Source organism: Sphaerodactylus townsendi, linkage group LG14 (genome assembly GCF_021028975.2).
Source record: "Sphaerodactylus townsendi isolate TG3544 linkage group LG14, MPM_Stown_v2.3, whole genome shotgun sequence".
NCBI classification, from domain to species: Eukaryota; Metazoa; Chordata; class Lepidosauria; order Squamata; family Sphaerodactylidae; genus Sphaerodactylus; species Sphaerodactylus townsendi.
Genome location: NC_059438.1, coordinates 48084528 through 48225507, shown reverse-complemented (window position 1 = coordinate 48225507; position 140980 = coordinate 48084528). Strand labels below are relative to the sequence as shown.

At 66.8% G+C, this 140980-nt stretch overlaps 2 protein-coding genes across 2 annotated transcripts; both read right to left on the bottom strand.

Moving 5' to 3' along the window:
• Positions 1-3754: 3754 nt before the first annotated feature.
• On the bottom strand, positions 3755-19809 carry LOC125443359 (little elongation complex subunit 1-like). The gene is made up of 7 exons (XM_048515382.1): positions 19753-19809; positions 17667-17835; positions 13406-13566; positions 8451-8641; positions 8066-8172; positions 5650-5748; positions 3755-5339 (listed from the first exon to the last, which is right to left on the bottom strand). The coding sequence occupies exons 1-7, from the start codon at positions 19807-19809 to the stop codon at positions 5167-5169; spliced, it is 957 nt and encodes a 318-aa protein (XP_048371339.1). The 3' UTR covers positions 3755-5166.
• A 26588-nt stretch (positions 19810-46397) lies between these two features.
• Positions 46398-129599, bottom strand: LOC125443358 (little elongation complex subunit 1-like). Its single transcript, XM_048515381.1, has 10 exons — positions 129318-129599; positions 67742-67800; positions 64432-64466; positions 60364-60382; positions 58689-58800; positions 56560-56636; positions 54573-54610; positions 51022-51104; positions 46704-46743; positions 46398-46615 (listed from the first exon to the last, which is right to left on the bottom strand). The coding sequence occupies exons 1-10, from the start codon at positions 129597-129599 to the stop codon at positions 46398-46400; spliced, it is 963 nt and encodes a 320-aa protein (XP_048371338.1).
• Between the last annotated feature and the right edge of the window lie 11381 nt (positions 129600-140980).

Sequence of the window (140980 nt, the reverse complement as noted above, 5' to 3'; positions counted from 1 at the left end):
GATGTCTTTCTTCAAGCCCTGCTTTCACTTTTCATTCTCTCTGCAGCAAGCTAAACCATTTCTAGCATGATTTTAATTTTGCTTCACCGCCAGAGTGGGAAGGTTTGCCAGTGAGTACAGCTTTGCCCCGGACAAACCACAGCCAGCCTTCTCACTCTCTCCTACTGCCATCTATGCCTTTCTTTTCGCCCCCCTCCATGTTGCTGACTTGTTCAAGTGAAAGAAAAGAGGCTCACTCATCCTCTACACTGATATCTCGATATAATAATAAGCCTCTCTGTCCTCCAGCGGCAGCAGCAACAGCAGCAGGGAGTGGGGATGAGGAAAGAGAGGATATTGATTTAAAGGCATGGTCACCTTCTTTCGCAGCATGTGGTCCAGGGAATTGCTTACTCTTTCTTTCGTGGTAAGGGGGATGACCAAGTTGCAGCATGGTAGATTTAGTACCAGGAGCTCTGGTAACAAAAACCACTGAGGTTGCCACTGCTCTGGTCAAATGTGCAGTGACATTGCCCAGAAACTGCTGTCCATGAACCTCATGTGTTAAATTTATACATAATGTGACCCAACAAGCAATCGACGACTTAGATGCTTTCCCCCCCTTTGTTTCTCCTCCTTTATAGGACAAATAGGGCGTCTGTATGCCTGAGAGAGTTCTTGCCAAATAAAACTTTAATGCTCCGTGAATGTCTAATGTGCATCATTCCTTTTCTTTAACATGAACCGACTTAGGGCAAAAGGATGGAAGCACCACAGGTTGATTTAAATGGAACCCTGAATTTACCTTGGGTACAAATGAATAACCAAGTCCTGGGAAAACGTCCTCCCAACAACATGACACACCATTGCTTCCTTATAGCTAGAACCCCCAATTTGGAGAACCTAAGGTGATAAGAAAGGCCACCTCCCAAGTTAAGAAGTTAATGCAGTGTTTACCAACCTTTTCGATGTCACGGTACCCTTGACCTCATTCTTCATATCTCACGGTACCCCTGCCATCCCCCCACCTTCCCCTCCCAGTGCCCCTGCTTGCACCACCCCCACCTTCCCCTCCCAGGGTGAAGGGAAGAACTGGGGGGGGGGGCAGGAAGTAGCTGCTGACCTTGTGGCAGGCCCTGCCCTGAGCCAACTCCATGTCCTTGCTGGTGCCGGCAGGAGACACCACAAAAGTGAGGGGGGCTTAGCATTGCCACGGTACCCCTGGGACATGCTCATGGTACCCCAGGGTACCACGGAACCTTGGTTGAAAATCAATGAGTTAATGTCTACCTCCCCCTGGGGTTCAAAGGGCTTTGTGACAATGGTTTCAAACCCTACCCAGATGGAAATCTGTGGGCTATTGAAGGTGCCGTTTGCAAAGTGCCTTTTAGGAATTTCTTAATGATATCATTGTTTGCTGAACGTTTGACACGTCTGCCCCCCAAAAGTGCTGCCAAAGCAGCTGCCTGCCTTTTTAGAGAATTTACATGAAGTTCCATTGTCAATCCCTCGTACAGGAACACAGGAATATCCTTGTGTGAAGATACTCTGGTAGAGATTTTCCAAACCTTGAAAAGTAAACTTCTAGAACAGGAATATCATATCTTGTTGGGGCAAGCAAATAAATCATGCTCACCCCTCTCTGTCGGAATACCGGAACAGGGGCACATAGCCAAATATCTTGAATTATTAACTGAACCCCAACAGAGATGGATTGTCACAAGGGCCAGATCCAATACCTTCCCATCGGCCATCACAAAGGGTTATTACTTATCCATCCCTCTCCAGGATCGGGTTTGTCCACACTGTAAAAACCAAGTGGAGACTCTTGCTCACATTATTCTTGACTGTCCAAGATATGTGGGCATCAGGAATTTCTCTCCCAGGCTGGCCCTAGACAAATCCGAAAGTGACTCTGACTGTTCTGTTGTGGAGCTTCTGTTAAACAACACAGATGTCATGCTCTTGGAAAAAGTAGCAACATTTCTTCTACAAGTGACAGAACTTTCTAAGTAATGTATACTGCTATATAGTCTTCCTGTCTGCGCTTTGAATGTACTCTCGATTTGTATTTCAAAAATGTCTGGCAATGCTCTAGAACCTATTTTTAAATGCCAAATAAAGGTTGTTGTTGTTGTTAAAGATACTCTGGTTGCTCTTCAGATCGTATAAATATTTCGCCTTTTACAGGGTGTTTGTTGTGAGGGGGGAAGGGCAAGGAGATTGTCATCCCCTTTGAGTCTCCTACAGGAGAGAAAGGGGGGATATAAATCCAAACTCTTCTTCTTCCTCCTGACAACCTTCCTTATATGTGGCTATCAAGCCAAGACGTTTTATTTAGAAAGCTACTGTTTGGACCTGCAATATGGATCTCATTTTCAAGCAGTGGTCCTCACTTCACGGCTCACAGAGAGCCAAATTCATAATAGCCATCAACCAAAGACCCACAATGGCCTTCATCTCTGGCATGAGACCTGTGCCCCAGTGAGGCTCAGAGATTATTTATTTATTTATTAAATTTGTAGGCCGCCTCATCCCCGAAGGGCTCGAGGCGGCTCCCAACATGGCTGTTCCCAACAGCAAATAATACAACATAAAATTAAGCCATTAAAACTCAGCAGCAATGAATAAATAAATTAAAACAACCAGATTATGTAAACACATATATACACAGGCGTCCGATCTAAGGCCAAAGAAAGAAAGGAAGGAAGGAAGGAAGGAAGGAAGGGAGGGAGGGAGGGAGGGAGGGAGGGAGGGAGGGAGGGAGGGAGGGAGGAAGGAAGGAAGGAAGGAAGGAAGGAAGGAAGGAAGGAAGGAAGGAAGGAAGGGGAGGAGATAGGCAGGGCCCAAGGTGGAATTAGGGCCCAACCAGATGGTCCAGGCTGGCAGTTTTGATTTAATGGGGGGCGGTGGAACCGCAGCCGGCCCCTCCAAAAGCCCGGTGGAATAGCTCTGCCTTACAGGCCCTGCGGAACTCGCCAAGGTCCCGGACAGCTGGAGGTAGAGCATTCCAACCGGCAGGGGCCAGAGCCGTAAAGATTACCCGTTCCTCTAGCGGTAGCGGTGGCAGTTTCAAGGGGGGAACCACCTACCAACCACATGTTCCACTGGTCTTGGGCCTTGCCTACTTGCCTGAAACACGGGAAGATGCCACATTAGAGAACAGTGCTCCTGAGTCACTGATTATCAGTTTTAGAGTCAGACTTGAGGAATGTGGCTTCTATCACTGCTGGGTTGGTTGATTTTCCTTTTTTTAAAAAAAGATAATTCATAGTGTATATGATTGTAGTTGGTATCAGCGTGCCACCGCCGGTGCTTTATGAAGCATAGACTTTTCTAAAGAATGATGCTATACACTTATATATGCAGCAGTGGCGTAGGAGGTTAAGAGCTCGTGTATCTAATCTGAAGGAACCGGGTTTGATTCCCCGCTCTGCCGCCTGAGCTGAGGAGGCTTATCTGGGGAATTCAGATTAGCCTGTGCACTCCCACACACGCCAGCTGGGTGACCTTGGGCTAGTCACAGCTTCTCGGAGCTCTCTCAGCCCCACCTACCTCACAGGGTGTTTGTTGTGAGGGGGGAGGGCAAGGAGATTGTCAGCCCCTTTGAGTCTCCTACAGGAGAGAAAGGGGGAATATAAATCCAAACTCCTCCTCTTCCTCTTCTTCTTTTTCTTCTTCTTTATTAAGTGTCCAAATGCTGTTGGTACGCAGTTTAAAAAGGGAGGCATTTTTACGGTTGATGTGAAGGGAGACAGAAACTCTGAAGCAGTTATTACATTTTGAAAAGGAGTTTATAAGGATTAGATTACAAAATATGCCAATTTAATGCACAAATCCATTTTGTGTTGAAAAATATTTACAAGACATATAAAAAAGTCTAAATACAAGTAAAGTACACAATGCAAGGTGTCTATTTTTAGATCAGTTTCTATATACAAATAAAATTCCCCAAGTGGAACAACATGAAATGTGAAAAAACATTATAGCAATACACCATTTTTAATTCACATTCTCACAGAGAAGGAATCTCTGAATCTCTCATTTACTGTACATGCAAAGTGACAAAGTCATGCTTATATTAACAAGGGGACGAACAGACTAAATCCAAGGGGGGCATGATTTGATCAAGGTTTTTTGAAGACAATGGTCTTAAGACTTTAAGACAATATGATTTTAGGTTCTCGACGGACAACAGTTTAAGGATGATGGAAGCCATTTGAGAGGGGCTCGTTTTCTGCTCTACTGTGACTTCTCACCAAGCAGGTTTTTTGATACAAAAAACCCTACAAAAATTGTTTGCCTCTGACAACCCTGGGATGGGATGCATCTCAAGCAGCAGCAGCAGCAGCAGCAGCTCCTGTGCCAGTCTCTCCGAGGAAACCGGGGCCTATTTCTACACGGATGATGAACACTCAGGCTAGATGGATGTGTGTTTTTTCTTTTTAAAAATATGAAGTTAAGTTTCAACAGCGCTGTTGATGTGTCATTTGGAGAGCATTTGGCCTGCTTACGGGGAGACCAAGTCATCTCAGGAGGCTGAAATTCACAGGACTGGATCCAGCACTCTCCCTCTGGAAGGTGCTGGTGTTTGCGGCCTTCTCTACTTCCCTTCTCCTCTCAGTTGCCACTTCCGTCTATCGGCTGGGAGGCTGCCATGAGGAGAAGAAACGGGGTTAAGTTGGCCTTCCTGCCTTTTCCTCTCTTAATGGAAGAGAAGAATGGGAGGGACTTCTGGCAGCTCACCAACCCAAACAGCTATTACTTCATACAGTGAAGGTGACCTTGGTCAGAAATGGCTACGGGGGGTGGGGGGTGGGGCTGGAACCAGGAAAACCTTTGTGCTGGATCCAACCCGTATATATCCTGGAAGACCAAAGCAGTTCTTGTTTGCATAGCAGAGCAATGTTTATTTCCCCCAGAGTTTTCTGGTTAATACAACAATAATGCCTCTCTTTTCCCTTGCTAGAAGACACAGCAATGCTCGATTGTGGTTCTGACTTCAGAGCGATGCGCTGGAGGCTTAATGGTTCTCAGAACATCGCTATTTTCAGCTGTCCTTCAAGAAGAGGGGCGGGGCTTCATTCCTGTAGCACTTTATGCGGATGCAAGAAACAGTCTGTTTGACAAGTTGTCGTCTGTGGTCGTTGTGGGGGAGACGAACGGAACGTGATACTGATGACCGGCCTATGGCTTTAGCAGGCGACTGACTTCGGCGATGTCAGTGCTGACCGCTGGGGGAAGGCGCTTTCTAGTCACTGTTTCCCAGGCTCCAATGGCTTCTAATATTTCAGATGGGCTGCTGGGGCCCAACTCACAGAGTGCAGATACCGCTGCCAACTGGACCCCCCAGGGCACATCTGCAAGCAACACCAAGCAGAAAATCAGGAACACTGTGGCCCCAAAGCCAGCCAACACATTAACAAGTAAACATGGCCAGGAACAGTCTCCAGCATTCTGGACCTGAAGAAACTGGGCTCCCCAAAGCAAACTTTGCTTTTGCTTCCCCCCACAGAAGCTAATCTGCGTGGGATCTCATTGCTGGAACTTCACTGCCCCGGCAGAATGTCTATGAACATTCCACAATGTCCTTCCGACCCAGAGCAACAGCTGGCAGACACGTCACCATTCCCTGCACATGAAACACAAAGCACGAAGGGAAACCGTTACCTTGCTCTTTGGCATGTCGCAAGAAATCTCCAATAACGGAACTGATATTCTTTACAGTGGAAGAAAATCCTTCTTTCAGTCCGATTTGACCGAGACGACCTACAAGACAAAAAGAGCAAAGAAAGAGGTGGAGGGTAAAGGCAAGTTCTCCCCAAGATGTGAAATCCATCTCTGCACTGTACTGCTTCAAAGTGTATGCGAGTTAGCACAACCGAACGCTCCTCCATAGAAACACCGAAATGAACGGGAAACCACGTAAAGACGGTAAGTGGTACCTTTTAACAGTTTTAGAAGGCAATTTTATGTATACATTGTTTACTTTGTTGTTTTAAGTTTGAACAGAAATCTTTTTTCTAAGATTTTTGCAGTTATATATATGGAATGGTCCAGTGGTGGGATTCAAATAATTTATCAACCGGTTCTGGTGGTAGGATTCAAATAATTTAACAACTGGTTGTTTACGAGCACCATTTTAACAATCGGTTCTACCGAAGTGGTGCGAACCTGCTGAATCCCACCACTGGAACGGTCTGCATACATTCTGTTTTTATAATGTAAGGATCTACTGCTACATGCAATAAAGAATGACTGACGGGAGACCATTCCTCCATCTCCCTTCCATCTAAGATGATTTAAGAGTTTCGTGAGGCTGTTCTTAGGGAGTTTCATAAAGTTATGCACGTTACTGGGCACTGAGAACCGGTGGAAACCTCACACTCAAAACTCCCGCCCTCTTCACAAAGAACTCACGGAACAGCAGCAGGGAGGGGCTCTCTCTCTCTCTCTCATCCAGTCCCTGCTGCGTCCCTTCTCTGTGCCTGACCCTTCAGGAGGGGGTGCAAAGGGCCACATGGGGAAGAAGAAGAAGAAGAGTTTGGATTTATATCCCCCCTTTCTCTCCTGCAGGAGACTCAAAGGGGCTTACAATCTCCTTGCCCTTTCCCCCTCACAACAAACAACCTGGGAGGTGGGTGGTGCTGAGAGAGCTCCGAGAAGCTGTGACTAGCCCAAGGTCACCCAGCTGGCGGGTGTGGGAGTGCACAGGCTAATCTGAATTCCCCAGATAAGACTCCACAGCTAAAGCGGCAGAGCTGGGAATCAAACCCGGTTCCTCCAGATTAGATACACAAGCTCTTAACCTCCTACACCACTGGTGTCAAAGTTCCCTTCATAAGAAATCAGAGCCGTCCCGCTGCAAACAGAGCTAACTTGCTATTAGTACTAATAAACTACAGATTCAGCCAGATTGGGGGAGAGCAGTAAACGTTAATTATGTTAAATCACAGCACTTCCCCACCAGACTGGTAAGTGGGGCAACTGAACGAAGGTACTCGAGCCTTCTCCCTCGGCTGTCCTGGCAGAAGAAACCTGAGGTGGGAACTAAAGTTCTCTCGGCAATCTGCGGCCAACACATCGGCACAATTTGTGGACTGGAAGAACAGCCAGGCCCGGCTGCCTTCCTGGGAGCCATGATAATAATCAAGGCAGGTGTACAACAGGTACTGTCACAAATATTACACCCATGCGTACTCCAACTCACTAGGTGAGTAACATTTCAACATTATCTTACAATCATAAATATACAAGAAAGATTTTTGTAAGTCAGTACACCGTCAGGTATGGCTATAAAACCTCTAGATTAGGTTTCTATTAACATCAAATTTAAAATCAATCACATGGCAGATTATTTGAGTTTAGTCCAGGAGCTCAAGCAGAGATGGATAATCACTAGGGCTCGTTGTAACTCCTTCCCTTGCTCTATGTTACAAGGAAGGTTCCGAAAAATCGACCTGCAAGAGCGGAAATGTCCTCATTGTATCACAGCGATTCAAACCATGGAACATATATTGCTCGACTGCCCCAAATACGAGGGACTTTTTGCTCTTTGTCCTGTAATCTTTAATGAATACTCTGCTGTGGGGAAGATTACGTTTCTACTTAACAATTCCGCCTCCGAGATTTTAACTTTTGAAGCTAGGTTCCTTATAGAAACTTTGAAATGATTACCTGCGATGGTTCTCATGTATGGGATACTTGTTTGGACAATGTTGGCTGTTATATGGATTCTATGCCTAATAAAGGTTTATCTATATAATTAAAGGCGATGGGGTGAAGAGAAGGATTTCTCCCCCAGTTCCTGCAGGTTCCAACTGGTGCCTGGTTTTGGAACAGAGAAGCAGAGCAATCCCAACGCGCTCAGCTCTTTCACTCTTGGAAACCCCAACCAGGATGTAGAACCCCAGGAAGACTGGCTCAGCTGAGCCGCTCTCTCAGTCCCTGCAAACAGAGGCAGGGTGTGGGCAGCAAACGCTCGGCAACGGCCAAGGGGCGTGTCACCTTCCTGGTAGGAAAACCAAAGGCAGATTCTCAGCAGCCCGGGGTTTACAGAGGAGGTTACTCGGTGTGACATACTCACCAATCAGCCTGAGCACCGTTGCTACAATCACATCGGAAGGGGAGGAAGCGCTTCCGCTGCGTTTTCTGTTCTTTATCCACTTATCCATGATAGGCCAGAGTTCCTTACTGTGGAAGGAAATGGGCAATGAATCCAAGCCCCTGGCCAAGTGCGCACACACCGGCTCTGACATCCCTCTCCCTTTTGAAACCAGCTTGACATGTCAGGCTCCCAACAACCACACTCAAAAACCACAACAACACCCCCCCCCCCGGTTCCTCCAGATCAGAGTGCACCTGCTCTTAACCACTATGCCACTGCTGCTCTGCCAGACCTGCAGTGGTTGGGAACACCAGATGTGGTCGTCTACGAGACAAAACATACTCGTGAGGAAAACTAACCATACCTTATGACATGATCATGGGTCCAGCCCCACTTTTGATAGGAGCACAGCAGATCAATAGCAAAGACGTATTCCCACATACTCTCTTTCAGGTCTTCTCCGCGTTGTTCACTCATCTGAAATTCCATTTGTGGACACCGCTGGATTGCCAAGAGCAAACTGGAGATCATTACACCAATATCCACTGGCCTACTCTAGGGGAATAAAAAAATGCAGCTTAAACCCTGGTGTATTTTCATGTTGGAAGGATAAAGCGATTGGGCTTTTGGAGAACGATGACTCTGGTAACGTACAACCAATAAAGCCTGTTTTTGATGATGCGTCACCCTAGAGCTAAATCATTCACTGCTAATCTTGCTAACAGGTTCAAAAGGTTGTTGCAACTTGGGGACATGTAAATCAGGCAAGATTTATATGGTCGGCTGAACCCTGAAAGCCTTCGGCTGGTCACTGATATTACTGCTTTGATCAAGTTGCTATTTTCTCACTTGATGAGAAGCAAGATAAACAATGTGGCTTCTCTCCATTGGTGATGAAGCCAGCATGGAAGTAACCCTGTCATTTGCCTCTTCCAATGTGTCCCTCCACCGAGGTATTCATGATCAGAGCTGCATGGGGAAAAGCAGCAAGAAAAAGTGTGTGCAGGAGTTGGGTTTGTTGCAGCTTCCCTCGTCAGGAAGGCTCCAAGCCTGTTGAAACCACAACTGGCGCCTTGTGTTTTTGTATGAATGGGCGCTGGAAGGAAGCTCAGAGCCACGCAGGCTTGCCATGGCAGGGGGACTCATTCCACAGCTCGCAGACATCTGCATTAGATCAACAGACACCTTTGCTTGTGAAAAAGGCAAACTCTATGCTGGGGATAATTAGGAAAGGAGTTGATAATAAAACTGCAAAGATTGTCAAGCCCTTATATAAAGCCGTGGTGCGACCGCACTTGGACTACTGTGTTCAGTTCTGGTCGCCACATCTCAAAAAGGATATTGAAGAGATAGAAAAAGTGCAGAGAAGGGCAACGAGGATGATTGAGGGACTGGAGCACCTTCCTTATGAGGACAGGCTGCAGCGTTTGGGACTCTTTAGTTTGGAGAGGAGACGGCTGAGGGGGGATATGATTGAAGTCTATACAATTATGCATGGGGTAGAAAATGTTGACAGAGAGAAATTTTTCTCTCTTTCTCACAATACCAGAACCAGGGGGCATCCATTGAAAATGCTGGGGGGAAGAATTAGGACTAATAAAAGGAAACACTTCTTCATGCAACGTGTGATTGGTGTTTGGAATCTGCTGCCACAGGAGGTGGTGATGGCCAATCACCTGGATAGCTTTAAAAGGGGCTTGGACAGATTTATGGAGGAGAAGTCGATCTATGGCTCCCAATCTTGATCCTCCTTGATCTGAGATTGCAAATGCCTTAACAGTCCAGGTGCTCGGGAGCAACAGCCACAGAAGGCCATTGCTTTCACATCCTGCATGTGAGCTCCCAAAGGCACCTGGTGGGCCACTGTGAGTAGCAGAGAGCTGGACTAGATGGACTCTGGTCTGATCCAGCTGGCTTGTTCTTTTGTTCTTGTGCTCCTGACGTGAAGGCTCACGGCATATCCACTGGGCGTGGGGTCAGCGCCTTTTTCAAGGTGGGAACCAACTGCCGATGATAAGCTTCGCTGGACAAGGGGGTCATGACCTGGCCCAATCCTGTCATGTCTCCCAACTGGGAGGTGGGATTCCCTTCTTGGAATGGTTGTCTCTGGATTGCTTATTAGTTTCACTGAGTCATTCATCACCGGCTGGTGCCTATACTTCAAAGAGTTGGGTAGTATGGATCGTTTGCTTTCGCTTTCCCATGAGAACGGAGGGGTGCTGTTCCCCCGCTTGGACCTGGCGGTGGGAATCTGTTGTCAAGCTACCGGGGGGGGGGGGGGGGGGGGGGATGGCGAGAGGGTATAAAGGAAGCTGTTTGGGCCCTAATTCTGTCAATTGAAATCCAAATGCTTTATCCTGAACATCGTTTGAACATGAAGTCTCATTATTGAACAGCCCAGGGGCAAGACAAAGGGTCTCAAATGTGGGGCAGGTGCCACATTGGGCAACAGTGCTCAGCAACACATCAAAGAGTCCCGTGGGGCTAGTAAGCCACTGAGTATAACTAAGGGATCAGAAGCAGGCTGTGGGACCCCATGTGGTGCACCTTCTGGAGCACAAATGACACTTGATCCTTCATACCTGCCATGGTTAATGCTAAGCAGGGTTTGGGAACGTGGGCAAAATCTCAGCCACACAGCAGCCAAGGTGAGGCTGGGCACTATTGTAAGCCTTAGCCATGCTTTTTGCTTACTTTGGAAATATGCATCCTGCCCCATAGCTTAAAAGGAGCAGCAGTGGCATTGGAGGTTAAGAGCTTGTGTATCTAATCTGGAGGAACCGGGTTTGATTCCCAGCTCTGCCGCCTGAGCTGTGGAGGCTTATCTGGGGAATTCAGATTAGCCTGTACACTCCCACACACACCAGCTGGGTGACCTGAGGGGGGATATGTATGGCCTGAGGGGGGGATATGATTGAAGTCTACAAAATTATGCATGGGGTAGAAAATGTTGACAGAGAGAAATTTCACCTAACCTCAATAACGTAGTGATGATACTGCGGACCCAGCAGCACCGTGATAGAAGCGTTGGAACACCAACGGACCCTACAGCCTTCTGAAAATTAAGCACCGCGACCCCCCACTCCTCAACCCGTATAGATCACGGGTCATGAACTATCTGGCTCAGTCACGGAAGCTGTCCCAGACAAAGGGACAATGATCTGCCCCTGAGGTGAAGGGATTAGGCCCAGGCGGCTTACTCTCTCTGCCTCCGCGACGTAGTAGCAGCCAGGTGGGATCATGCATCACATTTGATCTCCGCCCTCGGCCTCCCGGACTCCTCCCGTCCGCCCCTCTACTGCGCCCCCATTAGAATCATAATAAAGGTGCCAGGAACCAGCCACTTGCCGTTGAGACTTCGCTAGGAACCACGAGAAGCTCCTCAGCATTCCAGCTGCTGGCGATCTCCACCAGATATTATCTCGCCTTCGTCTCGCTCTACCGTTCATGGCATGCGATAGATGCGACTACACAATACCGGTCATTGTAGAACCAGGGGACATTCATTGAAAATGCTGGGGGGAAGAATTAGGACTAATAAAAGGAAACACTTCTTCACGCAACGTGTGATTGGTGTTTGGAATATGCTGCCACAGGAGGTGGTGATGGCCACTAACCTGGATAGCTTTAAAAGGGGCTTGGACAGATTTATGGAGGAGAAGTCGATTTATGGCTACCAATCTTGATCCTCTTTGATCTGAGATTGCAAATGCCTTAACAGTCCAGGTGATCGGGAGCAACAGCCGCAGAAGGCCATTGCATTCACATCCTACATGTGAGCTCCCAAAGGCACCTGGTGGGCCACTGCGAGTAGCAGAGAGCTGGACTAGATGGACTTTGGTCTGATCCAGCTGGCTTGTTCTTATGTTCTTATGTTCTTATGACCTTGGGCTAGTCACAGCTTCTCGGAGCTCTCTCGGCTCCACCTACCTCGCAGGGTGTTTGTTGTGAGGGGGGAAGGGCAAGGAGATTGTCAGCCCCTTTGAGTCTCCTATAGGAGAGAAAGGGGGGATATAAATCCAAACTCTTCTAAATGCAGGCTTACGGCCCAAGATATGTAGGCCTGGTCCCCACCAGGAATGGAGACCTCCTGGGAAATCAGAGATCTCCTGCAGGAGAGGAGGATCGGTGAAAACCACACACTCTCTCGTGCATGTAGAAAGCAGGGTGGGATCCGAACTGTGCCTCATAGCACAAGTAAGAGGGAGGAAAAATTATGAAAAGATTTTTTAAAAAGGCACATAAAAAGCAGGATTATAATAACAGAAAAACAAACAGCCACTGAACTTTCCAATAAAATACTGCAAGGTGGGAGGAAAATAAGCAATAAGATGTATAGGATCTCATGGTGTTCTTTTAACCAAAAGAAAATGGATCGCATTACAGCCATCAAAGCTTCGGAAATAAGTTAAATACAAAGTGCTGCACCCAGGCATTTATTCTGGTTCATTTTCCCTTCGACATCTACTCTTTTTGTCCTGAAAAATGGTAAGCCTTGCTTTTTAATCTGAGGTTGGGAAATAAGGATTTCACAATTTATGCTCAGCGAAAGGTAATGTGATCTAGAGAAATATCCACAGTACTCCCCGCACCCCCACCCGAAGGATGGGAGGCCAAGCAACGCTGAGCTGGCTCAAACTCAGATTGTGAACTACATGCAAAATAAGTAAAGATCTCTGTATGCTGACACCCAGAGAGATTTTCCAAACCTTAAAAAGTAGACTTCTAGAACAGGAATATCATATCTTGTTGGGGCAAGCAAATAAATCATGCTCACCCCCTCTCTGTCGAAATAATACCGAATAGGGGCACATAGCCAAATATCTTGAATTATTAACTGAACCCCAACAGAGATGGATTATCACAAGGGCCAGATCCAATACCTTCCCATGGGCCATTACAAAGGGTCGTTCCTTATCCATCCCTCTCCAGGATTGGGTTTGTCCACACTGTAAAAATCAAGTGGAGACTCTTGCTCACATTATTCTTGACAGTCCGAGATATGTGGGCATCAGGAATTTCTCTCCCAGGCTGGCCCTAGACAAATCTGAAAGCGACTCTGACTGTTCTGTTGTGGAGCTTCTGTTAAACAACACAGATGTCATGCTCTTGGAAAAAGTAGCAAAATTTCTTTTACAAGTGACAGAACTTTCTAAGTAATGTATACTGCAATATACAGTCTTCCTGTCTGCGCTTTGAATGTACTCTCGATTTGCATTTCAAAAATGTCTGGCAACGCTCTAGAACCTATTTTTAAATGCCAAATAAAGGTGGTGGTTGTTAATAAGTAAAAAAGGATCCTGTCCAACCCTCTCTTACCTCTTCCCAGTTCAGAAAAGTTTCCAGGTATTCCAGCACTTGTCCCGTTGAACACTTTCTGGCTACTAGCTGGATAGATCTGTTGATCACTTCTTTGGAAGTGAATATGTCGCTCCACATGTTTCCCATGAACAAAATTAACTTGCCAGGTTGAGGAAAGCCTGGAGGGAGGGAAAGAGATTGAAATAAGGAGGTGTGATTCTAAGATACAAGACGTTCTTCAAAATGAAAAATAAAAACCCTGACATTGTATGTGTCGAAGGCTTTCACAGCCAGAATCACTGGGGTGTTGTGTGGTTCCTGGGTTGTATGGCCGTGTCCTAGTAGCATTTTCTCCTGACGTTTCGCCTGCAGCTGTGGCTGGCATCTTCAGAGGATCTGATGGTAGTAAAGCAAGTGGAGTATCTAGACCTGTGGAATGTCCAGGGTGGGAGAAAGAACCATTTGCCTGTTAACAAGTGTAGAGGGTGCCATTGGCAAGCTTGATTTGCATGTGCTGGGCGGGATCCACCTATTTGGCATGTGAGTAACCCTGATATTTCTCTCCATGGATACGTGAGATCCCTGCCTTGGGGATTTGTGTATGGAAATGTGGCACTGTGAAGAGAAGAGCCTGTCGTGCTTTCAAGGGCTTCCGTTGAGTTTCCTGCAACAAAATCCAGTAGACTGAAACACAGCGCACAGCAGCCTTATTCTAATTCCAGGACTTCTGGGGTCTTAAACATCAGGATGAGCTCCGACTGAACATCATTTTACTAAATTAAAGCAGACACAACACAAGAGCGTATCTCACATTTAAGCAATCCAATTTGGGCCAGGCAGAGGCGTTCCTCCCATTGGGCAAAGTGGGCAGCTGCCCAAGGCGCCCCCTTGTGGTGGGAGACAAAATTGCAGGTTTGTTTGTGGGGGATTTTGTATTTTCAGTGTTTTTTCCCGTTTTTGGCCTGCAGGGGGAGCAGATTTTAGGCTAACAGCACCAAAATTTCGGGGATTTTTTGGGAGACTCTCCTGATGATATGACCCGGGTTTGGTGAGGTTTGGTTTAGGGAGCCCAAAGTTATGGACTCCCAAAGGGAGTTCCCCCATCCCCCATTGTTTCCAATGGGAGCTAATAGGAGATGAGGGCTACACCTTCGAGGGTCCATAACTTTGGACTCCCTGAACCAAACTTCACCAAACCCGGGTGGTATCATCAGTAGGGTCTCACAAAGATACTCTGAAATTTTGGTGCTGCTATCTTAATAATTGCACCCCTGACAACAGGCATCCCCTAAATTTCCCCAGATTCTCTTTTTAAATCAACTCCCTTCCTGCCAATGCTTGTTTTCATTCTTTCTTTTATTCTCTCAAATGCCTAATAAAGGTTGTTTTATTGTTATTGTTATTATTATTAAATCCATCCCCTTCAGCATGGATTTAAAGGGAGAATCTGAGGTCCCCAGTTTTAACATTGAAAGGGATGCTGTTTCAGGGTGGGGGAGAATCCACCCCAAAATAGCATCACTTTCAATGTTTTTTAAACTGGGGACCCCAGATTCTTTAAGGTGGATTTAAAAGGAGAATCTGGGCTCCCTACTTTAAAACACCATTGAAAATGATGCTGTTTGGGGGTGGATTCCAGCATCACTTGTTTAAACTAGAGAGCCCAGATTCTCCTTTTTAAATCCACCTTAAAGGGAGAATCTGGGGTCCCCAGTTTAAAAAACATTGAAAGTGATTCTGTTTCCCCCAATTGGGGGGACTGGATACAACACCATAAAATGTTTTCATAGCAGTAATAAAACATTTTGAAAGCATTTTGAAAATGTTTTCCAAAAATTATTTCTGCTGTGTGGCATGGCCCATTGCTGTGTTCAGATTTGTGAGTTGGGGGATGTTCTATAATGTGATGGTGACTTTGAAACGACCTGGTGGAAAAAATCATTGTTTGGTCACGGCAGGGGAGGGTGGCCGCCCATGGGGGGGGGGGATCAAACTCAGGTTTTGCACAGGGCTCCAGTTTGCCTAGGTACGCCTCTGGGGCCAGGCTTGTAGGAGAAAGGAAGGTCAGCCTTACCCACCATACAGCAGATGGGGTGAAGAAACATTAAAGATCCAAATCACCGCAAATGGATTAAAGTGTGAGGAGGTTTTCCCATCTCTCCCTTCCCCTCCCAGCCCGTGATATTCTGCTCCGGGATGAAGAGCTCAAGAAACAAGCCGAGGGCTGCAGTGAGAGGAATCAGCAAGCATCTTGCTGATTCCTTTAACTGAGCAGCAGTGGCATAGGAGGTTAAGAGCTCGTATATCTAATCTGGAGGAACCGGGTTTGATTCCCCGCTCTGCCGCCTGAGCGGTGGAGGCTTATCTGGGGAATTCAGATTAGCCTGTGCACTCCCACACACGCCAGCTGGGTGACCTTGGGCTAGTCACAGCTTCTCGGAGCTCTCTCAGCCCCACCCACCTCACAGGGTGTTTGTTGTGAGGGGGGAAGGGCAAGGAGATTGTAAGCCCCTTTGAGTCTCCTGGAGGAGAGAAAGGGGGGATATAAATCCAAACTCTTCTTCTTCTCTTCTTCTCCCCCCCCGGGTCCTCCTCCCAATCCCTCTTGTTCTCTGGCTTCTTATTCCCCCCCCCTCCCACACCTTCCCCAAATCCTGCCCCCCAGTTCCGCATTGGGCCATGGGCTAACACTCTGGCCTGACTTGGCCTCCTACTGGACCCCTGGTCCACGGACCCCCCTCCACTCTTGGGCCCTGGGACGGGCACTGCATCCTCCTCCCTCTCCCTGGGCATTGGTGGCGTGGCCAACCTGACACTGGCAGGCCCAAGTTATGGACCTTGGCTGATAGGCTGGACTTCCCCAGGCCCTTGCTGGCCGGCCTGCTGTCCACTTGGCGCTGGCAACTCTTATCTCTTCCCCACAGAAGCTGGGCCAGTTGTGGCTGCATCCCATAGTCTTGAGGCAGGAGGCTTGGAGGGGCAGGTGCTGCCATCTACAGACAACCTGTAAAGAGCTTTTCTCAGAGTGGGAATCACTCCTTATGCTCACAAAGGTGGAAGCCTTCAGACTAGTTAAGAATAGGCTCTTGGATCTTGATTTTCATAATTTGACTCTTGCTGCCAAGACAACCTGTTCTCCGACTACATTATTAATCCCATGCGAGCGAGGAATTATGGCAGCATATCTTCGTCTGATGATTAATCCCACCCAGAGGAGAGCCTTGGCTACTGCAAGATGTAATGTGCTGCCATCAGCTCTGCTGGAGGGAAGATTTAAGAATGTGGAACGTTCTAAAAGAGTTTGTTCATGTGATAGGACTACGGTCGAAACACTTGACTATTCTTTGTTTCTATGCCCTAAATACAATAGGATACTCATGAAATACATGAATTCCATTTTCTTGCAATGCTCTCAGTGGCATGAGTGTTATAAGATACCCAGTCTCCTGAACAGCTCTGATATGCTCTTTTGTGAAACTGTTGCAAATTTTATACTGGAAATTAGTAGTTTTAACTGCATTTCTTAACCTTGTTTTGTTTTAAAATTTTGTCCTGTTTTATATGCCAATAAAGGCTTTTGTTAATTTTCTCAGAGTGGGAAGTAAAAAGGAATAATCCTAAATATTGCTAATGCACTATTCCACATAATCTTTAACCTTACCCTGTTTTCTACTAAAACCCAACAGACCCCCCTGCAGAGGAGTTGACTACAATTATGGCCCAAGGACACCTCCTGATTTCTCATCTTATCTGGAATCTTACCTAGAATGTAATAACTGCAGATAGGGAAGCCCAGGCAACGGATTTCTCCTCTGCTCCAAGGAAGGTGGAGAAACTATGCAGACCCAGAGAAAGGCCCAGCTTGCACTGTGGAGGGAAAGGATGGGTGCTCCACCTTAAGAAGAGCAATAATTTCCATGGCTGAACACACACTCACTGGAGCTGTAAATTCTTCAGGCAGTGGGCTATTCTCCTAACCCAGTGGTGGCGAACCTTTGGCACTCCAATTGACCATGCTGGCAGGGGCTGATGGGAATTGAAGTTCATAACATCTGGAGTGCCAAAGATTCGCCACCACGGTCCTAACCAGACCTCTGCCTGAAGCCACAGAACGGGCTGGATGTCCTGGATTCATTCCACCGGAGGAGGTGCCTGTCTCCACTGGTGAAACAGAACAGCAAGATCCAATCCACCGTGAAGGACTTCGTCGGATCACAGAGTGGAAGACGAAACACAGAATGTGCGCTTTCAACCTCGGAACGACTAAGTCACACCCTACCTTCCTTGAGCAGGCTGTAGCAAAACAGGCGCGCTTTTTCCAGGTCTCCCAGCTGCCGACATATCCCAACATACACCCGGCACAGAGACTGAATGTGGGAGGGGTCCAAGGACATCTTCTGGTGCTTCAGCTTATTACGAATAGTCTGCAAGGCTGGCTCAGCTAAGCCCTGTAATTAGCAAAATGACATTTTTTTAACACTTGCTACTCAAGGCATGAATCCTATTATAAGAAAATAAAACATGATTGTCCCTGAAAAGTAATCACAATGATTTTTAAGAGAAAGGAATTTTTTAAAAAGAGATACTGTATATACTCATGTATCAGTCGACCCGCATATAAGTCGAGGCACCTAATTTTACCACAAAAAACCTGGGAAAACTTATTGACTCGCGTATAAGTCGAGGGTGGGAAATGCAGTAGCTACTGGTAAATTTCAAAAATAAAAATAGATACCAATAAAATTACATTAATTGAGGCATCAGCAGGTTAAATGTTTTTGAATATTTATTTCAAAGAAAAACAGAAAAATAGCTCTGTAAGTGGAAAAGAGGGTCAACAAGAACAATATGGTATCAACAATAAATTTAAAAGTACAGAAACCTTAGCTTTTTTGTAAGGAAGGGTTTTAAACAATGGATGTTACAATAAAAACTGGAATGAACATGCCTGTTCACTGTGACTCAAAACTACCCTGCTTTTTAAAAGAATAGTTCATTATTTTTAGTGTACATATTTTTAAAATTGCACATGGCAGGTGTCATTTTGTGCTGAAAAATGTGCTGAAAAACTCGACTTATACACGAGTATATACGGTAACTATTAAATTAGAGAAGGACCGACTGGTGCAAGCAAGCACACTTACAGACATTATAATTCAAACCTCTAGCTCCCCTTTTCTTAAGTGAAAAACAGCATACAAATTAAGCTAATATACTATAAGGCTTAAAACGGACAATCAACGATTTAACAAAACAGCAGCAGCAAATGAAAATGCCGCAGTTGATAGTCTTAAGAGCCAGGAATCTTAAGTGCACAAAAACGATGCTATGAGCCATGAAAAGTGACACACACAGAAGACCTTAAGAGATGCACCAAAAGGCCTGCCAGAGAAAGGGAAGTCACAATTTGTCAAGACCTGTTCAGTTCTTGCAACATCTCAGGGAAGGGTTGTGACATCTGCAGTGGCAGCACCAAAGGGGCCGTGGGGGGACACCATGGGGGCACGCCTTTGCGGGGGCGTGGCCAGGGCATTCTGGGGCATGGCAGGGGTGCACTCGTGCCCTGGACGCAGTTCCCCCTCGCTCCGCCCCTGGACAGAAGTAATCCTAGACTGCGATGCCAATTGCTCTAACTGCTGCTATTGTGTTACTTTCAGGCTCTTTCCCTCCAGGACAGGGACCCTGGAAAAGTTTTTTTGCCACCTTCTGAGCACAAAGCAAGGGTCACTGAGAGTGGGGAAGTAATTATGGATTTCCTGCAGGGGGTTGGAGCAGATGGATCTGGAGGTCCCTCTTGTACGTTATCGATGAGATCACACTTTGATGCCACGGTAGAACATGAAACTGAGGAAGAGGCGGGAGCTAAGGCAGCTAGAGCAGTGGTTCTCAACCTTCCTAATGCCGTGACCCTTTAATATAGTTCCTCATGTTGGGGTGACCCCCAACCATAAAATTGGTATACATAAAATATAAAAAGACCTGGGGCACTGCGTGGTTTCTGGGCTGTTTTCCGATGGTCTTAGGCAACCCCTGTGAAAGGGTCGTTCAACCCCCAAAGGGGTCACGACCCCCAGGTTGAGAACCACTGAGCTAAAGCGAGTCTGGAGGAAGACTCGTGACGAAAAACAAGAACTTCTTACAGGAATTTATGAGAGCTTATGAGGTGGTGGGCAAAGCTGTGAACAGAGATTATTTTGAAGCCAACATTGCATCTGCAAACTCGTGTCTAGTGCAATTGTTCAGGATAATGTGGCAGCCGGGAGCCCTGACAGACGGGTCCCAAATGGACAGGGAACTGGCATTTAGTTGGGAAGATTTTATGAGCCACTTTGAAGATAAGATCATGTCTCTCAACCAAGACCTACTTGCCAGCTTTGACACAGTAGGTAAAGCAGAGGCCTGTAGGCTGTCTTCTGGTCCATCATGGGACCAATTCAGCCATCTGTCCCAGGATGATCTGGACAGAATCCTGTGACTTGCTAGATTCACTACGTGCCCAGAGGTGGGATCCAGCAGGTTCTCACCAGTTCCCGAGAGTGGGTTCCCCCCCCCACCCCCCCCCCCCCCCACCCCCCCCCCCCCCCACCCCCCCCCCCCCCCACCCCCCCCCCCCCCCACCCCCCCCCCCCCCCACCCCCCCCCCCCCCCACCCCCCCCCCCCCCCACCCCCCCCCCCCCCCACCCCCCCCCCCCCCCACCCCCCCCCCCCCCCACCCCCCCCCCCCCCCACCCCCCCCCCCCCCCACCCCCCCCCCCCCCCACCCCCCCCCCCCCCCACCCCCCCCCCCCCCCACCCCCCCCCCCCCCCACCCCCCCCCCCCCCCACCCCCCCCCCCCCCCACCCCCCCCCCCCCCCACCCCCCCCCCCCCCCACCCCCCCCCCCCCCCACCCCCCCCCCCCCCCACCCCCCCCCCCCCCCACCCCCCCCCCCCCCCACCCCCCCCCCCCCCCACCCCCCCCCCCCCCCACCCCCCCCCCCCCCCACCCCCCCCCCCCCCCACCCCCCCCCCCCCCCACCCCCCCCCCCCCCCACCCCCCCCCCCCCCCACCCCCCCCCCCCCCCACCCCCCCCCCCCCCCACCCCCCCCCCCCCCCACCCCCCCCCCCCCCCACCCCCCCCCCCCCCCACCCCCCCCCCCCCCCACCCCCCCCCCCCCCCACCCCCCCCCCCCCCCACCCCCCCCCCCCCCCACCCCCCCCCCCCCCCACCCCCCCCCCCCCCCACCCCCCCCCCCCCCCACCCCCCCCCCCCCCCACCCCCCCCCCCCCCCACCCCCCCCCCCCCCCACCCCCCCCCCCCCCCACCCCCCCCCCCCCCCACCCCCCCCCCCCCCCACCCCCCCCCCCCCCCACCCCCCCCCCCCCCCACCCCCCCCCCCCCCCACCCCCCCCCCCCCCCACCCCCCCCCCCCCCCACCCCCCCCCCCCCCCACCCCCCCCCCCCCCCACCCCCCCCCCCCCCCACCCCCCCCCCCCCCCACCCCCCCCCCCCCCCACCCCCCCCCCCCCCCACCCCCCCCCCCCCCCACCCCCCCCCCCCCCCACCCCCCCCCCCCCCCACCCCCCCCCCCCCCCACCCCCCCCCCCCCCCACCCCCCCCCCCCCCCACCCCCCCCCCCCCCCACCCCCCCCCCCCCCCACCCCCCCCCCCCCCCACCCCCCCCCCCCCCCACCCCCCCCCCCCCCCACCCCCCCCCCCCCCCACCCCCCCCCCCCCCCACCCCCCCCCCCCCCCACCCCCCCCCCCCCCCACCCCCCCCCCCCCCCACCCCCCCCCCCCCCCACCCCCCCCCCCCCCCACCCCCCCCCCCCCCCACCCCCCCCCCCCCCCACCCCCCCCCCCCCCCACCCCCCCCCCCCCCCACCCCCCCCCCCCCCCACCCCCCCCCCCCCCCACCCCCCCCCCCCCCCACCCCCCCCCCCCCCCACCCCCCCCCCCCCCCACCCCCCCCCCCCCCCACCCCCCCCCCCCCCCACCCCCCCCCCCCCCCACCCCCCCCCCCCCCCACCCCCCCCCCCCCCCACCCCCCCCCCCCCCCACCCCCCCCCCCCCCCACCCCCCCCCCCCCCCACCCCCCCCCCCCCCCACCCCCCCCCCCCCCCACCCCCCCCCCCCCCCACCCCCCCCCCCCCCCACCCCCCCCCCCCCCCACCCCCCCCCCCCCCCACCCCCCCCCCCCCCCACCCCCCCCCCCCCCCACCCCCCCCCCCCCCCACCCCCCCCCCCCCCCACCCCCCCCCCCCCCCACCCCCCCCCCCCCCCACCCCCCCCCCCCCCCACCCCCCCCCCCCCCCACCCCCCCCCCCCCCCACCCCCCCCCCCCCCCACCCCCCCCCCCCCCCACCCCCCCCCCCCCCCACCCCCCCCCCCCCCCACCCCCCCCCCCCCCCACCCCCCCCCCCCCCCACCCCCCCCCCCCCCCACCCCCCCCCCCCCCCACCCCCCCCCCCCCCCACCCCCCCCCCCCCCCACCCCCCCCCCCCCCCACCCCCCCCCCCCCCCACCCCCCCCCCCCCCCACCCCCCCCCCCCCCCACCCCCCCCCCCCCCCACCCCCCCCCCCCCCCACCCCCCCCCCCCCCCACCCCCCCCCCCCCCCACCCCCCCCCCCCCCCACCCCCCCCCCCCCCCACCCCCCCCCCCCCCCACCCCCCCCCCCCCCCACCCCCCCCCCCCCCCACCCCCCCCCCCCCCCACCCCCCCCCCCCCCCACCCCCCCCCCCCCCCACCCCCCCCCCCCCCCACCCCCCCCCCCCCCCACCCCCCCCCCCCCCCACCCCCCCCCCCCCCCACCCCCCCCCCCCCCCACCCCCCCCCCCCCCCACCCCCCCCCCCCCCCACCCCCCCCCCCCCCCACCCCCCCCCCCCCCCACCCCCCCCCCCCCCCACCCCCCCCCCCCCCCACCCCCCCCCCCCCCCACCCCCCCCCCCCCCCACCCCCCCCCCCCCCCACCCCCCCCCCCCCCCACCCCCCCCCCCCCCCACCCCCCCCCCCCCCCACCCCCCCCCCCCCCCACCCCCCCCCCCCCCCACCCCCCCCCCCCCCCACCCCCCCCCCCCCCCACCCCCCCCCCCCCCCACCCCCCCCCCCCCCCACCCCCCCCCCCCCCCACCCCCCCCCCCCCCCACCCCCCCCCCCCCCCACCCCCCCCCCCCCCCACCCCCCCCCCCCCCCACCCCCCCCCCCCCCCACCCCCCCCCCCCCCCACCCCCCCCCCCCCCCACCCCCCCCCCCCCCCACCCCCCCCCCCCCCCACCCCCCCCCCCCCCCACCCCCCCCCCCCCCCACCCCCCCCCCCCCCCACCCCCCCCCCCCCCCACCCCCCCCCCCCCCCACCCCCCCCCCCCCCCACCCCCCCCCCCCCCCACCCCCCCCCCCCCCCACCCCCCCCCCCCCCCACCCCCCCCCCCCCCCACCCCCCCCCCCCCCCACCCCCCCCCCCCCCCACCCCCCCCCCCCCCCACCCCCCCCCCCCCCCACCCCCCCCCCCCCCCACCCCCCCCCCCCCCCACCCCCCCCCCCCCCCACCCCCCCCCCCCCCCACCCCCCCCCCCCCCCACCCCCCCCCCCCCCCACCCCCCCCCCCCCCCACCCCCCCCCCCCCCCACCCCCCCCCCCCCCCACCCCCCCCCCCCCCCACCCCCCCCCCCCCCCACCCCCCCCCCCCCCCACCCCCCCCCCCCCCCACCCCCCCCCCCCCCCACCCCCCCCCCCCCCCACCCCCCCCCCCCCCCACCCCCCCCCCCCCCCACCCCCCCCCCCCCCCACCCCCCCCCCCCCCCACCCCCCCCCCCCCCCACCCCCCCCCCCCCCCACCCCCCCCCCCCCCCACCCCCCCCCCCCCCCACCCCCCCCCCCCCCCACCCCCCCCCCCCCCCACCCCCCCCCCCCCCCACCCCCCCCCCCCCCCACCCCCCCCCCCCCCCACCCCCCCCCCCCCCCACCCCCCCCCCCCCCCACCCCCCCCCCCCCCCACCCCCCCCCCCCCCCACCCCCCCCCCCCCCCACCCCCCCCCCCCCCCACCCCCCCCCCCCCCCACCCCCCCCCCCCCCCACCCCCCCCCCCCCCCACCCCCCCCCCCCCCCACCCCCCCCCCCCCCCACCCCCCCCCCCCCCCACCCCCCCCCCCCCCCACCCCCCCCCCCCCCCACCCCCCCCCCCCCCCACCCCCCCCCCCCCCCACCCCCCCCCCCCCCCACCCCCCCCCCCCCCCACCCCCCCCCCCCCCCACCCCCCCCCCCCCCCACCCCCCCCCCCCCCCACCCCCCCCCCCCCCCACCCCCCCCCCCCCCCACCCCCCCCCCCCCCCACCCCCCCCCCCCCCCACCCCCCCCCCCCCCCACCCCCCCCCCCCCCCACCCCCCCCCCCCCCCACCCCCCCCCCCCCCCACCCCCCCCCCCCCCCACCCCCCCCCCCCCCCACCCCCCCCCCCCCCCACCCCCCCCCCCCCCCACCCCCCCCCCCCCCCACCCCCCCCCCCCCCCACCCCCCCCCCCCCCCACCCCCCCCCCCCCCCACCCCCCCCCCCCCCCACCCCCCCCCCCCCCCACCCCCCCCCCCCCCCACCCCCCCCCCCCCCCACCCCCCCCCCCCCCCACCCCCCCCCCCCCCCACCCCCCCCCCCCCCCACCCCCCCCCCCCCCCACCCCCCCCCCCCCCCACCCCCCCCCCCCCCCACCCCCCCCCCCCCCCACCCCCCCCCCCCCCCACCCCCCCCCCCCCCCACCCCCCCCCCCCCCCACCCCCCCCCCCCCCCACCCCCCCCCCCCCCCACCCCCCCCCCCCCCCACCCCCCCCCCCCCCCACCCCCCCCCCCCCCCACCCCCCCCCCCCCCCACCCCCCCCCCCCCCCACCCCCCCCCCCCCCCACCCCCCCCCCCCCCCACCCCCCCCCCCCCCCACCCCCCCCCCCCCCCACCCCCCCCCCCCCCCACCCCCCCCCCCCCCCACCCCCCCCCCCCCCCACCCCCCCCCCCCCCCACCCCCCCCCCCCCCCACCCCCCCCCCCCCCCACCCCCCCCCCCCCCCACCCCCCCCCCCCCCCACCCCCCCCCCCCCCCACCCCCCCCCCCCCCCACCCCCCCCCCCCCCCACCCCCCCCCCCCCCCACCCCCCCCCCCCCCCACCCCCCCCCCCCCCCACCCCCCCCCCCCCCCACCCCCCCCCCCCCCCACCCCCCCCCCCCCCCACCCCCCCCCCCCCCCACCCCCCCCCCCCCCCACCCCCCCCCCCCCCCACCCCCCCCCCCCCCCACCCCCCCCCCCCCCCACCCCCCCCCCCCCCCACCCCCCCCCCCCCCCACCCCCCCCCCCCCCCACCCCCCCCCCCCCCCACCCCCCCCCCCCCCCACCCCCCCCCCCCCCCACCCCCCCCCCCCCCCACCCCCCCCCCCCCCCACCCCCCCCCCCCCCCACCCCCCCCCCCCCCCACCCCCCCCCCCCCCCACCCCCCCCCCCCCCCACCCCCCCCCCCCCCCACCCCCCCCCCCCCCCACCCCCCCCCCCCCCCACCCCCCCCCCCCCCCACCCCCCCCCCCCCCCACCCCCCCCCCCCCCCACCCCCCCCCCCCCCCACCCCCCCCCCCCCCCACCCCCCCCCCCCCCCACCCCCCCCCCCCCCCACCCCCCCCCCCCCCCACCCCCCCCCCCCCCCACCCCCCCCCCCCCCCACCCCCCCCCCCCCCCACCCCCCCCCCCCCCCACCCCCCCCCCCCCCCACCCCCCCCCCCCCCCACCCCCCCCCCCCCCCACCCCCCCCCCCCCCCACCCCCCCCCCCCCCCACCCCCCCCCCCCCCCACCCCCCCCCCCCCCCACCCCCCCCCCCCCCCACCCCCCCCCCCCCCCACCCCCCCCCCCCCCCACCCCCCCCCCCCCCCACCCCCCCCCCCCCCCACCCCCCCCCCCCCCCACCCCCCCCCCCCCCCACCCCCCCCCCCCCCCACCCCCCCCCCCCCCCACCCCCCCCCCCCCCCACCCCCCCCCCCCCCCACCCCCCCCCCCCCCCACCCCCCCCCCCCCCCACCCCCCCCCCCCCCCACCCCCCCCCCCCCCCACCCCCCCCCCCCCCCACCCCCCCCCCCCCCCACCCCCCCCCCCCCCCACCCCCCCCCCCCCCCACCCCCCCCCCCCCCCACCCCCCCCCCCCCCCACCCCCCCCCCCCCCCACCCCCCCCCCCCCCCACCCCCCCCCCCCCCCACCCCCCCCCCCCCCCACCCCCCCCCCCCCCCACCCCCCCCCCCCCCCACCCCCCCCCCCCCCCACCCCCCCCCCCCCCCACCCCCCCCCCCCCCCACCCCCCCCCCCCCCCACCCCCCCCCCCCCCCACCCCCCCCCCCCCCCACCCCCCCCCCCCCCCACCCCCCCCCCCCCCCACCCCCCCCCCCCCCCACCCCCCCCCCCCCCCACCCCCCCCCCCCCCCACCCCCCCCCCCCCCCACCCCCCCCCCCCCCCACCCCCCCCCCCCCCCACCCCCCCCCCCCCCCACCCCCCCCCCCCCCCACCCCCCCCCCCCCCCACCCCCCCCCCCCCCCACCCCCCCCCCCCCCCACCCCCCCCCCCCCCCACCCCCCCCCCCCCCCACCCCCCCCCCCCCCCACCCCCCCCCCCCCCCACCCCCCCCCCCCCCCACCCCCCCCCCCCCCCACCCCCCCCCCCCCCCACCCCCCCCCCCCCCCACCCCCCCCCCCCCCCACCCCCCCCCCCCCCCACCCCCCCCCCCCCCCACCCCCCCCCCCCCCCACCCCCCCCCCCCCCCACCCCCCCCCCCCCCCACCCCCCCCCCCCCCCACCCCCCCCCCCCCCCACCCCCCCCCCCCCCCACCCCCCCCCCCCCCCACCCCCCCCCCCCCCCACCCCCCCCCCCCCCCACCCCCCCCCCCCCCCACCCCCCCCCCCCCCCACCCCCCCCCCCCCCCACCCCCCCCCCCCCCCACCCCCCCCCCCCCCCACCCCCCCCCCCCCCCACCCCCCCCCCCCCCCACCCCCCCCCCCCCCCACCCCCCCCCCCCCCCACCCCCCCCCCCCCCCACCCCCCCCCCCCCCCACCCCCCCCCCCCCCCACCCCCCCCCCCCCCCACCCCCCCCCCCCCCCACCCCCCCCCCCCCCCACCCCCCCCCCCCCCCACCCCCCCCCCCCCCCACCCCCCCCCCCCCCCACCCCCCCCCCCCCCCACCCCCCCCCCCCCCCACCCCCCCCCCCCCCCACCCCCCCCCCCCCCCACCCCCCCCCCCCCCCACCCCCCCCCCCCCCCACCCCCCCCCCCCCCCACCCCCCCCCCCCCCCACCCCCCCCCCCCCCCACCCCCCCCCCCCCCCACCCCCCCCCCCCCCCACCCCCCCCCCCCCCCACCCCCCCCCCCCCCCACCCCCCCCCCCCCCCACCCCCCCCCCCCCCCACCCCCCCCCCCCCCCACCCCCCCCCCCCCCCACCCCCCCCCCCCCCCACCCCCCCCCCCCCCCACCCCCCCCCCCCCCCACCCCCCCCCCCCCCCACCCCCCCCCCCCCCCACCCCCCCCCCCCCCCACCCCCCCCCCCCCCCACCCCCCCCCCCCCCCACCCCCCCCCCCCCCCACCCCCCCCCCCCCCCACCCCCCCCCCCCCCCACCCCCCCCCCCCCCCACCCCCCCCCCCCCCCACCCCCCCCCCCCCCCACCCCCCCCCCCCCCCACCCCCCCCCCCCCCCACCCCCCCCCCCCCCCACCCCCCCCCCCCCCCACCCCCCCCCCCCCCCACCCCCCCCCCCCCCCACCCCCCCCCCCCCCCACCCCCCCCCCCCCCCACCCCCCCCCCCCCCCACCCCCCCCCCCCCCCACCCCCCCCCCCCCCCACCCCCCCCCCCCCCCACCCCCCCCCCCCCCCACCCCCCCCCCCCCCCACCCCCCCCCCCCCCCACCCCCCCCCCCCCCCACCCCCCCCCCCCCCCACCCCCCCCCCCCCCCACCCCCCCCCCCCCCCACCCCCCCCCCCCCCCACCCCCCCCCCCCCCCACCCCCCCCCCCCCCCACCCCCCCCCCCCCCCACCCCCCCCCCCCCCCACCCCCCCCCCCCCCCACCCCCCCCCCCCCCCACCCCCCCCCCCCCCCACCCCCCCCCCCCCCCACCCCCCCCCCCCCCCACCCCCCCCCCCCCCCACCCCCCCCCCCCCCCACCCCCCCCCCCCCCCACCCCCCCCCCCCCCCACCCCCCCCCCCCCCCACCCCCCCCCCCCCCCACCCCCCCCCCCCCCCACCCCCCCCCCCCCCCACCCCCCCCCCCCCCCACCCCCCCCCCCCCCCACCCCCCCCCCCCCCCACCCCCCCCCCCCCCCACCCCCCCCCCCCCCCACCCCCCCCCCCCCCCACCCCCCCCCCCCCCCACCCCCCCCCCCCCCCACCCCCCCCCCCCCCCACCCCCCCCCCCCCCCACCCCCCCCCCCCCCCACCCCCCCCCCCCCCCACCCCCCCCCCCCCCCACCCCCCCCCCCCCCCACCCCCCCCCCCCCCCACCCCCCCCCCCCCCCACCCCCCCCCCCCCCCACCCCCCCCCCCCCCCACCCCCCCCCCCCCCCACCCCCCCCCCCCCCCACCCCCCCCCCCCCCCACCCCCCCCCCCCCCCACCCCCCCCCCCCCCCACCCCCCCCCCCCCCCACCCCCCCCCCCCCCCACCCCCCCCCCCCCCCACCCCCCCCCCCCCCCACCCCCCCCCCCCCCCACCCCCCCCCCCCCCCACCCCCCCCCCCCCCCACCCCCCCCCCCCCCCACCCCCCCCCCCCCCCACCCCCCCCCCCCCCCACCCCCCCCCCCCCCCACCCCCCCCCCCCCCCACCCCCCCCCCCCCCCACCCCCCCCCCCCCCCACCCCCCCCCCCCCCCACCCCCCCCCCCCCCCACCCCCCCCCCCCCCCACCCCCCCCCCCCCCCACCCCCCCCCCCCCCCACCCCCCCCCCCCCCCACCCCCCCCCCCCCCCACCCCCCCCCCCCCCCACCCCCCCCCCCCCCCACCCCCCCCCCCCCCCACCCCCCCCCCCCCCCACCCCCCCCCCCCCCCACCCCCCCCCCCCCCCACCCCCCCCCCCCCCCACCCCCCCCCCCCCCCACCCCCCCCCCCCCCCACCCCCCCCCCCCCCCACCCCCCCCCCCCCCCACCCCCCCCCCCCCCCACCCCCCCCCCCCCCCACCCCCCCCCCCCCCCACCCCCCCCCCCCCCCACCCCCCCCCCCCCCCACCCCCCCCCCCCCCCACCCCCCCCCCCCCCCACCCCCCCCCCCCCCCACCCCCCCCCCCCCCCACCCCCCCCCCCCCCCACCCCCCCCCCCCCCCACCCCCCCCCCCCCCCACCCCCCCCCCCCCCCACCCCCCCCCCCCCCCACCCCCCCCCCCCCCCACCCCCCCCCCCCCCCACCCCCCCCCCCCCCCACCCCCCCCCCCCCCCACCCCCCCCCCCCCCCACCCCCCCCCCCCCCCACCCCCCCCCCCCCCCACCCCCCCCCCCCCCCACCCCCCCCCCCCCCCACCCCCCCCCCCCCCCACCCCCCCCCCCCCCCACCCCCCCCCCCCCCCACCCCCCCCCCCCCCCACCCCCCCCCCCCCCCACCCCCCCCCCCCCCCACCCCCCCCCCCCCCCACCCCCCCCCCCCCCCACCCCCCCCCCCCCCCACCCCCCCCCCCCCCCACCCCCCCCCCCCCCCACCCCCCCCCCCCCCCACCCCCCCCCCCCCCCACCCCCCCCCCCCCCCACCCCCCCCCCCCCCCACCCCCCCCCCCCCCCACCCCCCCCCCCCCCCACCCCCCCCCCCCCCCACCCCCCCCCCCCCCCACCCCCCCCCCCCCCCACCCCCCCCCCCCCCCACCCCCCCCCCCCCCCACCCCCCCCCCCCCCCACCCCCCCCCCCCCCCACCCCCCCCCCCCCCCACCCCCCCCCCCCCCCACCCCCCCCCCCCCCCACCCCCCCCCCCCCCCACCCCCCCCCCCCCCCACCCCCCCCCCCCCCCACCCCCCCCCCCCCCCACCCCCCCCCCCCCCCACCCCCCCCCCCCCCCACCCCCCCCCCCCCCCACCCCCCCCCCCCCCCACCCCCCCCCCCCCCCACCCCCCCCCCCCCCCACCCCCCCCCCCCCCCACCCCCCCCCCCCCCCACCCCCCCCCCCCCCCACCCCCCCCCCCCCCCACCCCCCCCCCCCCCCACCCCCCCCCCCCCCCACCCCCCCCCCCCCCCACCCCCCCCCCCCCCCACCCCCCCCCCCCCCCACCCCCCCCCCCCCCCACCCCCCCCCCCCCCCACCCCCCCCCCCCCCCACCCCCCCCCCCCCCCACCCCCCCCCCCCCCCACCCCCCCCCCCCCCCACCCCCCCCCCCCCCCACCCCCCCCCCCCCCCACCCCCCCCCCCCCCCACCCCCCCCCCCCCCCACCCCCCCCCCCCCCCACCCCCCCCCCCCCCCACCCCCCCCCCCCCCCACCCCCCCCCCCCCCCACCCCCCCCCCCCCCCACCCCCCCCCCCCCCCACCCCCCCCCCCCCCCACCCCCCCCCCCCCCCACCCCCCCCCCCCCCCACCCCCCCCCCCCCCCACCCCCCCCCCCCCCCACCCCCCCCCCCCCCCACCCCCCCCCCCCCCCACCCCCCCCCCCCCCCACCCCCCCCCCCCCCCACCCCCCCCCCCCCCCACCCCCCCCCCCCCCCACCCCCCCCCCCCCCCACCCCCCCCCCCCCCCACCCCCCCCCCCCCCCACCCCCCCCCCCCCCCACCCCCCCCCCCCCCCACCCCCCCCCCCCCCCACCCCCCCCCCCCCCCACCCCCCCCCCCCCCCACCCCCCCCCCCCCCCACCCCCCCCCCCCCCCACCCCCCCCCCCCCCCACCCCCCCCCCCCCCCACCCCCCCCCCCCCCCACCCCCCCCCCCCCCCACCCCCCCCCCCCCCCACCCCCCCCCCCCCCCACCCCCCCCCCCCCCCACCCCCCCCCCCCCCCACCCCCCCCCCCCCCCACCCCCCCCCCCCCCCACCCCCCCCCCCCCCCACCCCCCCCCCCCCCCACCCCCCCCCCCCCCCACCCCCCCCCCCCCCCACCCCCCCCCCCCCCCACCCCCCCCCCCCCCCACCCCCCCCCCCCCCCACCCCCCCCCCCCCCCACCCCCCCCCCCCCCCACCCCCCCCCCCCCCCACCCCCCCCCCCCCCCACCCCCCCCCCCCCCCACCCCCCCCCCCCCCCACCCCCCCCCCCCCCCACCCCCCCCCCCCCCCACCCCCCCCCCCCCCCACCCCCCCCCCCCCCCACCCCCCCCCCCCCCCACCCCCCCCCCCCCCCACCCCCCCCCCCCCCCACCCCCCCCCCCCCCCACCCCCCCCCCCCCCCACCCCCCCCCCCCCCCACCCCCCCCCCCCCCCACCCCCCCCCCCCCCCACCCCCCCCCCCCCCCACCCCCCCCCCCCCCCACCCCCCCCCCCCCCCACCCCCCCCCCCCCCCACCCCCCCCCCCCCCCACCCCCCCCCCCCCCCACCCCCCCCCCCCCCCACCCCCCCCCCCCCCCACCCCCCCCCCCCCCCACCCCCCCCCCCCCCCACCCCCCCCCCCCCCCACCCCCCCCCCCCCCCACCCCCCCCCCCCCCCACCCCCCCCCCCCCCCACCCCCCCCCCCCCCCACCCCCCCCCCCCCCCACCCCCCCCCCCCCCCACCCCCCCCCCCCCCCACCCCCCCCCCCCCCCACCCCCCCCCCCCCCCACCCCCCCCCCCCCCCACCCCCCCCCCCCCCCACCCCCCCCCCCCCCCACCCCCCCCCCCCCCCACCCCCCCCCCCCCCCACCCCCCCCCCCCCCCACCCCCCCCCCCCCCCACCCCCCCCCCCCCCCACCCCCCCCCCCCCCCACCCCCCCCCCCCCCCACCCCCCCCCCCCCCCACCCCCCCCCCCCCCCACCCCCCCCCCCCCCCACCCCCCCCCCCCCCCACCCCCCCCCCCCCCCACCCCCCCCCCCCCCCACCCCCCCCCCCCCCCACCCCCCCCCCCCCCCACCCCCCCCCCCCCCCACCCCCCCCCCCCCCCACCCCCCCCCCCCCCCACCCCCCCCCCCCCCCACCCCCCCCCCCCCCCACCCCCCCCCCCCCCCACCCCCCCCCCCCCCCACCCCCCCCCCCCCCCACCCCCCCCCCCCCCCACCCCCCCCCCCCCCCACCCCCCCCCCCCCCCACCCCCCCCCCCCCCCACCCCCCCCCCCCCCCACCCCCCCCCCCCCCCACCCCCCCCCCCCCCCACCCCCCCCCCCCCCCACCCCCCCCCCCCCCCACCCCCCCCCCCCCCCACCCCCCCCCCCCCCCACCCCCCCCCCCCCCCACCCCCCCCCCCCCCCACCCCCCCCCCCCCCCACCCCCCCCCCCCCCCACCCCCCCCCCCCCCCACCCCCCCCCCCCCCCACCCCCCCCCCCCCCCACCCCCCCCCCCCCCCACCCCCCCCCCCCCCCACCCCCCCCCCCCCCCACCCCCCCCCCCCCCCACCCCCCCCCCCCCCCACCCCCCCCCCCCCCCACCCCCCCCCCCCCCCACCCCCCCCCCCCCCCACCCCCCCCCCCCCCCACCCCCCCCCCCCCCCACCCCCCCCCCCCCCCACCCCCCCCCCCCCCCACCCCCCCCCCCCCCCACCCCCCCCCCCCCCCACCCCCCCCCCCCCCCACCCCCCCCCCCCCCCACCCCCCCCCCCCCCCACCCCCCCCCCCCCCCACCCCCCCCCCCCCCCACCCCCCCCCCCCCCCACCCCCCCCCCCCCCCACCCCCCCCCCCCCCCACCCCCCCCCCCCCCCACCCCCCCCCCCCCCCACCCCCCCCCCCCCCCACCCCCCCCCCCCCCCACCCCCCCCCCCCCCCACCCCCCCCCCCCCCCACCCCCCCCCCCCCCCACCCCCCCCCCCCCCCACCCCCCCCCCCCCCCACCCCCCCCCCCCCCCACCCCCCCCCCCCCCCACCCCCCCCCCCCCCCACCCCCCCCCCCCCCCACCCCCCCCCCCCCCCACCCCCCCCCCCCCCCACCCCCCCCCCCCCCCACCCCCCCCCCCCCCCACCCCCCCCCCCCCCCACCCCCCCCCCCCCCCACCCCCCCCCCCCCCCACCCCCCCCCCCCCCCACCCCCCCCCCCCCCCACCCCCCCCCCCCCCCACCCCCCCCCCCCCCCACCCCCCCCCCCCCCCACCCCCCCCCCCCCCCACCCCCCCCCCCCCCCACCCCCCCCCCCCCCCACCCCCCCCCCCCCCCACCCCCCCCCCCCCCCACCCCCCCCCCCCCCCACCCCCCCCCCCCCCCACCCCCCCCCCCCCCCACCCCCCCCCCCCCCCACCCCCCCCCCCCCCCACCCCCCCCCCCCCCCACCCCCCCCCCCCCCCACCCCCCCCCCCCCCCACCCCCCCCCCCCCCCACCCCCCCCCCCCCCCACCCCCCCCCCCCCCCACCCCCCCCCCCCCCCACCCCCCCCCCCCCCCACCCCCCCCCCCCCCCACCCCCCCCCCCCCCCACCCCCCCCCCCCCCCACCCCCCCCCCCCCCCACCCCCCCCCCCCCCCACCCCCCCCCCCCCCCACCCCCCCCCCCCCCCACCCCCCCCCCCCCCCACCCCCCCCCCCCCCCACCCCCCCCCCCCCCCACCCCCCCCCCCCCCCACCCCCCCCCCCCCCCACCCCCCCCCCCCCCCACCCCCCCCCCCCCCCACCCCCCCCCCCCCCCACCCCCCCCCCCCCCCACCCCCCCCCCCCCCCACCCCCCCCCCCCCCCACCCCCCCCCCCCCCCACCCCCCCCCCCCCCCACCCCCCCCCCCCCCCACCCCCCCCCCCCCCCACCCCCCCCCCCCCCCACCCCCCCCCCCCCCCACCCCCCCCCCCCCCCACCCCCCCCCCCCCCCACCCCCCCCCCCCCCCACCCCCCCCCCCCCCCACCCCCCCCCCCCCCCACCCCCCCCCCCCCCCACCCCCCCCCCCCCCCACCCCCCCCCCCCCCCACCCCCCCCCCCCCCCACCCCCCCCCCCCCCCACCCCCCCCCCCCCCCACCCCCCCCCCCCCCCACCCCCCCCCCCCCCCACCCCCCCCCCCCCCCACCCCCCCCCCCCCCCACCCCCCCCCCCCCCCACCCCCCCCCCCCCCCACCCCCCCCCCCCCCCACCCCCCCCCCCCCCCACCCCCCCCCCCCCCCACCCCCCCCCCCCCCCACCCCCCCCCCCCCCCACCCCCCCCCCCCCCCACCCCCCCCCCCCCCCACCCCCCCCCCCCCCCACCCCCCCCCCCCCCCACCCCCCCCCCCCCCCACCCCCCCCCCCCCCCACCCCCCCCCCCCCCCACCCCCCCCCCCCCCCACCCCCCCCCCCCCCCACCCCCCCCCCCCCCCACCCCCCCCCCCCCCCACCCCCCCCCCCCCCCACCCCCCCCCCCCCCCACCCCCCCCCCCCCCCACCCCCCCCCCCCCCCACCCCCCCCCCCCCCCACCCCCCCCCCCCCCCACCCCCCCCCCCCCCCACCCCCCCCCCCCCCCACCCCCCCCCCCCCCCACCCCCCCCCCCCCCCACCCCCCCCCCCCCCCACCCCCCCCCCCCCCCACCCCCCCCCCCCCCCACCCCCCCCCCCCCCCACCCCCCCCCCCCCCCACCCCCCCCCCCCCCCACCCCCCCCCCCCCCCACCCCCCCCCCCCCCCACCCCCCCCCCCCCCCACCCCCCCCCCCCCCCACCCCCCCCCCCCCCCACCCCCCCCCCCCCCCACCCCCCCCCCCCCCCACCCCCCCCCCCCCCCACCCCCCCCCCCCCCCACCCCCCCCCCCCCCCACCCCCCCCCCCCCCCACCCCCCCCCCCCCCCACCCCCCCCCCCCCCCACCCCCCCCCCCCCCCACCCCCCCCCCCCCCCACCCCCCCCCCCCCCCACCCCCCCCCCCCCCCACCCCCCCCCCCCCCCACCCCCCCCCCCCCCCACCCCCCCCCCCCCCCACCCCCCCCCCCCCCCACCCCCCCCCCCCCCCACCCCCCCCCCCCCCCACCCCCCCCCCCCCCCACCCCCCCCCCCCCCCACCCCCCCCCCCCCCCACCCCCCCCCCCCCCCACCCCCCCCCCCCCCCACCCCCCCCCCCCCCCACCCCCCCCCCCCCCCACCCCCCCCCCCCCCCACCCCCCCCCCCCCCCACCCCCCCCCCCCCCCACCCCCCCCCCCCCCCACCCCCCCCCCCCCCCACCCCCCCCCCCCCCCACCCCCCCCCCCCCCCACCCCCCCCCCCCCCCACCCCCCCCCCCCCCCACCCCCCCCCCCCCCCACCCCCCCCCCCCCCCACCCCCCCCCCCCCCCACCCCCCCCCCCCCCCACCCCCCCCCCCCCCCACCCCCCCCCCCCCCCACCCCCCCCCCCCCCCACCCCCCCCCCCCCCCACCCCCCCCCCCCCCCACCCCCCCCCCCCCCCACCCCCCCCCCCCCCCACCCCCCCCCCCCCCCACCCCCCCCCCCCCCCACCCCCCCCCCCCCCCACCCCCCCCCCCCCCCACCCCCCCCCCCCCCCACCCCCCCCCCCCCCCACCCCCCCCCCCCCCCACCCCCCCCCCCCCCCACCCCCCCCCCCCCCCACCCCCCCCCCCCCCCACCCCCCCCCCCCCCCACCCCCCCCCCCCCCCACCCCCCCCCCCCCCCACCCCCCCCCCCCCCCACCCCCCCCCCCCCCCACCCCCCCCCCCCCCCACCCCCCCCCCCCCCCACCCCCCCCCCCCCCCACCCCCCCCCCCCCCCACCCCCCCCCCCCCCCACCCCCCCCCCCCCCCACCCCCCCCCCCCCCCACCCCCCCCCCCCCCCACCCCCCCCCCCCCCCACCCCCCCCCCCCCCCACCCCCCCCCCCCCCCACCCCCCCCCCCCCCCACCCCCCCCCCCCCCCACCCCCCCCCCCCCCCACCCCCCCCCCCCCCCACCCCCCCCCCCCCCCACCCCCCCCCCCCCCCACCCCCCCCCCCCCCCACCCCCCCCCCCCCCCACCCCCCCCCCCCCCCACCCCCCCCCCCCCCCACCCCCCCCCCCCCCCACCCCCCCCCCCCCCCACCCCCCCCCCCCCCCACCCCCCCCCCCCCCCACCCCCCCCCCCCCCCACCCCCCCCCCCCCCCACCCCCCCCCCCCCCCACCCCCCCCCCCCCCCACCCCCCCCCCCCCCCACCCCCCCCCCCCCCCACCCCCCCCCCCCCCCACCCCCCCCCCCCCCCACCCCCCCCCCCCCCCACCCCCCCCCCCCCCCACCCCCCCCCCCCCCCACCCCCCCCCCCCCCCACCCCCCCCCCCCCCCACCCCCCCCCCCCCCCACCCCCCCCCCCCCCCACCCCCCCCCCCCCCCACCCCCCCCCCCCCCCACCCCCCCCCCCCCCCACCCCCCCCCCCCCCCACCCCCCCCCCCCCCCACCCCCCCCCCCCCCCACCCCCCCCCCCCCCCACCCCCCCCCCCCCCCACCCCCCCCCCCCCCCACCCCCCCCCCCCCCCACCCCCCCCCCCCCCCACCCCCCCCCCCCCCCACCCCCCCCCCCCCCCACCCCCCCCCCCCCCCACCCCCCCCCCCCCCCACCCCCCCCCCCCCCCACCCCCCCCCCCCCCCACCCCCCCCCCCCCCCACCCCCCCCCCCCCCCACCCCCCCCCCCCCCCACCCCCCCCCCCCCCCACCCCCCCCCCCCCCCACCCCCCCCCCCCCCCACCCCCCCCCCCCCCCACCCCCCCCCCCCCCCACCCCCCCCCCCCCCCACCCCCCCCCCCCCCCACCCCCCCCCCCCCCCACCCCCCCCCCCCCCCACCCCCCCCCCCCCCCACCCCCCCCCCCCCCCACCCCCCCCCCCCCCCACCCCCCCCCCCCCCCACCCCCCCCCCCCCCCACCCCCCCCCCCCCCCACCCCCCCCCCCCCCCACCCCCCCCCCCCCCCACCCCCCCCCCCCCCCACCCCCCCCCCCCCCCACCCCCCCCCCCCCCCACCCCCCCCCCCCCCCACCCCCCCCCCCCCCCACCCCCCCCCCCCCCCACCCCCCCCCCCCCCCACCCCCCCCCCCCCCCACCCCCCCCCCCCCCCACCCCCCCCCCCCCCCACCCCCCCCCCCCCCCACCCCCCCCCCCCCCCACCCCCCCCCCCCCCCACCCCCCCCCCCCCCCACCCCCCCCCCCCCCCACCCCCCCCCCCCCCCACCCCCCCCCCCCCCCACCCCCCCCCCCCCCCACCCCCCCCCCCCCCCACCCCCCCCCCCCCCCACCCCCCCCCCCCCCCACCCCCCCCCCCCCCCACCCCCCCCCCCCCCCACCCCCCCCCCCCCCCACCCCCCCCCCCCCCCACCCCCCCCCCCCCCCACCCCCCCCCCCCCCCACCCCCCCCCCCCCCCACCCCCCCCCCCCCCCACCCCCCCCCCCCCCCACCCCCCCCCCCCCCCACCCCCCCCCCCCCCCACCCCCCCCCCCCCCCACCCCCCCCCCCCCCCACCCCCCCCCCCCCCCACCCCCCCCCCCCCCCACCCCCCCCCCCCCCCACCCCCCCCCCCCCCCACCCCCCCCCCCCCCCACCCCCCCCCCCCCCCACCCCCCCCCCCCCCCACCCCCCCCCCCCCCCACCCCCCCCCCCCCCCACCCCCCCCCCCCCCCACCCCCCCCCCCCCCCACCCCCCCCCCCCCCCACCCCCCCCCCCCCCCACCCCCCCCCCCCCCCACCCCCCCCCCCCCCCACCCCCCCCCCCCCCCACCCCCCCCCCCCCCCACCCCCCCCCCCCCCCACCCCCCCCCCCCCCCACCCCCCCCCCCCCCCACCCCCCCCCCCCCCCACCCCCCCCCCCCCCCACCCCCCCCCCCCCCCACCCCCCCCCCCCCCCACCCCCCCCCCCCCCCACCCCCCCCCCCCCCCACCCCCCCCCCCCCCCACCCCCCCCCCCCCCCACCCCCCCCCCCCCCCACCCCCCCCCCCCCCCACCCCCCCCCCCCCCCACCCCCCCCCCCCCCCACCCCCCCCCCCCCCCACCCCCCCCCCCCCCCACCCCCCCCCCCCCCCACCCCCCCCCCCCCCCACCCCCCCCCCCCCCCACCCCCCCCCCCCCCCACCCCCCCCCCCCCCCACCCCCCCCCCCCCCCACCCCCCCCCCCCCCCACCCCCCCCCCCCCCCACCCCCCCCCCCCCCCACCCCCCCCCCCCCCCACCCCCCCCCCCCCCCACCCCCCCCCCCCCCCACCCCCCCCCCCCCCCACCCCCCCCCCCCCCCACCCCCCCCCCCCCCCACCCCCCCCCCCCCCCACCCCCCCCCCCCCCCACCCCCCCCCCCCCCCACCCCCCCCCCCCCCCACCCCCCCCCCCCCCCACCCCCCCCCCCCCCCACCCCCCCCCCCCCCCACCCCCCCCCCCCCCCACCCCCCCCCCCCCCCACCCCCCCCCCCCCCCACCCCCCCCCCCCCCCACCCCCCCCCCCCCCCACCCCCCCCCCCCCCCACCCCCCCCCCCCCCCACCCCCCCCCCCCCCCACCCCCCCCCCCCCCCACCCCCCCCCCCCCCCACCCCCCCCCCCCCCCACCCCCCCCCCCCCCCACCCCCCCCCCCCCCCACCCCCCCCCCCCCCCACCCCCCCCCCCCCCCACCCCCCCCCCCCCCCACCCCCCCCCCCCCCCACCCCCCCCCCCCCCCACCCCCCCCCCCCCCCACCCCCCCCCCCCCCCACCCCCCCCCCCCCCCACCCCCCCCCCCCCCCACCCCCCCCCCCCCCCACCCCCCCCCCCCCCCACCCCCCCCCCCCCCCACCCCCCCCCCCCCCCACCCCCCCCCCCCCCCACCCCCCCCCCCCCCCACCCCCCCCCCCCCCCACCCCCCCCCCCCCCCACCCCCCCCCCCCCCCACCCCCCCCCCCCCCCACCCCCCCCCCCCCCCACCCCCCCCCCCCCCCACCCCCCCCCCCCCCCACCCCCCCCCCCCCCCACCCCCCCCCCCCCCCACCCCCCCCCCCCCCCACCCCCCCCCCCCCCCACCCCCCCCCCCCCCCACCCCCCCCCCCCCCCACCCCCCCCCCCCCCCACCCCCCCCCCCCCCCACCCCCCCCCCCCCCCACCCCCCCCCCCCCCCACCCCCCCCCCCCCCCACCCCCCCCCCCCCCCACCCCCCCCCCCCCCCACCCCCCCCCCCCCCCACCCCCCCCCCCCCCCACCCCCCCCCCCCCCCACCCCCCCCCCCCCCCACCCCCCCCCCCCCCCACCCCCCCCCCCCCCCACCCCCCCCCCCCCCCACCCCCCCCCCCCCCCACCCCCCCCCCCCCCCACCCCCCCCCCCCCCCACCCCCCCCCCCCCCCACCCCCCCCCCCCCCCACCCCCCCCCCCCCCCACCCCCCCCCCCCCCCACCCCCCCCCCCCCCCACCCCCCCCCCCCCCCACCCCCCCCCCCCCCCACCCCCCCCCCCCCCCACCCCCCCCCCCCCCCACCCCCCCCCCCCCCCACCCCCCCCCCCCCCCACCCCCCCCCCCCCCCACCCCCCCCCCCCCCCACCCCCCCCCCCCCCCACCCCCCCCCCCCCCCACCCCCCCCCCCCCCCACCCCCCCCCCCCCCCACCCCCCCCCCCCCCCACCCCCCCCCCCCCCCACCCCCCCCCCCCCCCACCCCCCCCCCCCCCCACCCCCCCCCCCCCCCACCCCCCCCCCCCCCCACCCCCCCCCCCCCCCACCCCCCCCCCCCCCCACCCCCCCCCCCCCCCACCCCCCCCCCCCCCCACCCCCCCCCCCCCCCACCCCCCCCCCCCCCCACCCCCCCCCCCCCCCACCCCCCCCCCCCCCCACCCCCCCCCCCCCCCACCCCCCCCCCCCCCCACCCCCCCCCCCCCCCACCCCCCCCCCCCCCCACCCCCCCCCCCCCCCACCCCCCCCCCCCCCCACCCCCCCCCCCCCCCACCCCCCCCCCCCCCCACCCCCCCCCCCCCCCACCCCCCCCCCCCCCCACCCCCCCCCCCCCCCACCCCCCCCCCCCCCCACCCCCCCCCCCCCCCACCCCCCCCCCCCCCCACCCCCCCCCCCCCCCACCCCCCCCCCCCCCCACCCCCCCCCCCCCCCACCCCCCCCCCCCCCCACCCCCCCCCCCCCCCACCCCCCCCCCCCCCCACCCCCCCCCCCCCCCACCCCCCCCCCCCCCCACCCCCCCCCCCCCCCACCCCCCCCCCCCCCCACCCCCCCCCCCCCCCACCCCCCCCCCCCCCCACCCCCCCCCCCCCCCACCCCCCCCCCCCCCCACCCCCCCCCCCCCCCACCCCCCCCCCCCCCCACCCCCCCCCCCCCCCACCCCCCCCCCCCCCCACCCCCCCCCCCCCCCACCCCCCCCCCCCCCCACCCCCCCCCCCCCCCACCCCCCCCCCCCCCCACCCCCCCCCCCCCCCACCCCCCCCCCCCCCCACCCCCCCCCCCCCCCACCCCCCCCCCCCCCCACCCCCCCCCCCCCCCACCCCCCCCCCCCCCCACCCCCCCCCCCCCCCACCCCCCCCCCCCCCCACCCCCCCCCCCCCCCACCCCCCCCCCCCCCCACCCCCCCCCCCCCCCACCCCCCCCCCCCCCCACCCCCCCCCCCCCCCACCCCCCCCCCCCCCCACCCCCCCCCCCCCCCACCCCCCCCCCCCCCCACCCCCCCCCCCCCCCACCCCCCCCCCCCCCCACCCCCCCCCCCCCCCACCCCCCCCCCCCCCCACCCCCCCCCCCCCCCACCCCCCCCCCCCCCCACCCCCCCCCCCCCCCACCCCCCCCCCCCCCCACCCCCCCCCCCCCCCACCCCCCCCCCCCCCCACCCCCCCCCCCCCCCACCCCCCCCCCCCCCCACCCCCCCCCCCCCCCACCCCCCCCCCCCCCCACCCCCCCCCCCCCCCACCCCCCCCCCCCCCCACCCCCCCCCCCCCCCACCCCCCCCCCCCCCCACCCCCCCCCCCCCCCACCCCCCCCCCCCCCCACCCCCCCCCCCCCCCACCCCCCCCCCCCCCCACCCCCCCCCCCCCCCACCCCCCCCCCCCCCCACCCCCCCCCCCCCCCACCCCCCCCCCCCCCCACCCCCCCCCCCCCCCACCCCCCCCCCCCCCCACCCCCCCCCCCCCCCACCCCCCCCCCCCCCCACCCCCCCCCCCCCCCACCCCCCCCCCCCCCCACCCCCCCCCCCCCCCACCCCCCCCCCCCCCCACCCCCCCCCCCCCCCACCCCCCCCCCCCCCCACCCCCCCCCCCCCCCACCCCCCCCCCCCCCCACCCCCCCCCCCCCCCACCCCCCCCCCCCCCCACCCCCCCCCCCCCCCACCCCCCCCCCCCCCCACCCCCCCCCCCCCCCACCCCCCCCCCCCCCCACCCCCCCCCCCCCCCACCCCCCCCCCCCCCCACCCCCCCCCCCCCCCACCCCCCCCCCCCCCCACCCCCCCCCCCCCCCACCCCCCCCCCCCCCCACCCCCCCCCCCCCCCACCCCCCCCCCCCCCCACCCCCCCCCCCCCCCACCCCCCCCCCCCCCCACCCCCCCCCCCCCCCACCCCCCCCCCCCCCCACCCCCCCCCCCCCCCACCCCCCCCCCCCCCCACCCCCCCCCCCCCCCACCCCCCCCCCCCCCCACCCCCCCCCCCCCCCACCCCCCCCCCCCCCCACCCCCCCCCCCCCCCACCCCCCCCCCCCCCCACCCCCCCCCCCCCCCACCCCCCCCCCCCCCCACCCCCCCCCCCCCCCACCCCCCCCCCCCCCCACCCCCCCCCCCCCCCACCCCCCCCCCCCCCCACCCCCCCCCCCCCCCACCCCCCCCCCCCCCCACCCCCCCCCCCCCCCACCCCCCCCCCCCCCCACCCCCCCCCCCCCCCACCCCCCCCCCCCCCCACCCCCCCCCCCCCCCACCCCCCCCCCCCCCCACCCCCCCCCCCCCCCACCCCCCCCCCCCCCCACCCCCCCCCCCCCCCACCCCCCCCCCCCCCCACCCCCCCCCCCCCCCACCCCCCCCCCCCCCCACCCCCCCCCCCCCCCACCCCCCCCCCCCCCCACCCCCCCCCCCCCCCACCCCCCCCCCCCCCCACCCCCCCCCCCCCCCACCCCCCCCCCCCCCCACCCCCCCCCCCCCCCACCCCCCCCCCCCCCCACCCCCCCCCCCCCCCACCCCCCCCCCCCCCCACCCCCCCCCCCCCCCACCCCCCCCCCCCCCCACCCCCCCCCCCCCCCACCCCCCCCCCCCCCCACCCCCCCCCCCCCCCACCCCCCCCCCCCCCCACCCCCCCCCCCCCCCACCCCCCCCCCCCCCCACCCCCCCCCCCCCCCACCCCCCCCCCCCCCCACCCCCCCCCCCCCCCACCCCCCCCCCCCCCCACCCCCCCCCCCCCCCACCCCCCCCCCCCCCCACCCCCCCCCCCCCCCACCCCCCCCCCCCCCCACCCCCCCCCCCCCCCACCCCCCCCCCCCCCCACCCCCCCCCCCCCCCACCCCCCCCCCCCCCCACCCCCCCCCCCCCCCACCCCCCCCCCCCCCCACCCCCCCCCCCCCCCACCCCCCCCCCCCCCCACCCCCCCCCCCCCCCACCCCCCCCCCCCCCCACCCCCCCCCCCCCCCACCCCCCCCCCCCCCCACCCCCCCCCCCCCCCACCCCCCCCCCCCCCCACCCCCCCCCCCCCCCACCCCCCCCCCCCCCCACCCCCCCCCCCCCCCACCCCCCCCCCCCCCCACCCCCCCCCCCCCCCACCCCCCCCCCCCCCCACCCCCCCCCCCCCCCACCCCCCCCCCCCCCCACCCCCCCCCCCCCCCACCCCCCCCCCCCCCCACCCCCCCCCCCCCCCACCCCCCCCCCCCCCCACCCCCCCCCCCCCCCACCCCCCCCCCCCCCCACCCCCCCCCCCCCCCACCCCCCCCCCCCCCCACCCCCCCCCCCCCCCACCCCCCCCCCCCCCCACCCCCCCCCCCCCCCACCCCCCCCCCCCCCCACCCCCCCCCCCCCCCACCCCCCCCCCCCCCCACCCCCCCCCCCCCCCACCCCCCCCCCCCCCCACCCCCCCCCCCCCCCACCCCCCCCCCCCCCCACCCCCCCCCCCCCCCACCCCCCCCCCCCCCCACCCCCCCCCCCCCCCACCCCCCCCCCCCCCCACCCCCCCCCCCCCCCACCCCCCCCCCCCCCCACCCCCCCCCCCCCCCACCCCCCCCCCCCCCCACCCCCCCCCCCCCCCACCCCCCCCCCCCCCCACCCCCCCCCCCCCCCACCCCCCCCCCCCCCCACCCCCCCCCCCCCCCACCCCCCCCCCCCCCCACCCCCCCCCCCCCCCACCCCCCCCCCCCCCCACCCCCCCCCCCCCCCACCCCCCCCCCCCCCCACCCCCCCCCCCCCCCACCCCCCCCCCCCCCCACCCCCCCCCCCCCCCACCCCCCCCCCCCCCCACCCCCCCCCCCCCCCACCCCCCCCCCCCCCCACCCCCCCCCCCCCCCACCCCCCCCCCCCCCCACCCCCCCCCCCCCCCACCCCCCCCCCCCCCCACCCCCCCCCCCCCCCACCCCCCCCCCCCCCCACCCCCCCCCCCCCCCACCCCCCCCCCCCCCCACCCCCCCCCCCCCCCACCCCCCCCCCCCCCCACCCCCCCCCCCCCCCACCCCCCCCCCCCCCCACCCCCCCCCCCCCCCACCCCCCCCCCCCCCCACCCCCCCCCCCCCCCACCCCCCCCCCCCCCCACCCCCCCCCCCCCCCACCCCCCCCCCCCCCCACCCCCCCCCCCCCCCACCCCCCCCCCCCCCCACCCCCCCCCCCCCCCACCCCCCCCCCCCCCCACCCCCCCCCCCCCCCACCCCCCCCCCCCCCCACCCCCCCCCCCCCCCACCCCCCCCCCCCCCCACCCCCCCCCCCCCCCACCCCCCCCCCCCCCCACCCCCCCCCCCCCCCACCCCCCCCCCCCCCCACCCCCCCCCCCCCCCACCCCCCCCCCCCCCCACCCCCCCCCCCCCCCACCCCCCCCCCCCCCCACCCCCCCCCCCCCCCACCCCCCCCCCCCCCCACCCCCCCCCCCCCCCACCCCCCCCCCCCCCCACCCCCCCCCCCCCCCACCCCCCCCCCCCCCCACCCCCCCCCCCCCCCACCCCCCCCCCCCCCCACCCCCCCCCCCCCCCACCCCCCCCCCCCCCCACCCCCCCCCCCCCCCACCCCCCCCCCCCCCCACCCCCCCCCCCCCCCACCCCCCCCCCCCCCCACCCCCCCCCCCCCCCACCCCCCCCCCCCCCCACCCCCCCCCCCCCCCACCCCCCCCCCCCCCCACCCCCCCCCCCCCCCACCCCCCCCCCCCCCCACCCCCCCCCCCCCCCACCCCCCCCCCCCCCCACCCCCCCCCCCCCCCACCCCCCCCCCCCCCCACCCCCCCCCCCCCCCACCCCCCCCCCCCCCCACCCCCCCCCCCCCCCACCCCCCCCCCCCCCCACCCCCCCCCCCCCCCACCCCCCCCCCCCCCCACCCCCCCCCCCCCCCACCCCCCCCCCCCCCCACCCCCCCCCCCCCCCACCCCCCCCCCCCCCCACCCCCCCCCCCCCCCACCCCCCCCCCCCCCCACCCCCCCCCCCCCCCACCCCCCCCCCCCCCCACCCCCCCCCCCCCCCACCCCCCCCCCCCCCCACCCCCCCCCCCCCCCACCCCCCCCCCCCCCCACCCCCCCCCCCCCCCACCCCCCCCCCCCCCCACCCCCCCCCCCCCCCACCCCCCCCCCCCCCCACCCCCCCCCCCCCCCACCCCCCCCCCCCCCCACCCCCCCCCCCCCCCACCCCCCCCCCCCCCCACCCCCCCCCCCCCCCACCCCCCCCCCCCCCCACCCCCCCCCCCCCCCACCCCCCCCCCCCCCCACCCCCCCCCCCCCCCACCCCCCCCCCCCCCCACCCCCCCCCCCCCCCACCCCCCCCCCCCCCCACCCCCCCCCCCCCCCACCCCCCCCCCCCCCCACCCCCCCCCCCCCCCACCCCCCCCCCCCCCCACCCCCCCCCCCCCCCACCCCCCCCCCCCCCCACCCCCCCCCCCCCCCACCCCCCCCCCCCCCCACCCCCCCCCCCCCCCACCCCCCCCCCCCCCCACCCCCCCCCCCCCCCACCCCCCCCCCCCCCCACCCCCCCCCCCCCCCACCCCCCCCCCCCCCCACCCCCCCCCCCCCCCACCCCCCCCCCCCCCCACCCCCCCCCCCCCCCACCCCCCCCCCCCCCCACCCCCCCCCCCCCCCACCCCCCCCCCCCCCCACCCCCCCCCCCCCCCACCCCCCCCCCCCCCCACCCCCCCCCCCCCCCACCCCCCCCCCCCCCCACCCCCCCCCCCCCCCACCCCCCCCCCCCCCCACCCCCCCCCCCCCCCACCCCCCCCCCCCCCCACCCCCCCCCCCCCCCACCCCCCCCCCCCCCCACCCCCCCCCCCCCCCACCCCCCCCCCCCCCCACCCCCCCCCCCCCCCACCCCCCCCCCCCCCCACCCCCCCCCCCCCCCACCCCCCCCCCCCCCCACCCCCCCCCCCCTCCACCCCCCCCCACCCCCCTCTCCCGTCCCCTTCGACCCCACCCAGCCCCCCACCCCCCCACCCCCCCCCCCCCCCCCCCCCCCTCCCCCTTTCCAGGCCACCCCCCCCCCCCCACCCCCCCCCCCCCAAGGGGTGGCCAACCTATGGTGCTCCAGATGTCCATGGACTACAATCCCCATCAGCCTAACCCTAGCCAATTGGCCATGCTGGCAGGGGCTGATGGGAATTGTAGTCCATGGACATCTGGAGCACCATAGGTTGGCCACCCCGGCTCTAAACTATTATTTTCTCCTACGCAGTGGCAGGGGCGTAACGAGGCAGCCCTGGGCAAACTGTAGCCCTGGGCAAAACCTGAGTTGGATGCCCCCCCATGGGCAGCCACTCCACCACGACCAATTTTTTTTGGCACCAGGACATTGGTGCCTGCAGGGGGTGCATTTTTAAACATATCAGCACCACAATTTCAGCATATCATCAGGAGACTGTCCTTATGCTACTCCCCAGGTTTGGTGAGGTTTGGTTCAAGGAATCCAATGTTATGGACTCCCAAAGGGGGTGCCCCATCCCCCATTGTTTTCAATGGGAGCTAATAGGAGATGGGGGCTACAGTTTTGAGGGTCCATAACTTTGGCCCCCCTGAAACAAAATGCACCAAACCTGGGGGGTATCATCAGGGAAGTCTCCCGATGAAACCATGAAAGTTTTGAGACTGTGCCTTCAGAAATGTCCCCCCCCCCCCCCAGCCTGCAACCCCCATGGACAGCAATACAGAAAACTCAATGCAGAACAAACATTCTTGGGCAAATTTCTGGGATGTTCCTGCAGGGGAAGCATTTTTAGATAATATCAGCACCAACATTTTAGAGATTTATCATCTGGAAACTGTCCTTATGGTACTTACTAGGAACTAGTGCAGTTTGGTTTAGGGGGTCCAAAGTTATGGACCCTCAAAGGAGAGTGCCCCATCCCCCATTCTTTGCTAAGGAGATGGGAGGCACCGCTGAGGGTCCATAACCTGGAACTAACAAGCACCAAACTGCACAAAATTAGCCATCATCTCCAGATGATACCCTGAAATTTTGGTGCCGATACATCCAAAAATGCACCCCCTGCAGGAACATCCCAGAAATTTGGTGCCGCTAGACTAAAAACTGCGCCCCCTGCAGGCCAAAAATGGAAAACCACTAAAATACCCAAAAACGAACCCAGCATTTTGATGCCCCCCACAAGGTGATGCCCTGGGCAGCTGCCCACCTTGCTCAATGGGCATTACGCCAGTGCGCAGTGGCGTAGGAGGTTAAGAGCTCGTGTATCTAATCTGGAGGAACCGCGTTTGATTCTCCGCTCTGCCGCCTGAGCTGTGGAGGCTTATCTGGGGAATTCAGGTTAGCCTGTGCACTCCCACACACGCCAGCTGGGTGACCTTGGGCTAGTCACAGCTTCTCGGAGCTCTCTCAGCCCCACCCACCTCACAGGGTGTTTGTTGTGAGGGGAGAAGGGCAAGGAGATTGTCAGCCCCTTTGAGTCTCCTGCAGGAGAGAAAGGGGGGATATAAATCCAAATTCTTCTTCTTCTCTGTTCAGTGCTGGCCACCGAGAGGCTCCTGGGCCAGCAGAAGCTCCGTTTTCCAGAGGTGGGGGGAAAGGCAGGATGTGTTGCCTGTAAAGACGGCCAAGCAAAAAACAACTGTTTTGGGTGCAACTCTGCAAGAGGGGAGAGAGACTGATGCATACTCACCTTTGTCCAGGGTTGCAACAGGCCACCCTCTCTCACTCTGGGTTTCCACGTGCCTCACCACTGGGGGAACAATCAGGTAGAGAGAGTCACATCAAACCTTAATGCTGGGAAGCCCATCAACCAGTTAATCAATCAAGCGGGTGCCTACCTTTCTTCTGTTTCTCTTTAGGAAAACCTTCAGTTTTTCCCTGTTGGAATTAAATGGGCGGGGGGGGGGGGGGGGGAGAAACAGCCATTACTTACAGACAGCCACAGAAAAGGACATGGACGACCTTTCAAATGCTTTGTTTCAGCAGTCAATTGACACTCCCTGCCATTAACAAATATGGACAACTGCACTAGCTGCCAACTCCGTCCTTTTTACATTTGCTTCTCCACAGACCACTTAGGAGGGCAGCCACGTTCGTCTGCAGCAAAAGAGTGAGATTCAAGTCCGGAAACCCCTTCGAGACCATCAATTTTTGGGGTGGGGGTGGGGGGTGGGTTCAAGCTTCCAAGAATCAAGGCTCTCTTCATCAGATACATGGAGTTTTGACTCTTGCAAGCTTATTATTATTAGGACTCTAAGGTACTCCTGGAATTTAGCTCTCTACACACTGTGATTCTTGCCTTGCACCTCATATTCTCCGGTTTGATATCATAACATCCCCCCTTCCTGAGTTGTCCTATTGCGGAAATTCTGGCCCTTTCCGCACGGGCCATGAACAGCGCCCTGGGGACTGCAAAAACACCGTCCCCAGGGAGCCGTTCGCACGGGGGGCGCAGCTGCTGCGCAGCCGTGCCACCCTCGCTCCCCCCGAGCGGCACAAGGTCGCCGTTTTCCCCCCTCGCTTCCCCAGTGAGGTTTTCGGAAAACGGCAGCAGCTGGAAGGTGCCATCCCTCCCCCCTTTCCCCATTGACTCACCTTCTCTGCGGCCGTCTGGCGCGTTGCCAAGGCCTGGGGACACGCCCCCCCCTGCCCTGCGACTCTGGAGCGGTCGCTGGAGCGTGTCTCAGCAGCGTGGGCAACGCGCCGGAAGCAATCAGAGAACCGGCTTTGCCCGGCTCCAGTGCAGTGCTTGACGCCGTCATCCCGGTAATTTCCTGGGACTGTTGGTGCGAAGCGGTCCCAGGGAGATTGAGTCATGCGTCATGTACGCCGACCCAAGCCCCATAAATAACCGTCTTGAAGCGGCCTCTGAATCTGAAGTCCTGGCATAAAATTGGCGCTGTTCAAAATCAAGACGACCTCCAAACATTAGTCAAGGCATCGACCTACAGGTTGTACCTGCATCCTTCACACTCCTGGCCTGCAAGCCAACAGGCCCAGCTGACCACCAGTAGGCAGCCAAAACACTCTGCAGTTAGAGCCCCACATCGAGACACTTCCTAGCACAAAACGTGTACAAGAAATCACCAAAGAGGAATTCAAACAAATAGCAAGGGAGTGTAGGGAGAAAGTCAGAAAAGCTAAAGCTCACAATGAGCTCAGGCTTGCCGGAGAGGTTGAAAACAACCCAAAAAAGAGGCTTTTTTGGATATGCCCATAGAAAAAGGAAGAAAAAAGATGGGATAGAGTCACTGAATGGAGAAGATGGCAAAATGCTAACAGGGGATGGAGAAAAGGCAGAACTACTTAACTCCTCCTTCGCCTCGGTCTTTTGTCAAAAAGAAAACAGTGCTCATCCAGGGGAAAATGTAACAGAAGATACAGTAGGGGAAATTCAGCACAGAATAAATAAAGAGGTGGTACAGGAATATCTGGGTATCTTAAATGAATTCAAATCTCCAGGTCCTGATGAGCTACATCCCAGAGTATTAAAAGAACTGGCAGAAGTAATCTCAGAACCACTTGCTATAATCTTTGAGAACTCTTGGACAACAGGAGACATCCCAGGGGACTGGAGGAGGGTGAATGTTATCCCCATCTTCAAAAAGGGGAAAAAGGGGGACCCTAATAATTATCATTCAGTCAGCCTGACATCAATACCAGGGAAGATTCTGGAGCAGATCATTAGACAAGACAGTGTGTAAGCACTTAGAAGGGAGCAGTGTGATCACTAAAAGTCAACACGGTTTCTCAAAACCAAATCAAGCCAGACCAATCTTATCTCTTTTTTTGACCGAGTGACTTGCTTGGTAGATGAAGGGAATGCTGTTGATGTAGTATATCTAGATTTTAGTAAAGCCTTTGATAAGGTGCCCCATGACATTCTTGCAAGTAAGCTAGTAAAATGTGGACTAGACAATGCTATTACTAGATGGATTTGCAATTGGTTGACTGACCGAACCCAAAGAGTGATCATCGATGGCTCATCTTCATCCTGAAGAGAAGTGACTAGTGGGGTGCCACAGGGTTCTGTCCTGGGCCCAGTGCTAGTCAATATTTTTATCAATGACTTGGATGATGAAATAGCTAATCAAATTTGCAGATTACACCAAATTAGGAGGAGTAGCAAACAGAGTCAGGGTTCAAAATGACCTGGACAGGTTAGAGAGATGGGCCAAAGCTAACAAAATGAACTTCAACAGAAATCAATGCAGAATAGAGAGGTACTGTTACGTTCTTTGATCTAGACACTATACTCCTATTGATTCATCCCAGAACTGCATTGGCTTTCTTGACTGCTGCATCACACTGCTGATTCGTGTTCAGCTTGTGGTCTGCTAAGACTCCTAGATACCTTTCACATATACTGTTGTCAAGGCAGGTGTCACCCATCCTATATTTGTGCATTTCATTTTTTCTGTCTAAGGCTCAATCCACACATGCAGAATAATTCACTTTCAAACTGCTTTCAATGCTCTTTGAAGCTGTGCGGAATGGGAAAATCCACTTGCAAACAGCTGTGAAAGTGGTTTGAAAACGCATTATTTTGCGTGTGCGGAAGGGGCCTAAGTGTAGTACCTTATATTTATATTATATTTAGACCTCAAATGGAATGCTGTGTTCAGTTCTGGGTACCACAATTCAAGAAGGATATTGACAAGATGAAATGGGTCCAGAGAAGAAGAATTTGGATTTATATCCCCCCTTTCTCTCCTGAAGGAGACTCAAAGGGGCTGACAATCTCCTTACCCTTCCCCCCTCACAACAAACACCCTGTGAGGTAGGTGGGGCTGAGAGAGCTCCGAGAAGCTGTGACTAGCCCAAGGTCACCCAGCTGGCGTGTGTGGGAGTGTACAGGCTAATCTGAATTCCCCAGATAAGCCTCCACAGCTCAGGTGGCAGAGCTGGGAATCAAACCCGGTTCCTCCAGATTAGATACACGAGCTCTTAACCTCCTACGCCACTGCGGGTGACCAAAATGGTAAAAGGTCTGGAATCCACGCCCTATGAGTAGAGACTTAGGGAGCCGGGTATGTTCAGTTTGGCAAAGAGATGGGGCAACATGCTAGCCATGTTCAAAAATTTGAAGGGTTGTCATGTTGAAGAGGGAACAAGCTTGTTTTCTGCTGCTCCAGAGACTAGGACTAGGAGTAATGGTTTCAAGGTGCAGGAAAAGAGATTCCCCTTCCTGACCGTCAGGGCTGTTTGACAGTGGAATGCACTACCTTGGAATGTGGTGGAGTCTCCTTCTTTGGAGATTTTTAAACAGAGGCTGGATGGCCATCTGTCAGGGGTGCTTTGATTGTGTGTTCCTGCATTGCAGGGGGTTGGACTTGATGGCCCTTGTGGTCTCTTCCAACTCTATGGCCCTTTCTGCATGGGCCATATACGGCGCCCTGGGGACAGCAAAAACGCCGTCCCCAGGGAGCCGTTCGCACAGGCGGCGCTGCTAAAACGCAGCAGCGCCGGCCTGGCTCCCCTCCACCACCACCAGGGCGGCGTCAGGCCGCCTCCAAAAACCCCCCTCCTGGAGGGAGGTTTTTGGAAAACACTGCGTTCCCGCCGGCGCGGTGCGAACGGCACCACCGGGAACACGCTGTTTTCCCCATCCTTCTCCCACTCACCTCGTCGCCTTCTGGAGGTTGGAGGGCAGCGTGGGAGGGTCTTAGGAGTCCAGCAGGGCGACGAAGGTGATGAGGTGAGTGGGAGAGGGACGAGGAAGAGGCGGCTCCGTGTGGAGCCGCCTCTCTCGCGCCGGCCTCTGCGGGGGCCGCTCACACGCTCCTGTGCAAACGGCCCCCACCCCTCCACCGGCAGAATTCCTGCCGGTGCAGGGGCGCCCTTTCCGCAGTGCGGAAAGGGCCTATGATTCTATGAAAAACATGGGATGAAGCTTGAAGAGCAAGCTTGCACACCCCACATCTTTCCTGCAACAGCAATCTACAGAAAAGTTGGAGAAGTAAATGGCAGACAATTTTCAGCTGAATTGGATTTACAAAGAAAGAAGTTGTATCTTGCAAAGCAAAAAAAAAATCATTGAACTGTGGCTGAGTGCCACACAGTGAGTAATACTGACAGCTACAGCATACAGAATCAAGATACTCCAACAACCCCTGTTTTAATCCTACTGAGGTGGAAAGGAGCAAAACATTCTACCTGTGCTTTCTTCAGTTCCTTTTCGAGTACTTTCTTCTCCGCTTTTAATTGTCTGAAGTCCTGGTTGTGTTTTTCTGTCGCTTCTTCGTTTAAGGGAGGAAAAAGAATGGAAAAAGCATTTTAAAAAATCACCCCTACGCTAAACTGCAAAATCACAGCAAGTCTATCGTGAGGGCAAAGCAGGCATTTGGTTCAGCAACACCATCCTCTCCTGGTGTGCCAAACTCCGGCAGAGTATTCAGGATTTCAAGTGCTCTGCTCTGCACTGACATGTATTTCATTAGGATTTCATCACACTGGATACATCTTCCAGAAGGACACACAACCGCTAACAGCACACGCCCCAGTTCCACAGCTTGCAAGCTCAAAGGTTTTCCAAGCAGAGATATAAAACATCCACCCATTTTGAACCCATGGGGGGGGGGACCCATTTCCCCCTGTTTTTTTTTGTACAAAAATATATGCAATACTTATTTTCCTATATCACCAAAACTTATTTGATACATTTAACAAACTAACATGCATGATTTATTTAATTTCGACCCTGACTTTCTCCCTAGTAGGGACCCACTGCAGCTTACATCCTTTTCCTCTTTTCTATTTTTCACACAACAACCCAGCAAGGTAGGTTATGCTCAACAACCTAGTGAGGGAGGTTAGGCTGAGTGTGACACAGGTCCAAGGTCCCCCAGCAGGCTTCCTTGGAAGAGTGGGAATTTGAACCCAAGTTGTCCTAATCATAGTTCAACGCTCTAACCACTACACAATACTGTCTCTCGTTCATTTACAACAGGGGTGTCGAAGTCATTTGTCAATTTAAATTTCTGGGCGTCATGATTAAAGAGGACCTGACCTGGGGCATACAGACTGCCGCGGTAGTTAAGAAGGCCCAGCAAAGACTGTACTATCTGAGACTGTTAAGGAAACAACAACTGGATGGAAAACTCCTGGTGTCCTTTTACCGCTGTGCTATAGAGAGTGTCTTAACCTACTGCATCTGTGTATGGTTCTCCAGTTGCACAGTGGCAGATAGGAAGGCGCTCCAAAGGGTGATCACTACTGCACAGAGGATTATCGGCTGCCCTCTCCCCAACTTGGAAGAACTCTATAATTCCCGAAGCCTAAAGAAAGCCCAAAATATTCTGAGAGACCCGTCTCATCCAGCACACTCTCTTTTTGAACAGTTTACCATGCATCCGACCCAGGCGATACAAGGTCTATCAAAACTAGGACAAAGAGGCTTAGAGACAGCTTCTGCTCTAGAGCTGTGGCGATGCTGAACTCTGCCGCTTCATGTTGATGTGTTTGGGGCTGTGGAGGGATGGGTGGAGGAAGGGGAAAGTGAGGATGGGGTATGAGTCTGAAATTGTGTGCATCGAGGACTGCTGCTGTAAATTTCGTTGTGCGTGCACAATGACAATAAAATGCTTATGCTCACGAGGGCCAGATATAACATAACTGCGACTTAGTCAAGTCAGTCCCAGGGCAAGGGATGGCTGCCTTAGATGGCCCCAGAATGGCCCGGGGTGGGGTGGGGGGGTGTTCGATGGACTGACAGGCCTACAGCGGAGTGGGGTGGGTGCCTTGAGGGGGTGCATGAGGCCCACAAACCAGATGAGGCACCCCGCCCCGCTCCTGATCGAGAGTAAGATTGGGCTGTTGCCTCAGCAGGCTTGCAGGCCTGATCAGGCCCCTCAAGGGATCAGATCTGACCCCCAAACTGCATGTTTAACACCCACTGCTGACCTTCAACGCAGCAGCAAAAGCAAAATTGGAGATGGAGGCACTCCAAGCAGCGATGCTCCAAGAATTCGGCCAATGACCTACAGGGACTGGGTGAATTTGCACAGCATGCCCGGTGGACTGTTGCTACTTCTGGGTCTTCACCCAGGATGCTGCAGTACCAAGAGACGTGCCAGGCCCTGAGGCTGGTTAGCCTGAAAGAGAATGACTCTCACCTCTGAGCTTCATAGCAAAGTGGGGATCTGAACTTGGGTCTCCCGGATCATAAGCCAACACAACAACAACTTTTATTGGCATAACAACATTATATACACAGATCCACTTAACCAAGTAGAGGGAAACTAAAATAAATGTACAGGTAGAGAAGGCTGATGTTCAGGATTTGCTCCTAAAACGCTGTTTTATATACAAATCCAAAAATTTGGTGACTGCATCGTTTGCATCACTACTGGGGCTGTCCAACAGAAAGGTAATCTTTTGCAAGTCAGATGCATACTCTTTTTTGAGTAGCAGAGGTGACAAGTATTTGACTCTGGGTACTGTGTAAAGTGGACAATAAAGTAAAATATGGTCTATAGAGTCAACACAGTTCCCATTGCATATGCATAGCCTTTGGCGGTAAGGGGTTTTAGTGAATCTCCCTGTTGTTACGGCTGATGGAAGGGCATTGCAACGGGCCAACGTCATTGCTCTACGGAGCCTGGGCACGGTTATCTGGTGCAGGTATTGAGCCCCCTTATTACCAATGTAGGTGATACCTAGAGCTAAAGGAGAACAAGTCCTGGAAGCCTTTTCGATTAGGATCTGATGTTCCTGGTCAAACAGCCTTCTCTTCAGAAGTTGAAAAGTCTCTTCAGATGGTAGCATGGCCAGATAATCCAAAGAATAGCCTAATTTGTTAATTTTTGTTTCTATAATGCCCCTCCATTCCGAGTGACAAGAAGTCTTGAGGGCTTTATATAACAAGGAGGCTGCATCGCGGTTGAAACAGATGCGCAGCCAAAATTTGAGCGTGGCAAGTCATACTCTTGTCTCTAAGAGATGAAGTCAACACTCTAACCATTATTACACACCATTCCCCCATCCTGACCATGGCATTTCTGCTACGGATCCTTAGGGAAACATGATCCTACACTGGGATCTGCCACACATGCCTATATGCCAGGATAAATCTTCTTGTTTTGACAAACAAAAACAAAAAACCCCTCCCCCAACCCCCCCCCCCAGTAGCAACTCTTACACTTTTCGAATGGGGGAGGGGGAAGAGTCCACCTGCTCAATGCTATGGATGATAATGCTGGGATTGGGGGAGCTCCTGTAGGTGGGAAACCCTCTTGCTTTTAAAAATGTTACCACCACCACCACCTTTGGAACCCAAGTCTGATCACTGGCTCAGATAAAGGCATACGATTGCCTGGCTCTGCCCCTCCCCGTTTCCCATGCCGCATTGCCATTGTACTCTCCCACCCCCCAAAGCAACCATTCGGCAAAGTGAAAGTCTCCCGGTCGGGCCTGTGATCCAGACAAGAGGCCAGTCCTTCAGAACTGTGACTTTCCAAAGGGAGGGGGAGAGAATGTCAGCTCTAAGCTCTGCACCTTTAAAGCTGTTGACGGGTCGAGTTAAGAGAACTGGGAGAAGGATTGGCTGACAAACTGCCATGCAGGCTGTGGCATGCCTCTTCATGTGTAAATGAAAAAAATGCGAGAACAGCCCTCTGCAAGCCCAGTGTGCAGAGGACAGCCCCAAGGTATGTGTCCTCCGGGCAATGGGCCAGCGACAAGGAAAAATAAGCAGAAAACTGAATTACTTTCAAGCTTCTTCACTTTGGCTTCCAGTTTCTTCTTCCTGAAAACATAAAAAGATATAAAGAATGAGGAATGGGCTACCTACCTATAAAGATTTTTAACCATCTCTCACTTGAACACAAGTTGGACCCAACAACGTGCCAGCAAAAAGCACAGGCGGACGAGGATTTCTGCCTCTTTCCCCTTCACACAGATAGCCCTTTCTGAGCCCAGTGAAGCTGATTTCTGGGATTACAAGGAACCACACAAGCAGCCATCTGTGTTAAAAAGCTACAGTCGGGGGGATTAAGGGGACAACACTGCCACTTGATTCCCACGCAGCTGCTTGGAAGACAGGAGGATGAAGCAAAAATAAGACAACCCCAGTGCCTTTGGTGGATGCAAGTAACAGAGTGCAATATTCCTGTGCTATACAAGACCAGAAAGTCTTTAATGCAAGCTTACATTTCGGAATAAGTAAGTCTCTAAATTCACAGCCTGCTCTATCAGCTACCCAATATAGAAAGTTCTTATAAACTATGTTACGCATAACATGTCATTATTTCAAGAGAGAACAGCAGGTAGCCGTTTGAGACAAGGACAGACACTGTACTGTGCCAATTAATAGCTAGATTTGGCCACCGGCCACTCTGAATGGGAGGGAAGTGAACAGCCACGTAGAGTAGTCTAGGAAACACGATCTAATTGCAAATGAATGGGAGCAAAAACATTTTAGAACAAAATGCACAGGAGCAGTGCTTTATCACTCACAAAAAGTCTCTCCCACCTCTTTGTGGTGCTCTTCTTACATGTCAAAAAATGTTATGACAAAAAACTGACATCAAAAACTATTTGAAAGAACAAATTCTCAAGCTTCAAATCCACACCTAAGACTCTGAATGTATACACAACTGGGGGACACTGGCAACATAAATTAAAATGTACTTTGTTTCAAAAATCATATATTTACATTGAAGTATTTCTAATCCAATCCAATCCAAAAACCTTTATTAGGCATAAAACCAGAAGTACCGTACGTTCCAAGTACAATAACAGGATCATTGTTACACATCATGTAGAACACGGATTAAAAATGTGGCATTTAAGTATTTATATTTTCTCTACCAATGATTTCAGACATTGTTGGAGAACTAGTTGGATCTACTGAATCATTAGACCCAATAACCTGTAAAAGTGCAACATAACACGAATGTATAATGTTGCACAAAAAGCTACAACTAAAAGGGCACAAATTATTCCCTCAATGCTGTGAAGAACTCTGAAGAACTTGTTCTGATTAAATTGTATAATTATTCTTTTGATACAGCAAAAAGAGAGCAGACATGACAAAGTTAAGCACAGCAAGAACATCAGGGGAAGGTTCCTTATGTCAATGGAAAGAACCCCAGCTGGGAGAACAGATCTATGGGGCACAACCCATTGTCTTCTATGGAATGAACAGCGCTTATATATGTCTTACATCTGAGTGTTTAGGGCTGTCTGCCTGGATTAGAAATAGGAGGAGGAGGAGGAGGAGGAAGAAGAAGAAGAGTTGGATTTATAGCCCCCCTTTCTCTGCTGCAAGGAGACTCAAAGGGGCTTACCAACTCCTTTCCCTTCCCCCCTCACAACAAACACCCTGTGAGGTAAGTGGGGCTGAGAGAGCTCCGAGAAGCTGTGACTAGCCCAAGGTCACCCAGCTGGCGTGTGTGGGAGTGCACAGGCTAATCTGAATTCCCCAGATAAGCTTCCACAGCTCAAGCGGCAGAGCTGGGAATCAAACCCGGTTCCTCCAGATTAGAGTACACCTGCTCTTAACCACTAGGCCACTGCTGCTCCTAAGCAGAAGTCTATAACTGAAATGTACTGGCACGTTTCCCACTTATACTGCTGAAGTTAGAAAGAAATGTCACAAAGAACACAATTAAGAATACACCCGCACTTTGGTCATACAGTTGCATAGCATAATAAGATAAGTTATAAACGACATGTATAAAATTCACCACTCACATAGCATCACTTTTCCCCATTTCCTCTTTCACACGAAAATATTCTTGATGAGTGTCCTGATATATTTTGAGTGAACTCTGGTTAAAGGAATTGGCAATTATTAGCATACATACACACACAGCTGAAATGCCTGCTCTAGAGATAACATTCCAAACTGGGGGGTGGGGGTGTTCTGCATGAAATGAGTAACTCAGCCAAATACAGAAGTGATCTGAATGCATTTCTTGGTATCCCCTAATAGCCAGGAACTGTTAAAGGAAAAAGAGAAAAACAACAACAACACAGAACCACTTTCCAAACCAAGGACTTAATAATCCCCCCTTCCCCCACCACTTTTTTTTTACTCAGTATGAAAACAAAATGGGTTCTCTGTTATTCCTGGGGTTATGGCAGCATATCTTCGTCTGCTGATTAATCCCACCCAGAGAGCCTTGGCTACTGTAAGATGTAATGTGCTGCCATCAGCTCTGCTGGAGGGAAGATTTAAGAATATGGAACGTTCTAAAAGAGTTTGTTCATGTGATATGACTACGGTTGAAACACTTGACCGTTCTCTGTTTCTATGCCCTAAATACAATAGGATACGCATGAAATACATGAATTCCATTTTCTTGCAATGCTCTCAGTGGCATGAGTGTTATAAGATACCCAGTCTCCTGAACAGCTCTGATGTGCTCTTTTGTGAAACTGTTGCAAATTTTATACTGGAAATTAGTAATTTTAACTGTATTTCTTAACCTTGTTTTGTTTTAAAATTTTGTCCTGTTTTATATGCCAATAAAGGCTTGTGTTGTTGTGTTGTTGGAAATTTAAGGAACGATGTGATGGGGAACAGCTAAACCAGGAGTCAGCAACCTTTACTATCAAAAGAACCATTCCCCACCCCCACCCCCCAAGGGAAAAAACTGTCTGGAGCCACAAAACTTATTTGAGCGTTGTAATGAAGGTCACATGGCCCATTATGTCTACATTGACCTCTCAACTTTACTAGTAGGTTTTATTTATTTATTAGATAGGTACCCTGCTCTTTCCTAGCCAGGTTAAATGGAGTATTCATTGATATGTCTTCCCACCGGAGGTTAGACTGTGCGGGGGACTATTTATGATTACTTGATACTTTAACTTTGCATTTCCATCACAATCATGCCATGTTTTGTTGCATTTGTGAAATAATAGAACTACAATAAATAAAAAAGTTTACATTTCTTGTTACTTTTATTGGGAGATGCTATTCAGGAGTGACCACCTTTTTCAGTATTTTTTCAGATCCAGGTTCAACAGACCCAGAAAATTTTGAAAAACCCCTAAAAGCTGGGGAGGAAAATGAAATTTTCATGTTATTAAATCTGAACTCGAAAAATGTGCCTGTCTCTTAGCTCTCTATGGGTCTGGGAGGCAGAAGGCAGCACCCACAATGCATCCTGTGTGCATCACGTTACATTTTGCTCGGGAGCAGCAGCAGCAGAAGGCCATTGCTTTCACATCCTGCCTGTGAGCTCCCAAAGGCACCTGGTGGGCCACTGCGAGTAGCAGAGTGCTGGACTAGATGGACTCTGGTCTGATCCAGCAGGTTCTTTCTTATGTTCTTATCTAAGAACCATGCAGAGTTCACAGGTGGAGTTGAATGCTGGGCCTGGCCAGGCTGAGACCCGCAGACTGCCCTCCTCACCCTCTGGTCAGTAAAAAGGAAGAGTGCACAGAAAAAGGATGGGGTGTTAGTGGGCGTCTGACTGCACGAAGCAGGTCTGGCTGGTACTTCCATCAGGGCTGCAAAGAGCGCAGCCACTTAAGAAGCTCATAGTCCCTCCCTCCCTCCATCAATCAATCAAGGGTGCAGCCTGCCATGCGCTCAATCTGTCAGAATAGCATCCTGGTGCTGGCTGCTCTGAAGGCCTGACTCTGCTGCCCAGCCCTGCAGCCTCCACGGGCAACTGGCCTCCTGCACTGCTCTGCCTGGCTGGTGTCTACTCAGGTAAGGAGCCACAGCAATACAGCAAAAGAGCCACCTGAACTCCAAAGCTGCAGATTGCAGACAGATCATGATGCCAATCAAGTGCCACACAAAGAGAAAAGGCAGCCCAGACCTCTCCCAGCCTGCCTCTGTGTGTGGTCAAGGAAGAAAAAACTACCTTCTTCTCCTCCAGCTCTGCTTGGACTGAACCCAGCTCTTCTTGACACTTTTCTAAAGGTGACAACTTCTGGAGCATCTGTTCCACTTGCTGACGCAGGGTGTGGTTTTCTCTGAAATGAACAATCAGACAGGGTGAAACAGAAGCAGGGCATGAGTTAAGAGCAACAGTCTGAAGTGAGATTTCAGAGGGGGCTCAGGTATTATGCTCTTTAGGACACTCTTAGGGCGATTCCACACACGAGTAAAATAGGTTCGACCCAGTTCCCTGAGAAGGGTACTGACCTAGGTCGAAGCCATTGTTGTTCCCCACTGCAACCTGCTTGATCCCAGCTCAGAGGGCGGGATCATCCTGTGCCTCTTCGCCGCTCCGTTCTGATTGGCTACTGTTCTACGGCCATGTTCCGTCTATCCCCACACACGTTATTAAAAAAACTGCCAGAGGAATGGAGGGACGAAGGTGGTGTTTTTTGATTGGCCAACAATATGCATATGCCCGAAACACTCAGCTGTGATTGGCTGAATGGGGGGACTCCTGGCACCAGAGATTCCGCACTTTACTGGAATCGAGCTGAGTTCGAGCGTGGTTCCCTGAAAAAGTAGTAGTTCCCAACTGGAGTCGGAAATTTGACGGATTTACAGGCGAAGCTGGTACAAAACTCACGTCGATCCCAGTGGTTGTCTCTGCAGCACATAGGTTGAAACGCCGAAAGCTTGAACTTAGGTAGATAACGCCAATAGTCGTCGGAATCGACCTTAGAGTCACACAGCAAATCCAGATCTCAGGTTCTCATAAAAGAACGTATCTGCTAGTCTACCCCATGCTTCACATTAAAGAAGATGGAAGAAGCACCAGAGTCACTTAACAAAGAACCAGGGAAGGGGGGGGGGAAGACTATACAACAGCAGAGGAGATCATTGCACGGGTAAAAATAAGAAATTCTCTGTTTATTTTGTCAGAAGTATACCTTAAAAATCCTTGAAATGTTTTAAACATCTTCCTCGGGGAAACACAAAAATACCAGCCGAATGTCACCAGCAAACCTCCGTGGCTGAGTGGGGATTCGAATCTGGATCTCCCAGATCCAAGTCTGAAACTCTGATTAGTGCTCCAGGCTGACTTGCACAAATATCGAAGCCACATTTAAGAGAAAAATTAATGCAGTGTCATCTTAAGAACATATTTTAGCATTAAAAGGTATGTGAAAAGTTTTAGATGAATTTTACCAAATGTTCAATTTTTGTTGTAATAGGAATTAGATTTTTCTTATTTTTAAGAGTATTATTCACTCTTACTACTTCCCTAAAAAATAAGTTTCTGATATTTATATGTCTTTGTCTAATCCCTAGACAAAGTCATATAAATTTCAGAAGCTTATATTTGAGGGAAGTAGTAAGGGTGAATAATACTCTTAAAATAAGAAAAATCTAATTCCTATTACAACAAAAATTGAACATTTGGTAAAATTCATCTAAAACTAATCCCTAGACAAAGTCTTTCAAAACATGTCAAGGATTCTTAAGAGTGTATTTCTGATCAGAAAGGCAAATTTCATATTAAATTCCGATCATTATTTTCAGCAGTTATTATAACACCCATATAATCTTTCTGAAGGTTGATTTGAAACTGCCCAGCCCAGCATTGTGGGCAGAATCCTGACTGAGCAAATTCTTACCTTTCAGCACTCTTCAGCTGTGAAATCTGGTTAAGGAAACTTGCAACGCAGGGACCACAAGACTTTATCCAAATGTTTCTTCTATCATAAAACAGCTCAGTTAAAAACTACAATTTCACATTGACTGTCTGCATGGAGACTGCTCTGCCAAAGACAGTAGGATCACCCATGACCAGTCTTAACTGAGATTTCATATACAATGGCAGATTTCTAGGCTTGTACCCCAGTGAAGTCCGTGTAGGAATGAGCTGGAAATACCAGCCCAATTCCTGCAAAGAAGGTGGGGGAAGGAGAAGGCAAATCAGGATTTGAATGTCTGTCTGCAGGTCAAATCCTGGTTACACAAGCTCTAATTAAAATAAACAACAATTTTGCTTTAAGCATGAGAACATAAGAACTAGCCTGCTGGATCAGACCAGAGTCCATCTAGTCCAGCACTCTGCTACTTGCAGTGGCCCACCAGGTGCCTTTGGGAGCTCATGTGCAGGAGGTGAAAGCAATGGCCTTCTGCTGCTGCTGCTCCCGAGCACCTGGTCTGCTAAGGCATTTGCAATCTGAGATCAAGGAGGATCAAGATTGGTAGCCATAGATCGACTTCTCCTCCATAAATCTGTCCAAGCCTGAACTGAGCTAGTACCTATCCATGTAGGAAGTACTAAATTGAAGAGCGCATCTGTCTTTGCACACATGAGAGTAACATCAGGACGACAAGGCGAGTTTTCTTTGTAGAGAGGAACTTTCTAAGATTTTTACCTTTGGCTTGCTTCTCATTATATCACACCACCTGACATTCACCATGGATTTACTGCTGCCATTCCTTTCACAACTTCGCCCTTCCTCTTCCTGTCACATGATTTGTGATGTAACATACTTGCACCTTTGCAGGTCCCAGGCTGCCACCCAGAGGTTCAAAAAGGGTCTTGATCTGGAAGACCACTTACCTCTCGAGTTCACGCTGAAGCAAGTTTTGAACCGTGGACTTCTCAGCTCACAAACTCTTAGAGCTGCTAGGACCATGGTGGCGAACCTTTGGCACTCCAGATGTTATGGACTACAATTCCCAATTGACCTTGCCGGCAGGGGCTGATGGGAATTGTAGTCCATAACATCTGGAGTGCCAAAGGTTCGCCACCACTGTGCTAGGATGTATACCAGTGGTTCTCAACCTTCCTAATGCCGCGACCCTTTCATACAGTTCCTCATGTTGTGGTGACCCCCAACCCTAACATCTATCCATTTTACAGATGGAGAACACTGATGCAGAGAGTCTTAGGCGACCCCTGTGAAAGGGCCGTTCGACCCCCAAAGGGTCCTGACCCCCAGGTTGAGAACCACTGCTGTATACCATTTGTCTGCTTGGGCCCAATGCATTATCCTCAGGCATTTCAAAAGAAAACCTACTGGGTCGAACTATTCACACCTCATAAAGAAGCAGCCTGCAAATACAGAGGCAGAAGGTAAGGCCATGCTGCATTGAAGGCTCACTCAACAGGGCTCCCCGACCGAGGACAGAGGGCTGCAATCGGCAAGACATCTTCCACATGAATTCCGCAGGGCCTGTAAGACTGAGTTGTTCCACCGGGCTTTTGGAGTGTCCGGCCGCTGATCGAGGTGCCCCTTCTATTCTATTCCTCCGGTTTCGGAGTCCCCCTGTCATCGAGGGGACCCACTTTTTGTTCTGTTCCCCCCTCCTTGGGAGGGATTAATTGGGGTTATTGCTGACGCCATTTTTATTGAATTTACCGCTGTGTTTTAAATTCTTAAATTTAAATTTTAATCTAATGGGGTTTTTGTTTGTATATATTGTATGTAGAATCTGTGTTGTGCACCGCCCAGAGCCCTTCGGGGGTTGGGCGGTATAAAAATCCCATAAATAAATAAATGAATGAATGAATGAATGAATGCCATGAGTTGGTGTGTGGGGTCCTGAAAGGGCCAATTCCCTCACCATTGCTATTTAATAACGATATGTACTGTATAGCTGGGTTCATCCAGAGGTTCGAACTGGGTTGTCATCAACATGTTGATGGCACCCAGTTAATATCTGATGAGGGACAGTCATCCTGATACCACCCCAACCGCTTTGGGGGGCTGTCTGGAGGCTGTGGTGGAAAACCAGCTGAAATTAACTCCACCGAAGAGGGAGGTCTTGTGGCTGAGCCGGAGGGGGCAGGTGAGAGGCTGTCGACTGCCATTCCTTGACGGGATGCAGCTTGTTCCCGCATTATCTGTCAGGAGTTTAGGGGTTGTCAAACTTCTGTCGCTAAGGCTACTTGACGCTGAAAACCAACTGCTTTCTACTCAGCACGTGAAGGGCATTTTACCGGAGGGCTCCTACCTTCCCCCCTTTAGTAAAGGGCTACCAAGGTATTTCTACAATATATCTTCGCCGTACCTCCGGCGTACCTTAATGCTAGCCCGACTGAACGTCCTACCCTCAGCAGTCCTGAGTGGCAGATTTCTCCAGATCCCATACCAACAAAGATCGTGCCCCTGCTCACAAAAAGCCATCGAAACAATCGAGCACATCCTCCTAGATTGCGAACTATATGCTTCATCTAGAAGACAATATATAGACCCATACACTGAGAACTATGCCTACTCATCAGACAAGGTCAAATCCTTCTATCTGCTTTGTGATCCGTCTCCTCGAGATCCCTGGACGTTGCCAAATTCCTGGCGCTGGCACAGCAGATTCGCCACAGATTTTAGTTTGTTTATTTATTTGTTTGTTTTAACTGCTGGAAATGCCTGCACCTCCTTGTTTTAACTTGACTCTCCTCAACCTCCCTGTTGTATTTTGAACTCATGCCAATAAAAGGTGGATGATGATGAGTTTAGGGGTTCAGCGGGTCCAGATGAATACCACTGCTCATGCAGCATTTTTGTAATCTTGGCCAAGAGAGACACCTGGCACCCTGCCTGCCTCAGGCTGACTTGGCTACTGGGATGCACGAAATGATCACCTCCGGGCTTGATTACCGCAGCTTGCTCTACGCAGGGCTACCCTTGAGCTTGCTCCAGAATCTCCAGCTGGTCCGGAACGATTCCTCACTGGAATCTCGTCGCAGGCACACATCCAGCCAGTGCTCCACTAGCTGCACTGGCTCTGGCTGCAGTACTGGATCAGGTTTAAGTTGTTAGTACTGACGTACAAAGCCCTAAATCAGTGATGGCGAACCTTTTCGAGACCGAGTGCCCAAATTGCAACCCAAAGCCCACTTATTTATCGCAAAGTGCCAACACAGTAATTTAACCTGAATACTGAGGTTTTAGTTTAGACAAAACGGTTGGCTCTGAGGAGCGCGTTACTCAGGAGAAAGCTTGGTGGTAGTTGGTGGCTTTGCTTTGAAGCAACCGTGCAACTCTTCCAACGGGTGAATCACGACCCTAGGAGGGTTTACTCAGAAGCAAGCCCCATTGCCAGCAACCAAGCTTACTCCCAGGTAAAGGATCGCGCTTTAGTTCTTTAACAGCGCTTAACAGGGTTTAGCAGCGCTTAACACTGCTTCCCCAAAAGTAGGTCTTAGATTTGATGCTAATAATCGAGCCCAGCAGCCCAGATGTGTGGGGGTGGGAGACTCTGTTTGCGTGTGCCCACAGAGAGGGCTCTGAGTGCCACCTCTGGCACCCATGCCATAGGTTCGCCATCACTGCCCTAAATAGTCAGGGACCAACGTCTCTGTGGAACTGCCTCTCCTGCTATGTTCTTTGGCAGACTGTAGGGCACTGTGGCACAGGAGATAGAAGCTCTGTTTCTATTGTTGTGGAACCAGGTGCCTGTTTTCTGCCGGGGGTGCTGTGGCTGCCACAGCCAAATCTGTGTTTCACTGTATGATGCAGCTCAGGGTAATCTGAGCTTTCACAAATTACACCTTTGACTTTTCAGAAATCACCAAGCTACTAGTTTTTCCACAAGCCTGTCAAACTTGCAGTTCATCAAGAAGACACAAATGTGTTCCCAATACAAAAGCCCCCGATACCAGATGGTAAAGATTTCCTGTAACACTTCACCCATCCAACACCAATTACAAATCTCATCTAAGAAGTGAATCACAGAAAGGATATCGTTGCACTTCTGTTCGTAATCTGTCAGCAAGTGGCTGCAAGAAAGAGAAGAAGAAAGAGTGAGGTGCTGTTTCACATTTTAAAAATAACTGCAAACATGATAACAATTTGGCAAAATTAAGGACTTGAAGATCAAATCCAAAACCAAGCCAGCTCTCACGGTCTACTGTCACATCTGCTCTGTATTCAAGCTGGTTTCTGGGTTTTGAAGAGTAGTTAACACAAGCAGGCTGCCGTGGTGTGTGGTTGTGAGTCCTTGGAAATGAGGCTGTGTGGATGGGGCTTGCTTTCTAATTTGCTCACAACTCCGTAATAGGCAAGCTAAGCATAAGGAAGTAAAGCCTTCCCATGTGCTGCTTAGGTTTTACACCTGGTTGCAGGAAACACAATCCTGGCAAAGACAAACATAAGAAGCAGTCCTGGGACAAAGTGATTTAACTCCTAGAGTAAGTCTGAAAGAAGTACAGTGAGGCTATAGATGGTAAAATTGGATAGTTTTGCTTACTCGCACACAGTCACAATAATAGACATTCAGCAACGGTACCCAATAATGTAATGCCCATGTTAAAATGCAAATATTTCAAATTCCTGAAAGTATGGTGCATCATTTAAGAAGGTGGAGGCCAATGGCCAAAAAATCAGAGAAATAAGGTAGAAGTGGGGCTTGTAGCTGCCTATTCTGGAAAAAAGATTTAAATGCAAAGCAGAGGCCCCACAACACCTGGCCAGTGAAAAATCCTCTACACCAGTGATGGCGAACCTATGGCACGGGTGCCAGAGGTGGCACTCAGAGCCCTCTCTGTGGGCATGCGCAAACAGAGAGTCCCCCTGTACACATCTAGGCTGGCCTGGGCCGCTGGGCTTGATTATTAGCATTAAACCTCAGACCTAGTTTTGGGGAAGCAGTGTACGTAACCCTGTTGAGTGCTGTTAAACTAAAGCGCGATCCTTTACCTGGGAGTAAGCTTGGTTGCTGGCAATGGGGCTTGCTTCTGAGTAAACCCTCCTAGGGTCGTGATTCACCCTTTGGAAGAGTTGCACTTGTTGCTTCAAAGGCAAAGCCACCAACTACCACCGACTTACTTCTGAGTAATGCCAGCCCTCCGGAGCCAACCGTTTTTTACCTAAACAAAGGCACCTCAGTGATTCAGGTTAGAATTGCTGTGTTAACTTTGCTTTATAAATAGAGATGGGTTTTGGGTTTGCAAATTTGGGCACCCGATCTTGAGACCGCCATCCTACTCCAGACCCTAACTCCAAAGGGAATAGCAGTGGGCTTGGGCACAGTTGAGCTCTGCCCTTCAGGGTACAAGGTGAAGCGGGACTTGAGGACAAGCACAGCACAGCATCACGGCACACTCTGAAACCCCCTTGAGTCTTAGTGAGAAATGTAAATAAGCACATCAAAATATCAAGCACTTCCAAGGCAGGGCTAAGCACAGAAAGGAACACCCAGCCGGAGTGGAGCACAAGTTGCATCTGGGGACACATTCTGCCCTCAACTACAGGGCAGGAATGAGAATGAGTAATTTTTCTTTCTCAAGTTTGGCAAAAGAGGACCTGATAAGCCAGTGATGGCGAACCTATGGCACGGGTGCCAGAGGTGGCACTCAGAGCCCTCTCTGTGGGCACATGCAAACAGAATGTCCCACCCCCACACATCTAGGCTGGCCTGGGCTGCTGGGCTCGATTATTAGCATCAAACCTAAGATCTACTTTTGGGGAAGCAGTGTAGGTAACCCTGTTAAGCGCTGTTAAACCCCACTGAATTTCATGCGAAGAACTAAAGCGCAGTCCTTTACCTGGGAGTAAGCTCGGTTGCTGGCAATGGGGCTTGCTTCTGAGTAAACCCTCCTAGGGTCGTGATTTACCTGTTGCAAGAGTTGCATGGTTGCTTCAAAGCAAAGCCATCAACTACCACCAAGCTTTCTCCTGAGTAACGCACGCCTCGGAGCCAACCGTTTTTTCTAAACAAAAACCTCAGTATTCAGGTTAAATTACTGTGTTGGCACTTTGCGATAAATAAGTGGGTTTTGGGTTGCAATTTGGGCACTCGGTCTTGAAAAGGCTCGCCATCACTGTGATAATCTGATTGGTGCATTCCTGGCTGAAGGAGGAAATCTCTAGTCTTGCCAATGCTGCTAATGAAGGAATGGGAAAGAAGGTCTTAGAGGTGGGAGAAATGGGAGCTCGAGAAGCTCTTCATTAGCCCATGACCTGGGATCTGTGTCAGGACATTCAAACTAGTCAACGGTTAGTAAGAACGCAGAACCTTTTAAGCAAAGGCTACTACAGAGAGGTTTTCAGTCTAAGGTTTGAGTTCTCCAGTGATCAGAGTTTTCAAGTGAGTATACTATTGATTGCTCATTTTCTTGAGAAGAGCTGGCAGACTCTCAGTCTTGCAAAAAATCACAGCAAACTGTAAGCACATGACTACTCTGCCCCACCCATCAGGCATTCAAAAGTCCGCATTTAAGGACAAAAAGACAGTTGTCTCACTATTTTGCAGTCTCTGGACTGTTCTTCAAACAGAACACACTATACCAGTGATGGCGAACCTTTTTGAGACCGAGTGCCCAAATTGCAATCCAAACCCCACTTAATTATCGCAAAGTGCCAACCCGGCAATTTAACCTGAATGCTGAGGTTTTGGTTTAGAAAAAAACGGTTGGCTCCCTCTTCCTCCGCCCCACCCGCTCGAGCAGGGGCCAGCCTGCTCTAGCCTCCAGCAAGTCCCTTGCGCACTGCTCTGTGCCTCTCTAGAATCTCTGCCTCCTCTGCGCCCCCCCCCCCTCGGGCAGCAGCCACCCAGAGCACAGGCACCAGGCCCACCAGCCGAGTACTCCCTGCTCACTGCAGTGCGCGCATGTTGTGCCCAGTGGCCCAGGCCAGCCTAGATGTGTGTGTATGGGGGTGGGGGTGGTTTTTCAACCCCCACATGACAAACTCTGTGTGCGCGTGCCCACAGAGAGGGCTCTGAGTGCCACCTCTGGCACCCGTGCCATAGGTTCGCCATCACTGCACTATACTGACAAGCTGGCTTTTGAAACAGCACAGAGGCTGCATGTCTATGGCAGTCTTGCATAAGAACATAAGAACTAGCTTGCTGGATCAGACCAGAGTCCATCTAGTCCAGCACTCTGCTACTCACAGTGGCCCACCAGGTGCCTTTGGGAGCTAATGCAGCGAAACTTCTTTCAATTTCATTGACTTTAATAGAATTTAAGTTACTGAACAGCTTGTGAGGTTGAAAACAAAAACAGCCATGCAAGAAAAGAGCCAATACCTTTTGTGCAAAATGTATACTTACTCTGTATCAATTATTTTTTGCTTTAGTGCAATTAAGGCAGCTACATATTCATTTAAGTTCTGAAAGAAGAAACACAACATCATGTTAATCAGGAAATTCAGCCATTAAAAAACCCCCAGAATATTCCTTTCTTCTACATATTATCCAACTGTGTAATACATGACGCACCGCTGAAAAATGTTCAGAAACTATAACTGGTTCAGAATGTAACAGCCAAATGATTGTTTCACAGAGGTAACTATTACATTGCTAACCTTTTGTTGCTGAGTTTACAAGTTAACATGAGTTCAAGCACTAGTCAACACTCAGTTTGCTCAAAGCTACTTTAATCTTGGGCAATTAATTGAAAGTTACAGAAAAGTTAAATTATTGGGTTTTAATAGCGGCCAAGAGTTGAGGCTGGCCTTATCTTGCTGTATGAGATATAACTCATGCACACTTTGTCAACTGGATCATTTGCACTCAGGTTATTATCTCATATTTAGATGAACCAATAACACATCTAGATAGCTGCATTATTGTGATAGAACAGATTGAGAAAAATAACAGGATGGATATTTTTCTGTAAATATGCACTACTGTGATAGGCAAATCATATTTCTCTGAACTCTCAGAAGATTAGGTGAGATGTCTGGGGGTATTAACTCAGGGTTTTTCACATTCCTTAAAAGCAATTAGAGAAAGCTAAAACTTTGCTTTTTAAACCTTTTTTAAACTATTAGTGGCTATAATATGATTAAGCAATGCTACAAACTTTGATACTTTTAGCATTTATTTATAAGGAACTGTCGGGCATAATTTTTGCATGCTTGCATTTTCTGCTATCTCGCATACTAAACAGACCAATGACTTTTCTCAATGAAAGATAAAAGGCACTACAGGTTCTCAATCTGGTTTGCTGGTTATTTATTTATTTATTTATTTATTTTATTAGATTTTTATACCGCCCCATCCCCGGAAGGCTCTGGGCGGTGTACAACATGTAAGACAATACAATTAAATAACATTTAAAATAACATATAAAAGCAGCAATAAAATCTCCTAGTACAATAGTTAGAAAACTAGTTAGAAAATAGTTAGAAAACTAAACTCACCCCTTATTTGTTTGTATTATCGAATTTAAAGGTTGATAATCACCCTTTAACACATAAATCCTGAAGAATTCCACTGCTAAATGGTTTGCACAGGAAAAACCTTTTGAAATGGTTTAGTCCAGATTCTCTAACTGGAGCAGCAGTGGCGTAGGAGGTTAAGAGCTCGTGTATCTAATCTGGAGGAATCGGGTTTGACTCCCCACTCTGCCACCTGAGCTGTGGAGGCTTATCTGGGGAATTCAGATTAGCCTGTGCATTCCCACACACGCCAGCTGGGTGACCTTGGGCTAGTCACAGCTTCTCGGAGCTCTCTCAGCCCCACCCACCTCACAGGGTGTTTGTTGTGAGGGGGGAAGGGCAAGGAGATTGTCAGCCCCTTTGAGTCTCCTGCAGGAGAGAAAGGGGGGATATAAATCCAAACTCTTCTTCTTCTCAATAAAGTGTGACATATACAGTAAACATAGTTTCTTCTTCATAGGCTGTGTGCTCATTTCTAAATGAAGAAGAGTTGGTTTTATACTGTTTTATGTACCTTTTAAGAAGGTTTAAAGCAGCTTACAATCACCTTCCCTTCACCTCTCCACAACAGACACCTTGAAGAAGGTGAGGCTGGCAGAGTTCTGAGAGAACTGTGACTGACCCGAAGTCACCTAGCAGGCTTCATGTGGGGGAGTAGGGAATCAAACCAAGTTTTCCAGATTAGAGTCTACCATACTTAACCATTACACTATGCTGGTGTGGGGCGAGAATTCAATCTAGCCCAGCTTGGTTTCAAAAGATGGGTGAAGAAAAGAATACCCAAGTCAGGTTTTAAGAGAAAAAATTTTTTTACTGTGTAGATGCAACATCTATCACAGGATGCGCTCTCTCTCCCTCTCTCTCTCCCTCTCTCTCCCCCTCCCTCTCTCTCTCCCCTCTCCCCCTCCTGCTCCCTCCCCCTCTCCCCCTCCCTCTCTCTCCCCCCCTCCCGCTCCCTCCCTCTCTCCCTTTCCCTCTCTCTCCCTCTCCCTCCCTCTCTCTCTCCAAAAATGCAAACGTCATGATTACCCTTCACCTTAAAATCAAATGTGCTAGTTTATAGCTAGGCAATAAAACTAATTCTAGCCTTCCTGGTTTCAATCCAGATAACCAGTTTCCAACATTTCTGAGGGGGACTATGTCCAAAGGGACACTTCTCCAGGATAACATAATTTCATATACATCGTATTTACTAAAAAGGTGAAAATGATTGTAACTATTATTTATGATTTGGTTTCCCTAGAAGACATCCTATGCATTACATTATCATTTCAGAGTGCATTAAAATATAGAAAAACACATTTAATTGTCTCATGAGATTTATCTCTCCTCTAACCTTTGACATCTTCATTGCTGTGTTTATTAACTTAGTCTCTCTTATCTAGCTGAGGATGCCTTGGGTCTGTAAGACATGCTCTCCTGTACCGGGATGCTATAAATTCCTTAGCGATATGATAAGATCTTCCCTGCTTTGTAACTTAGCTGACTAGCTACTTTTTACTACTGAGAGACTCCTTGATTTTCAGTTTATATAGATCCCTTATTCTTTTATATCAAATACAATATTCAAGCCTATTTTCCTGTTCCCATACTGGTATAGCCATAACTCCAACAGATAGAGTTGAACATCAAACCCTGAGTGCTCTCCAGAGGTGGGATCCAGCAGGTTCTCACAGGTTCCCGAGAGTAGGTTACTCATTATTTGTGTGTGCCGAGGGGGGGGGGGGTTACTAATTGGTGATTTTGCCACATGATTTTTGCCTTAGTTACGCCCCTCCTCTCAGCAGTAGCGCGCAGAACCTGAAGCAGTCTAGCAGGAGGTGCACCGGCGTGCGTGGCAGCCTGCGCCTGCGTGCATTCGTTTCCCGCCCAAGAACTGGCGCAGCGGCTGTGTCCTTGCCACAGCCCCGCCCAGGAATGCCCCGTCCCCCAGAATGCCTGGCCACGCCCCTGTCATGCCCCGCCCAGCCCCATTGGCGCCATGCCACAGTTTGAATCCCACCACCATGGGAACCTGTTACTAAAATTTCTGGATCCCACCACTGGTGCTCTCAGATGGAGATATCTTCAGGACAGCCTCCTCTCAATAACACCATAAGCCCTGCTCTGCAAAAGTCCCCAACATTGTACGTTTAGGGCACAAATAGAGCAATGCCTGCCAGAAAGAAGCCTGGCTTCACTGTTTTTGGTCACAAAGCAAGCAGCAAACACTCATATTCACATATTGTTGTACTTGCTGCAGCCTCTACTGTTTGATCTGCCAGTTTCAATTACTGTATCCCCAAACGTTGTGCTTCTTTCTTTTTGCTGCTAACCATGACCTATGGGGGGGGGGGGTGTCTTTCATGAAGTATTTTAAGAAAGCAAGTATGCTTGTATACAGCCCAGACAGCTTTTTACCATCTGCGGCAGGCACGGCAATTGGCCCCGTCTCTCCCGTCCCGATCTGGCCACGGTGGTCCATGCCACGGTCACCTCTAGATTAGACTACTGTAACTCGCTCTACGCGGGCTTACCTTTAGCCATGATCCGGAAACTGAAACTCATGCAGAATGCAGCAGCCAGGCTCCTCTCCGGGGCAACAACTAGGGACCAGATTACGCCGGTCCTGTACCAACTACACTGGCTGCCAATCGAGTACCGGGTCATGATTAAAGTTTTGGTACTGACCTTCAAAGCCATTTGCGGCCTTGGCCCTGCTTATCTGAGGGACCGTCTCTCCCTATATCGCCCTTCTAGGCCCCTCCGCTCATCGGAGGCGGACCTACTGGTGATCCCTGGCCCCAAGGCGATCCGGCTGGCCTCTACAAAGGGAGCCAGGGCTTTTGCGGCTCTGGCCCCTACCTGGTGGAACAGGCTTCCGGGTGAAATCAGGGCCTTGCGGGACTTACAAAGTTTCCGCAGGGCCTGCAAAACGGTTCCTGTTCAGCCAGGCGACAACCAGCCGGGATGATTTCAACTTTGCCATAAAGAACATCTGGCCTCCCGTGGGTACACAAAGGGGGGAGGGAGGGGTTGAAGTCATCTGCAAGTTTTAATATTTTATGTATTATTATGACATGTTTTAAATTGTTTTATGACTGATGGACACCGCCCTGAGCCTTTGGGGGAAGGCGGTATATAAATATGATAAATTAATAAATAAATATACAGATATCACCCAAACTAGGCACATAATTAACATTTACAGCGCAATCCTAAAAACACCTCCCTAAGAGTCAGCCCCATGAACTCTGAGTAGTCTTACTTAGGATGGCAATGTTAGTTTTCTGGTCAAAGTAAAAGACTGGAAGGAGATTTTAAAAACATAAATCAGTAGAAAGTAATCACCACAACTAACCAAGTGGAGTTTGCTTCCATGCAATCCAGAAACAAAACTGACATGCGAAAGCTGAGCAGCTTGTTTCAATTCATAGAAATGTTACCTTTTCTGAAATCCAAAATGCTCAGAAAGACCAGCTATGGATGTTTTCGATTAGCAAAATAAACTTAAAATTACTCCCATGGATGTATACACTAGGACAAAATGAACCATCAGATATGTTCAGAACAGCTAATTCTGTCCACAGTTACGATGATGTTTCTAGCCTGACCCCACACATTTACTCAGAAGCAAGCACCAATAAATGCAATGGCTTGCTCTAGGCTCATGTGCACAGACAGCTGCATTCTCACTGTGTGAAGATATATTACTGAAGAGCTTTTATGATGTTGTAGTGCATTATGGAGATGTCCATCTTTAGAAGAAAATATGCATTTCTTCAATTTCTGTTTCATAAACCTGCAGACAATGTATTGGGTTGATCCAATGATGCCGAAGGGGACTGCAATGTTTGTGATACGCAATTTCACTGTAGATATCACACCCAGTATGAATCTTGGGGACCCTGAACAGCATTTCAGGGATATACTATGGGATGCCAGAGGAGGGGCAAGCTTCATTCTATAAGTGATGTTACTGTTTCTAAACCAAAATAGTAAAGGTTTCCTTTTGTCTACATTGACATAGTGGTTAAAAGCAGTGGACTCTACTTTGGAGAAAGTTTGATTCCCCACTCCTCTACATGAGCAGAGGACTCTAATGTGGTGAATCAGGTTTGTTTCCTTCCTCTTACCCATGAAGCCTGCTAGGTTACCTTGAGCTAGTCACAGTTCTCTCCAAACTCTCTCAGCCCCATGTAACTCACAAGGTGTCTGTTGTAGGGAGAGCAATTGAAGGACTTTGTAAGCCGTTTTGAGACTCCTTTAAAGTAGAGAAAAGTGGGGAATGAAAACCAACTCTTCTTCTTCTTCCATTTCAGTTCCCCCCACAAAAAAACCCCTAAAGGTTGCCTAAGTGCTTTAAGATGCAGCAGCCTGCCAATTCATCATCACCAGCGCATACAATCATAACTTTAAAAAATACTATTTTTATTTTAAGAGAAGTAGTAATCTGACAGGCTAAAACTTCAGGGTAATGCTAACAAATGTATTAAATGGTCTGAATTCCAACCCCCCCCCCCCCTATCCTTAAACAACCCAGAAAAGAAAGACTTCTGGTTTAAACTCAGATTAAAGATATATTTATGTCCTGACAACACAGATCAGCCTCCCCAAACTGTTGCTCACCTCTGAAAGTGGAGGTGCAGGGAACCAGTAAAAACCTTTTCACGGTTTGCACTTCAGCGTTGAATGTCTCATCTCAGTTTACTTTAAACTGCTGCTGATTGGGCTAGGATCTAATTCCAACGGTAACATTTAATTGCTGCTTTTGCTGCTGCATTTAAAAAATGTCTTTTCGTGCTCCAGTTGTTCCAAGCCTCTTAACAAATTCACTGTTGTACATCTGCTAAAGCAGCAGAGTCTCGCTCAGCACTGCTACTTTAATAGGTGCCTATTCTTGCACTGCTAAGTTTTGACATTGTGCCTGCTTTTAAAGCCTCTGTGACAGACATCTGCATTCTAAACAACTGTCCTGGATCATAGAGCCCCCATGATTGGCAGGGAACTCAAACCGAATTTGGAGAAGGGCAACTGGAGAATCCTGGCAGTTCAGAACTGACAGGTAACTGACAAACCAGTGACTGCCAATAGGAACAACTCTCAGAAGGAAATAAAGCTTTAAATGCTTGTATGTGGTTACTTCAGTACATTTCGAAGTACAATACAGTGGAACCTCAGTTTTCGTTGGTAATCCGTCCAAAGAGTATCGATGAAAACCGAAACCAATGAAAACCGAGGCAAACTTTTCGATAGGAATAAATGTAAATAGGCACTCCAAAAATGTCAATATAAATAGGCACTCCAAAAAACATACCAAACCCACATTTTTGGTGAATAAACATAGTGTTTAATGCTGAAAACAGCAACACACAATTGACACGAGTTGACAGCGTAGGCGCAACTGAGCATACACAGAGTGCGGCAATAACCACTGGAGCCAGGGAGTTCACTCAAAGAAAGGATGTATTGGCATTGATACAATATATACAGTTTAAACGGACAGAGCCTTCGGCTTAGGTCCTGTCCCCAGCAAGGAACATGCTTAACTGAGTTAGCTTACTTATATACATTATGATACATTCATTAGCCTATGGCTAGTACAGTCAAAGGTCACATGACTCTTATATATAGCTGATGCAATCATGCTTAGTCATTCCCTTTGGCTGCTAACAGGTGAATGCTGTTAGTCCTTCAGCAGTCCATTAAGGCAATCAAGGGTTTTGCCATGCAGCTGTTATACCTTCAGCTCCTGACAACAATAACACTAGGACCAGCTTCAGAGCCAGTGGACCAATGTCGCACCAGAAAGCTGTCCAAAGAGGTCCGTTTCTGACGCCTCTTTAAGATTTGTCTGAAATGGGGCAAGCCATTGTCATTTAACAAGTTGCAGACACGGCCCGCAACAGCTTTGTCCGGGTGATTTTTGTCCACAAACCCCTGCACCTTACTGCAAATCTATGAAAACCGAGACAAATTTTTCACTGAAAAAATCTATGAAAACTGAAACCGATGAAAACCGAAGGCAATAAAAACCGAGGTTCCACTGTATATCACACCAACTTAACCCTGTAAGAACATGGTGGCGGCAGTTCCCTAACGAAACACCGAGACCGCCTGCCCTCAGAGTTCAACAGACATTGCTTCCTGCTGTTGTTTTTTCAAGTAATTAGGGTTGTTGTAGTTAACTTGGGACTTATTGCTACAGCTAACTTGGGTCTTATTGTATCTTTCGGTGGGATGTTGTTAGTTAGCCTGATTGTTGAATCCTTTTGTTATAATAAGAATCAGACCTTTTGGGCTGAGTTAATATACGCAGTAGTGAATTTGTAGTATTGGTAGCATAGGTAGGATTGCCTTTTAGTCTCAGGTTTTGGGAATATAGAATTTGATAGGAAGTCACCATCTCTTTTTCTATGTTATTATCAGGTTAATTTTTGGTGACTAGGCAAATTTTGATGATTCCTGTTTTATTTTATATTATGTTGTATGGTGATTGTGGTATTACTATGTGATTATTATCTGACTATGTTTTATTATTATGTGATCATTAATATTTTTGATGTTCTTATAGGTATTTGTTATAAGATGCTGTTTATTATTATATATGTTGTAATGTGGTAGTACTGTGATATTCTATTCTTATATATTGCTATATTATGAAATGTTATTATGTTTGGCTATCAAATATTATTATGTTAATGATGTTTATGTTTTTGTTAATCTGATATGGGAATGTTGAATATTTGTTTATCTGGTTGAAATGCTGTTAAGGGTTTGGAATTGCTATTATAGCTGAGACTATGATTAGTTTTATTGTCCCCCCCCCCCCCCTCCCCACCCCCCCCCCCCCACCACCCCCACCCCCCCCCCCCCCCTCCCCCCCACCCCCCCCCCCCCCCCCCCACCCCCCCCCCACCCCCCACACGCCCCACACCCCCCCCCCCCACCCACCCCCCCACCCCCCCCCCCCCCCCCCCCCCCCAACCCCCCCCCACCCCCCCCCCCCCCCACCCCGCCCCACCCCCACCCCCCCCCCCCCCCCCCCCCCCCCCCCCACACCCCCCCCGCCCCCCACCCCCCCCCCCCCCCACCCCCCCCCCCCCCCACCCCCCCCCCCCCCCACCCCCCCCCCCCCCCACCCCCCCCCCCCCCCACCCCCCCCCCCCCCCACCCCCCCCCCCCCCCACCCCCCCCCCCCCCCACCCCCCCCCCCCCCCACCCCCCCCCCCCCCCACCCCCCCCCCCCCCCACCCCCCCCCCCCCCCACCCCCCCCCCCCCCCACCCCCCCCCCCCCCCACCCCCCCCCCCCCCCACCCCCCCCCCCCCCCACCCCCCCCCCCCCCCACCCCCCCCCCCCCCCACCCCCCCCCCCCCCCACCCCCCCCCCCCCCCACCCCCCCCCCCCCCCACCCCCCCCCCCCCCCACCCCCCCCCCCCCCCACCCCCCCCCCCCCCCACCCCCCCCCCCCCCCACCCCCCCCCCCCCCCACCCCCCCCCCCCCCCACCCCCCCCCCCCCCCACCCCCCCCCCCCCCCACCCCCCCCCCCCCCCACCCCCCCCCCCCCCCACCCCCCCCCCCCCCCACCCCCCCCCCCCCCCACCCCCCCCCCCCCCCACCCCCCCCCCCCCCCACCCCCCCCCCCCCCCACCCCCCCCCCCCCCCACCCCCCCCCCCCCCCACCCCCCCCCCCCCCCACCCCCCCCCCCCCCCACCCCCCCCCCCCCCCACCCCCCCCCCCCCCCACCCCCCCCCCCCCCCACCCCCCCCCCCCCCCACCCCCCCCCCCCCCCACCCCCCCCCCCCCCCACCCCCCCCCCCCCCCACCCCCCCCCCCCCCCACCCCCCCCCCCCCCCACCCCCCCCCCCCCCCACCCCCCCCCCCCCCCACCCCCCCCCCCCCCCACCCCCCCCCCCCCCCACCCCCCCCCCCCCCCACCCCCCCCCCCCCCCACCCCCCCCCCCCCCCACCCCCCCCCCCCCCCACCCCCCCCCCCCCCCACCCCCCCCCCCCCCCACCCCCCCCCCCCCCCACCCCCCCCCCCCCCCACCCCCCCCCCCCCCCACCCCCCCCCCCCCCCACCCCCCCCCCCCCCCACCCCCCCCCCCCCCCACCCCCCCCCCCCCCCACCCCCCCCCCCCCCCACCCCCCCCCCCCCCCACCCCCCCCCCCCCCCACCCCCCCCCCCCCCCACCCCCCCCCCCCCCCACCCCCCCCCCCCCCCACCCCCCCCCCCCCCCACCCCCCCCCCCCCCCACCCCCCCCCCCCCCCACCCCCCCCCCCCCCCACCCCCCCCCCCCCCCACCCCCCCCCCCCCCCACCCCCCCCCCCCCCCACCCCCCCCCCCCCCCACCCCCCCCCCCCCCCACCCCCCCCCCCCCCCACCCCCCCCCCCCCCCACCCCCCCCCCCCCCCACCCCCCCCCCCCCCCACCCCCCCCCCCCCCCACCCCCCCCCCCCCCCACCCCCCCCCCCCCCCACCCCCCCCCCCCCCCACCCCCCCCCCCCCCCACCCCCCCCCCCCCCCACCCCCCCCCCCCCCCACCCCCCCCCCCCCCCACCCCCCCCCCCCCCCACCCCCCCCCCCCCCCACCCCCCCCCCCCCCCACCCCCCCCCCCCCCCACCCCCCCCCCCCCCCACCCCCCCCCCCCCCCACCCCCCCCCCCCCCCACCCCCCCCCCCCCCCACCCCCCCCCCCCCCCACCCCCCCCCCCCCCCACCCCCCCCCCCCCCCACCCCCCCCCCCCCCCACCCCCCCCCCCCCCCACCCCCCCCCCCCCCCACCCCCCCCCCCCCCCACCCCCCCCCCCCCCCACCCCCCCCCCCCCCCACCCCCCCCCCCCCCCACCCCCCCCCCCCCCCACCCCCCCCCCCCCCCACCCCCCCCCCCCCCCACCCCCCCCCCCCCCCACCCCCCCCCCCCCCCACCCCCCCCCCCCCCCACCCCCCCCCCCCCCCACCCCCCCCCCCCCCCACCCCCCCCCCCCCCCACCCCCCCCCCCCCCCACCCCCCCCCCCCCCCACCCCCCCCCCCCCCCACCCCCCCCCCCCCCCACCCCCCCCCCCCCCCACCCCCCCCCCCCCCCACCCCCCCCCCCCCCCACCCCCCCCCCCCCCCACCCCCCCCCCCCCCCACCCCCCCCCCCCCCCACCCCCCCCCCCCCCCACCCCCCCCCCCCCCCACCCCCCCCCCCCCCCACCCCCCCCCCCCCCCACCCCCCCCCCCCCCCACCCCCCCCCCCCCCCACCCCCCCCCCCCCCCACCCCCCCCCCCCCCCACCCCCCCCCCCCCCCACCCCCCCCCCCCCCCACCCCCCCCCCCCCCCACCCCCCCCCCCCCCCACCCCCCCCCCCCCCCACCCCCCCCCCCCCCCACCCCCCCCCCCCCCCACCCCCCCCCCCCCCCACCCCCCCCCCCCCCCACCCCCCCCCCCCCCCACCCCCCCCCCCCCCCACCCCCCCCCCCCCCCACCCCCCCCCCCCCCCACCCCCCCCCCCCCCCACCCCCCCCCCCCCCCACCCCCCCCCCCCCCCACCCCCCCCCCCCCCCACCCCCCCCCCCCCCCACCCCCCCCCCCCCCCACCCCCCCCCCCCCCCACCCCCCCCCCCCCCCACCCCCCCCCCCCCCCACCCCCCCCCCCCCCCACCCCCCCCCCCCCCCACCCCCCCCCCCCCCCACCCCCCCCCCCCCCCACCCCCCCCCCCCCCCACCCCCCCCCCCCCCCACCCCCCCCCCCCCCCACCCCCCCCCCCCCCCACCCCCCCCCCCCCCCACCCCCCCCCCCCCCCACCCCCCCCCCCCCCCACCCCCCCCCCCCCCCACCCCCCCCCCCCCCCACCCCCCCCCCCCCCCACCCCCCCCCCCCCCCACCCCCCCCCCCCCCCACCCCCCCCCCCCCCCACCCCCCCCCCCCCCCACCCCCCCCCCCCCCCACCCCCCCCCCCCCCCACCCCCCCCCCCCCCCACCCCCCCCCCCCCCCACCCCCCCCCCCCCCCACCCCCCCCCCCCCCCACCCCCCCCCCCCCCCACCCCCCCCCCCCCCCACCCCCCCCCCCCCCCACCCCCCCCCCCCCCCACCCCCCCCCCCCCCCACCCCCCCCCCCCCCCACCCCCCCCCCCCCCCACCCCCCCCCCCCCCCACCCCCCCCCCCCCCCACCCCCCCCCCCCCCCACCCCCCCCCCCCCCCACCCCCCCCCCCCCCCACCCCCCCCCCCCCCCACCCCCCCCCCCCCCCACCCCCCCCCCCCCCCACCCCCCCCCCCCCCCACCCCCCCCCCCCCCCACCCCCCCCCCCCCCCACCCCCCCCCCCCCCCACCCCCCCCCCCCCCCACCCCCCCCCCCCCCCACCCCCCCCCCCCCCCACCCCCCCCCCCCCCCACCCCCCCCCCCCCCCACCCCCCCCCCCCCCCACCCCCCCCCCCCCCCACCCCCCCCCCCCCCCACCCCCCCCCCCCCCCACCCCCCCCCCCCCCCACCCCCCCCCCCCCCCACCCCCCCCCCCCCCCACCCCCCCCCCCCCCCACCCCCCCCCCCCCCCACCCCCCCCCCCCCCCACCCCCCCCCCCCCCCACCCCCCCCCCCCCCCACCCCCCCCCCCCCCCACCCCCCCCCCCCCCCACCCCCCCCCCCCCCCACCCCCCCCCCCCCCCACCCCCCCCCCCCCCCACCCCCCCCCCCCCCCACCCCCCCCCCCCCCCACCCCCCCCCCCCCCCACCCCCCCCCCCCCCCACCCCCCCCCCCCCCCACCCCCCCCCCCCCCCACCCCCCCCCCCCCCCACCCCCCCCCCCCCCCACCCCCCCCCCCCCCCACCCCCCCCCCCCCCCACCCCCCCCCCCCCCCACCCCCCCCCCCCCCCACCCCCCCCCCCCCCCACCCCCCCCCCCCCCCACCCCCCCCCCCCCCCACCCCCCCCCCCCCCCACCCCCCCCCCCCCCCACCCCCCCCCCCCCCCACCCCCCCCCCCCCCCACCCCCCCCCCCCCCCACCCCCCCCCCCCCCCACCCCCCCCCCCCCCCACCCCCCCCCCCCCCCACCCCCCCCCCCCCCCACCCCCCCCCCCCCCCACCCCCCCCCCCCCCCACCCCCCCCCCCCCCCACCCCCCCCCCCCCCCACCCCCCCCCCCCCCCACCCCCCCCCCCCCCCACCCCCCCCCCCCCCCACCCCCCCCCCCCCCCACCCCCCCCCCCCCCCACCCCCCCCCCCCCCCACCCCCCCCCCCCCCCACCCCCCCCCCCCCCCACCCCCCCCCCCCCCCACCCCCCCCCCCCCCCACCCCCCCCCCCCCCCACCCCCCCCCCCCCCCACCCCCCCCCCCCCCCACCCCCCCCCCCCCCCACCCCCCCCCCCCCCCACCCCCCCCCCCCCCCACCCCCCCCCCCCCCCACCCCCCCCCCCCCCCACCCCCCCCCCCCCCCACCCCCCCCCCCCCCCACCCCCCCCCCCCCCCACCCCCCCCCCCCCCCACCCCCCCCCCCCCCCACCCCCCCCCCCCCCCACCCCCCCCCCCCCCCACCCCCCCCCCCCCCCACCCCCCCCCCCCCCCACCCCCCCCCCCCCCCACCCCCCCCCCCCCCCACCCCCCCCCCCCCCCACCCCCCCCCCCCCCCACCCCCCCCCCCCCCCACCCCCCCCCCCCCCCACCCCCCCCCCCCCCCACCCCCCCCCCCCCCCACCCCCCCCCCCCCCCACCCCCCCCCCCCCCCACCCCCCCCCCCCCCCACCCCCCCCCCCCCCCACCCCCCCCCCCCCCCACCCCCCCCCCCCCCCACCCCCCCCCCCCCCCACCCCCCCCCCCCCCCACCCCCCCCCCCCCCCACCCCCCCCCCCCCCCACCCCCCCCCCCCCCCACCCCCCCCCCCCCCCACCCCCCCCCCCCCCCACCCCCCCCCCCCCCCACCCCCCCCCCCCCCCACCCCCCCCCCCCCCCACCCCCCCCCCCCCCCACCCCCCCCCCCCCCCACCCCCCCCCCCCCCCACCCCCCCCCCCCCCCACCCCCCCCCCCCCCCACCCCCCCCCCCCCCCACCCCCCCCCCCCCCCACCCCCCCCCCCCCCCACCCCCCCCCCCCCCCACCCCCCCCCCCCCCCACCCCCCCCCCCCCCCACCCCCCCCCCCCCCCACCCCCCCCCCCCCCCACCCCCCCCCCCCCCCACCCCCCCCCCCCCCCACCCCCCCCCCCCCCCACCCCCCCCCCCCCCCACCCCCCCCCCCCCCCACCCCCCCCCCCCCCCACCCCCCCCCCCCCCCACCCCCCCCCCCCCCCACCCCCCCCCCCCCCCACCCCCCCCCCCCCCCACCCCCCCCCCCCCCCACCCCCCCCCCCCCCCACCCCCCCCCCCCCCCACCCCCCCCCCCCCCCACCCCCCCCCCCCCCCACCCCCCCCCCCCCCCACCCCCCCCCCCCCCCACCCCCCCCCCCCCCCACCCCCCCCCCCCCCCACCCCCCCCCCCCCCCACCCCCCCCCCCCCCCACCCCCCCCCCCCCCCACCCCCCCCCCCCCCCACCCCCCCCCCCCCCCACCCCCCCCCCCCCCCACCCCCCCCCCCCCCCACCCCCCCCCCCCCCCACCCCCCCCCCCCCCCACCCCCCCCCCCCCCCACCCCCCCCCCCCCCCACCCCCCCCCCCCCCCACCCCCCCCCCCCCCCACCCCCCCCCCCCCCCACCCCCCCCCCCCCCCACCCCCCCCCCCCCCCACCCCCCCCCCCCCCCACCCCCCCCCCCCCCCACCCCCCCCCCCCCCCACCCCCCCCCCCCCCCACCCCCCCCCCCCCCCACCCCCCCCCCCCCCCACCCCCCCCCCCCCCCACCCCCCCCCCCCCCCACCCCCCCCCCCCCCCACCCCCCCCCCCCCCCACCCCCCCCCCCCCCCACCCCCCCCCCCCCCCACCCCCCCCCCCCCCCACCCCCCCCCCCCCCCACCCCCCCCCCCCCCCACCCCCCCCCCCCCCCACCCCCCCCCCCCCCCACCCCCCCCCCCCCCCACCCCCCCCCCCCCCCACCCCCCCCCCCCCCCACCCCCCCCCCCCCCCACCCCCCCCCCCCCCCACCCCCCCCCCCCCCCACCCCCCCCCCCCCCCACCCCCCCCCCCCCCCACCCCCCCCCCCCCCCACCCCCCCCCCCCCCCACCCCCCCCCCCCCCCACCCCCCCCCCCCCCCACCCCCCCCCCCCCCCACCCCCCCCCCCCCCCACCCCCCCCCCCCCCCACCCCCCCCCCCCCCCACCCCCCCCCCCCCCCACCCCCCCCCCCCCCCACCCCCCCCCCCCCCCACCCCCCCCCCCCCCCACCCCCCCCCCCCCCCACCCCCCCCCCCCCCCACCCCCCCCCCCCCCCACCCCCCCCCCCCCCCACCCCCCCCCCCCCCCACCCCCCCCCCCCCCCACCCCCCCCCCCCCCCACCCCCCCCCCCCCCCACCCCCCCCCCCCCCCACCCCCCCCCCCCCCCACCCCCCCCCCCCCCCACCCCCCCCCCCCCCCACCCCCCCCCCCCCCCACCCCCCCCCCCCCCCACCCCCCCCCCCCCCCACCCCCCCCCCCCCCCACCCCCCCCCCCCCCCACCCCCCCCCCCCCCCACCCCCCCCCCCCCCCACCCCCCCCCCCCCCCACCCCCCCCCCCCCCCACCCCCCCCCCCCCCCACCCCCCCCCCCCCCCACCCCCCCCCCCCCCCACCCCCCCCCCCCCCCACCCCCCCCCCCCCCCACCCCCCCCCCCCCCCACCCCCCCCCCCCCCCACCCCCCCCCCCCCCCACCCCCCCCCCCCCCCACCCCCCCCCCCCCCCACCCCCCCCCCCCCCCACCCCCCCCCCCCCCCACCCCCCCCCCCCCCCACCCCCCCCCCCCCCCACCCCCCCCCCCCCCCACCCCCCCCCCCCCCCACCCCCCCCCCCCCCCACCCCCCCCCCCCCCCACCCCCCCCCCCCCCCACCCCCCCCCCCCCCCACCCCCCCCCCCCCCCACCCCCCCCCCCCCCCACCCCCCCCCCCCCCCACCCCCCCCCCCCCCCACCCCCCCCCCCCCCCACCCCCCCCCCCCCCCACCCCCCCCCCCCCCCACCCCCCCCCCCCCCCACCCCCCCCCCCCCCCACCCCCCCCCCCCCCCACCCCCCCCCCCCCCCACCCCCCCCCCCCCCCACCCCCCCCCCCCCCCACCCCCCCCCCCCCCCACCCCCCCCCCCCCCCACCCCCCCCCCCCCCCACCCCCCCCCCCCCCCACCCCCCCCCCCCCCCACCCCCCCCCCCCCCCACCCCCCCCCCCCCCCACCCCCCCCCCCCCCCACCCCCCCCCCCCCCCACCCCCCCCCCCCCCCACCCCCCCCCCCCCCCACCCCCCCCCCCCCCCACCCCCCCCCCCCCCCACCCCCCCCCCCCCCCACCCCCCCCCCCCCCCACCCCCCCCCCCCCCCACCCCCCCCCCCCCCCACCCCCCCCCCCCCCCACCCCCCCCCCCCCCCACCCCCCCCCCCCCCCACCCCCCCCCCCCCCCACCCCCCCCCCCCCCCACCCCCCCCCCCCCCCACCCCCCCCCCCCCCCACCCCCCCCCCCCCCCACCCCCCCCCCCCCCCACCCCCCCCCCCCCCCACCCCCCCCCCCCCCCACCCCCCCCCCCCCCCACCCCCCCCCCCCCCCACCCCCCCCCCCCCCCACCCCCCCCCCCCCCCACCCCCCCCCCCCCCCACCCCCCCCCCCCCCCACCCCCCCCCCCCCCCACCCCCCCCCCCCCCCACCCCCCCCCCCCCCCACCCCCCCCCCCCCCCACCCCCCCCCCCCCCCACCCCCCCCCCCCCCCACCCCCCCCCCCCCCCACCCCCCCCCCCCCCCACCCCCCCCCCCCCCCACCCCCCCCCCCCCCCACCCCCCCCCCCCCCCACCCCCCCCCCCCCCCACCCCCCCCCCCCCCCACCCCCCCCCCCCCCCACCCCCCCCCCCCCCCACCCCCCCCCCCCCCCACCCCCCCCCCCCCCCACCCCCCCCCCCCCCCACCCCCCCCCCCCCCCACCCCCCCCCCCCCCCACCCCCCCCCCCCCCCACCCCCCCCCCCCCCCACCCCCCCCCCCCCCCACCCCCCCCCCCCCCCACCCCCCCCCCCCCCCACCCCCCCCCCCCCCCACCCCCCCCCCCCCCCACCCCCCCCCCCCCCCACCCCCCCCCCCCCCCACCCCCCCCCCCCCCCACCCCCCCCCCCCCCCACCCCCCCCCCCCCCCACCCCCCCCCCCCCCCACCCCCCCCCCCCCCCACCCCCCCCCCCCCCCACCCCCCCCCCCCCCCACCCCCCCCCCCCCCCACCCCCCCCCCCCCCCACCCCCCCCCCCCCCCACCCCCCCCCCCCCCCACCCCCCCCCCCCCCCACCCCCCCCCCCCCCCACCCCCCCCCCCCCCCACCCCCCCCCCCCCCCACCCCCCCCCCCCCCCACCCCCCCCCCCCCCCACCCCCCCCCCCCCCCACCCCCCCCCCCCCCCACCCCCCCCCCCCCCCACCCCCCCCCCCCCCCACCCCCCCCCCCCCCCACCCCCCCCCCCCCCCACCCCCCCCCCCCCCCACCCCCCCCCCCCCCCACCCCCCCCCCCCCCCACCCCCCCCCCCCCCCACCCCCCCCCCCCCCCACCCCCCCCCCCCCCCACCCCCCCCCCCCCCCACCCCCCCCCCCCCCCACCCCCCCCCCCCCCCACCCCCCCCCCCCCCCACCCCCCCCCCCCCCCACCCCCCCCCCCCCCCACCCCCCCCCCCCCCCACCCCCCCCCCCCCCCACCCCCCCCCCCCCCCACCCCCCCCCCCCCCCACCCCCCCCCCCCCCCACCCCCCCCCCCCCCCACCCCCCCCCCCCCCCACCCCCCCCCCCCCCCACCCCCCCCCCCCCCCACCCCCCCCCCCCCCCACCCCCCCCCCCCCCCACCCCCCCCCCCCCCCACCCCCCCCCCCCCCCACCCCCCCCCCCCCCCACCCCCCCCCCCCCCCACCCCCCCCCCCCCCCACCCCCCCCCCCCCCCACCCCCCCCCCCCCCCACCCCCCCCCCCCCCCACCCCCCCCCCCCCCCACCCCCCCCCCCCCCCACCCCCCCCCCCCCCCACCCCCCCCCCCCCCCACCCCCCCCCCCCCCCACCCCCCCCCCCCCCCACCCCCCCCCCCCCCCACCCCCCCCCCCCCCCACCCCCCCCCCCCCCCACCCCCCCCCCCCCCCACCCCCCCCCCCCCCCACCCCCCCCCCCCCCCACCCCCCCCCCCCCCCACCCCCCCCCCCCCCCACCCCCCCCCCCCCCCACCCCCCCCCCCCCCCACCCCCCCCCCCCCCCACCCCCCCCCCCCCCCACCCCCCCCCCCCCCCACCCCCCCCCCCCCCCACCCCCCCCCCCCCCCACCCCCCCCCCCCCCCACCCCCCCCCCCCCCCACCCCCCCCCCCCCCCACCCCCCCCCCCCCCCACCCCCCCCCCCCCCCACCCCCCCCCCCCCCCACCCCCCCCCCCCCCCACCCCCCCCCCCCCCCACCCCCCCCCCCCCCCACCCCCCCCCCCCCCCACCCCCCCCCCCCCCCACCCCCCCCCCCCCCCACCCCCCCCCCCCCCCACCCCCCCCCCCCCCCACCCCCCCCCCCCCCCACCCCCCCCCCCCCCCACCCCCCCCCCCCCCCACCCCCCCCCCCCCCCACCCCCCCCCCCCCCCACCCCCCCCCCCCCCCACCCCCCCCCCCCCCCACCCCCCCCCCCCCCCACCCCCCCCCCCCCCCACCCCCCCCCCCCCCCACCCCCCCCCCCCCCCACCCCCCCCCCCCCCCACCCCCCCCCCCCCCCACCCCCCCCCCCCCCCACCCCCCCCCCCCCCCACCCCCCCCCCCCCCCACCCCCCCCCCCCCCCACCCCCCCCCCCCCCCACCCCCCCCCCCCCCCACCCCCCCCCCCCCCCACCCCCCCCCCCCCCCACCCCCCCCCCCCCCCACCCCCCCCCCCCCCCACCCCCCCCCCCCCCCACCCCCCCCCCCCCCCACCCCCCCCCCCCCCCACCCCCCCCCCCCCCCACCCCCCCCCCCCCCCACCCCCCCCCCCCCCCACCCCCCCCCCCCCCCACCCCCCCCCCCCCCCACCCCCCCCCCCCCCCACCCCCCCCCCCCCCCACCCCCCCCCCCCCCCACCCCCCCCCCCCCCCACCCCCCCCCCCCCCCACCCCCCCCCCCCCCCACCCCCCCCCCCCCCCACCCCCCCCCCCCCCCACCCCCCCCCCCCCCCACCCCCCCCCCCCCCCACCCCCCCCCCCCCCCACCCCCCCCCCCCCCCACCCCCCCCCCCCCCCACCCCCCCCCCCCCCCACCCCCCCCCCCCCCCACCCCCCCCCCCCCCCACCCCCCCCCCCCCCCACCCCCCCCCCCCCCCACCCCCCCCCCCCCCCACCCCCCCCCCCCCCCACCCCCCCCCCCCCCCACCCCCCCCCCCCCCCACCCCCCCCCCCCCCCACCCCCCCCCCCCCCCACCCCCCCCCCCCCCCACCCCCCCCCCCCCCCACCCCCCCCCCCCCCCACCCCCCCCCCCCCCCACCCCCCCCCCCCCCCACCCCCCCCCCCCCCCACCCCCCCCCCCCCCCACCCCCCCCCCCCCCCACCCCCCCCCCCCCCCACCCCCCCCCCCCCCCACCCCCCCCCCCCCCCACCCCCCCCCCCCCCCACCCCCCCCCCCCCCCACCCCCCCCCCCCCCCACCCCCCCCCCCCCCCACCCCCCCCCCCCCCCACCCCCCCCCCCCCCCACCCCCCCCCCCCCCCACCCCCCCCCCCCCCCACCCCCCCCCCCCCCCACCCCCCCCCCCCCCCACCCCCCCCCCCCCCCACCCCCCCCCCCCCCCACCCCCCCCCCCCCCCACCCCCCCCCCCCCCCACCCCCCCCCCCCCCCACCCCCCCCCCCCCCCACCCCCCCCCCCCCCCACCCCCCCCCCCCCCCACCCCCCCCCCCCCCCACCCCCCCCCCCCCCCACCCCCCCCCCCCCCCACCCCCCCCCCCCCCCACCCCCCCCCCCCCCCACCCCCCCCCCCCCCCACCCCCCCCCCCCCCCACCCCCCCCCCCCCCCACCCCCCCCCCCCCCCACCCCCCCCCCCCCCCACCCCCCCCCCCCCCCACCCCCCCCCCCCCCCACCCCCCCCCCCCCCCACCCCCCCCCCCCCCCACCCCCCCCCCCCCCCACCCCCCCCCCCCCCCACCCCCCCCCCCCCCCACCCCCCCCCCCCCCCACCCCCCCCCCCCCCCACCCCCCCCCCCCCCCACCCCCCCCCCCCCCCACCCCCCCCCCCCCCCACCCCCCCCCCCCCCCACCCCCCCCCCCCCCCACCCCCCCCCCCCCCCACCCCCCCCCCCCCCCACCCCCCCCCCCCCCCACCCCCCCCCCCCCCCACCCCCCCCCCCCCCCACCCCCCCCCCCCCCCACCCCCCCCCCCCCCCACCCCCCCCCCCCCCCACCCCCCCCCCCCCCCACCCCCCCCCCCCCCCACCCCCCCCCCCCCCCACCCCCCCCCCCCCCCACCCCCCCCCCCCCCCACCCCCCCCCCCCCCCACCCCCCCCCCCCCCCACCCCCCCCCCCCCCCACCCCCCCCCCCCCCCACCCCCCCCCCCCCCCACCCCCCCCCCCCCCCACCCCCCCCCCCCCCCACCCCCCCCCCCCCCCACCCCCCCCCCCCCCCACCCCCCCCCCCCCCCACCCCCCCCCCCCCCCACCCCCCCCCCCCCCCACCCCCCCCCCCCCCCACCCCCCCCCCCCCCCACCCCCCCCCCCCCCCACCCCCCCCCCCCCCCACCCCCCCCCCCCCCCACCCCCCCCCCCCCCCACCCCCCCCCCCCCCCACCCCCCCCCCCCCCCACCCCCCCCCCCCCCCACCCCCCCCCCCCCCCACCCCCCCCCCCCCCCACCCCCCCCCCCCCCCACCCCCCCCCCCCCCCACCCCCCCCCCCCCCCACCCCCCCCCCCCCCCACCCCCCCCCCCCCCCACCCCCCCCCCCCCCCACCCCCCCCCCCCCCCACCCCCCCCCCCCCCCACCCCCCCCCCCCCCCACCCCCCCCCCCCCCCACCCCCCCCCCCCCCCACCCCCCCCCCCCCCCACCCCCCCCCCCCCCCACCCCCCCCCCCCCCCACCCCCCCCCCCCCCCACCCCCCCCCCCCCCCACCCCCCCCCCCCCCCACCCCCCCCCCCCCCCACCCCCCCCCCCCCCCACCCCCCCCCCCCCCCACCCCCCCCCCCCCCCACCCCCCCCCCCCCCCACCCCCCCCCCCCCCCACCCCCCCCCCCCCCCACCCCCCCCCCCCCCCACCCCCCCCCCCCCCCACCCCCCCCCCCCCCCACCCCCCCCCCCCCCCACCCCCCCCCCCCCCCACCCCCCCCCCCCCCCACCCCCCCCCCCCCCCACCCCCCCCCCCCCCCACCCCCCCCCCCCCCCACCCCCCCCCCCCCCCACCCCCCCCCCCCCCCACCCCCCCCCCCCCCCACCCCCCCCCCCCCCCACCCCCCCCCCCCCCCACCCCCCCCCCCCCCCACCCCCCCCCCCCCCCACCCCCCCCCCCCCCCACCCCCCCCCCCCCCCACCCCCCCCCCCCCCCACCCCCCCCCCCCCCCACCCCCCCCCCCCCCCACCCCCCCCCCCCCCCACCCCCCCCCCCCCCCACCCCCCCCCCCCCCCACCCCCCCCCCCCCCCACCCCCCCCCCCCCCCACCCCCCCCCCCCCCCACCCCCCCCCCCCCCCACCCCCCCCCCCCCCCACCCCCCCCCCCCCCCACCCCCCCCCCCCCCCACCCCCCCCCCCCCCCACCCCCCCCCCCCCCCACCCCCCCCCCCCCCCACCCCCCCCCCCCCCCACCCCCCCCCCCCCCCACCCCCCCCCCCCCCCACCCCCCCCCCCCCCCACCCCCCCCCCCCCCCACCCCCCCCCCCCCCCACCCCCCCCCCCCCCCACCCCCCCCCCCCCCCACCCCCCCCCCCCCCCACCCCCCCCCCCCCCCACCCCCCCCCCCCCCCACCCCCCCCCCCCCCCACCCCCCCCCCCCCCCACCCCCCCCCCCCCCCACCCCCCCCCCCCCCCACCCCCCCCCCCCCCCACCCCCCCCCCCCCCCACCCCCCCCCCCCCCCACCCCCCCCCCCCCCCACCCCCCCCCCCCCCCACCCCCCCCCCCCCCCACCCCCCCCCCCCCCCACCCCCCCCCCCCCCCACCCCCCCCCCCCCCCACCCCCCCCCCCCCCCACCCCCCCCCCCCCCCACCCCCCCCCCCCCCCACCCCCCCCCCCCCCCACCCCCCCCCCCCCCCACCCCCCCCCCCCCCCACCCCCCCCCCCCCCCACCCCCCCCCCCCCCCACCCCCCCCCCCCCCCACCCCCCCCCCCCCCCACCCCCCCCCCCCCCCACCCCCCCCCCCCCCCACCCCCCCCCCCCCCCACCCCCCCCCCCCCCCACCCCCCCCCCCCCCCACCCCCCCCCCCCCCCACCCCCCCCCCCCCCCACCCCCCCCCCCCCCCACCCCCCCCCCCCCCCACCCCCCCCCCCCCCCACCCCCCCCCCCCCCCACCCCCCCCCCCCCCCACCCCCCCCCCCCCCCACCCCCCCCCCCCCCCACCCCCCCCCCCCCCCACCCCCCCCCCCCCCCACCCCCCCCCCCCCCCACCCCCCCCCCCCCCCACCCCCCCCCCCCCCCACCCCCCCCCCCCCCCACCCCCCCCCCCCCCCACCCCCCCCCCCCCCCACCCCCCCCCCCCCCCACCCCCCCCCCCCCCCACCCCCCCCCCCCCCCACCCCCCCCCCCCCCCACCCCCCCCCCCCCCCACCCCCCCCCCCCCCCACCCCCCCCCCCCCCCACCCCCCCCCCCCCCCACCCCCCCCCCCCCCCACCCCCCCCCCCCCCCACCCCCCCCCCCCCCCACCCCCCCCCCCCCCCACCCCCCCCCCCCCCCACCCCCCCCCCCCCCCACCCCCCCCCCCCCCCACCCCCCCCCCCCCCCACCCCCCCCCCCCCCCACCCCCCCCCCCCCCCACCCCCCCCCCCCCCCACCCCCCCCCCCCCCCACCCCCCCCCCCCCCCACCCCCCCCCCCCCCCACCCCCCCCCCCCCCCACCCCCCCCCCCCCCCACCCCCCCCCCCCCCCACCCCCCCCCCCCCCCACCCCCCCCCCCCCCCACCCCCCCCCCCCCCCACCCCCCCCCCCCCCCACCCCCCCCCCCCCCCACCCCCCCCCCCCCCCACCCCCCCCCCCCCCCACCCCCCCCCCCCCCCACCCCCCCCCCCCCCCACCCCCCCCCCCCCCCACCCCCCCCCCCCCCCACCCCCCCCCCCCCCCACCCCCCCCCCCCCCCACCCCCCCCCCCCCCCACCCCCCCCCCCCCCCACCCCCCCCCCCCCCCACCCCCCCCCCCCCCCACCCCCCCCCCCCCCCACCCCCCCCCCCCCCCACCCCCCCCCCCCCCCACCCCCCCCCCCCCCCACCCCCCCCCCCCCCCACCCCCCCCCCCCCCCACCCCCCCCCCCCCCCACCCCCCCCCCCCCCCACCCCCCCCCCCCCCCACCCCCCCCCCCCCCCACCCCCCCCCCCCCCCACCCCCCCCCCCCCCCACCCCCCCCCCCCCCCACCCCCCCCCCCCCCCACCCCCCCCCCCCCCCACCCCCCCCCCCCCCCACCCCCCCCCCCCCCCACCCCCCCCCCCCCCCACCCCCCCCCCCCCCCACCCCCCCCCCCCCCCACCCCCCCCCCCCCCCACCCCCCCCCCCCCCCACCCCCCCCCCCCCCCACCCCCCCCCCCCCCCACCCCCCCCCCCCCCCACCCCCCCCCCCCCCCACCCCCCCCCCCCCCCACCCCCCCCCCCCCCCACCCCCCCCCCCCCCCACCCCCCCCCCCCCCCACCCCCCCCCCCCCCCACCCCCCCCCCCCCCCACCCCCCCCCCCCCCCACCCCCCCCCCCCCCCACCCCCCCCCCCCCCCACCCCCCCCCCCCCCCACCCCCCCCCCCCCCCACCCCCCCCCCCCCCCACCCCCCCCCCCCCCCACCCCCCCCCCCCCCCACCCCCCCCCCCCCCCACCCCCCCCCCCCCCCACCCCCCCCCCCCCCCACCCCCCCCCCCCCCCACCCCCCCCCCCCCCCACCCCCCCCCCCCCCCACCCCCCCCCCCCCCCACCCCCCCCCCCCCCCACCCCCCCCCCCCCCCACCCCCCCCCCCCCCCACCCCCCCCCCCCCCCACCCCCCCCCCCCCCCACCCCCCCCCCCCCCCACCCCCCCCCCCCCCCACCCCCCCCCCCCCCCACCCCCCCCCCCCCCCACCCCCCCCCCCCCCCACCCCCCCCCCCCCCCACCCCCCCCCCCCCCCACCCCCCCCCCCCCCCACCCCCCCCCCCCCCCACCCCCCCCCCCCCCCACCCCCCCCCCCCCCCACCCCCCCCCCCCCCCACCCCCCCCCCCCCCCACCCCCCCCCCCCCCCACCCCCCCCCCCCCCCACCCCCCCCCCCCCCCACCCCCCCCCCCCCCCACCCCCCCCCCCCCCCACCCCCCCCCCCCCCCACCCCCCCCCCCCCCCACCCCCCCCCCCCCCCACCCCCCCCCCCCCCCACCCCCCCCCCCCCCCACCCCCCCCCCCCCCCACCCCCCCCCCCCCCCACCCCCCCCCCCCCCCACCCCCCCCCCCCCCCACCCCCCCCCCCCCCCACCCCCCCCCCCCCCCACCCCCCCCCCCCCCCACCCCCCCCCCCCCCCACCCCCCCCCCCCCCCACCCCCCCCCCCCCCCACCCCCCCCCCCCCCCACCCCCCCCCCCCCCCACCCCCCCCCCCCCCCACCCCCCCCCCCCCCCACCCCCCCCCCCCCCCACCCCCCCCCCCCCCCACCCCCCCCCCCCCCCACCCCCCCCCCCCCCCACCCCCCCCCCCCCCCACCCCCCCCCCCCCCCACCCCCCCCCCCCCCCACCCCCCCCCCCCCCCACCCCCCCCCCCCCCCACCCCCCCCCCCCCCCACCCCCCCCCCCCCCCACCCCCCCCCCCCCCCACCCCCCCCCCCCCCCACCCCCCCCCCCCCCCACCCCCCCCCCCCCCCACCCCCCCCCCCCCCCACCCCCCCCCCCCCCCACCCCCCCCCCCCCCCACCCCCCCCCCCCCCCACCCCCCCCCCCCCCCACCCCCCCCCCCCCCCACCCCCCCCCCCCCCCACCCCCCCCCCCCCCCACCCCCCCCCCCCCCCACCCCCCCCCCCCCCCACCCCCCCCCCCCCCCACCCCCCCCCCCCCCCACCCCCCCCCCCCCCCACCCCCCCCCCCCCCCACCCCCCCCCCCCCCCACCCCCCCCCCCCCCCACCCCCCCCCCCCCCCACCCCCCCCCCCCCCCACCCCCCCCCCCCCCCACCCCCCCCCCCCCCCACCCCCCCCCCCCCCCACCCCCCCCCCCCCCCACCCCCCCCCCCCCCCACCCCCCCCCCCCCCCACCCCCCCCCCCCCCCACCCCCCCCCCCCCCCACCCCCCCCCCCCCCCACCCCCCCCCCCCCCCACCCCCCCCCCCCCCCACCCCCCCCCCCCCCCACCCCCCCCCCCCCCCACCCCCCCCCCCCCCCACCCCCCCCCCCCCCCACCCCCCCCCCCCCCCACCCCCCCCCCCCCCCACCCCCCCCCCCCCCCACCCCCCCCCCCCCCCACCCCCCCCCCCCCCCACCCCCCCCCCCCCCCACCCCCCCCCCCCCCCACCCCCCCCCCCCCCCACCCCCCCCCCCCCCCACCCCCCCCCCCCCCCACCCCCCCCCCCCCCCACCCCCCCCCCCCCCCACCCCCCCCCCCCCCCACCCCCCCCCCCCCCCACCCCCCCCCCCCCCCACCCCCCCCCCCCCCCACCCCCCCCCCCCCCCACCCCCCCCCCCCCCCACCCCCCCCCCCCCCCACCCCCCCCCCCCCCCACCCCCCCCCCCCCCCACCCCCCCCCCCCCCCACCCCCCCCCCCCCCCACCCCCCCCCCCCCCCACCCCCCCCCCCCCCCACCCCCCCCCCCCCCCACCCCCCCCCCCCCCCACCCCCCCCCCCCCCCACCCCCCCCCCCCCCCACCCCCCCCCCCCCCCACCCCCCCCCCCCCCCACCCCCCCCCCCCCCCACCCCCCCCCCCCCCCACCCCCCCCCCCCCCCACCCCCCCCCCCCCCCACCCCCCCCCCCCCCCACCCCCCCCCCCCCCCACCCCCCCCCCCCCCCACCCCCCCCCCCCCCCACCCCCCCCCCCCCCCACCCCCCCCCCCCCCCACCCCCCCCCCCCCCCACCCCCCCCCCCCCCCACCCCCCCCCCCCCCCACCCCCCCCCCCCCCCACCCCCCCCCCCCCCCACCCCCCCCCCCCCCCACCCCCCCCCCCCCCCACCCCCCCCCCCCCCCACCCCCCCCCCCCCCCACCCCCCCCCCCCCCCACCCCCCCCCCCCCCCACCCCCCCCCCCCCCCACCCCCCCCCCCCCCCACCCCCCCCCCCCCCCACCCCCCCCCCCCCCCACCCCCCCCCCCCCCCACCCCCCCCCCCCCCCACCCCCCCCCCCCCCCACCCCCCCCCCCCCCCACCCCCCCCCCCCCCCACCCCCCCCCCCCCCCACCCCCCCCCCCCCCCACCCCCCCCCCCCCCCACCCCCCCCCCCCCCCACCCCCCCCCCCCCCCACCCCCCCCCCCCCCCACCCCCCCCCCCCCCCACCCCCCCCCCCCCCCACCCCCCCCCCCCCCCACCCCCCCCCCCCCCCACCCCCCCCCCCCCCCACCCCCCCCCCCCCCCACCCCCCCCCCCCCCCACCCCCCCCCCCCCCCACCCCCCCCCCCCCCCACCCCCCCCCCCCCCCACCCCCCCCCCCCCCCACCCCCCCCCCCCCCCACCCCCCCCCCCCCCCACCCCCCCCCCCCCCCACCCCCCCCCCCCCCCACCCCCCCCCCCCCCCACCCCCCCCCCCCCCCACCCCCCCCCCCCCCCACCCCCCCCCCCCCCCACCCCCCCCCCCCCCCACCCCCCCCCCCCCCCACCCCCCCCCCCCCCCACCCCCCCCCCCCCCCACCCCCCCCCCCCCCCACCCCCCCCCCCCCCCACCCCCCCCCCCCCCCACCCCCCCCCCCCCCCACCCCCCCCCCCCCCCACCCCCCCCCCCCCCCACCCCCCCCCCCCCCCACCCCCCCCCCCCCCCACCCCCCCCCCCCCCCACCCCCCCCCCCCCCCACCCCCCCCCCCCCCCACCCCCCCCCCCCCCCACCCCCCCCCCCCCCCACCCCCCCCCCCCCCCACCCCCCCCCCCCCCCACCCCCCCCCCCCCCCACCCCCCCCCCCCCCCACCCCCCCCCCCCCCCACCCCCCCCCCCCCCCACCCCCCCCCCCCCCCACCCCCCCCCCCCCCCACCCCCCCCCCCCCCCACCCCCCCCCCCCCCCACCCCCCCCCCCCCCCACCCCCCCCCCCCCCCACCCCCCCCCCCCCCCACCCCCCCCCCCCCCCACCCCCCCCCCCCCCCACCCCCCCCCCCCCCCACCCCCCCCCCCCCCCACCCCCCCCCCCCCCCACCCCCCCCCCCCCCCACCCCCCCCCCCCCCCACCCCCCCCCCCCCCCACCCCCCCCCCCCCCCACCCCCCCCCCCCCCCACCCCCCCCCCCCCCCACCCCCCCCCCCCCCCACCCCCCCCCCCCCCCACCCCCCCCCCCCCCCACCCCCCCCCCCCCCCACCCCCCCCCCCCCCCACCCCCCCCCCCCCCCACCCCCCCCCCCCCCCACCCCCCCCCCCCCCCACCCCCCCCCCCCCCCACCCCCCCCCCCCCCCACCCCCCCCCCCCCCCACCCCCCCCCCCCCCCACCCCCCCCCCCCCCCACCCCCCCCCCCCCCCACCCCCCCCCCCCCCCACCCCCCCCCCCCCCCACCCCCCCCCCCCCCCACCCCCCCCCCCCCCCACCCCCCCCCCCCCCCACCCCCCCCCCCCCCCACCCCCCCCCCCCCCCACCCCCCCCCCCCCCCACCCCCCCCCCCCCCCACCCCCCCCCCCCCCCACCCCCCCCCCCCCCCACCCCCCCCCCCCCCCACCCCCCCCCCCCCCCACCCCCCCCCCCCCCCACCCCCCCCCCCCCCCACCCCCCCCCCCCCCCACCCCCCCCCCCCCCCACCCCCCCCCCCCCCCACCCCCCCCCCCCCCCACCCCCCCCCCCCCCCACCCCCCCCCCCCCCCACCCCCCCCCCCCCCCACCCCCCCCCCCCCCCACCCCCCCCCCCCCCCACCCCCCCCCCCCCCCACCCCCCCCCCCCCCCACCCCCCCCCCCCCCCACCCCCCCCCCCCCCCACCCCCCCCCCCCCCCACCCCCCCCCCCCCCCACCCCCCCCCCCCCCCACCCCCCCCCCCCCCCACCCCCCCCCCCCCCCACCCCCCCCCCCCCCCACCCCCCCCCCCCCCCACCCCCCCCCCCCCCCACCCCCCCCCCCCCCCACCCCCCCCCCCCCCCACCCCCCCCCCCCCCCACCCCCCCCCCCCCCCACCCCCCCCCCCCCCCACCCCCCCCCCCCCCCACCCCCCCCCCCCCCCACCCCCCCCCCCCCCCACCCCCCCCCCCCCCCACCCCCCCCCCCCCCCACCCCCCCCCCCCCCCACCCCCCCCCCCCCCCACCCCCCCCCCCCCCCACCCCCCCCCCCCCCCACCCCCCCCCCCCCCCACCCCCCCCCCCCCCCACCCCCCCCCCCCCCCACCCCCCCCCCCCCCCACCCCCCCCCCCCCCCACCCCCCCCCCCCCCCACCCCCCCCCCCCCCCACCCCCCCCCCCCCCCACCCCCCCCCCCCCCCACCCCCCCCCCCCCCCACCCCCCCCCCCCCCCACCCCCCCCCCCCCCCACCCCCCCCCCCCCCCACCCCCCCCCCCCCCCACCCCCCCCCCCCCCCACCCCCCCCCCCCCCCACCCCCCCCCCCCCCCACCCCCCCCCCCCCCCACCCCCCCCCCCCCCCACCCCCCCCCCCCCCCACCCCCCCCCCCCCCCACCCCCCCCCCCCCCCACCCCCCCCCCCCCCCACCCCCCCCCCCCCCCACCCCCCCCCCCCCCCACCCCCCCCCCCCCCCACCCCCCCCCCCCCCCACCCCCCCCCCCCCCCACCCCCCCCCCCCCCCACCCCCCCCCCCCCCCACCCCCCCCCCCCCCCACCCCCCCCCCCCCCCACCCCCCCCCCCCCCCACCCCCCCCCCCCCCCACCCCCCCCCCCCCCCACCCCCCCCCCCCCCCACCCCCCCCCCCCCCCACCCCCCCCCCCCCCCACCCCCCCCCCCCCCCACCCCCCCCCCCCCCCACCCCCCCCCCCCCCCACCCCCCCCCCCCCCCACCCCCCCCCCCCCCCACCCCCCCCCCCCCCCACCCCCCCCCCCCCCCACCCCCCCCCCCCCCCACCCCCCCCCCCCCCCACCCCCCCCCCCCCCCACCCCCCCCCCCCCCCACCCCCCCCCCCCCCCACCCCCCCCCCCCCCCACCCCCCCCCCCCCCCACCCCCCCCCCCCCCCACCCCCCCCCCCCCCCACCCCCCCCCCCCCCCACCCCCCCCCCCCCCCACCCCCCCCCCCCCCCACCCCCCCCCCCCCCCACCCCCCCCCCCCCCCACCCCCCCCCCCCCCCACCCCCCCCCCCCCCCACCCCCCCCCCCCCCCACCCCCCCCCCCCCCCACCCCCCCCCCCCCCCACCCCCCCCCCCCCCCACCCCCCCCCCCCCCCACCCCCCCCCCCCCCCACCCCCCCCCCCCCCCACCCCCCCCCCCCCCCACCCCCCCCCCCCCCCACCCCCCCCCCCCCCCACCCCCCCCCCCCCCCACCCCCCCCCCCCCCCACCCCCCCCCCCCCCCACCCCCCCCCCCCCCCACCCCCCCCCCCCCCCACCCCCCCCCCCCCCCACCCCCCCCCCCCCCCACCCCCCCCCCCCCCCACCCCCCCCCCCCCCCACCCCCCCCCCCCCCCACCCCCCCCCCCCCCCACCCCCCCCCCCCCCCACCCCCCCCCCCCCCCACCCCCCCCCCCCCCCACCCCCCCCCCCCCCCACCCCCCCCCCCCCCCACCCCCCCCCCCCCCCACCCCCCCCCCCCCCCACCCCCCCCCCCCCCCACCCCCCCCCCCCCCCACCCCCCCCCCCCCCCACCCCCCCCCCCCCCCACCCCCCCCCCCCCCCACCCCCCCCCCCCCCCACCCCCCCCCCCCCCCACCCCCCCCCCCCCCCACCCCCCCCCCCCCCCACCCCCCCCCCCCCCCACCCCCCCCCCCCCCCACCCCCCCCCCCCCCCACCCCCCCCCCCCCCCACCCCCCCCCCCCCCCACCCCCCCCCCCCCCCACCCCCCCCCCCCCCCACCCCCCCCCCCCCCCACCCCCCCCCCCCCCCACCCCCCCCCCCCCCCACCCCCCCCCCCCCCCACCCCCCCCCCCCCCCACCCCCCCCCCCCCCCACCCCCCCCCCCCCCCACCCCCCCCCCCCCCCACCCCCCCCCCCCCCCACCCCCCCCCCCCCCCACCCCCCCCCCCCCCCACCCCCCCCCCCCCCCACCCCCCCCCCCCCCCACCCCCCCCCCCCCCCACCCCCCCCCCCCCCCACCCCCCCCCCCCCCCACCCCCCCCCCCCCCCACCCCCCCCCCCCCCCACCCCCCCCCCCCCCCACCCCCCCCCCCCCCCACCCCCCCCCCCCCCCACCCCCCCCCCCCCCCACCCCCCCCCCCCCCCACCCCCCCCCCCCCCCACCCCCCCCCCCCCCCACCCCCCCCCCCCCCCACCCCCCCCCCCCCCCACCCCCCCCCCCCCCCACCCCCCCCCCCCCCCACCCCCCCCCCCCCCCACCCCCCCCCCCCCCCACCCCCCCCCCCCCCCACCCCCCCCCCCCCCCACCCCCCCCCCCCCCCACCCCCCCCCCCCCCCACCCCCCCCCCCCCCCACCCCCCCCCCCCCCCACCCCCCCCCCCCCCCACCCCCCCCCCCCCCCACCCCCCCCCCCCCCCACCCCCCCCCCCCCCCACCCCCCCCCCCCCCCACCCCCCCCCCCCCCCACCCCCCCCCCCCCCCACCCCCCCCCCCCCCCACCCCCCCCCCCCCCCACCCCCCCCCCCCCCCACCCCCCCCCCCCCCCACCCCCCCCCCCCCCCACCCCCCCCCCCCCCCACCCCCCCCCCCCCCCACCCCCCCCCCCCCCCACCCCCCCCCCCCCCCACCCCCCCCCCCCCCCACCCCCCCCCCCCCCCACCCCCCCCCCCCCCCACCCCCCCCCCCCCCCACCCCCCCCCCCCCCCACCCCCCCCCCCCCCCACCCCCCCCCCCCCCCACCCCCCCCCCCCCCCACCCCCCCCCCCCCCCACCCCCCCCCCCCCCCACCCCCCCCCCCCCCCACCCCCCCCCCCCCCCACCCCCCCCCCCCCCCACCCCCCCCCCCCCCCACCCCCCCCCCCCCCCACCCCCCCCCCCCCCCACCCCCCCCCCCCCCCACCCCCCCCCCCCCCCACCCCCCCCCCCCCCCACCCCCCCCCCCCCCCACCCCCCCCCCCCCCCACCCCCCCCCCCCCCCACCCCCCCCCCCCCCCACCCCCCCCCCCCCCCACCCCCCCCCCCCCCCACCCCCCCCCCCCCCCACCCCCCCCCCCCCCCACCCCCCCCCCCCCCCACCCCCCCCCCCCCCCACCCCCCCCCCCCCCCACCCCCCCCCCCCCCCACCCCCCCCCCCCCCCACCCCCCCCCCCCCCCACCCCCCCCCCCCCCCACCCCCCCCCCCCCCCACCCCCCCCCCCCCCCACCCCCCCCCCCCCCCACCCCCCCCCCCCCCCACCCCCCCCCCCCCCCACCCCCCCCCCCCCCCACCCCCCCCCCCCCCCACCCCCCCCCCCCCCCACCCCCCCCCCCCCCCACCCCCCCCCCCCCCCACCCCCCCCCCCCCCCACCCCCCCCCCCCCCCACCCCCCCCCCCCCCCACCCCCCCCCCCCCCCACCCCCCCCCCCCCCCACCCCCCCCCCCCCCCACCCCCCCCCCCCCCCACCCCCCCCCCCCCCCACCCCCCCCCCCCCCCACCCCCCCCCCCCCCCACCCCCCCCCCCCCCCACCCCCCCCCCCCCCCACCCCCCCCCCCCCCCACCCCCCCCCCCCCCCACCCCCCCCCCCCCCCACCCCCCCCCCCCCCCACCCCCCCCCCCCCCCACCCCCCCCCCCCCCCACCCCCCCCCCCCCCCACCCCCCCCCCCCCCCACCCCCCCCCCCCCCCACCCCCCCCCCCCCCCACCCCCCCCCCCCCCCACCCCCCCCCCCCCCCACCCCCCCCCCCCCCCACCCCCCCCCCCCCCCACCCCCCCCCCCCCCCACCCCCCCCCCCCCCCACCCCCCCCCCCCCCCACCCCCCCCCCCCCCCACCCCCCCCCCCCCCCACCCCCCCCCCCCCCCACCCCCCCCCCCCCCCACCCCCCCCCCCCCCCACCCCCCCCCCCCCCCACCCCCCCCCCCCCCCACCCCCCCCCCCCCCCACCCCCCCCCCCCCCCACCCCCCCCCCCCCCCACCCCCCCCCCCCCCCACCCCCCCCCCCCCCCACCCCCCCCCCCCCCCACCCCCCCCCCCCCCCACCCCCCCCCCCCCCCACCCCCCCCCCCCCCCACCCCCCCCCCCCCCCACCCCCCCCCCCCCCCACCCCCCCCCCCCCCCACCCCCCCCCCCCCCCACCCCCCCCCCCCCCCACCCCCCCCCCCCCCCACCCCCCCCCCCCCCCACCCCCCCCCCCCCCCACCCCCCCCCCCCCCCACCCCCCCCCCCCCCCACCCCCCCCCCCCCCCACCCCCCCCCCCCCCCACCCCCCCCCCCCCCCACCCCCCCCCCCCCCCACCCCCCCCCCCCCCCACCCCCCCCCCCCCCCACCCCCCCCCCCCCCCACCCCCCCCCCCCCCCACCCCCCCCCCCCCCCACCCCCCCCCCCCCCCACCCCCCCCCCCCCCCACCCCCCCCCCCCCCCACCCCCCCCCCCCCCCACCCCCCCCCCCCCCCACCCCCCCCCCCCCCCACCCCCCCCCCCCCCCACCCCCCCCCCCCCCCACCCCCCCCCCCCCCCACCCCCCCCCCCCCCCACCCCCCCCCCCCCCCACCCCCCCCCCCCCCCACCCCCCCCCCCCCCCACCCCCCCCCCCCCCCACCCCCCCCCCCCCCCACCCCCCCCCCCCCCCACCCCCCCCCCCCCCCACCCCCCCCCCCCCCCACCCCCCCCCCCCCCCACCCCCCCCCCCCCCCACCCCCCCCCCCCCCCACCCCCCCCCCCCCCCACCCCCCCCCCCCCCCACCCCCCCCCCCCCCCACCCCCCCCCCCCCCCACCCCCCCCCCCCCCCACCCCCCCCCCCCCCCACCCCCCCCCCCCCCCACCCCCCCCCCCCCCCACCCCCCCCCCCCCCCACCCCCCCCCCCCCCCACCCCCCCCCCCCCCCACCCCCCCCCCCCCCCACCCCCCCCCCCCCCCACCCCCCCCCCCCCCCACCCCCCCCCCCCCCCACCCCCCCCCCCCCCCACCCCCCCCCCCCCCCACCCCCCCCCCCCCCCACCCCCCCCCCCCCCCACCCCCCCCCCCCCCCACCCCCCCCCCCCCCCACCCCCCCCCCCCCCCACCCCCCCCCCCCCCCACCCCCCCCCCCCCCCACCCCCCCCCCCCCCCACCCCCCCCCCCCCCCACCCCCCCCCCCCCCCACCCCCCCCCCCCCCCACCCCCCCCCCCCCCCACCCCCCCCCCCCCCCACCCCCCCCCCCCCCCACCCCCCCCCCCCCCCACCCCCCCCCCCCCCCACCCCCCCCCCCCCCCACCCCCCCCCCCCCCCACCCCCCCCCCCCCCCACCCCCCCCCCCCCCCACCCCCCCCCCCCCCCACCCCCCCCCCCCCCCACCCCCCCCCCCCCCCACCCCCCCCCCCCCCCACCCCCCCCCCCCCCCACCCCCCCCCCCCCCCACCCCCCCCCCCCCCCACCCCCCCCCCCCCCCACCCCCCCCCCCCCCCACCCCCCCCCCCCCCCACCCCCCCCCCCCCCCACCCCCCCCCCCCCCCACCCCCCCCCCCCCCCACCCCCCCCCCCCCCCACCCCCCCCCCCCCCCACCCCCCCCCCCCCCCACCCCCCCCCCCCCCCACCCCCCCCCCCCCCCACCCCCCCCCCCCCCCACCCCCCCCCCCCCCCACCCCCCCCCCCCCCCACCCCCCCCCCCCCCCACCCCCCCCCCCCCCCACCCCCCCCCCCCCCCACCCCCCCCCCCCCCCACCCCCCCCCCCCCCCACCCCCCCCCCCCCCCACCCCCCCCCCCCCCCACCCCCCCCCCCCCCCACCCCCCCCCCCCCCCACCCCCCCCCCCCCCCACCCCCCCCCCCCCCCACCCCCCCCCCCCCCCACCCCCCCCCCCCCCCACCCCCCCCCCCCCCCACCCCCCCCCCCCCCCACCCCCCCCCCCCCCCACCCCCCCCCCCCCCCACCCCCCCCCCCCCCCACCCCCCCCCCCCCCCACCCCCCCCCCCCCCCACCCCCCCCCCCCCCCACCCCCCCCCCCCCCCACCCCCCCCCCCCCCCACCCCCCCCCCCCCCCACCCCCCCCCCCCCCCACCCCCCCCCCCCCCCACCCCCCCCCCCCCCCACCCCCCCCCCCCCCCACCCCCCCCCCCCCCCACCCCCCCCCCCCCCCACCCCCCCCCCCCCCCACCCCCCCCCCCCCCCACCCCCCCCCCCCCCCACCCCCCCCCCCCCCCACCCCCCCCCCCCCCCACCCCCCCCCCCCCCCACCCCCCCCCCCCCCCACCCCCCCCCCCCCCCACCCCCCCCCCCCCCCACCCCCCCCCCCCCCCACCCCCCCCCCCCCCCACCCCCCCCCCCCCCCACCCCCCCCCCCCCCCACCCCCCCCCCCCCCCACCCCCCCCCCCCCCCACCCCCCCCCCCCCCCACCCCCCCCCCCCCCCACCCCCCCCCCCCCCCACCCCCCCCCCCCCCCACCCCCCCCCCCCCCCACCCCCCCCCCCCCCCACCCCCCCCCCCCCCCACCCCCCCCCCCCCCCACCCCCCCCCCCCCCCACCCCCCCCCCCCCCCACCCCCCCCCCCCCCCACCCCCCCCCCCCCCCACCCCCCCCCCCCCCCACCCCCCCCCCCCCCCACCCCCCCCCCCCCCCACCCCCCCCCCCCCCCACCCCCCCCCCCCCCCACCCCCCCCCCCCCCCACCCCCCCCCCCCCCCACCCCCCCCCCCCCCCACCCCCCCCCCCCCCCACCCCCCCCCCCCCCCACCCCCCCCCCCCCCCACCCCCCCCCCCCCCCACCCCCCCCCCCCCCCACCCCCCCCCCCCCCCACCCCCCCCCCCCCCCACCCCCCCCCCCCCCCACCCCCCCCCCCCCCCACCCCCCCCCCCCCCCACCCCCCCCCCCCCCCACCCCCCCCCCCCCCCACCCCCCCCCCCCCCCACCCCCCCCCCCCCCCACCCCCCCCCCCCCCCACCCCCCCCCCCCCCCACCCCCCCCCCCCCCCACCCCCCCCCCCCCCCACCCCCCCCCCCCCCCACCCCCCCCCCCCCCCACCCCCCCCCCCCCCCACCCCCCCCCCCCCCCACCCCCCCCCCCCCCCACCCCCCCCCCCCCCCACCCCCCCCCCCCCCCACCCCCCCCCCCCCCCACCCCCCCCCCCCCCCACCCCCCCCCCCCCCCACCCCCCCCCCCCCCCACCCCCCCCCCCCCCCACCCCCCCCCCCCCCCACCCCCCCCCCCCCCCACCCCCCCCCCCCCCCACCCCCCCCCCCCCCCACCCCCCCCCCCCCCCACCCCCCCCCCCCCCCACCCCCCCCCCCCCCCACCCCCCCCCCCCCCCACCCCCCCCCCCCCCCACCCCCCCCCCCCCCCACCCCCCCCCCCCCCCACCCCCCCCCCCCCCCACCCCCCCCCCCCCCCACCCCCCCCCCCCCCCACCCCCCCCCCCCCCCACCCCCCCCCCCCCCCACCCCCCCCCCCCCCCACCCCCCCCCCCCCCCACCCCCCCCCCCCCCCACCCCCCCCCCCCCCCACCCCCCCCCCCCCCCACCCCCCCCCCCCCCCACCCCCCCCCCCCCCCACCCCCCCCCCCCCCCACCCCCCCCCCCCCCCACCCCCCCCCCCCCCCACCCCCCCCCCCCCCCACCCCCCCCCCCCCCCACCCCCCCCCCCCCCCACCCCCCCCCCCCCCCACCCCCCCCCCCCCCCACCCCCCCCCCCCCCCACCCCCCCCCCCCCCCACCCCCCCCCCCCCCCACCCCCCCCCCCCCCCACCCCCCCCCCCCCCCACCCCCCCCCCCCCCCACCCCCCCCCCCCCCCACCCCCCCCCCCCCCCACCCCCCCCCCCCCCCACCCCCCCCCCCCCCCACCCCCCCCCCCCCCCACCCCCCCCCCCCCCCACCCCCCCCCCCCCCCACCCCCCCCCCCCCCCACCCCCCCCCCCCCCCACCCCCCCCCCCCCCCACCCCCCCCCCCCCCCACCCCCCCCCCCCCCCACCCCCCCCCCCCCCCACCCCCCCCCCCCCCCACCCCCCCCCCCCCCCACCCCCCCCCCCCCCCACCCCCCCCCCCCCCCACCCCCCCCCCCCCCCACCCCCCCCCCCCCCCACCCCCCCCCCCCCCCACCCCCCCCCCCCCCCACCCCCCCCCCCCCCCACCCCCCCCCCCCCCCACCCCCCCCCCCCCCCACCCCCCCCCCCCCCCACCCCCCCCCCCCCCCACCCCCCCCCCCCCCCACCCCCCCCCCCCCCCACCCCCCCCCCCCCCCACCCCCCCCCCCCCCCACCCCCCCCCCCCCCCACCCCCCCCCCCCCCCACCCCCCCCCCCCCCCACCCCCCCCCCCCCCCACCCCCCCCCCCCCCCACCCCCCCCCCCCCCCACCCCCCCCCCCCCCCACCCCCCCCCCCCCCCACCCCCCCCCCCCCCCACCCCCCCCCCCCCCCACCCCCCCCCCCCCCCACCCCCCCCCCCCCCCACCCCCCCCCCCCCCCACCCCCCCCCCCCCCCACCCCCCCCCCCCCCCACCCCCCCCCCCCCCCACCCCCCCCCCCCCCCACCCCCCCCCCCCCCCACCCCCCCCCCCCCCCACCCCCCCCCCCCCCCACCCCCCCCCCCCCCCACCCCCCCCCCCCCCCACCCCCCCCCCCCCCCACCCCCCCCCCCCCCCACCCCCCCCCCCCCCCACCCCCCCCCCCCCCCACCCCCCCCCCCCCCCACCCCCCCCCCCCCCCACCCCCCCCCCCCCCCACCCCCCCCCCCCCCCACCCCCCCCCCCCCCCACCCCCCCCCCCCCCCACCCCCCCCCCCCCCCACCCCCCCCCCCCCCCACCCCCCCCCCCCCCCACCCCCCCCCCCCCCCACCCCCCCCCCCCCCCACCCCCCCCCCCCCCCACCCCCCCCCCCCCCCACCCCCCCCCCCCCCCACCCCCCCCCCCCCCCACCCCCCCCCCCCCCCACCCCCCCCCCCCCCCACCCCCCCCCCCCCCCACCCCCCCCCCCCCCCACCCCCCCCCCCCCCCACCCCCCCCCCCCCCCACCCCCCCCCCCCCCCACCCCCCCCCCCCCCCACCCCCCCCCCCCCCCACCCCCCCCCCCCCCCACCCCCCCCCCCCCCCACCCCCCCCCCCCCCCACCCCCCCCCCCCCCCACCCCCCCCCCCCCCCACCCCCCCCCCCCCCCACCCCCCCCCCCCCCCACCCCCCCCCCCCCCCACCCCCCCCCCCCCCCACCCCCCCCCCCCCCCACCCCCCCCCCCCCCCACCCCCCCCCCCCCCCACCCCCCCCCCCCCCCACCCCCCCCCCCCCCCACCCCCCCCCCCCCCCACCCCCCCCCCCCCCCACCCCCCCCCCCCCCCACCCCCCCCCCCCCCCACCCCCCCCCCCCCCCACCCCCCCCCCCCCCCACCCCCCCCCCCCCCCACCCCCCCCCCCCCCCACCCCCCCCCCCCCCCACCCCCCCCCCCCCCCACCCCCCCCCCCCCCCACCCCCCCCCCCCCCCACCCCCCCCCCCCCCCACCCCCCCCCCCCCCCACCCCCCCCCCCCCCCACCCCCCCCCCCCCCCACCCCCCCCCCCCCCCACCCCCCCCCCCCCCCACCCCCCCCCCCCCCCACCCCCCCCCCCCCCCACCCCCCCCCCCCCCCACCCCCCCCCCCCCCCACCCCCCCCCCCCCCCACCCCCCCCCCCCCCCACCCCCCCCCCCCCCCACCCCCCCCCCCCCCCACCCCCCCCCCCCCCCACCCCCCCCCCCCCCCACCCCCCCCCCCCCCCACCCCCCCCCCCCCCCACCCCCCCCCCCCCCCACCCCCCCCCCCCCCCACCCCCCCCCCCCCCCACCCCCCCCCCCCCCCACCCCCCCCCCCCCCCACCCCCCCCCCCCCCCACCCCCCCCCCCCCCCACCCCCCCCCCCCCCCACCCCCCCCCCCCCCCACCCCCCCCCCCCCCCACCCCCCCCCCCCCCCACCCCCCCCCCCCCCCACCCCCCCCCCCCCCCACCCCCCCCCCCCCCCACCCCCCCCCCCCCCCACCCCCCCCCCCCCCCACCCCCCCCCCCCCCCACCCCCCCCCCCCCCCACCCCCCCCCCCCCCCACCCCCCCCCCCCCCCACCCCCCCCCCCCCCCACCCCCCCCCCCCCCCACCCCCCCCCCCCCCCACCCCCCCCCCCCCCCACCCCCCCCCCCCCCCACCCCCCCCCCCCCCCACCCCCCCCCCCCCCCACCCCCCCCCCCCCCCACCCCCCCCCCCCCCCACCCCCCCCCCCCCCCACCCCCCCCCCCCCCCACCCCCCCCCCCCCCCACCCCCCCCCCCCCCCACCCCCCCCCCCCCCCACCCCCCCCCCCCCCCACCCCCCCCCCCCCCCACCCCCCCCCCCCCCCACCCCCCCCCCCCCCCACCCCCCCCCCCCCCCACCCCCCCCCCCCCCCACCCCCCCCCCCCCCCACCCCCCCCCCCCCCCACCCCCCCCCCCCCCCACCCCCCCCCCCCCCCACCCCCCCCCCCCCCCACCCCCCCCCCCCCCCACCCCCCCCCCCCCCCACCCCCCCCCCCCCCCACCCCCCCCCCCCCCCACCCCCCCCCCCCCCCACCCCCCCCCCCCCCCACCCCCCCCCCCCCCCACCCCCCCCCCCCCCCACCCCCCCCCCCCCCCACCCCCCCCCCCCCCCACCCCCCCCCCCCCCCACCCCCCCCCCCCCCCACCCCCCCCCCCCCCCACCCCCCCCCCCCCCCACCCCCCCCCCCCCCCACCCCCCCCCCCCCCCACCCCCCCCCCCCCCCACCCCCCCCCCCCCCCACCCCCCCCCCCCCCCACCCCCCCCCCCCCCCACCCCCCCCCCCCCCCACCCCCCCCCCCCCCCACCCCCCCCCCCCCCCACCCCCCCCCCCCCCCACCCCCCCCCCCCCCCACCCCCCCCCCCCCCCACCCCCCCCCCCCCCCACCCCCCCCCCCCCCCACCCCCCCCCCCCCCCACCCCCCCCCCCCCCCACCCCCCCCCCCCCCCACCCCCCCCCCCCCCCACCCCCCCCCCCCCCCACCCCCCCCCCCCCCCACCCCCCCCCCCCCCCACCCCCCCCCCCCCCCACCCCCCCCCCCCCCCACCCCCCCCCCCCCCCACCCCCCCCCCCCCCCACCCCCCCCCCCCCCCACCCCCCCCCCCCCCCACCCCCCCCCCCCCCCACCCCCCCCCCCCCCCACCCCCCCCCCCCCCCACCCCCCCCCCCCCCCACCCCCCCCCCCCCCCACCCCCCCCCCCCCCCACCCCCCCCCCCCCCCACCCCCCCCCCCCCCCACCCCCCCCCCCCCCCACCCCCCCCCCCCCCCACCCCCCCCCCCCCCCACCCCCCCCCCCCCCCACCCCCCCCCCCCCCCACCCCCCCCCCCCCCCACCCCCCCCCCCCCCCACCCCCCCCCCCCCCCACCCCCCCCCCCCCCCACCCCCCCCCCCCCCCACCCCCCCCCCCCCCCACCCCCCCCCCCCCCCACCCCCCCCCCCCCCCACCCCCCCCCCCCCCCACCCCCCCCCCCCCCCACCCCCCCCCCCCCCCACCCCCCCCCCCCCCCACCCCCCCCCCCCCCCACCCCCCCCCCCCCCCACCCCCCCCCCCCCCCACCCCCCCCCCCCCCCACCCCCCCCCCCCCCCACCCCCCCCCCCCCCCACCCCCCCCCCCCCCCACCCCCCCCCCCCCCCACCCCCCCCCCCCCCCACCCCCCCCCCCCCCCACCCCCCCCCCCCCCCACCCCCCCCCCCCCCCACCCCCCCCCCCCCCCACCCCCCCCCCCCCCCACCCCCCCCCCCCCCCACCCCCCCCCCCCCCCACCCCCCCCCCCCCCCACCCCCCCCCCCCCCCACCCCCCCCCCCCCCCACCCCCCCCCCCCCCCACCCCCCCCCCCCCCCACCCCCCCCCCCCCCCACCCCCCCCCCCCCCCACCCCCCCCCCCCCCCACCCCCCCCCCCCCCCACCCCCCCCCCCCCCCACCCCCCCCCCCCCCCACCCCCCCCCCCCCCCACCCCCCCCCCCCCCCACCCCCCCCCCCCCCCACCCCCCCCCCCCCCCACCCCCCCCCCCCCCCACCCCCCCCCCCCCCCACCCCCCCCCCCCCCCACCCCCCCCCCCCCCCACCCCCCCCCCCCCCCACCCCCCCCCCCCCCCACCCCCCCCCCCCCCCACCCCCCCCCCCCCCCACCCCCCCCCCCCCCCACCCCCCCCCCCCCCCACCCCCCCCCCCCCCCACCCCCCCCCCCCCCCACCCCCCCCCCCCCCCACCCCCCCCCCCCCCCACCCCCCCCCCCCCCCACCCCCCCCCCCCCCCACCCCCCCCCCCCCCCACCCCCCCCCCCCCCCACCCCCCCCCCCCCCCACCCCCCCCCCCCCCCACCCCCCCCCCCCCCCACCCCCCCCCCCCCCCACCCCCCCCCCCCCCCACCCCCCCCCCCCCCCACCCCCCCCCCCCCCCACCCCCCCCCCCCCCCACCCCCCCCCCCCCCCACCCCCCCCCCCCCCCACCCCCCCCCCCCCCCACCCCCCCCCCCCCCCACCCCCCCCCCCCCCCACCCCCCCCCCCCCCCACCCCCCCCCCCCCCCACCCCCCCCCCCCCCCACCCCCCCCCCCCCCCACCCCCCCCCCCCCCCACCCCCCCCCCCCCCCACCCCCCCCCCCCCCCACCCCCCCCCCCCCCCACCCCCCCCCCCCCCCACCCCCCCCCCCCCCCACCCCCCCCCCCCCCCACCCCCCCCCCCCCCCACCCCCCCCCCCCCCCACCCCCCCCCCCCCCCACCCCCCCCCCCCCCCACCCCCCCCCCCCCCCACCCCCCCCCCCCCCCACCCCCCCCCCCCCCCACCCCCCCCCCCCCCCACCCCCCCCCCCCCCCACCCCCCCCCCCCCCCACCCCCCCCCCCCCCCACCCCCCCCCCCCCCCACCCCCCCCCCCCCCCACCCCCCCCCCCCCCCACCCCCCCCCCCCCCCACCCCCCCCCCCCCCCACCCCCCCCCCCCCCCACCCCCCCCCCCCCCCACCCCCCCCCCCCCCCACCCCCCCCCCCCCCCACCCCCCCCCCCCCCCACCCCCCCCCCCCCCCACCCCCCCCCCCCCCCACCCCCCCCCCCCCCCACCCCCCCCCCCCCCCACCCCCCCCCCCCCCCACCCCCCCCCCCCCCCACCCCCCCCCCCCCCCACCCCCCCCCCCCCCCACCCCCCCCCCCCCCCACCCCCCCCCCCCCCCACCCCCCCCCCCCCCCACCCCCCCCCCCCCCCACCCCCCCCCCCCCCCACCCCCCCCCCCCCCCACCCCCCCCCCCCCCCACCCCCCCCCCCCCCCACCCCCCCCCCCCCCCACCCCCCCCCCCCCCCACCCCCCCCCCCCCCCACCCCCCCCCCCCCCCACCCCCCCCCCCCCCCACCCCCCCCCCCCCCCACCCCCCCCCCCCCCCACCCCCCCCCCCCCCCACCCCCCCCCCCCCCCACCCCCCCCCCCCCCCACCCCCCCCCCCCCCCACCCCCCCCCCCCCCCACCCCCCCCCCCCCCCACCCCCCCCCCCCCCCACCCCCCCCCCCCCCCACCCCCCCCCCCCCCCACCCCCCCCCCCCCCCACCCCCCCCCCCCCCCACCCCCCCCCCCCCCCACCCCCCCCCCCCCCCACCCCCCCCCCCCCCCACCCCCCCCCCCCCCCACCCCCCCCCCCCCCCACCCCCCCCCCCCCCCACCCCCCCCCCCCCCCACCCCCCCCCCCCCCCACCCCCCCCCCCCCCCACCCCCCCCCCCCCCCACCCCCCCCCCCCCCCACCCCCCCCCCCCCCCACCCCCCCCCCCCCCCACCCCCCCCCCCCCCCACCCCCCCCCCCCCCCACCCCCCCCCCCCCCCACCCCCCCCCCCCCCCACCCCCCCCCCCCCCCACCCCCCCCCCCCCCCACCCCCCCCCCCCCCCACCCCCCCCCCCCCCCACCCCCCCCCCCCCCCACCCCCCCCCCCCCCCACCCCCCCCCCCCCCCACCCCCCCCCCCCCCCACCCCCCCCCCCCCCCACCCCCCCCCCCCCCCACCCCCCCCCCCCCCCACCCCCCCCCCCCCCCACCCCCCCCCCCCCCCACCCCCCCCCCCCCCCACCCCCCCCCCCCCCCACCCCCCCCCCCCCCCACCCCCCCCCCCCCCCACCCCCCCCCCCCCCCACCCCCCCCCCCCCCCACCCCCCCCCCCCCCCACCCCCCCCCCCCCCCACCCCCCCCCCCCCCCACCCCCCCCCCCCCCCACCCCCCCCCCCCCCCACCCCCCCCCCCCCCCACCCCCCCCCCCCCCCACCCCCCCCCCCCCCCACCCCCCCCCCCCCCCACCCCCCCCCCCCCCCACCCCCCCCCCCCCCCACCCCCCCCCCCCCCCACCCCCCCCCCCCCCCACCCCCCCCCCCCCCCACCCCCCCCCCCCCCCACCCCCCCCCCCCCCCACCCCCCCCCCCCCCCACCCCCCCCCCCCCCCACCCCCCCCCCCCCCCACCCCCCCCCCCCCCCACCCCCCCCCCCCCCCACCCCCCCCCCCCCCCACCCCCCCCCCCCCCCACCCCCCCCCCCCCCCACCCCCCCCCCCCCCCACCCCCCCCCCCCCCCACCCCCCCCCCCCCCCACCCCCCCCCCCCCCCACCCCCCCCCCCCCCCACCCCCCCCCCCCCCCACCCCCCCCCCCCCCCACCCCCCCCCCCCCCCACCCCCCCCCCCCCCCACCCCCCCCCCCCCCCACCCCCCCCCCCCCCCACCCCCCCCCCCCCCCACCCCCCCCCCCCCCCACCCCCCCCCCCCCCCACCCCCCCCCCCCCCCACCCCCCCCCCCCCCCACCCCCCCCCCCCCCCACCCCCCCCCCCCCCCACCCCCCCCCCCCCCCACCCCCCCCCCCCCCCACCCCCCCCCCCCCCCACCCCCCCCCCCCCCCACCCCCCCCCCCCCCCACCCCCCCCCCCCCCCACCCCCCCCCCCCCCCACCCCCCCCCCCCCCCACCCCCCCCCCCCCCCACCCCCCCCCCCCCCCACCCCCCCCCCCCCCCACCCCCCCCCCCCCCCACCCCCCCCCCCCCCCACCCCCCCCCCCCCCCACCCCCCCCCCCCCCCACCCCCCCCCCCCCCCACCCCCCCCCCCCCCCACCCCCCCCCCCCCCCACCCCCCCCCCCCCCCACCCCCCCCCCCCCCCACCCCCCCCCCCCCCCACCCCCCCCCCCCCCCACCCCCCCCCCCCCCCACCCCCCCCCCCCCCCACCCCCCCCCCCCCCCACCCCCCCCCCCCCCCACCCCCCCCCCCCCCCACCCCCCCCCCCCCCCACCCCCCCCCCCCCCCACCCCCCCCCCCCCCCACCCCCCCCAATATTAAAGTGAGAAGATCAGCAATTTCATGCTTGAGCTCTTTAAGAACTCTTGGATGAATGCAATCTGGGCCAGGGGATTTGGTAACATTTAGTTTATCAATGGCTGCCAGAACTTCTTCCTTGTCTACCACTATCCTTGCTAGTTCCTCGGATTCAACTCCTATGAAGCTTGGTTCAGGTGCAGGAATGTTCCTCACCTCCTCTTGGGTGAAGACAGATGCAAAGAATTCATTCAGCTTCTCTGCAATCTCCCTGCCATCTTTTAGCACACCCTTTGTTCCTTTGTCATCTAACGGGCCTACTGCTTCCCTTGCTGGCTTCCTGCTTTTGATGTGCTTGAAGAACTGTTTGTTGCTGGTCTTGATGTTCGCAGCCATGCGTTCCTCATAATCCTTTTTTGCCTCCCTTACAGCTAACTTGCTTCTCTTTTGCCACCATTTGTGTTCCCTCTCATATTCTTCATCAGCCAAACTGGACTTCCATTTTCTAAAAGACATTTTCTTTTTTCTGATAATTTCCTCAACCTCTCTTGTTAACCATGGTGGCTTTCTTTTGGACTGGGTGCTGCCTTTTCTAACCTGTGGAATACATTCCAGCTGAGCTTTTATTACTGTGTTTTTAAATAACCTCCAAGCATCCTGGACAGTTTTGACTCTCTTGATTTTCCCTTACAGCTTCCTGCGCACTATCCCCCTCAAGTTGGCTTGGCAACTGTGGTCCCTGTGCTGTATGAACATCTCTGTTTTTATTTCCTAAAGAGTGGAATATGCCAAGTTCTGCTGAGGGGGATGCAACTTAGTGATAACGCACATCCCTTGCCTCTTCATCCCCGCCCCAGCCCCCAGTATAGCAGAACTTTCCCAGCACCAAGGCCCACCCTCCACTCTTGCCTGTTGCAGTCCCCCAAATGCTGGAGATGAGAGAGAGGGGTCCCTCAGGGCCAACATGAAAGGTGAATCATCAAGCTTAACCCACACCAATTGGTCATGCTGGCAGGGGCTGATGGGAATTGTAGTCCATGAACATCTGGAGCACCATAGGTTGGCCACCTCGTTTTAATGGCTTAACTGGGTTATATGTAGGATTGACAACTCTGGACTGGGAAATTCCTGGAGATTTTGGGATGGAGTCAAGAGGGCGTGGTTTGGGAGGGGAGGTGCCTGAGCAGGATAGAAGGCTATAAATTCCACCTTCCCAGGTAGCCACTTTCTCTTGGGGAACTGATGTATTGGGTGCAAACAGGCTTCACAATATATCAAGTATTACTAGGAAGAAAAAGCAACCCAACACTGTCCATCTGGGAATGTAAAACCAGCAGTTGATTTTCCTAAGTACTAATGAAAGCAAAAGAGGTCTTCATATGGCACAAAACAGAAGTAAAATGTAGTCACCCTTATTTTAACAAAGAGTGAGATCAGCAAAGTCAGATGAACACTGGTTAAAAGAGACAAGTTTCATAGTATTATCTAGTGGCTGGAGGCCCCATAACCCTCTAAACTGAAGGAATAACTAATAAATGATTATGGGAAAGGTACTACTGCTTTGGTGTCCCACCTTCTGTGACTGAGTGGGGGGCAACCTGGCAGAGGGTCTTCCGTTGTGGTACCAACGTGCTGAAACTCTCTCCTCAAAGAGGTTTGTCCTTTCCTGTCTGCTGCCATCTTCCATCAGTGGGTGAAGACTTTTTGTTTGTCTGTTAGTTTCATTTGGCATTTCTCTCAGTGATCTGTCCTTCCTGACCAAACTTTTAATTGATGATTGTATGATTTTGTACATATTTTAGCTGTTTTGAATCGTTTTAATGGTGTGTATGTGCCAGGACCAAGCCTGTCAGTGCCCAGATGTCTTGCTGTGTAAGAATTGCAAATGTTTTCCTGTAACTGCTTTTCTGTTTCCCTCTTCCCTTCCTGGCAACTCCCTGGCGCCAGTTCTCCTTCAAGAAGGTGTGAACGGTTCCCAGGTTCTTTGACGCTCTGTAGTGCAAATGTTGTAGAATTTGTAAGGCACATTTGGTGTGGGACAAATGGGGGGGGGTTGGAGAGCTTAGATTCAGCTTTCTATTGTTACTCTATGCGTTGTTAGAAATAAACTGCTTTAGGACTTTCCTACGGTCTCTGTTATTTCCATGTTTGAGAGCCTGCCACCTGCTACAGCAGAATATACATTTTGTAAAATAAAAGGAATAAAAGAAAGAATATGAACAATGTGAGCATATCCCACTTCTGATGAATGGATGACATGTGGGTATAACTGTGGCACTGATGTGCTTCATCAAGGGACCCAGGATATGGGGTCAAATATTTGGGGTCTTTAGTTTCAAGTAGGCCAAACCACAGTCTCCCAGGGGAATGATGATGAGAGGGAACAGGTATATTTCTCTGTATTTAATTGCATGCTCCTGCAGAAAATGTTGTCTTTGTGCTAATCCCCAAGGATAACTGTCCCAATAATGCCCCAGACTCCCACGCTTCTTAAGAGATTTTATCAAGCCACTGTGAAAGTATATAACATGGAGAGAATGCTAACTCATCAGGCTGTTTGCATGACTATAGCTTAAGTGACTTATGTTTTATGGGAATCAGACAATGGCTTTCTTTAAAGGTTTAGGGCTACTTTTAACCATTGCCCTGGCCTCAGGCTCTCAATGGCCCTATCGCAGTGGTGGCGAATCTATGGCACGTGTGCCAGAGGTGGCACTCAGAGCCCTCTCTGTGGGCATATGCACACAGTGTTCATCATGTGGAGGGCCTCAAAAAATCACACACAAACACATCTAGGCTGGCCTGGGCCGCTGGGCACAATGTGCGTGCACCGCAGAGAGCAGGGAGGACTTGGCTGGCAGGCCTGGGAGGGGAGGGGGCCCGGCATCTGGACATGGCCCACCCACCCACTCTATTGCTGCCCAGGGGGGCAGAGGCAGAAGAGGCGGAGATGCTAGAGAGGCGCAGAGCAGCGCACGGGACTGGCTGGGGGCTAGAGCAGGCTGGCCCCTGCTCAAGTGGGTGGGGCGGAGGTAGAGGGGTGGGGTGGAGGCGCTGGAGCAGTGAAGGGCAGAGCTGTGGGTGCACACAGGACCGGCTGGAGGCTGGAGCAGGCTGGCTGCTGCTGCTTGAGGGGTTGAACAAACACAACGTGTGCCTTTCCAAACACCGGGGAAATGCTCAGACCCAAGTTTTTTGTCCATCACCTGGGCAGATCAAGCCTAGGGAGGAGGAACCGAGATGCAGTTAGAATTTTTTTAAAAGCACACCAAGGTCTTTGCTAGAATGGCTTTTATTTTTCCGTTCCTGTTGCATTTTTGTGGGAAGTGAAGTGCTGTGATGGCATGTAAAGGAAAAAACGCAGATCAGATGGCTGCTCCACCAATTTAGCTTTCCTGAAGTTACCCCACCCATTGCACAGCATTCGTGCTTAGGATTGCTTTCCTTGACTGCCTTTTTACTTCTGTTTTGTGGTGAGGGGTTTATTGGGTTTCGGAAAGTGAAAGTTTTACTTCCCTTTCCCCCCACACCCCTCCCCCTTCCCCTGCCAGGCCCCCAGTGTGATAACAGTGTAATTATTTTAGGGAGATTATTAGCATTAAACCTAAGACTTAGTTTTGGGGAAGAAGTATGGGTAACCCTGTTAAGTGCTGTTAAACCCCACTGATTTTTATGGGAAGAACTAAAGTGTGATTCTTTACCTGGGAGTAGGCTCAGTTGCTGGAAATGGGGCTTGCTTCTGAGTAAACCCTCCTAGGGTCGTGATTCACCCATTTGAAGCATTGCACAGTTGCTTCAAAGCAAACCCATTGATTACCACCAAGCTTACTCCCGAGTAATGCGCACCTTGGAGCCAACCGTTTTTTCGAAACTAAAACCTCAGTATTCAGGTTAAATTGCCGTGTTGGCACTTTGCGATAAATAAGTGGGTTTTGGGTTTCAGTTTGGGCACTCATTCTCGAAAAGGTTCGCCATCACTGGTCTAATGCACTTAATCATGGAAGCTCCATGGAGCTACTGTTCAGTTCATAGATGATCATTACTGTTCCTTAGATGAAGGGGATCTAATATTTAGAACAGTATCATTATAAGAACATAAGAACATAAGAACTAGCCAGCTGGATCAGACCAGAGTCCATCTAGTCCAGCACTCTGCTACTCGCAGTGGCCCACCAGGTGCCTTGGGGAGCTCACATGCAGGAGGTGAAAGCAATGGCCTTCTGCTGCTGCTGCTGCTCCTGAGCACCTGGTCTGCTAAGGCCTTTGCAATCTCAGATCAAAGAGGATCAAGATTGGTAGCCATAAATTGACTTCTCCTCCATAAATCTGCCCAAGCCCCTTTTAAAGCTATCCAGGTTAGTGGCCATCACCACCTCCTGTGGCAGCATATTCCAAACACCAATCACACGTTGCGTGAAGAAGTGTTTCCTTTTATTAGTCCTAATTCTTCCCCCCAGCATTTTCAATGGATGCCCCCTGGTTCTAGTATTGTGAGAAAGAGAGAAAAATTTCTCTCTGTCAACATTTTCTACCCCATGCATAATTTTATGGACTTCAATCATATCCCCCCTCAGACGTCTCCTCTCCAAACTAAAGAGTCCCAAATGCTGCAGCCTCTCCTCATAAGGAAGGTGCTCCAGTCCCTCAATCATCCTGGTTGCCCTTCTCTGCACTTTTTCTATCTCCTCAATATCCTTTTTGAGATGTGGCGACCAGAACTGGACACAGGACTCCAAGTGCGGTCGCACCACGGCTTTATATAAGGGCATGACAATCTTTTATTATCAATTCCTTTCCTAATGATCCCCAGCATAGAGTTTGCCTTTTTCACAGCTGGGATGTTTCTGGGACGATACTACATGTTGTGTATGTTGATATTTTCATTATTTGGGGAGAGAATGAACATAAGCATTTTACATTTGGATTTTAATTTTTTTTAAAAGCCATTTAAGCTACAGGTCATGCCCTACATCTTGGAGGAGTGGATCCCACAGGTCAGTTATGCACCATTGACAAAGTGTCTCCTTTCGTCCAGCCTCTGCTTGGGGGGGGGGGGGCCTAAGGTGAGCGTGAGTCCTTGATTTTATTAGGAAGGGGGAATCCCCGGGGGCCACACTGTTCCTTTCCCCACAAAATCTGGTGGATCTATATAGTGCTGAATTAATCTTTATTGTTAAAAGGTGCTTAATTAATTGTTGCTGTTGTTTGTATTCTCCCATAATGGTGCAGTTCAGTTAGGGAAGGAAAAATTCCCTCCTGGAGAGGATGGATGGAAACTTGATGGTGTTTTTAAAAAAGAAGGAAAAAAACCCTTGAACCTTTGAACTCTGGGGACACTCTAGAAGGCTAAGCTGCGTTAGAAGAACCCCTCTGTGTTTCATTCAGGAGAATACATCGTCGCAGGGTGACGTCATGCTATATTTGAAATCTCACCCTGAGCCTTTTTGCAGGCAGGCTCCACAGAGGGGCTGCACAATAGATGTCTTCTCTGTTGGGTGCTCAGCCAGAAAGCCCTCAGCCCCCCCCCCACCTCTTCGTAAAAACCTCCCCAGAAAGCGATTGCTTCACTACACACCAGCAGCATATAAATGAGTCAAGCTCGTTCGTCTCTTATTTGGGGTAATAAAAGTCACCCTTTCTAAACATTCATGAATTGCCGTGTTAAAGAGCAATTGCGATTGAATTTCAATCCCTCGCCATGCCGGCCTGAACACTTTGCTAAACACTGGGCAGTTTCCCTCCTACATATGGATTCCCGTGCATATTTTTCAAGCAGTTTTCAAAAATGTGTTTTGGGGAGTCTAGGGGCCCTTTGGAAGCTTCTTGGGTGAGATTGCCAGCCTGAGAATGGCTGTGAAGACAAAACAAAGATGAAAGAACCATCAATGTCTCAGGGCAAATAGGCCTCCAGTCTTTTCTCACTTACTTGTCCATCTTTCCAAACTGGGTTTGAAGTTTGACATTGGTGGATTCACACAGGCCAAATATAATGTCTCTTGGATGTTATATAAATTGTTGAAGGCTTCCATGGCCGGAATCACTGGGGTGTTGTGTGGCTTCCGGGCTGTATGGCTGTGTTCTCCTGGATGGTGTAGGCCATCTTGTTTGGGTAATTCTCCACCATCAATCAAGGAGGCAAGAAATATACTTTGGTCACTTCCTGTAGGCAGGTCGTAGCCATCTTGCCCCAGTATCTTTCCTGCCTCATCAGGGAGTGCAGCAAATTCAACAGGCTCTTTGCTTATTGATAGGCTTTGTGTCGTTTGGATCCCAAAAACTCCTTTCTGTGTCTGTGAGAGTTTGTAGCCTTTGATCCTTGTAATTCTGTGCCTGTGGTCCCTGCCCTCCTTGGCCCTTGCCCTCTTACCGCCAGAAAGGCTATGGCGTCGGTGCCATTTTCTCCTCACAAGGAGGGATTCTTCCGCTCGGCAGTGGAGAACACAGAGGGCAGTGACCAGGTCTGCCAGTCGAGTCTCCCCCATGCAGCTGTGTGGCTGAGAGGGAAGTGCGCGTCGGCCGGTCCCAGGGCAGCTGTGGGGCTAGTCAGATACTCGGCTAGTCAGATACTGGGGCAAGACAGCTACAACCCGCCTACAAGGAGTGACCAAAGTATATTTCCTGCCTCCTTGATGGATGGTAGAGAACAAACCAAGCAAGATGGCCTACAACCACCCAGGAGAAGACCCATTCATGGTGAGTATCCAATGGGTCGTTCTAGTAGCATTTTCTCCTGACGTTATACCTGCATCTGTGGCTGGCACCTTCATGGATTCCCATGGATTCCATGATGCCAGCCAATGATGCAGGCAAAATGTCAGGAGAAAATGCTACTTGAACCCAGCCATACAGCCTGGAAGCCACACAACACCACAGTTATATAAATTGTTTGGGGGGGAGGAGACTTTGCACAGGTCCCATCCCCAAAACGAGTTTGGGCCATTTTATTCTTCTCAACCTGGGATTTTTGAAAATGGCTAAACCAGCAATCTTTTTGTAAAATCCCAGGTTAAAGGTGCTCCTGCGCAAACACCGCAGGCTGGAGATATTTTCTTCCCGCCCCCTCGCCCCCTTCATGGCCGCCCTCTGCCATTTCAGGATCTGGCCAGTGGCCACTTTGCGCAGGTTGTCCAACACATTGTGGCTGTTTCTCTGTGTGTCCTTCCTCTACGCCACAGAGAGGGTGAGGTGATAAGGGACTGATGAACTTGTCTGTGTTCAAAAGACTCAGGGGTCCTGTACAGGATGAGGTCAGGTTCAGAATGAAGAGGCATTGGGAGACATATGTGCAAATAACCACAATATTTGCCTTGATACTGCTGGTCTCCCTTGCAGTATTGTTACTTTAAATTGGATTGAGCAGAATTAACAATAGTTTAACCATGAAATATTACACCCAACATCTACAGCGCAACAGATAGCTAGCATATACAAAACAGAAACTACCCATGGGTGTCACAGTCAGTGAGTCTTTGTGGCCGTTGTCTCCACAGCTTGTGTCCTGCCACTTGGGTCAATTGAGTATGAAGCCTTCTTCTGATCTAACCCAAGAAACCTTCCAGTAGTGGATGTAGTTTTTCCACCACTGGAGGAGGGTTCCAGGTATCAGTGGAAGGAGTCAGACTTGGCAGAATAATTCAGTACAAGCCACTCTGGCAAGTTAATATACTGAGTCATCAGTGGTTAAATGTCCCTGGCCAATGCTGTGGCCCTGCAGAAGTCTGGCATCACTGAGCAGGGGAGCGAGGAGTCTGGATGGGAAGTTACTTTCTTTTCTGCCTGGCTGAAACAAATAGGGGTGTCCAAACCAGATGGCTGCTTATCTCTCCCTTTGGCCTTGGAGTTCTGTCTCTCTATTTCACAGCTTTGCTTTGTATTTGGGCAGCGTGGGAAGGTGGGAGAGGGCAGGAGCACTGGGAAAAGACAATTTAGAATTGGCTGATCATCTGCTGGCCACTGATGCTTTCCAATAAAGTCTTTTGAACCAACGGTTTCAGAGTCTTGTTTGGCCTCCGATCCAGGGCTTGACAGCTATGTGACCTTGAGTCCTCGCCTCCCCAAAGTTGGCCCTCTCTAGGGGCCACCCCCAAATGTCTCAACCCAGAGATATCAACTCTAGAGCCCATGAGGCAATTTAGAGTGCACAAAACATAGGAGGGATAAGAGTTAAAACAGCTCCTCCCTTGTGTTTGGAATGACAGCCTCCCAGGTCTACTTTTCTTTACTCCAAAGAAATCAGCAACATGTGACCTGCCAAATTGGCCTCCAGACAATGATGTATGTTCTTTTTTTTCTTTTTTGCAGCCCCCTGGTTAAAATTGCTTGACAGCGTAATTCACTGTTTAAACCAACTAAAGTTTTACAAAAATACACATGTATCCCATGTTTTAAAAATCCATCCTAGTGCTTTCTTACAAACCAGCGAAAACAGTTCTTGGAAAGGGCCCCCTGATCCCTGCCCCTATGAGGTCCAACGGATGGAAAGCTCTTTGTCAATGAATGTATCTTCCTTCTGTCCCCCAGGGCAACAACAATACAGGGTCACAAAAACAGGGAGTTGGGCCACCACCCTTTCTTCCCTCACGGCATTAGCTCAATTTCCAAGCTCTGAGAAGAAAAGAGAGGACAAGGGGAAAGCTGGTCCTTGTGCCGGGAGCCATCCTGGCCTTCCTTTCTTTCCCAAAGTCTGCATTCAAAGAGCTGGTGAATGGTGGTGAACTTCAAGCAGATCGGAGCGCAGCGCTGGCAGGCGCGAGGCTGGCCTTTGAGGGTGACTCTGCTGTTCATGAAAAGGTTGCATTTTTGCGTGGGCAGCTATAGACTGCCACACAGACTGCAAGAGGAAGGGGCGGGGAGGGGGGATCAGCCTCAAGCAGGAGACCATTAGTCTCTCAGCCTTTGGGAAAAGGTGAGGCCGTCATGACATGAGACTTGCGAAGGCAGCAGTGAGCACAGATCGGAGACGTTTAGAAAGGGCCCCGGAAACAAAGGAGCCCTTTGTACTTGTAGTTCCATGACAAATTGTGCCAAGTGAAATCTTTGATTGATGGAGGAGGGTGGGGAGCGGAATAAGAAATGGCATTTTCTAGCAAGGAAATGCCTCGAGGGTTGCTCCAAAGCGGAATGTATCTACGAGGAGCTGGAGAAAGACAACGGTTTCTCCAAGAGTGGAAAATATCGTGATGGTGGCATTGCATTTGTTCTTGGCCCCAAACCTGGGGTGCTAAGGCTGTCCAGTCTCATTTCGCCCCTGAGACTCAGGGCGGGGGCTCATTCTCAGAGCGGTAGCGAGGGGAAACTGCGCCCAGGGCACGTGTGCCTCCTGTGCCCCTGCGCTGGCGTGCGCCTGGTGCATGACACCCCCTGTCCCCTTGGTGCTACACCACTGCTCATTCTCAAAGCCTCAGGTTGAAAACTCAAGAGTATCAGACACCTATTGGTCACATGAACAGCCTTTTTAGACATAGCATGCTGTGGTGGGTAGAGCATTGGACTACGATCTGGAAGAGCCGGGCTGAAATCCCCAGTCTGCTGGAAGTGTTCTGGGTTGGGGTGCTAGCTCTTGGTTGGGAAATACCTGGAAATATTTTTTCGGGGGGTGGGGGGGTAGAGCCTGAGGAGGCACTTTCAATCCACTTTCAATCCACTTTGCAGCTTGATTTTACTGTGCGGCATAGCAAAATCCACTTGCAAACAATTGTGACAGTGAACATAAGAACATAAGAACAAGCCAGCTGGATCAGACCAGAGTCCATCTAGTCCAGTTCTCTGCTACTCGTAGTGGCCCACCAGGTGCCTTTGGGAGCTCACATGCAGGATGTGAGAGCAATGGCCTTCTGCGGCTGTTGCTCCCGAGCACCTGGACTGTTACATTGAAAGTGAATTGAAAGTGAATTATTCTGCATGTGCGGAAGGGGCCATGGACTTCAAGGGGGTAAAATGCCACATTCACCTTCCCAAGTGACCATTTTCTCCGGGGGAACTGATCTCTGTCACCTGAAGAACAGGTGCAATAGCAGGTGATCTCCGGCCACCACCTGGAGATTCAGCACAACTTAAGAGAAATATTGATATTTGAAGTCAAACAATTGGCCTCTCTGCCCCTTTTCTGCCCCTTTTGGGGTATGAACTAGCTCTTCTAGGGTATGAACTAGGAGCAGCAGTGGCGTAGGAGGTTAAGAGCTTGTGTATCTAATCTGGAGGAACCGGGTTTGATTCCCAGCTCTGCCGCCTGAGCTGTGGAGGCTTATCTGGGGAATTCAGATTAGCCTGTGCACTCCCACACACGCCAGCTGGGTGACCTTGGGCTAGTCACAGCTTCTCGGAGCTCTCTCAGCCCCACCCACCTCACAGGGGGTTTGTTGTGAGGGGGAAAGGGCAAGGAGATTGTCAGCCCCTTTGAGTCTCCTGCAGGAGAGAAAGGGGGGATATAAATCCAAACTCTTCTTCTTCTTCTTTAATCACTAGCGCAGAGACTGGGAGTCATTAGCAGATCTTTGGTCCTGGTCCCAGGCAGTTTGCTCTCCGGCTTCCTTCCATATAAACGGTACAGTACCCTATCAATGTTCTAATTATTTAAGGACCCCGTCTGTCCTGCATTATTGTAGGCCTCTGCATTTGCCCTTCAAAGCATGTCATGCCGTTGATGCGACAGCCCCCCCCTGCCCCAAAGGCCCTCGCCTTTCAGTCTCCTGCTGCATGCCAAATGCTGTGCGCAAATGCTGTGGGCATCAGGTTCACCTTCAACTGGGTGCCCACAGCATTTTCCTCTCCCACACAAACTTTACCAAAATTGGATGGTTCCTTTCAGGAGACTCTCACCAGCAGCCCTGCAGGAAATGTCCCCACCCAGAGCAAGACCCCCACCAGAGTGCCTCCCATTGAAACCTCTACCTCAGAGCCAGCTGGGCATAACAGAAAGCCCCATTGAAGTCTCTGGTGGGAAAAGTAATTTTTCCCACCATAGAACTTGCTGAAGAGCCTGGCAGATTCTGGGGAATGTCTGAGTGTGTAAGCACTGGCTGCACATTTTTGAAGTTAGAGCCACCAGACTTTCCTAATAATTGCATCGAAGCTTGGTGAGCTTTGCTTCTGGGGGTGGCTGGGGGCACGAGTTGAGAGAGTTCTGAGAGAACTCCGTCAGCAGGCTTCACATGCAGGATCGGGAAAACAAAATAAGCCTTTTGGGGGTCCATAAAATTGAACCCCCAGAAGGAAAGTTGACCAAGCCTGGATGCTATTACCCGGAGGAGCTCCTGGAGCAATCTTGAAAGTCTGCTGCCTCTGTCTTCAAAAATGTGCAGCCTGCTTACACACTCAGAAATTCCCCATTGGCTACAATGGAGCCAAGGCACTGCAGAACAGAGAACCTTGGGCTAATTTCTTGGGGTGCCTGTCAGGGACGCATTTTTAAAGCTAGTGACACCAAAATTTCAGGGTATCACCCAGAGACTGTTCTGATGATGCCACCTGAGTTTGGTGAGGTTTGGTTCAGGACCCTCAAAGGGGTAGCCCCCCTCTCCTATTACCTGGAGGAGCAGCAGTGGCGTAGTGGCTAAGAGCAGGTGCATTCTGATCTGGAGGAACTGGGTTTGATTCTCCACTCTGTCACTTGAGTTGTGGAGGCTTATCTGGGGAATTCAGGTTAGCCAGTGCACTCCCACACACGCCAGCTGGGTGACCTTGGGCTAGTCACAGTTCTTCTGAGCTCTCTCAGCCCCACCCACCTCACAGGGTGTTTGTTGTGAGGGGGGAAGGGCAAGGAGATTTTAAGCCGCTTTGAGTCTCCTACAGGAGAGAAAGGGGGGATATAAATCCAAACTCCTCCTCCTCCTCCTCCTCCTCCTCCTCTTCTTCTTCTTCTTCTTCTTCTTCTTCTTCCTGTTAGCTCCCATTGAAAACAATGGGGGATGGGGCACCCCCTTTGAGGGTCGCATAGTTGAGCAAACAGATAATTTTATGCCTAAATAAATCTCAATCCAAATTTTACTGAATTTTTAGGGTATTTACCAAGCCTACTGGTAACACTAATTCCTGTTCAGGGTGACTTCACCAGTGCTCATGTAACCTCAGCTTGTGGGTTCTGTGGGGCAGTACTTGGAAGGAGTTGCAACAACAATTTTTAAACAACAAAATGGTTTACTTTTCTTTACAATTAACACTTTTAAAACATCAACATTTAACGTTACAATTCAAGGTCCTGTTCAGGTTGCATTTCAAGTCCTTCTATTTACTGTCTACTGATATTGCCAAGTCCAAATTCTTCTTTGCAAGTTGGCTGGCTCCTGAAGACTCCAAGGGCTTGATGAACAGGTTGCAACATGATGAAGGTCTCCAGGAGAACTCTCACCCATTACAACCACAAAAGAAAACCCTGAAACAATAAACTCCAACATTTACAACATAGCAAAACAACAACTACCTTCCCAGTAGTTCCCAACAATATTGCAATTACCTTAACAAGGTGTTAAGGGCTTATAGAAATCAAGGTCCGAGTCTGGTACCCTTGTCTTCTGCAAAAAGCTCTTTCAGCCTTTCTGCTGCTCTGAGTCTCCACCCCCTTACTGGGTCAACCCATTCTGGGCCAACCCATTCTGGGCATGGGGGTTACACTCACATCATGACATCATTAGACCTACCCTAAACATTTGTTTCTGTTTTGTCCTTGACAATGAGGTCACAACAACCTAGGAACTTGCCCATCTGAATGGCAAAATCATTTTACTCTCTGCTGCTGTGGCTACCTGAATACTCAGCTTCTTGACCAGGGAATTGGACTTTGGAACTGAACCTATCTGGATAAGTTGTTATCGCCTATGGTTGCCCACTCTGAGTTGGAAAAGACACATTGTGAGGTAGGTGGAGCTGTAGATTTGGGGGTGGAGCCTGGGGAGGGCAGAATTTGGTGAGAGACCTCAGTGGAGATCAGTTATAATTCCAGTAATTTCTCTGTGAAAATAAACATACATACATACATAAGCCTTTATTGGCATAGTCAGAAAGAGTTACGCGTCGGGGAACAATTGCATGAAGATACATGATGATAGATGATAAAAGGCCCCGCGGGGAAGGAGCTTACAACAAATACGTTCTACTGGGAACTCTCAACTATCTCCGCAATGAAATTGCCGATCTCTTCACAAAGACCGGGGTCCGAGGTGTTTAACAATAGAGATAACCTAGTCAGATCAGGCAGCCCAGATTGGAAGAAAAAATGTAGGTTGGTATATTTAGATCTGATGTTATCAAATCTGGTGCAGTGCAAGAGTTGGTGAGTCAGGGATTCAACCACATTAAGTTTGCAACTGCATAACCTTGTGGATTTATCTAAATTGCTGAACCTACCCTTTAATAGGGCAGACGGCATAACGTTAAGTGTGAAAATAAATAGTGACCAGTCCTGTTGGCCCCAGCAAGGGCGGTTTCCTCTTCTGGGGAATTTTCACCTAACTCATGAAACTTGCTGGTCCTGACATGTAGCTCCTTGTGATTTTAGCAGAGACGGCCTTTTCTCTTCCCAGTTGCTACAAGAAACGTTGGATGTGCTTGGACACCGCAGCATTAAAAAGTGGGAAAATGCATATATTTAAGTTACTGATTGCTTTATATCAAACTTGGCAGGCAAATAAAGCAAACCGAGTTTTAAACCATTGTTATTGTCCAGATTTTTAATATTTTTATTGCGCATCATCTCAGGCGCTTCTGTCTTTTTTAGTGGGGAGGTGAGTCATATAAACAACCAACCAACATCCTAACCAAATTTTCCCAGGAGTAAGCCCCACTGAACTCCATGAGATTGACTTTGCAGTAGACATTAAGATTGCATTGCAAGTAACTGAAAACTGAGAGTGAGGTAGGAATGAATTAAATAAATGCAACATTTCTGCCAAGAATGCAGAAAAGAAACTGGGGGAGGCATTTTTGGCATTGCTGAAAATGTTTATAAGTGAATACTTTCGGTTCAGCTGTACGTGACACCTAATTAAAAGAGAATGCAATCAAAATGGCTTCTCCTGGATTCCAAGACTTAGTGATGCAGAAGCATGTAGTACTCTTATGGAGCAGCAGTGGCGTAGGAGGTTAAGAGCTCGTGTATCTAATCTGGAGGAACCGGGTTTGATTCCCAGCTTGCCGCCTGAGCTGTGGAGGCTTATCTGGGGAATTCAGATTAGCCTATACACTCCCACACATGCCAGCTGGGTGATCTTGGGCTAGTCACAGCTTCTCAGAGCTCTCTCAGCCCCACCTACCTCACAGGGTGTTTGTTGTGAGGGGGGAAGGGCAAGGAGATTGTCAGCCCCTTTGAGTCTCCTGCAGGAGAGAAAGGGGGGATATAAATCCAAACTCTTCTTCTTCTTCTCTTATGGGAAGGTGATTATCTGGGATTATTTCCTTATCTATTTGTGTCCTCTGCTCCTCAGTCATGCATTACAGTGTAGTGTAGTGGTTAATAGCAATGGACTCTAATCTATTTATTTCTGTTTATTTACATTTATTCTCCACCCTTTACCACAGTCTCAGGGCAGGTAAATAAAAACAATCTGGTAGACCGGGTATGATTTCCCACTTCTCTGCGTGAGCTGCGAATTCTTATCTAGTGATTCGATTTGTTTCCCTGCTCTTCTCCAAGAAACCTGCTGGATAACTTTGGGCCAGTCACAGTTCTCTGAGAACTCTCTCAGTCCCACCTACCTCACAAGGAAGGGGCCTGTTGTGGGGAGAGGAGCGAAGAAGTTTGGAAGCTGCTTTGAGACTCTTTACCAAAGAGAAAGGCAGGGTAGAAATCTACACTCTTTCTCTTCTTAAAAGTAACTCCAGCTGTATCCTATTCCTCCCATCATACAACCGTCACACAAATTCTCTCATAACATAAACATTCCCTGGTTTTTCTAACAGGATGTCCCTCAACCTATGAGTGCTGACAGTCAGTGAAATCTGGCCTTGCTGCTAGAACAGATCCAATCACATTTCACCGGCGACAGAAGCAAAGAGATGAGAAGGCAAGGGATCAACCTGTCAAAAGAGCACACTGCGGATTTGGCATCTCCCCTCATTCCCCCCATTCACTTTCACTATTTCAGTTTTAAATGTCATTGAACACAAAACAGGTGCTAAGAATCGGCGCCCTTGGCCCCCCCCCGCCAAAAATCCTTGCATGTGTGAGAGAACTGCCTTCACCCCGCCCCCTCTAAACACGTGCAAGGATTTTTCACGGGGAGGGGGGGAGCGCCTGTTGATGGTGGGGCAGGCCAGAGCAGCCAGGCAGGGAAAATGGCCCTGGTTCTGTTTCTGAGGAGTTTTCACGGCCGCAGAAGCCACCGGAGAAACAAAGGAGCATTCCAAAAGAACCTCACATTTGGTGGTTTTTGGAAAGCTGTAGAGCAAAGCCAAAATTCTGGGGTGATGCTGGGGTCACAACGTGGCAAACATGCTGCAGCACCGGGAGCCATGAAGAACTCCCAGCTGTACAGGAGTATTCTCCATGCTAAGAACGGGGCATTTTGATCGGGAAAATCAGCCTGGGAGAGCCTGCAGTTGGCCAAGTTGCACATTATTTGGCTAATGATGGTCTCATCCATATATACATTTTATTTATTTATTTATTTTTATTTATTATTGTATTTATAAACCGCCCTCCCCTGGAGGGCTCAGGGCGGTGTACAGACAAATAGGTAGAGCACATTAAAATCAATAAAACCGAATTTAGATAGACATTAGATAACGGCTCTACGTCATTAAAACCAACCCCATTAAAAGCAGCGTTCTAACAACAAAATATCAGTGGCGTCCATCTACTAAATCCCCTCAGAGGAAAAGGAAGGGGGGGGGGAAGGGACGGCATGGTCCATAGATGACATAAGAGGAAGGGGAAAGGGGGGAGGGGCGGAGCCATGTGCTTCCTTCACCTGTATGAGAGAGGACCTATTGAAACATTTACTTTTTGCTGAGGTAAATGGCTTTTCTCTTGATGGAGAACCTTTTGCATAGGCTTAAGTCTCCTTGTGCTAGAGAGATGGATCTGGAGGACCAAATCAGTGGTGGGATTCAAATAATTTAACAGCCGGTTTCGGTGGTGGGATTCAAACAATTTAACAACTGGTTGTTTACAAGCACCTTTCTAACAACCAGTCCTGCTGAAGTGGTGCGAACCTGCTGAATCCCACCACGGGACCAAATCGAATGTTTGTTTGTTTTTATTTCAATGACTAAGAAGCTGAATATTTACTATGAGTAGTTTGATCTTGTTAATTACTAATTTTCACTGTTTATTTTTATTATTCCATTGCTTTTAATCCCATTATTGGGTCATTTATTTGCAGTTACAACATGCTGAAATAACAGCAAGTGTATTAATTGCAAACATTTTGCTAATATGGGAGTACCATTTCAGGGAAACAGGTTGCCGGGGGTAAAAGTGAAAAAAGGTTGCGAACCACTATGAACAATTTGTGCAGAAAAGGCCTAACTGTGGTTAATACATCCCTGCAAATGAGGGTTTTTCAGATCCTGCTCTGACAAATGGTGGCTTGTCGGTTCAGATGACTGTGCTTGATTACACTAGGCTTTCACATTAAGTCTGCACTGAGTTTATGAATGACAACTCTGTGCGATGTAACCCTAACCATGTTTACTCTGAAGTGCCACTCTATGAGTTCATTGGTTCATTTGTTGGGTTACCTTGCACAGCATTGCATTCATCTCTACAGATTCAGAAAGAACTAGTCTTGAACACATGAAACTGCTTCACGTAGAGCCAGACAGTTGGTCCATCCAGGTCAGCATTGCCTTCTGTGACTGGCAGTGGCTCACATAGGTCGAATCCCCACTACCGTCTTAGCCAGTTTTCAGAACACAAACTAACCAGGTTTGAGGGGCGACCTCCCCATTGCTTGCGTGGCAGATTCCGTTTCTGGCACTCGTTCTCCTCATTAATCCTCATTCTGGCAGGACCTGGTTGCAAGCGGCATAGACCCCATTAACACGGTTTAGAGCTGATCCGAGGGGAGGGATGAGGGTTGAGACCCTGACTCGTTTCCCGCCCTGGAGTGTGACGCAGAATTCGGTCAATCAATCAGCGCTGCGATGCGCTGCGATGCGCCTTTCCTTGGTTTCGTTTCCGCTTTTGCAATCGGCCAGCAGAAGGGGACACAACCGTTAAATAGTCAAACGTGTAACTTTGAATCGTTCATGGTTTTACATATTAGAGTAACGATTAACTGTTTGCACAGTTTAACAGTTAAACGGTAAACTTTTACATGCTTTTTTTGATCACATCCCTACAATGTATGTTTCCGCAGTGGGAAAAGGTCCCGCCCCATCAAGGCACGCCAGCCAATCAGGGGAGACCGGCAAAGCGAGCTTGCCTGGTAGTGGGGATTGCTAAGAGTTCTGCAACCGGGTGTGTCTGCTGTGTGCTCGCTGCGGTGGGGAGGGAGAAACTCTGATGAAGAGGACAAAGTTTCACAACGAACAGGTTTGGATCTGCGCGCAAATTTCAAGTGGGGATTCAACCATAGAAGACTTTCTCAACACCCACCCATCTGATTCTTTTAAGTGGAGGCAGTAGGGCTTGAACCTGTGACCTTCTGCCGGCCAAGCAGGTGTTTTGCCGCTGAGCCAGGACCCCTTCTCAGCCTCACACACACAACATCAACCCATACGTTTAAGACTTGATTTTCTGTATAAATGAAAGACCATTTTCTTCGCTGTGGGTGTCTTCTGTAAGAAGAGATATCTTTCATGCATTTCTCAAGTATGAAATTGTTTCACCCTCCATGGCCAGTAGTCATGGGGACCTTTTCAGGATACAGAAAAAGTGTATCACAGAAGAACAGCTTCTGTTGAGGATGAAATGACCTCATGCGCAGCAACAGACGTGATACAATAAGAATGCAAGAGCAACCAATGCTTTGAGTTGAAGGTGAAAAAGAATCCTGCATGTGGTCCAGCCAACTCAAAGCTTATTAAACAATCTTAGGTCAATTCTGCACTTGTGTTATCAACCTAAGTTCGAGCTGCGTTCGACCTAAGTGCTCCGCACAACCACTGGGATCGACATGGTTTTGTACCAGCTTCGCCCCGTGTAACGGTCAAATTTCTGACTCCAGTTGGGAACTACTACTTTTTCAGGGAACCACGGTCAAACTCAGCTCGATTCCAGTAAAGTGCGGAATCTCTGGTGCCAGGAGTCCCCCATTCAGCCAATCACAGTTGAGTGTTTCGGGCATGCGTACAGCTGGCCAATCAAAAAACGCCACCTTCGTCCCTCCATTCCTCTGGCAGTTTTTTAAATAACGTGTGTGGGGATAGACGGAACATGGCCGTAGAACAGTAGCCAATCGTGAACGGAGCGGCGAAGAGGCACAGGATGATTCTGCCCTCCGAGCTGGGATCAAGTTGGTTGCAGTGGGGAACAACAATGGCTTCGACCTAGGTCAGTACCCTTCTCTCCAGGGGAACTGGAATTACGAACCTATTATTTTACTTTATTGATGCTTGAATAAGCCCTTAAGCAAAGAGCTGCATTTGAGAATCAAAACCAGGGCACTTGACCAGCAGAGTAAAATTTTCTCCTTCTGTTTGTTCCCTAACCCCCCCCCCCACTCCCCTGCCTGATGGGGAAAGGTGTGTGTTCCCTCCATCTTTCCCCCACTCATGCAGACCTCGGGCCACTCTCCACTCACCTTTTCAATGTGCAACGCCGCAGTGGCCCTGCACAGAAAAGCCTCCGCGGCTTTTGACCTCCGTGGCTTTTGCTCCCCACTCATTTGCCAATCAGGAAATAACGCGGGGGTACAAGAGCAAAGCTCCGTGGCAATTGTTTGTTCTGATTGGCTGCCAGGCGTGTGCGTCATGGACACGCGGAAGTGCCGGCCAGCAGCAGGCGGGCCTCCATTTTGATTGGCTGACATGAGGTTGGTTTTCGAATGGAAGCACCACGCGTCTGCGTAAAAGCGAGCGATCATCACAAAAGAGGGGCTAGTCGTTTTTGAGGATGTCGGCACATGCTGGCGCGATCAGTATTAAATCTCGCCAGTCCACTTGCAGCTTTCTGCTAGTCGACGCGAGCACTGGCGTCGCATCAATTGAAAGTAAGTACGTTTAGTTGCTGGCTTGAAGCTAGCAATGGCGCCTACTCCTCATCCTCCATTTCTTCATTCTCTCGTTTGTGCCGAATCGTTTGTGAATTTTTTTTCTCAAATCAAGACGTGTGTACGAGTTCTCGTTCGTTTGTGCTTTCCTTGGGACGCCATGTCGTCTTTCCCAATGAGCCTGTTCCCGCTGGTGCAGGCAGCCATGGCGGGGCTCGAAGAGCAATGGGATCCTGAGATCATGTGCCTGATGACCATTTTCCTCGGAGTATTCCTGCAACAACGTCGGCTTATCCAGGCTGCCCTGAGTGAGTGTGAAGCACCCAGTGGAGCGGCTAAACCTTCAGCGGGAGGGGCCATGCGCGCACGCCAGCATTGGTTCACACTTGCGGGTGTTCCCAGGGTGCACCATCATTGGGTCTACCCACATACGAGCAGGGACTGGTGGAATAATTGCGTCTGGTCTCACTGGGATGATGAGGAGTGGCTTCAAAACTTCAGGATGACCAGGCGAACCTTCCACAGAATCGCCCACAGCGTTGCTCCCCTCATGCAGCGAGAGGACACGAATATGCGCCGGGCTCTGCCAGTGGAGATTAAAGTTGGGATCGCTATCTGGTATCTGGCCAGTCCAAACTTCTTCCGTTTAGTGAGGCAGCAGTTCGGTGTTGGTCTGACAACGGCAAATGAAGCTGTCTACGAATTCTGCTGGGCAGTGCGGGAAAGTCTCTTCAAGAGAGTTGTTAACTTCGCAGATCCAGTGGACCGGGTAAGATGATCTGTGCAAATTCAATGCGGCAGCCCTTTGCTTTGGCTCTGTTCACTTTCATGCAGTGCTGTGCACTCTCACAAATCCATTCCCAACGCATTTGCTTTAATCAGACCAGTACTGTTAGGTATCCTCTCAGAAACGTGGGTAAGGGGGGGGGGGTTCCTCAGGTATCACACACACACCCCTTCATGTTCAATGCGCTTCCCCTCCGTTTGTGTGATTTTTAAGCATTTCAGTGCTTTCCCGGTTTTTGGACCGCGGGGGTAGCCTTGTCTGGGCTAGCAGTGCCAGAATTTCAGGGGGTGTTTGCGGCACTGTCTTGTTGACACCACGTGGGTTTGGCGAGATTTGGTTCAGGGGATACACAAATATGGACTCCCAAAGGGGGTGCCCCATCCTCCATTGTTTCCAATGGGAGCTTTTAAAAGATGGGTGCTAAACCTGTTAGATTTCAAAAGTTTGGGCCCTCAGAACCAAGATTCACCAAACCTTGGTGCTGTCATTACAAGAGACTCCAAGCGACACCAAGCGGGAAGTTTGGTGCTTCTAGCTGAACAATTGCACCACTGACAGCAGGCAATCCAAGAACTTCTTCTTTCAGATCCACCCCCCTCCATATGGATTTAAAGGGCGAATCTCAGGTCCTCGGTTTATATGCAGAGTAAGCGTTGGATTTGTAACCTCCCTTTCTCTCCTGTAAGAGAGTCAAATCTCCTTCCCCTTGCTCCCTCACTACAAACACACCGGGAGGTGGTTGTGGCTGAGAGAGCACCGAGAAGCTGTGACTAGCTAAAGGTGACACAGCTGACATGTGTTGGAGTGCACAGGCTGATCTGAATTCCCAAGATTCCCACAACGCAACTCTGAAGGTGATGCTGATTCCGTGTGGGAGATCATCCATCCCAAATAAGCATCACTTTCAATGTTGGACAACCGGGGACCCCAGATCTACCCATTAGGGTGGATTTAGAGGGAGAATTTGGGCTGTCAAGTTCAAACACCATTGACACTGATGCTGTTTGGGGGTGGATTCCAGGTTCACAGGGGCTGCCCTGGGGGGGTGGGGGTGGCCAAATCAGATTCAGCTCAAGATGTTCCATGTCGGTTGTGTGCCGTCAAACCAGTGTCAGGAACAGAAATGCACACTTTTCACATGCGTGATTCCTGAATGTGCGGCTGTGGCTCACTCATCCTTCTCTTTCCATTCTCTTCAGGTCATCGCTGGGTTTTCGAACATTGGATTCCCACAGTGCGTTGGTGCGATTGATGGCTGCCACATCCCCATCTCTGCCCCTGCCGGAACAGCTGACTATGTAAACCGGAAAAGTCACTCCTCCATTGTTCTAATGGGAGTGTGTGACCACAAAGGAAGGTTTTACGAGGCGGACATTGGCCAGTCCGGTAGGAACCATGACGCTCACATTTTCCGTGGCACCCATTTCACGGAATGCATGGATAGGGGAGTATATCTTAACGGCAGCCCAACTCTCACTTTGAATGGAGTCAGTGTTCCGGCGGTGGTGCTTGGAGATGGTGCTTTCCCTATGCGTAAATGGCTCATGAAGCGGTACACCCCAGCACGTAATCCAGTCGAGAGACACTTCAACAGGAGACAGTCTAGGGCAAGGTGTGTCGTGGAGCGTGCCTTTGGTCGTCTGAAGCAACGGTGGCAGTGCCTCATGACACGCATGAGGGTGAGTGTACCAAATGTGAAGGCTATCGTTGGGGCTTGCGTTGTCCTGCACAACATATGTGAGTCGGAGGGCCACCAGGCGCCAGAATGTGAGTCTCGGGCAGGAAGACTCCTAACGGAGATGGAGCCACAGCAGATTTTTGAAGTGGACGAGACGGTTTCCCTACCCACCAATGCTGTCCATCAGTCACAGGGAAAAGTGGTGCATGACGCTCTGGCAGCGTACATGTACCAGTCACGTCACAACTGGTCCTAGGGACGGCGGCTGTTTGATGTCACATTGCAGACTTCTGCTCTGTCAATTTCTTTGCGAGATCTTTTTGCTTATTCCAAATAAAGGTTGACAAATGAATGTTCCCTTCTCTCATTTCTGTTCATAAACTGTCCTTTATGTCTGGCAGGTGCTGCTGGCTTTATGGGTGTTTAGCACTTTGCACAGCCAGGGGTGAGTGGTATGGTTGGGAGGGTATGCGGCAAATTGGTGAACATGGATATTAACGGAAGGCAGGGGCATGACAAGGAAAACATGAATTGGATGTCCCATTGGTCACTGAACAACAGAGCCCAGTTTCTCACTTTTAGTACATCGTAAGTGGAGGATCCTGTGTCCAACGCACACAGGCGGGGTGACCTTTGCCAGGTCAAAGCTTTGCTGAACTCAGTCAGCCCCACCAAACTCACAGGGTGTTTGTTATGAGGGGACAAACGGAAAGGAGACTGCAAGGAACTGTGATTAACCTCTGAGGAGAGAATTGGGGGATATAAATTGAAACGCTCCTTCATCTTCTACTGCACTCTGAACCTCCTGTTTTCCCACAGAATACATGCAGAAGGGAATGATTGTAAAGGTCTGAAGGGGGGAGTTTGGGGGGGGTGTTTTCAGGGATGCGATTGTTAAGCCAGAAGCACCAAACTTACACCTCATATATGCGAGACTCTGCTAATGATTCCACCCGGGTTTGGTGGAGTTTGGTTCGGGGGATGCAAACTTATGGACCAACAATAGTGTGGCCCCCATTTTATATTGGCTTAAACTGGAAGCGATGGAGGCGCCAAGTTTGTGAGTTCGCAGCTTTGGACTCCTTGGTCCAAACTACACACAACTAGGGGGGTGTTGCCACATGACTCCACTGACAGTGCACCCAAGGTTTGGGAAAGTTCGGTTCAGTGGTTCAGAAGTTGTGAGCCTTCAAAGGTGCACTCCCCTCCTTCTACTTGCTCCAAATGTCATCAATGGGTATTTGGGGAGCCCAGTTTGCGAGTTCGCAGCTTTCAACTCCTGGCTCTGAACTACAAACAACTAGGGAGGTATTACCACATGACTCCACTAACAATGCACCCCAGGTTTGGGAAAGTTCGGTTCAGTGGTTCAGAAGTTGTGAGCCTTTGAAAGTGACCTCCCCTCCTTCTACTTGCTCCAAATGTCATCAATGGGTATCTGGGGTGCCCAGTTTGTGTGTTCGCAGCTTTGGACTCCTTGGTCCAAACTATACAAAACCAGGGGGGTGTTGCCACATGACTCCACTGATAATGCACCCCAGGTTTGGGAAAGTTCGGTTCAGTGGTTCAGAAGTTGTGAGCCTTCAAAGGTGCACTCCCCTCCTTCTACTTGCTCCAACTGTCATCAATGGGTATCTGGGGTGCCCAGTTTGTGAGTTCGCATCTTTGGACCCCTTTGTCCAAACTACACACAACCAGGGAGGTATCACTATATGACGCCGCTGATAATGCACCCCCGTTTTGATGAAATTAGAATCATGGGGACAAATTCTGCCAACCATTGAAAAGTGCAGACACGCACATTATATTTGCAGAAAGCCATGCGGGGTTGGGCACCCCCCTCAAGAGCCCATTACATTCAGCACCCTCAAGCAAACCTCAACAATCCCCGGTTGTGCCATCACGAGAGTTCCCCCAAAAATTGATTGCGATTTTGGCGCCGCTAGTCAAACCAATGCTGCTCATGCATGCCAAAACCAGTAGAATCACAGCAAGGTATTGAAAACCCATAAACGCGGGGAAGTAATGCTGGGCATTAATGGGGTGGCACAGACCCCAAACACCCCCCCATGCACGTCCAGGGATCCTTGAGGCACCAAGGGAATTTATGGAACACTGCGGGCCCACGGGGTAATGGATCAATGGGAGCCGCTTTTATTCACCTGTCAGTGGGCCACGGAATGCTCCCCTTACATTCAGGAGTGCGGGGAGGACGACGGGGAAAAGACCGCAGCCGCCCACGCAGAGACCGCTGTGTAGGAAATCTCGCTCTCCCATGACAACGGTTCACGGGCACAGGAAAGTAGGGCCCCTTCCAGAGTAGTTTAAACGTTTGCACATCTGCTCATCCCAACATTGGCTTGTCAAAGCCTCATTCAAACGTGCCCACATGGCGATGTTCGGTTTTGGCGAATTTTTAAACTGACGCACATGTGCAGATCCGTCTCCTGACCGTTTCTTTGCGACGTCTGAACGAGGAGGAAAGATGTCAGACGGAGCTGCTGCACCCCCGAGACCTGCCCTTAAAAGAAAGGGCTGCTACTGGCGGCACCAGGAGGTGCAGGTCATGTTGGGGGCAATAAAGGAGGGGGGCTTCTGCCCTCTTCTTATGGGGGCAACCAAACTGCCAAACAAAAAGGAGTTCACCTTAGTGGTGAGAGCCCTGAGGGCCAAGGGCTTTGAGAGGACAATATCGCAGGTCAGGACGAAGTGGAAGAATATAAAAAAGGCCTTTTATGACTCCAGGAGCAGGTGGCAGGGGAGACTCGGGGTGTCTCTTCTCCTTGGCCCCCCATCACTTGTTCCAAGTCTCCTTCAACGTCATCTGTATGTGGACATGAGGAGAGTAAAGCAAAATCACATTTCAATGTTTGAATGAACCAGAGACTATTTTTCAGAGTGGTCAAGCTGCCAGCAGGCAATGCAGCGACGCGGACATGCACACGTCAGGAAGGCCGAATCTGTCTGTCTGAGAAACGAGCAAGGCAGTGATCGTGGGCCAGGCACTGTCCTGCACCCTTCCTAATGTGTCACCGACCGTGCACGGCTGCTTCCTCGTCAAGGCCCTCTGGTTCTCGCATTGTAGCGTCCTGATCCTCTCCTGCAGGAAAGTATGAGAGAGTGACTGTAGCATGTTGTGTCAACAACCCAATGTTTGGTTTGTAGCCTGAAAAACAACTCCAAAGCCATCGCGAGCGCATATTCAGCTTGTTAATGTCTCACAAACACACACACACCCCTGTCCAAACGTTTTCAAAAAGCATGCCTGCATCATCTACCACGAAACACCTCCAGTGGAGTCCACCCCCAAACGGCATCACTGCCAATGGTGATTGAACTAGGGAGCTCAGATTCCTCTTTGCAAATGTACCCGAGTTACAGAATCCCGGGGCACACATTGAGAGCAAAATGGAAGGTGATGCTGCTTGGGGGTGGACCCCTGAAAAAGCATATGGCATTTTAGGGTTTGTGATTCATGGCAACCAAAGAGAACCCCCCCCCCAGCCGCCATGATGCTGGAATCCACCCCCAAACAGCATCATTCTCAATGGAGTTTACAGTAGAGAGCCCAAATTCTCATTTAATATCCACCTTAAAGGGATTATCAATGTTAGCAAACATTGAATGTGATGCCGCTTTGGGGTGGATTATCCCCCACCCAGAAACACCATCACTTTCAATGCTGCGAAGTGGTTAAGAGCAGGTGCATTTCAATCTGGAGGAGCCGGGTTTGATTCCCTGTTGTGCTACTTGAGCTGTGGAGGCTTATCTGGGAAAAGCTGAGTGGTCTGCGCACTCTCCCACACGCCAGCTGGGTGACCTTGGGCTAGTCACAGCTCTTGGGAGCTCTCTCAGCCCCACCCACCTCACAGGGTGTTTGTTGTGAGGGAGCAAGGGCGAGGAGACTGTATGCCCCTTTGAGTCCCGTGCAGGAAAGAAAAGGGGGGATATTAATTCAAACTCTGGTTCTTTTGAACCTTAGGAACTCAGATTCTTCCTACCAATCCATGCAGAAGGTGGTGGGTTCAAAAGGACAATCTTTGGAAAATGTGGGGGGGCCTCGCTGTCAGGTGTGCGATTGTTAGGCTAGAAACACCAAACTCACAGGACATCTTTAGTGGTCTCTCCTAATGAAGCCACCAATGTTTGGCGATGTTTGTTCCGGGGGGCCCAAAGTAAGGAACACTCAAAGGTGTAGCCCCCATCTTCTATTAGCTTCCTTCCAAAACAATGGGGGATCGGGAGCCCCCCCTTGGCAGTCCACAGCCGTGTATCCACCGGACCACACCTCACAACAACTGGGTGGTATCAATAATAGACTCTCCTGATAATGTATCCCAGGTTTTTAGAACTCCGGTTCATGGAGTATTAAGGTAGGGACACTCAAAGTGGTAGCCTGACTTATGGAGGATGGGTGCATTCCCTTAGGAATTCCTGAGCTTTGGGCCCACTGGACCAAACTTTTGAAAACCTTGGTGGTATCAAGAGGAGACTCTCCTGAGAATACATCCCAGATTTTGCGAAGTGTGTGTCTAGGTATCCAAATTTGTGGACACTCAAAGGTGTAGCCCCCTTCTTCTACTAGCTCCCATTGGAGATAGTGGAGGATTGGGGGACCCCCTTTGGGAGGCCACAACTTTGGATTCCTTAAACCAAACCTCAACAAATTCAGGTAATATCATTGTGAGTTGCCCCCCAACAATCACTGAAGTTTTGGTGCTGCCAGCCCAAACAATGGTGATCCTGCAGGCCAAAAACCGGAAAAGCACTGAAAAGTTTTAAAAACACACAAACGGGAGGGTGCAGCCTCGGACAAGAAGGGGGGGTTCCAACCCTCCCCCCCTTACCCATGGCCATGGGTTACCCGTGTTTGGGACGAGGAATGCTTCACACTCACCCATTCTCACGTCCTCCAATTGTTGATCCGGCACATGAGGGCCTGCACCTGTGACCAAGGAAAAATAGGGCTTGTTAAGAGGGTGAGGTTTCTGGCTGAGAGAGTGGCAAATCTGTAGTGGACGCACCAGACCATGGCAGCACATTTCAGAAAGGCCACGTAAGAATCAGGAACACTGGTTCCTTGCAGTTCGCTAGAGAAAGTTGGTGGTGGTTCTGGCGTGCGGCTGGCAATCATCGCTGGCAACTGTAGCCAATTCAATGCGGACAGTAACTGCTCACCGCACCCTTGATATTCTCTGTTCGGGATGCCAAGCACCTTCCGCCCCTGCCTCACTCACCTTGAGCATTTCTCTCCGTCGACCGCTGTTGCGTGGTGATGCTGACACCTGTGTTTGTGGAAAAAGAGAGGCGGGATTTAGTGGGTGATCAGTGAACCGTATCCCCCCAAGCCCGTATGAGGAAGAGATGTGCAGCTGAAACGGCCAATACTTCTCCATCGCAACGCCTAGGGGTGGGGTGGTTGGAAGTGTGCTTCACCAGGATATATAACTAAGACATTAGGAACTCACACCAACCATTTGAGAGTTTCCATGAATGAGAACCCTTCCAGAGTTCTTTTGCATACCTGGGGAGGCCAGATTCTGATGTGCTGGATGAGGTGTGGTTTGGGGGGGAATGATTTCAAAGGGGGGATCCTTAGCAGATTTGACATGGAGTGGGACAGACTACCCAGTTGGCATCTCCATGCTTGGAAACTCCCCGCCCCCTCCTACAAAGCAGATGGGGTTGTTTCAGAAAATACAAAGAGCAAAAGTGATGCTTCACTCACCGGCTTCCAGCAAAGATGGGCTGGTTGGTCAAATGTCCGTCTCATTTATTGTCAACAAAGGTCTGCGAGCGCCTTGCGATGCTCCACCATCCGAAAGCTGGGTGGCGCCTTGTGATGCTTGTGATGTTTGTGCAGCCGAAGGAGCCCGGCGGTTTACAAAAACGCATTCCGCCGCCCTATAGGGGTCCTCGTTATTCACAGATTTGCCACCAGCAAATATGCGGTCCAGGTCACTGTAATAGGGGATGGTTTTTCTGGAATTCCCAGAGACGGCGTTGTGCTGCTTGCACCGTTTAAGGTCTCTTTTCAACCCCTTTGCCTTCGTTGTGCACTCAACCGCCGACCTCGTGTGGCCCCTGCCACGCATCTGTGCGGCCACCGCCTCGAAGACATCGATATTCTTGTGCTGCTTTTGCAAGACACTCTGGACCGCCTCCTCTCCCCAAATGCTGATGAAGTCCCTCGTTTCCGCATCATGCCAAGCCACACCTCGCCCACCCGTCTGCTTAACTGAAGTGGCCGATGTAGCGAAAGAGGCATCCCCAGAATTACTCATCATTCAAGCACGTAGGGCAGTTGGAGCGAAGCCTCGTAAGCACGTGCGTGCAACTTGAAATGGCGGAAATATAGAAGAGAAAGTTCGCGCATGCGCAGCGCGCACACACCTACCTGCTGCGAATTGCTGGGGTCGAAAAGTGAAAGTGAAAATCGGTTACGGATTACACTGCCGACAACCCTGAGCTCAGCGACACCTGTCCTTGAATGGGGGCTGCCAAGCTGCAAAACCGAGGAGCTCGAGCAAAAAAGAGCAATGTTTGCACGTCTCGTTGTGCACAGGTCTCTATTTTCGCAAGCAATGTGCGTGCAATGAAAAGAGGATGTCGCCATGTGTCTACGTCATCACGTCGCGCACTTTCTGACGGGGAAACCCTCCCAAAACAAAATGGTGGTGCCTGTTTCCTGATTGGGCGGAAAGCTGTGCATCACAGCGAATCGGCAATGCGGAAACAGCCGAGGTTCCCCACCACCCCGCGACACCCGCGGGGTTTTTGAAAATGTTGCTCAGAGAAGAGGACCTAATTTGCCGCACGGCAAGGAGGTGGGAGAGCGGCAAATTCCGGGCAGCTGCGCAGTGGCCGCTGGTGCAGTGGGGGACGTCCAGGATCCCCGTGTCAAATAAAGAGGTGACCCCGCGGAGCCCTTCGGGGATCGGGCGGTATACAAATTAAATAAATAATAATAATTATTATTATTATTATGGTGAGTGGGGAGCGGCCCCTCAAGGGTCATAGAAGCTGTGTCTGGATTCCCCACTCTGTTTTCCAGTCAGACCTGAGTTTCAGGCTCCTCGCAGAACGTGGCATTCATGTTGCCTGATGTAGATGGGAACCGTGTGGGGAGGGGGCAGGGAGTCCAGCCTTTGCCTGAGGGATGCCGGCTACAGTGACCAGTTCCCCAGGAGAAAACGGACGTTTTGGGGCGTGCACTTGGCAGCTGTCCGGATGCTGCGTGGGTGCTGGGGCTGCTGAGCACTTTGGGCTGTTGGGGAGAGGGGAATGTCATTCAGTGTTTCATTTCTTACAGCTCTCCCCACCAGGTGCTGGCCAAGGTCAGTGCCAACGGACTCCTGCTCTTATCAAACTGCCTACATACTTCACTGTCTGTTCACATGGGGGAGGGGGGGTTGTTCCCTCACTTCTTATTACTCCTGTTTGCGTGCGGAAAAGTCAATTCTGGCTTTTCCAAGCTGTCCTCTGGATGTCTGAATAAACCTCTGTTCTCTACAAGGTGTTGTTTCTACCACTGGAGTTTGACAGTAGCCTGGGCTGCCACTGAGGCCCCTCCCCTCCCAGGTTCCACCTTCAATTCTCCAGGAGTTCCCCAACCGGGAACTCCACACCTCCATCCCCCAGCCGGTGGGGATCTGGTAACCTTACTTTGCTCCCACGCTATTTTCCCAACCCATGTCATTTTCCATTGGTTCCACTGGGGACATCTATTGAAGAGATCAATAGGAAATCATGTTTCATTAGCTGTTTTGAGACTGCGCGCGGAGCAGAATGTTAACTGTTTAGAAACTCTGTAATGTATTGTATTGATTGTGAGGTACTGTATTGTTTTAAGAGTCTGCAGCTGTTGCACTGGAATTGGTAATCAGTAGGTGTGTTATATTGAGCACAGCTGCAGAGTGATTTTAGGCTATGTGTGAGTAGCAGCTTTGAAATAAAGCACCATGTTTTGTTCCTCCGACTCCTGATTCTTTGAGACATAACAAACTCAATAATCTGATGGTGAATAAACGTGCATGGAGGAAGACGATAGAGGCTCATTCCGCACATGCAGAATAATGCACTTTCAAACTGCTTTCAGGGCTCTTTGAAGCTGTGCGGAATAGCAAAATCCACTTGCAAACAGTTGTGAAAGTGGTTTGAAAACACATTATTTTGCGTGTGTGGAAGGGGCCAGAGCTGGAATTGGCAGCCTGTCAACAATAACAACAACAATAATAACAACAACCTTTATTAGGCATATTAAAATAGGCTCCAGAGCATTACAGAGATTTCTGAAGTACAAATCAAAAGTACATTGGCAGCCTGTCTGTATTGCATCTATATGCATGGTCTGCATTAGTACCCGGAGGAGTGAAACTGAATGGATTATGTTCACATATTGAAGACATTTTGCTGAATGAAAGCCAGTCAGATTTTTTGAAGATTAAAGAATAAGGATCACGATTGAAACTCAAGACTTTATTATATGCTCCATAAGAGATTTCTCACCAGTTTTCAGCCAATTTGCACAGGCTTCTTTTTTAATTATTATCCAGGAGATCAAGCAGTTTCCAGAGTTGGGCAAGTAGTACCTGCTGGTGCTGTTTCAAGTTGGGGAAGTGACGTGTTTACGGTGCGAAGGCTGACGCTCTTCCCCACGGGGGACCCTCAGACTTGAGCACAGGACACGCGTGAGCAGCAGAGCAGGCGGGTCACAAAGAGGAGGACTGTCTCAGCATATCTCGGGGAATGTCCAGATTTCTTTCCGGTGGCAGGAAGGGGACTGGACAC

Coding starts and splice junctions, on each gene's coding strand:
- LOC125443358 (XM_048515381.1), bottom strand. CDS start 129,599: ATGATCGCTCGCTTTTACGCAGACGCGTGGTGCTTCCATTCGAAAACC. Junction 54,611..56,559: donor ATGGGGAAAAGTGATGCTAT/GTGAGTGGTGAA, acceptor TTATGTTTTCAG/GAAGAAGAAACTGGAAGCCA. Junction 46,616..46,703: donor TAAAGAGAAACAGAAGAAAG/GTAGGCACCCGC, acceptor TTGTTCCCCCAG/TGGTGAGGCACGTGGAAACC.
- LOC125443359 (XM_048515382.1), bottom strand. CDS start 19,809: ATGGACCAGAAGACAGCCTACAGGCCTCTGCTTTACCTACTGTGTCAA. Junction 17,836..19,752: donor TACTGTGTCAAAGCTGGCAA/GTAGGTCTTGGT, acceptor TGCTAATTACAG/GGCTTAGCTGAGCCAGCCTT. Junction 13,567..17,666: donor CTACAGCCTGCTCAAGGAAG/GTAGGGTGTGAC, acceptor CCCTCCCTCCAG/GCTTTCCTCAACCTGGCAAG.